At 40.6% G+C, this 117,721-nt stretch overlaps 2 protein-coding genes across 2 annotated transcripts; both read right to left on the bottom strand.

Annotated features, from left to right (window-relative positions):
* Nucleotides 1–11,481: 11,481 nt before the first annotated feature.
* paqr9 (progestin and adipoQ receptor family member 9) lies at nt 11,482–13,938 on the bottom strand. Its single transcript, XM_061959100.2, has one exon. The coding sequence runs from the start codon at nt 13,554–13,556 to the stop codon at nt 12,519–12,521; it is 1,038 nt and encodes a 345-aa protein (XP_061815084.1). The 5' UTR covers nt 13,557–13,938; the 3' UTR covers nt 11,482–12,518.
* Nucleotides 13,939–27,035: 13,097 nt separating this feature from the next.
* aco1 (aconitase 1, soluble) lies at nt 27,036–115,145 on the bottom strand. The gene is made up of 21 exons (XM_061961230.1): nt 115,021–115,145; nt 102,988–103,116; nt 87,019–87,187; nt 85,464–85,601; nt 85,323–85,392; nt 85,073–85,256; nt 78,463–78,602; nt 78,228–78,399; nt 73,671–73,771; nt 73,455–73,571; nt 64,934–65,093; nt 64,732–64,867; nt 64,563–64,647; nt 57,835–57,991; nt 44,830–44,954; nt 44,645–44,749; nt 44,360–44,502; nt 38,724–38,871; nt 34,615–34,737; nt 27,485–27,670; nt 27,036–27,421 (listed from the first exon to the last, which is right to left on the bottom strand). The coding sequence occupies exons 2-21, from the start codon at nt 103,094–103,096 to the stop codon at nt 27,308–27,310; spliced, it is 2,682 nt and encodes an 893-aa protein (XP_061817214.1). The 5' UTR covers nt 103,097–103,116; nt 115,021–115,145; the 3' UTR covers nt 27,036–27,307.
* Between the last annotated feature and the right edge of the window lie 2,576 nt (nt 115,146–117,721).

Here is a 117,721-nt window from a genome sequence, read left to right on the forward strand (position 1 = left end):
GGTAAGCTACTTTCATAGCCACAGCTGCCCTGGGGTAGACTGACGGTATACGATATAGATATCTACATTGTTTATGTAGGACAGTGTTTTTCAACCTTTTTTGAGCCAAGGCACATTTTTTTCATTGAAAAAATGCGGAGGCACACCACCAGTAGAAATCATTAAAAAATTAAAATCAGCAGCCGATATTGACAATAAAAAGTCGTTGTCGCAATTGTTGGATATGACTTTAAAGCATAACCAAGCATGCATCACTATAGCTCTTGTCTCAAAGTAGGTGTACTGTCACCACCTGTCACATCACACCCTGACTTATTTGGAGTTTTTTGCTGTTTTCCTATGTGTAGTGTTTTAGTTCCTGTCTTGCGCTCCTATTTTGGTGGCTTTTTCTCTTTTTTTGGTATTTTCCTGTAGCAGTTTAATGTTTTCCTTTGAGCGCTATTCCCCGCATCTACTTCGTTTTAGCAATCAAGACTATTTCAGTTGTTTTTATCCTTCTTTGTGGGGACATTGTTGATTGTCATGTCATGTTCGGATGTACATTGTGGACGCCGTCTTTGCTCCACAGTAAGTCTTTGCTGTCGTCCAGCATTCCTGTTTTTGTTTACTTTGTAGCCAGTTCAGTTTTAGTATCGTTCTGCATAGCCTTCCCTAAGCTTCAATGTCTTTTCTTAGGGGCACTCACCTTTTGTTTATTTTTGGTTTAAGCATTAGACACCTTTTTACCTGCACACTGCCTCCCGCTGTTTCCGACATCTACAAAGCAAGCAATTCTGCTGCCACCTACTGGTATGGAAGAGTATAACGTGGTAAATCTGCCGATCTCCAGACAGTCATACTTGCCAACCCTCCCGGATTTTCCGGGAGACTCCCAAAATTCAGCACCTCTCCCGAAAACCTCCCGGAAGAAATTTTCTCCCGAAAATCTCCCGGAATTCAGCCGGAGCTGGAAGCCACGCCCCTCCAGCTCCATGCGGACCTGAGTCCAGTGTGCGCACACAAGGAGACGAAGCAGAAGAACGAGACCATAGTCTAAGAGCGCAGGGGAGACACTTCTCCAGGGCCGATGTATGCTCGGGGCAACAGTGGGTCTCCACAGCGGACGACTTTAGGGTGAATGATGAGTCCAGCGATTAGTTGCAAATCTTGCTTTATTGATTGCTTGCACACAGCCAATCCAACACAAAACCAACTAGTCCCTCCCCGCACTCACGCTACGCTCCCTCTCTTCTCTTGCCCACACACTCACTGACGTCACTCACCTCACATGCTGTCACCTATTAAAGGGCCACACACACACATACTCTACTCTCATAACACACAGTACAGTTCGTAGAACAACTGTGTTTTCATTACTGTGTATTTGATAGGTGCCATTGCCCCGGAATTGTATTGCATTGTACTTTCAAGTACAACAATGAGTAGATGAGTGTTATGTGTGTGTATATGTGTAAATAAATGAACACTGAAATTCAAGTATTTCTTTTATTTATATATATAATAAAATAAATAAATATATATATATATATATATATATATATATATAGCTAGAATTCACTGAAAGTCAAGTATTTCATACATATATATATATATATATATATATATGAATGAAATACTCCAGTTGGTGAATTCTAGCTGTAAATATACTCCTACCCTCTTAACCACGCCCCCCGCCCCAACCACGCCCCCACCTCCCGAAATCGGAGGTCTCAAGGTTGGCAAGTATGCCAGACAGTACAGACACTCAACAATGGCACATTATTTGCGGATTATAATTACTGGTTTGCAAACAACATTTTTAACCCAAATAGATGAAATTAGACAATCTCCCTCGGCACACCAGACTGTATCTCACGGCACAGTGGTTGAAAAACACTGATGTAGGATATACGCATGTGTATATAACCTAATTATATTGTTTCTTGAATTTAAAGATGACTGTTTTTTCTCCCTTCTCTGGGATTATATTCCCAGTTTTGGTCTCGGACGTCTGCTCACTTATACCATTTAAGAATATTCTATTACTGTTAAGCAAACTATGAATAATAAAACACGCCAAAACATGTGTCCTTTATCATAGCTACACGTATGACAAAAAAAACGCGTGAAAATCAGTGGTATTCAGTGAGGTAAAATGAATTAAATGCAGTGTTGGGACTAACGCGTTACTGTAACGCCGTTAGTTTCGGCGGTAACTAGTAATCTAACGCGTTATTTTTTATATTCAGTAACTCAGTTACCGTCACTACATGATGCGTTACTGCGTTATTTTACGTTACTTTTGATGTAGTATCGGCTAGAAACAGAAGCGCTGCGGTGTCGTTCTTCTGAATCTTCCTCTGTCACAAGCCGGAGAGAAGAAAAGAGGCGCGGTCTATGTGTGTGTCTGGGTGTGGGTGTGGGGAGGGGAGGCACACACGTGATCCGCGGTTTGATATATGAAACAAACAAAAAAAAAGTTGTTGGCACGTTCAGTCCACACAGCGTGGTCATGGCGAGCGGAGTAACGGAGGAGCTTGAACGCCTCGCGCCATTGAATCGGTGTGTTTATAAGTGCAGACTCTGTTGTGCAAAACGAGGGTTTTAAACACATGCTGAACGTGCTTGAGCCACGTTACGACATCCCGTCGCGCACCCACTTCAGCGATAAGATTGTGCCAGATCTTTATGAGCAGGAGAAGAAAAAAGTTGTGGATGAACTATCCCGAGCATCATCTGTTGCGCTCATGACAGACGGGTGGACGTCCTGGGGAACTATAAGCGCTCACTTCATCACAGCAAACTGGGAGATGAGAAGACACGCCCCCTCTACGAGAGTCACCTTGCGCAGGTAGACACAAGCAGTGGAGGAATGGAAGATAAAGATATCCCAGTCACACGTGATAATGCCAAAAATCAAATAATTACAGTGAATGAGGCAGGACTGGGACCACAGATAGGTGCTTTGCACATGTAGTGAATTTGGCATCACATCTCAGTCAATAGGATGGAGCGCCTCCTTGGGAGGATCAGGAAGGAGGTTTCCTACTTCCACCCAAGCACAACAGCTGCTCATGTGCTTAAGACAAAGCAAGAAATGCTAAAGCTGCCTACTCATAAGCTCATACATGATGTCCCAACGAGGTGGAACTCCACTTATGATATGTTGGAGCAGCAGGCAGCTATATACTCTGCATTGACCCACAACACCCTGAAGACAAATGTCACCCTGTCTGATGATGATGTGAGAGTGGCAGATGAGGTCCTCCAGGTGCTTAAACCCCTCTACTGAGCACTGAAACTTCACCATCTGTGTCAATGATCCTACCACTGAAAACAAGGATTCTACAATCCATGGCTCCAAGTGTGGAGGACAGCAGCATCACTCCAGATGTCAGGCTTTATTTCACTACAAGGAAGATGATGTGCCTTCTTATGTTGCACTTTAACTTGTTTTTTATTAATGGTCATTAATCCAAGTTTAAAGAAAGGAGGAATGCCTTTTTATGTTGCACTGTTTTTCATTAATTATGTTAAAAGGAAAATAAAAATGCATGTCAAGTTGATCAACAGATTTCATTATTCTCCAGTGCAATAACAGTACTGAAATGAAGGCTAAAAGGGAGCTTTAAAAAAAAAAGAAGAAAAAAAGAAGTAACTAAATAGTTACTTTTCACAGTAACGCATTACTTTTTGGTGTAAGTAACTGAGTTAGTAACTGAGTTACTTTTGAAATAAAGTAACTAGTAACTGGTTTTCAGTAACTAACCCAACACTGATTAAATGCGCTGACAGTTCATTGCTCCTGCTAAATGAATAGCACTGAGTGGAGCGGATCACCACTCCAAGATGGCGGCCCCGCGTCTCGTCAGGGCCAGTAGGCAGTAGCGCTCGATGCTGTGTCTACTTATAAGATGTCTATGGTCAAAGAGATATTGTTCTTTTTCGTTTTCTTCTTCTTTTTCTCTGGTTTAATGGCGGTTGCCAAGCAACCTTGTAGTGTGGCGGTAATATTTAACCCTGTCTTTTTAAACATGTATTTAATGCTTAATAATGCTAATTACAGTGATATATTGCTTTTAGTGCCTGTCCATCAGCCCCCCTAACCATTACCCCTCATGATATTTAGTGAAGTGAATTATATTTATATAGCGCTTTTTCTCTAGTGACTCAAAGCGCTTTACATAGTTCAGGATTCAGGATGCTTTATTATTGTCCATTCTTTAACATGTACAAGACACATACAAACTGAAATTACATTTTTGGCACAGTCCCACTAAGGGCAGACATACGTTACAGGGATTGATTGATTGATTGATTGATTGATCGAAACTTTTAATAGTAGATTGCACAGTACAGTACATATTCCGTACAATTGACCACTAAATGGTAACATCCGAATACGTTTTTCAACTTGTTTAAGTCAGGGTCCACTTAAATTGAAAAAACCTTTCTCAACCAGCTATTGCAAGGAATTTAGGGATTTCACCATCTACGGTCCGTAATATCATCAAAGGGTTCAGAGAATCTGGAGAAATCACTGCACGTAAGCAGCTAAGCCCGTGACCGTCGATCCCTCAGGCTGTACTGCATCAACAAGCGACATCAGTGTGTAAAGGATATCACCGCATGGGCTCGGGAACACTTCAGAAACCCACTGTCAGTAACTACAGTTGGTCGCTACATCTATAGGTGCAAGTTAAAACTCTCCTATGCAAGGCGAAAACCGTTTATCAACAACACCCAGAAACGTCGTCGGCTTCGCTGGGCCAGAGCTCATCTAAGATGGACTGATACAAAGTGGAAAAGTGTTCTGTTGTCTGACGAGTCCACATTTCAAATTGTTTTTGGAAACTGTGGACGTCGTGTCCTCCGGACCAAAGAGGAAAAGAACCATCCGGATTGTTATAAGCGCAAAGTTGAAAAGCCAGCATCTGTAATGGTATGGGGGTGTATTAGTGCCCAAGACATGGGTAACTTACACATCTGTGAAGGCACCATTAATGCTGAAAGGTACATACAGGTTTTGGCGCAACATATGTTGCCATCCAAGCAACGTTACCATGGACGCCCCTGCTTATTTCATCAAGACAATGCCAAGCCACGTGTTACATCAAAGAGGCTTCATAGTAAAAGAGTGTGGGTACTAGACTGGCCTGCCTGTAGTCCAGACCTGTCTCCCATTGAAAATGTGTGGCGCATTATGAAGCCTAAAATACCACAACGGAGACCCCCGGACTGTTGAACAACTTAAGCTGTACATCAAGCAAGAATGGGAAAGAATTCCACCTGAGAAGCTTAAAAAATGTGTCTCCTCAGTTCCCAAACGTTTACTGAGTGTTGTTAAAAGGAAAGGCCATGTAACACAGTGGTGAACATGCCCTTTCCCAACTACTTTGGCACGTGTTGCAGCCATGAAATTCTAAGTTAATTATTATTTGCAAAAAAAAATGAAGTTTATGAGTTTGAACATCAAATATGTTGTCTTTGTAGCATATTCAACTGAATATGGGTTGAAAAGGATTTGCAAATCATTGTATTCCGTTTATATTTACATCTAACACAATTTCCCAACTCATATGGAAACAGGGTTTGTAGAAGTTTAGCACTTTATACTTTTCTTTATTATTCCATATTTCAAGTTCTTGTGTTACTTTTAATATTATATAATGCATTTCTTATAATATAATGCCGAATAACTACTTTTAGTGGCTGAGGGTGGAGTCGGTTCTCTTGGTTGCTTTGTTGGGTCTGCTCCTGTCCCTGGCCATGCTCCCCCCACCCCAAAAGACGATGGCGTGGGACACCGCAGAGGCCACCACAGTGTATGTTTGTTTTGTTGGTTTACTTGTGTGGCTGTGTGTAGAAGTGTCTGGTTGCATCAGCTCTGCTCTTACTCTTATGAGTAATGACCTACTCAGTGGACTAGTGCAGGGGTCGGCAACCCGCGGCTCTTTGATCACTCTGATGCGGTTCAGCTGCTTACTTGCCGACCCCCCCGATTTTTCCGGGAAACTTCCGAATTTCAGTGCCTCTCCCGAAAATCTCCCGGGGTAACCATTCTCCGATCTTCACCAGGACAACGATAGTGAGGGCGTGCCGTGATTGCACTGCCTTCAGCGTCCTTTACAACCTGTCATCGCGTCAGCTTTTTTCACCATACTATCTGCGTGGCGGCCCGGTCACATGTTATATGGGGTTTCTGCCTACACACGTAAGTAACTGCAAGGCATACTTGGTCAACAGCCATACAGGTCACACTGAGGGTGGCGATTTAAACAACTTTAACACTGTTACAAATATGCGCCACACTGTGAACCCACACCAAACAAGAATGACAAAAAAAACACATTTTGGGAGAACATCCGCACCGTAACACAACATAAACACAACAGAACAAATACCCAGAATCCCATGCATCCCTAACTCTTCCGGGCTACATTATACACCCCCGCTACCACCAAACCCCGCCCCCCCCCCACACATCAACCCCCCTGCCCCCCCTCCGTGCGTCGGTTTGGTGGTAGCGGGGGTGTATAATGTAGCCCGGAAGAGTTACAGTTCTGTTGTGTTTATGTTGTGTTACTGTGCGGATGTTCTCCCGAAATGTGTTTGTCATTCTTGTTTGGTGTGGGTTCACATTGTGGCGCATATTAGTAAGAGTGTTAAAGTTGTTTAAATCGCCACCCTCAGTGTGACCTGTATGGCTGTTGACCAAGTATGCTTGCAGTTACTTACGTGTGTCGGCAGAAACCCCATATAACATGTGACTGGGCCGCCACGCAGATAGTATGGTGAAAAAAGCTGATGCGACGACAGATTGTAAAGATTGCTGAAGGCAGTGCAATCACGGCACGCCCTCACTATCGTTGTCCTGGTGAAAATCGGAGAATGGTTACCCCGGGAGATTTTCGGGAGAGGCACTGAAATTCAGAAGTTCCCCGGAAAAATCGGGGGGGTCGGCAAAAAAGCAGCTGAGCCACAGGGTTGGGGGGGCGGGGTTTGGTGGTAGCGGGGGTGTATAATGTAGCCCGGAAGAGTTAGGGATGCATGGGATTCTGGGTATTTGTTCTGTTGTGTTTATGTTGTGTTACGGTGCGGATGTTCTCCCAAAATGTGTTTGTTTGTCATTCTTGTTTGGTGTGGGTTCACAGTGTGGCACATATTTGTAACAGTGTTAAAGTTGTTTATATCGCCACCCTCAGTGTAACCTGTATGGCTGTTGACCAAGTATGCCTTGCAGTCACTTACGTGTGCAGGCAGAGGCCGCATACAACATGTAACCGGGCTTAGTACAGGCTGTAGAGGGCGCTAATGGTATTGTCATCGCGGCAAGCCCTTATTAGTGTTGTTAGGGTGAAAATCAGCAGACGTTCCAGAGGATAGTAGCCCTGAATCACGGAAATCTTCCGGAAAAATCGGGAAGGTTGGCAAGAATGACGCTGTCAAGCGCCATTCATATAAAACTCGCGGGCCGCACTAACATTACATTTTCATATTTAGGTGCGGGCCACAAAATAACGTCTGAGACCCCTGGTTTATACATAGCACGAAGCAAAAAAAAGCTTTGTATGCAGTGTTATTTCATTTTAAATTTCAAAAGAGTTTTGTGGCTCCCATTGTTTTCTTTATTTTGTGAAACGGGTCAAAATGGCTCTTTGAGTGGTAAAGGTTGCCGACCCCTGGCCTAGTGGTTAGAGTGTCCGCCCTGAGATCGGTAGGTCGTGAGTTCAAACCCCAGCCGAGTCATACCAAAGACTATAAAATGGGACCCATTACCTCCCTGCTTGGCACTCAGCATCAAGGGTTGGAATTGGGGGTTAAATCACCAAAAATTATTTTTCCGGGCGCGGCCACCGCTGCTGCTCCTGCTCCCCTCACCTCACAGGGGGTAATCAAGGGTCAAATGCAGAGAGTAATTTCGCCACACCTAGTGTGTGTGACAATCATTGGTACTTTAACTTTTAATAAGGCAACAAGAGACAAATTCAACACGGTGGGGATGAACACCTTGGTTGGATAATGAAGGTTGCCTCAGCTCAAAGCCTGAACCCCGATTCAACAATAGGATTTGTCTGATTGATTTGATTAAAAAAGAACAAATACATAAATAAAAAAATTTTTTTTAAATTATTTTTTAACACAGTTAGCCCTGCGATGAGGTGGCGACTTGTCCAGGGTGTACCCCGCCTTCCGCCCGATTGCAGCTGAGATAGGCTCCAGCACCTGCCGCGACCCCAAAGGGGATAAGCGGTAGAAAATGGAAGGCAGGGGTGGATTATTTTTTAATTGATTAGGAATAGCAATTCAATCCAAACATCTATCTTTTGACACCCCTGATACTCACATACTTTCAACATTAAACAAAAATCCGTAACATAACTTTGCACCTATCATTTTTTGATTATTACAATCAATTATTGTATTCCATTTTTCTTCTTAAAATGCTGCATGAAGAAAGGATCAAAAGTCACGTGTCAAACAGAAACTGAGATGACTATCGTTAGCTTCATTGTTAACTACCTCGTACTTACCGTCTGTGACAAATTAGAATGCATAAACAAGAAATACGTAAATGGGTTATACTTTAAAGCGCTTTTCACACTATTTCCACATTCACCCATTCACACACACTGATGGCGGGAGCTGCCATGCAAGGCCCTAACCACGACCCATCAGGAGCAAGGGTGAAGTGTCTTGCTCAAGGACACCACGGACGTGACGAGGTTGGTAGTAGGTGGGGGATCGAACCAGGAACCCTCAGGTTGCTGGCACGGCCAATCTACCAACCGCGCCACGCAGTCCCCTATGTGTGTTCTTGTCTCGAATAAGGATTGTGATTGATAGAAGTGCCTATCATTCACAATGACTATGAAAGACATAATCATCAAGACATTGGGACGGTGTGGGAGAGTGGCCGTGCCAGCAACCTGGGGGTTCCTGTTTGGATCCATCCATCCATCTTCTTCCGCTTATCCGAGGTGGGGTCGCGGGGGCAGCAGCCTAAGCAGGGAATCCCAGACTTCCCTCTCCCCAGCCAATTCGTCCAGCTCCTCCCGGGGGATCCCGAGGCGTTCCCAGGCCAGCCGGGAGACATAGTCTACCCAAAAGTGTCCTAGGTGTTCCCCGTGGCCTCCTAACGGTCGGACGTGTCCTAAACACCTCCCTAGGGAGGCGTCCGGGTGGCATCCTGACCAGATGCCCAAACAGTCCTATCTGGCTCCTCTCCATGTGGAGGAGCAGCGGTTTTACTTTGAGCTCCTCCCGGATGGCAGAGCTTCTCACCTTATCTCTAAGGGAGAGACCCGCCACCCGGCGGAGGAAACTCATTTCGGCCTCTTGTAGCCGTGATCTTGTCTTTTCGGTCATACCCCAAATCTGGATGACAGAGCTTCTCACCCTATCTCTAAGGGAGAGACCCGCCACCCGGCGGAGGAAACTCATTTCGGCCTCTTGTAGCCGTGATCTTGTCTTTTCGGTCATACCCCAAATCTGGATGACAGAGCTTCTCACCCTATCTCTAAGGGAGAGACCCGCCACCCGGCGGAGGAAACTCATTTCGGCCTCTTGTAGCCGTGATCTTGTCCTTTCGGTCATACCCCAAATCTGGATGACAGAGCTTCTCACCCTATCTCTAAGGGAGAGACCCGCCACCCGGCGGAGGAAACTCATTTCGGCCTCTTGTAGCCGTGATCTTGTCCTTTCGGTCATACCCCAAATCTGGATGACAGAGCTTCTCACCCTATCTCTAAGGGAGAGCCCCGCCACCCGGCGGAGGAAACTCATTTCGGCCTCTTGTAGCCGTGATCTTGTCCTTTTGGTCATACCCCAAATCTGGATGGCAGAGCTTCTCACCCTATCTCTAAGGGAGAGTCCCGCCACCCGACGGAGGAAACTCATTTCGGCCTCTTGTAGCCGTGATCTTGTCCTTTCGGTCATACCCCAAATCCGGATGACAGAGCTTCTCACCCAATCTCTAAGGGAGAGTCCCGCCACCCGGCGGAGGAAACTCATTTCGGCCTCTTGTAGCCGCGATCTTGTCCTTTCGGTCATACCCCAAATCTGGATGACAGAGCTTCTCACCCTATCTCTAAGGGAGAGCCCCGCCACCCGGCGGAGGAAACTCATTTCGGCCGCTTGTACCCGTGATCTTGTCCTTTCAGTCATACCCCAAAGCTCATGACCATAGGTGAGGATGGGAACGTAGATCGACCGGTAAATTGAGAGCTTTGCCTTCCGGCTCAGCTCCTTCTTCACCACAACGGATCGATACAGCGTCTGCATTACTCAAGACGCCGCACCGATCCGCCCGTCGATCTCACCATCCACTCTTCCCTCACTCGAGAACAAGACTCCGAGGTACTTGAACTCCTCCACTTGGGGCAGGGTCTCCTCCCCAACCCGGAGATGGCACTCCACCCTTTTCCGGGCGAGAACCATGGACTCACCCATTTATGTATTTCTTGTTTATGCATTCTAATTTGTCACACACGGTAAGTACGAGGTGGCTAACAATGAAGCTAACGATAGTCATCTACTTTGCACTCTATAAAACATTCAAAAAGTGCCAACGATACGCCAACGACCCAATGGGAACTCCTCTACTCTGCCCGTAAAATCCAATAAACAAACATCCAAAAACCGCATTTCCATTTGGTGACTTGAATATCAACAAGTATTGGTGATATTGTTATTATAAACTCTTACACAGACCAACTATTTACAGTGGCGCCATGATCACTTCCTGTGTGCCTATGTTTACATCATCTCCTGTAAGTTTATTGTAGATCATGGGTGTCAAACTCTGGCCCGCGGGCCAAATTTGGTGTAATTTAGTGTAATTTCACTTGGCCCTTGAGGCGATATCAAATTAACACTAGAGCTGGCCCGTCGATTATATTCAGCGGCGTTGCCGCGGTAAAACCGCATCCACCGCTAATTCTCATACTTGCCAACCCTACCGGGAGAGTACCAGATTTCAGTGTCCGCCCCGAAAATCGTCACATCCGCTTTTCATCCAGCCCAACAAATGCTGGCTCAGTCACATAATAAGTGCGGCTTCTGCACTCAAGTGAATGCAGGCATACTTGATCAAGAGCGATACAGGTTACACTGAGGGTTGCTGTATAAACAACATTAAGTTTTGTTAGAAATATACGCCACACTGAATCCACACCAAACAAGAATGACAAACACATTTCGGGAGAACATTTGCACCGTAACACAACATAAACACAACAGAACAAATACCCAGAATCCTTTGCAGCACTAACTCTTCCGGGAGCTACAAGGTGGTAGCGAGAGTGTATATTGTAGCGTCCCGGAAAAGTTAGTGCTGCAAAGGGTTCTGGGTATTTGTTCTGTTGTGTTTATGTTGTACTACGGTGCGGATGTTCTCCCGAAATGTGTTTGTCATTCTTGTTTGGTGTGGGTTCACAGTACATCCATCCATCCATCCATTTTCTACCGCTTATTCCCTTTGGGGTCGCAGGGGGCGCTGGAGCCTATCTCAGCTACAATCGGGCAGGAGGCGGGGTACACCCTGGACAAGTTGCCACCTCATCGCAGGGCCAACACAGATAGACAGACAACATTCACACTCACATTCACACACTAGGGCCAATTTAGTGTTGCCAATCAACCTATCCCCAGGTGCATGTCTTTGGAGGTGGGAGGAAGCCGGAGTAGTGGGTTCACAGTGAGGCGTATATTTCTAACATTGTTAAAGTTGTTTATACGAGCAACCTCAGTGTAACCTGTATCGCTGTTGATCAAGTATGCGTTGCATTACCAAGTGTGTTCATACAGAAGTCGCACATATCTTGTGACTGGGTCGGCACGTTGTTAGAATGGATGAAAAGCGGAAGTGACGACAGCTCGTAGAGGACGTTCAATTAAGGCAGTGCCTTTAAGGCACGCCCCCAAGACTGTGGTCCGGGTGGACTACGAGGTATAATGACTGATGAACACCTTGGTTGGATAATGAAGGTTGCCTCAGCTCAAAGCCTGAGCCCTGACATTAATGAACTAGCATCCAAGAAAAGATGGCAGGTATCTGGTTTGGGCACATCAGATTAGATCAGTGTGTTGCAAACTGAGCAGTTTAAAGTCCTGAATTGTTGATTTATTAATTGTTATTTTATTTTCACATTTATTAGCCTGTGGAAAAAGTTAATGTTGATATTTACCTCAAAAGGCTGCAAATAGAAAAGAGGCATTCAATTTTTATTTAAATTGTATTTGATATGACATTGTTAATTTTGATTTATTACTATTATTACCGGTATTTGAAACTCGATTTTGCATGTCACTATAAAGTTATATAAGCCTTGCTTGTTCAATATTCAATGTAAAACTTGTTTGGGTCCCTATTAAAAGGTTAATTAGAAGGTTAATTTGTTCAGTTTTAAATTTTGGCCCACTCTGTATCTGAGTTTGACACCCCTGTTGTAGATCATAAATCATACATCTCAGCATAGCGGCTAATGACTTTTATTCATCATCAAATGGTGTCGAAACTACGAGATATGATTAAGAAATCAGTGACATTTCTGTTGTTTGTTTGCCAGTTGATTTCCGTAAAGACAGTTGGCATGCCAAGAAAACGCGACAATGATTGAGACGATGGTGGCCTGCAGGAAAAGCATGACCCCGTAGGTGGCCCCGGCTGCCGGGCCGGGCGGCAGCGCTACGGACCCGGCCAGGATGGCCCTCACCTCCGACTTGATCATGTGGAGCTCGTCCAGGATGGACAAAAAGGTGCAGCAATGGAACCACTGGTGGCTGTGACCCCAGATGTCGAAGTGACCCGGCGACAACCTCTCCGGGACCTTGCTGATGTTGAACCCGGCCGCCGCCAGCAGCCAGAAGCAGTGGCGGTAGAAGAAGACGGAGGCGGTGGAATACGGCGATCGGACGAGGAGGCGGTAAAATATGGGAGTGGACGACACCAGAAACGGGAGGAGGAAGACCAGGGTCCTGATGGCGTATCGATAGCGCCTCCACTTTTGGCGAGTGTAGCAGCAGGACAGGAGGCAAATAATGGCCACGACACAAGCACTGGGGATGTAGAGAGTCTCGAAGAAGAGTCGGAACTCCGAAGGCTTCAAGTTCCCGTCGGCGTTTATCTGGTCCAGCCCGGGCCGGGGGTGGATGTAGTAATGGTACGCCAAGGACGACCCCACCGTGTAGGCGCTGATGGTCCCGTAGTCCACGAAGAAGCAGACTTCTCTCACCACCAGCGACATGGAGTTCAGCAAGTGGGCGAAGCTGCTGGACACCAACAGAGACGAAACGCACAGGAAGTAGGTCCAGAGCGGGTAGAAAAACGGGTGCCACCCGGACGGCGCCTCCTCCCAGTCGAAGACCTCGGCGAAGTGGTAGGCGAACACGAACACGGGGAGGAAGTGCGTCCAGAAGTTGCCCGTCTCGTTGGTGGGCCGGAACGCCGACAGGACGCAATCCCGGAAGCTGTAGTTGGGGAAGCGGTAGCCGGTCAGGATGAAGTTCTCGATGACCCGGGGCGGCACGTCCGAGTAACTCAGAAGAGTTAAAGGACGCTCGCAGTTGAGCAGCATCACAACAAAATTATTCAAAAATAAAATTACTAGGAAAAACAAAAATTGCCTCGTGGTCCAAACCGGGCCCCTGACCCTTAGTTTGGGAACCCCCGGTTATATTAATGCGATACATTTGTGGTTCTTCCGGTGCGGAACGACTGTCCCCTTTGATCCCGTCAGAGGTTGTGTAATCGTGTCGGCTTTACAGTCCACACAGTAAAGACAAAATGTCCAGGGAGGAAAAAATGGTCAAATCTTTTTACTTCGCCCGGTTAGGACCGCACCTTCCACGGAGTAAAACCAAGGCTGGTTCCAGTTGGCGTGTTAAAAATCCTCTATTCAGCGCCGTTACAATGTTGCGGCATCCGCCGTTTCCGGCCATTGAATAAGCAGGACACAATCTGACCTACAAGCGTGTGGTAACACGACCTATTCCGGTTAAGGGTTTCAAAATAAAACTACTTGTCATGATTACTAATGCGTTTTTTTTGTTTTTTTTAAAACAATTATATAAGCTAAAGTTTACACGTAATGCATCTTCAAATCCCTAAAAAAATAACAAATATTGTTATTTTAATGCAAACTTTCATTATAACATCCAACTGAATTGGCTAAACACAGAACCAATAACTGGAATTGAATAGCCCAAAACATGAGCAATGCAACTAAAAAAAAAAAAACAGCACTTTATATACTTCTGCACTTTAAATGAAGCTGCTAAAATACTGTAACTTTGATTTGATTCAACCCACTGATTTGTAACTCACATACCCTCTATGTCACAGGTGTGAAACTCAAGGCCCGGGGGCCTAATCTGGCCCGCCACATTATTTTATGCGGCCCGCGAAAGCCCGGAAATAATATGCGTTCTTTCCCATGTGACATTACAAATCATGTACTGTATGCAATTCAATATTATCAAAATCTAAATATTATATTATCATGTATTCCAAAAATATTTTTTTGTTAAAAAAAAGATAAATACTAATCAATATCAAAATCTAAATATTATATTATCATGTATTCCAAAAATATTTTTTTGTTAAAAAAGAGATAAATACTAAATATTATATTATCATGTATTCCAAAAATATTTTTTTTGTTAAAAAAAAGATAAATAGTGTACTTTAGTACAGTATTTATCCATCTGTCCATCTGCTTGACTTATGATTTCAAAACAAATGATTAGAGATGTCCGATAATATGCTTTAAAATGTAATATCGGAAATGATCGGTATCGTTTTTTTTTGTTTTTTTTAAATCAACATAAAAAACACAAGATACACTTACAATTAGTGCACCAACCCAAAAAACCTCCCTCCCCCATTTACACTCATTCACACAAAAGGGTTGTTTCTTTCTGTTATTAATATTCTGGTTCCTACATTATATATCAATATATATCAATACAGTCTGCCGGAATACAGTCCGCAAGCACACATGATTGTGCGTGCTGCTGGTCCACTAACAGTTAATTTTACTCATTTTCATTCATTACAAGTTTCTATGTAACTGTTTTTATATTGTTTTACTTTATTTTTTATTCAAGAAAATGTTTTTAATTTATTTATCTTATTTTATAATTTTTTTTAAAAAGGACCTTATCTTCACCATACCTGGTTGTCCAAATTAGGCATAATAATGTGTTCATTCCACGACTGTATATATCAGTATCGGTTGATATCGGTATCGGTAATTAAAAAATTGGACAATATCGGAAAATTGGATATCGGCAAAAAGCCATTACCGGACATCCCTACAAATGATCAATCAAATTGTAGACTGTAAAATTCACAATAGATTTTACGTTTAATTCCGCCGACTGAGTTTTTTTTACCGTAAAATCAACTTTGGTACTGTTTTTTCCCCCCATACACAATAAGACACAAAAACAATAAAAAAAAACATTAAAACAAGATTTTACATTAAAAAAAAAAAAACCTTCATTGAATTTTGCTGCTAAAAACAGTGGTATTGTTTTTCCATTCCATTCCTTATATTATTTATTTTTTGTATGCTGTAAAAAACCCACTGCTTTTACTGTAAAAGTCTGGTGACTGAGCTGGCAGTTTTTAAAGTAAAATTTAAATATTTTTTTGCAGCTTATGTAAAAAAAATACATTGTTATTGTATCATATATATATATATATACACACACACATGTATATTCGTATATCATTCATTGTTAAATGCGGCCCTCTGAGGGCAACCAAAACTGCGATGTGGTGAGTTTGACACCCCTGCTCTATGTATTGTACTTGTATTTTAAAATGGTTTATCATTATGCAATTGCAATATTGTTGTGTTTTTTCAATTCCTGTGTCATTTTATTGTGGACGTTAGATGCACCATAAGTGCATGGTGCTAAATCTGGTGCAGTCATCTTCTTAATGTAACTGCACGTTGTCCTTCAAATAAACAAAGACTGCACAGCACAAAATAAATTGATTTGAGAATGTGTTTTTGTTTGAAGATGCAGGTGCAATAGTTTCCTTTCATGACTGCCACAAAAATAGATTTAATCCTTGGTAGATTTTTTACTATTCCTTTCGTAAAAATATAATTTCAGTGTACCATCCGTTGGCAGAATACTTACCATTTTGTCGTAACAGGCACGCATGTCCAAAGTGTGGCCGCAGGAGTCGTTTGCGGCACGCAGCTGGAGTTTTTTTGGGCCTGCAGGATATTGTCAAAATAAAAGGGCAGCAAAATGTGGAATAAAAGAGCAAACAGATGTCACGCAGTGAGAAAGAACAACACAAAGCTTGTCTTTAAATATATGTCATAAGACGATGCACAGAGAAGAGTATGATTGCTTTCAAAAATGAGCTGGAAAATCAAAAATAGGACAATGAACATTTCTTAAAACACATTAAAAAATTAAAAAAACACATTGATAATACTTTTTGTCAAACACTGTTCATGGAAACAACTCAGTAGAAAGCAGGAAAAATAATACAAGGATTAAAAAAAATGCTTGTAATAAGAATGATTGACCGCAGGAGCAAAGGTCACCGCCTCTGTCCGTGGTGCTGAGGACAGAGCACCATCAGACGGGGGCGTGGCAGTGCTGACGGCGGGACACAGCTGGCAGGTGATTGGATTTCACAGGTGGTACGTGTTAATCTAATCATCCGTTGTCTTTAACAGTAAGCGGCCGGGAGCAGAAGAGAGAGAGGATACGGACGTGACCGAAAAGTCACGTTCTGCTGGAGAAAGACTTTGTTAAAAAACAATTGATCATCAAAACCTTGTTAAAACCTGCACGCTTGGCTCTTGTGCCACGTCTACAGTGGAGCTGCTAGGAGGCAGCTTCCACAATACATTATGTCACAAATGTATAACGCAAAGAACTAGAGGCAGGAAATAAGCACAGAAGGTATAAAACAAGCTAACTAGCATGTTGAAAAGAAAATAACAGTCAATTATTAGACAGGAACAAAAACAATATGAGAGCAACATGGTGCATCCTTAACAGCATTATTAAAAATGGCATTAAGAGGGATTACCCCCAATATGACGGAAACATCAATAATGACAACATGAAGGAAGTATTTGAAAGCTTCAATAATTACCTTGTAAATATATGGACCAGAATTGGAGGAAAGGATTCCAGACCCAGTTTCAACTGAGGACTTCAGTGACACCATAGATAGAAATCCCAACCCAATGTTCCTCACGAAAGTGACACTAGTGGAAAATGGTTAAAATTGTGGAAAAAAATGCAAATCCAAGACTTCAGTCTATTGTAATGGAATTGTTACGGAAACGATAAAAAATGTTATTGAAGAGATCTCAGGACCATTAAAGGCCTACTGAAACCCACTACTACCGACCACGCAGTCTGGTAGTTTATATATCAATGATGAAATCTTAACATTGCAACACATGCCAATACGGCCGGGTTAGCTTACTAAAGTGCAATTTTAAATTTCGCGCGAAATATCCTGCTGAAAACGTCTCGGTATGATGACGTCAGCGCGTGACGTCACGGATTGTAGAGGACATTTTGGGACAGCATGGTGGCCAGCTATTAAGTCGTCTGTTTTCATCGCAAAATTCCCCAGTATTCTGGACATCTGTGTTGGTGAATCTTTTGCAATTTGTTCAATGAACAATGGAGACAGCAAAGAAGAAAGTTGTAGGTGGGAAGCAGTGTATTGCGGCCGACTGCAGCAACACAAACACAGCCGGTGTTTCATTGTTTACATTCCCGGAAGATGACAGTCAAGCTTTACCATTGGCCCGTGGAGAACTGGGACAACAGAGACTCTTACCAGGAGGACTTTGAGTTGGATGCGCAGACGCGGTACCGTGAGTACGCATGCAGCTGCGGCTTCCAAACATTTGATCGCTTGCCCGTACGTGCGTGCCGCTATGTGCATGTCACGTACGTAACTTTGGGGACTTTGGGGAAATATATGTGCTGTATGAACTTTGGGGAGGTGAACGGTACTTTGGGCTGTGGGATTGAGTGTGTTGTGCAGGTGTTTGAGTTGTATTGGCGGGTTATATGGACGGGAGGGGGGAGATGTTTGTTATGCGGGATTAATTTGTGGCATATTAAATATAAGCCTGGTTGTGTTGTGGCTAATAGAGTATATATATGTCTTGTGTTTATTTACTGTTTTAGTCATTCCCAGCTGAATATCAGGTCCCACCCGCCTCTCACAGCATCTTCCCTATCTGAATCGCTCCCACTGCCCTCTAGTCCTTCACTCTCACTTTCCTCATCCACGAATCTTTCATACTCGCTCAAATTAATGGGGAAATCGTCGCTTTCTCGGTCCGAATCGCTCTCGAACACACGTAAATATATCCTGTGGTGTACCCCAGGGATCAATACTAGGACCAAAAATTGTTCAATCTTTATACAAATGGCATTTGTAAAGTTACAAAAGATTTAAAGTTAGTATTATTGGCGGACGACACAACAGCGTTTTGTTCAGAAGCTAATACAAATAATAACAGAAGAAATGAACACATTAAAAAGATGGTCTGACAAAAACAAACTATTCTTTAAACCTCAGTAAAACTAAATTAATGCTGTTTGGTAACAGTAGAAGTCAAACACAAATACAAATAGACATTGAAAGAGTAAATTCAATCAAATTTCTAAGTATAATGATTGATGATAAAATTAACTGGAAATCTCATGTAAAAAATATACAACATAAAGTAGCAAGAAACACGTCAATAATGAACGAACCAAAACATGTTCTAGAGCAAAAATCACTTCATTCATTAACGGTGTTACAAAAAAGATCAGTTAGAATAATAATTAATGTTGGATATAGAGAACATACAAACCCTTTATTTATTGGATCGAAAATAGTGAAATTCCTTGATATAGTGCATTTGCAAACAGCTAAAATTATGCACACAGCAAACTATAACCTGCTACTCAAGAATATACAACAATTCTTCTCAACTAAAGAGGAGAAATATAACCTTCCAGAAAAATTTAATTTAAAACATTTGTATGCACGTACAACACTTAAGACCTTCAGTGTATCAGTATGTGGAATTAAATTATGGAATGGATTAAGTAAAACAAATCAAACAATGTACTTTAAATTTAAGAAATTGTACAAACTTAAAGTGTTTACAAAGTACAAAGAAGAACCATGATAAACATTCTGAATGCATTCCATCCATCCGTTCATTTTCAAGATAATCTCATTTGATGAAATATGACTTACAGCACTAATTGTATTTTGTGCGTTTTATTCTTTCTTTCTTTCTTATTATACCGCCGCGTCTTTCAGCTCTAATTTGACCCCCTTAACATGCTTCAAAACTCACCATATTTGACACACACATCAGGACTGGCAAAAATTGCGATCTAATCAAAAAACAAACCCTAAAACTCAAAATTGCGCTCTAGCGCCCCCGAGGAAAAAACACAGACAAAACTGCTTGTAACTTCCGGTAGGAATGTCGTAGAGACATGAAACAAAAACCTCTATGTAGGTCTGACTTAGACTTAGATTTCATACACTGACATCCTTCAGCAAAAATCTACAGGAAGTTTGCAATTCCCCCTTCCAAACAAAATTTTAGTAAAAACAGTCACTTTTGCCTCTTTGAGATGTAATTTGACCCCCTTAACATGCTTCAAAACTCACCAAACTCGACACACACATCAGGACTGGCAAAAATTGCGATCTAATAAAAAACCCAACCCCAAAACTCAAAATTGCGCTCTAGTGCCCCCTCGGAAGAAAACACAGACACAACTGCTCCTAGGAAGAAAACTCAGACAAAACTGCCAGTAACTTCCAGTAAGAATGTCTTAGAGACATGAAACAAAAACCTCTGTGTAGGTCTCACTTAGATCTACATTTCATATATTGACAACCCCCAGCAAAAATCAACAGGAAGTTTGCAAAACAGACATTTTGTAAAAACCGGTCACCTTTTTTCAAACATTATCTCCTCTGAGGACGTTTGTCGTGTCGGCTTTAAACTAGCACAGGAGAGAGATTGAACCCTTCTGATTAAAAGTTGACGAAAGAGCTTTAATTACTGCTCCGGTTTGGATTTTATGTGCCGTCAAAGTCGGTCCCGTCCATCGCTGCTTGCAGCTTTAATTTTTAATGTTATTACTTATGGAGTATATTGTGAATAAATTGAGAACAGAAAGTGAACAAAAGTGGATTAAATAAGCTCTGCTTCTTCCTATTCTTTTTCGAACATGCAGAATAGAAACTGGAAATTGTGATGCATCATGTTGTATGCATGCATGTTCAAAATACACAAACTCAACTCAACTTCTCAGTTTTTAGCATTTCTTTACAAAATAAACTAGCCTCCGTATGCTTTTTGTTCTTGGAAAAAGTTTGGACACCCCTACCACGTGCCTGGCTCACGTGGTAGAGCCCATAGTTTGAGTTGAAACATACCTCTTTTGTAATAACATACAAGAAATTTGTTTTTTGGTGCAATTTGACCATTTTTAAATAATATTCCATCCATCCATCCATCTTCTTCCGCTTATCCGAGGTCGGGTCGCGGGGGCAGCAGCCTAAGCAGGGAAGCCCAGACTTCCCTCTCCCCAGCCACTTCGTCCAGCTCCTCCCGGGGGATCCCGAGGCGTTCCCAGGCCAGCCGGGAGACATAGTCTTCCCAACGTGTCCTGGGTCTTCCTCGTGGCCTCCTACCGGTCGGACATGCCCTAAACACCTCCTTAGGGAGGCGCTCGGGTGGCATCCTGACCAGATGCCCGAACCACCTCATCTGGCTCCTCTCGATGTGGAGGAGCAGCGGCTTTACTTTGAGCTCCCCCCGGATGACAGAGCTTCTCACCCTATCTCTAAGGGAGAGCCCCGCCACCCGGCGGAGGAAACTCATTTCGGCCGCTTGTACCCGTGATCTTGTCCTTTCGGTCATAACCCAAAGCTCATGACCATAGGTGAGGATGGGAACGTAGATCGACCGGTAAATTGAGAGCTTTGCCTTCCGGCTCAGCTCCTTCTTCACCACAACGGATCGATACAGCGTCCGCGTTACTGAAGACGCCGCACCGATCCGCCTGTCGATCTCACGATCCACTCTTCCCTCACTCGTGAACAAGACTCCGAGGTACTTGAACTCCTCCACTTGGGGCAAGATCTCCTCCCCAACCCGGAGATCAATCAATCAATCAATCTTTATTTATATAGCCCTAAATCACAAGTGTCTCAAAGGGCTGCACAAGCCACAACGACATCCTCGGTACAAAGCCCACATTAAGATGGCACTCCACCCTTTTCCGGGCGAGAACCATGGACTCGGACTTGGAGGTGCTGATTCTCATCCCAGTCGCTTCACACTCAGCTGCGAACCGATCCAGTGAGAGCTGAAGATCCTGGCCAGATGAAGCCATCAGGACCAAATCATCTGCAAAAAGCAGAGACCTAATCCTGCAGCCACCAAACCGGATCCCCTCAACGCCTTGACTGCGCCTAGAAATTCTGTCCATAAAAGTTATGAACAGAATCGGTGACAAAGGGCAGCCTTGGCGGAGTCCAACCCTCACCGGAAACGTGTCCGACTTACTGCCGGCAATGCGAACCAAGCTCTGACACTGATCATACAGGGAGCGGACCGCCACAATCAGACAGTCCGAAACCCCATACTCTCTGAGCACTCCCCACAGGACTTCCCAAGGGACACGGTCGAATGCCTTCTCCAAGTCCACAAAGCACATGTAGACTGGTTGGGCAAACTCCCATGCACCCTCAAGGACCCTGCCGAGAGTATAGAGCTGGTCCACAGTTCCACGACCAGGACGAAAACCACACTGTTCCTCCTGAATCCGAGGTTCGACTATCCGGCGTAGCCTCCTCTCCAGTACACCTGAATAGACCTTACCGGGAAGGCTGAGGAGTGTGATCCCACGATAGTTAGAACACACCCTCCGGTTCCCCTTTTTAAAGAGAGGAACCACCACCCCGGTCTGCCAATCCAGAGGTACTGCCCCCGATGTCCACGTGATGCTGCAGAGTCTTGTCAACCAAGACAGCCCTACAGCATCCAGAGCCTTAAGGAACTCCGGGCGGATCTCATCCACCCCCGGGGCCTTGCCACCGAGGAGCTTTTTAACTACCTCAGCAACCTCATCCCCAGAAATAGGAGAGCCCACCACAGATTCCCCAGGCACTGCTTCCTCATAGGAAGACGTGTTGGTGGGATTGAGGAGGTCTTCGAAGTATTCCCTCCACCGATCCACAACTTCCGCAGTCGAGGTCAGCAGAACACCATCCGCACCATACATGGTGTTGGTAGTGCACTGCTTCCCCTTCCTGAGGCGGTGGATGGTGGTCCAGAATCGCTTCGAAGCCGTCCGGAAGTCGTTTTCCATGGCTTCCCCGAACTCCTCCCATGTCCGAGTTTTTGACTCCGCGACCGCTGAAGCCGCACACCGCTTGGCCTGTCGGTACCTGTCCGCTGCCTCAGGAGTCCCATGAGCCAAAAGAACCCGATAGGACTCCTTCTTCAGCTTGACGGCATCCCTCACCGCCGGTGTCCACCAACGGGTTCTAGGATTACCGCCACGACAGGCACCAACTACCTTACGGCCACAGCTCCAATCAGCCGCCTCGACAATAGAGGTGCGGAACATGGTCCACTCGGACTCAATGTCCAGCACCTCCCTCGTGACATGTTCAAAGTTCTTCCGGAGGTGGGAATTGAAACTCTCTCTGACAGGAGACTCTGCCAGACGTTCCCAGCAAACCCTCAATAATATTCACTGCAAGGAATAGTAATGCACTGTTTTTATTTGTTACTCCTTTAGTGGCACATCGATCAAAGTTGACTTCTATAGTCCTTCATCACAAAAGTCTCAAAGGGCTGCACAAACCACAACCACATCCTCGGCTCGGATCCCACATCAAGGCAGAGTTGGGTCGAAGATAATATCGGGATTCTTTACCTAGTCGCTTTGTGTCATTGTTTTGTTGTCAAATGTTAAGGTGGTATTATTAAATAGGTGTATAATTGTTTGTAAAATGTTAAGGTGTTATTATCAAATAGGTGTATAGTTGTTTGGTTGTCAAATGTTAAGGTGGTATTATTAAATGGATGTGTATTTGTTTGGTTGTCAAATATTAAGGTGTCATTATTAAATAGGAGTATAGGTGTTTTAATGTCAAATGTTAAGATGGTATTATTAAATAGGTGTATACTTTTGTGGTCGTCAAATGTTAAGGTGGTATTATTAAATAAGTGTATAATTGTTTTGTTAACAAATATGGTGGTATTATTAAATAAGTGTATAATTGTTTTGTTAACAAATATTAAGGTGGTATTATTAAATAAGTGTTAACTTGTTTGGTTGTCAAATGTTGAGGTGGTATTATTAAATAAGAGTATAATTGTTTTATTGTCGAATGTTAAGGTGGTATTATTAAATAAGTGTATAATTGTTTTGTTGTCAAATGTTAAGGTGGTATAATTAAATAAGTGTATAATTGTTTTGTTGTCAAATGTTAAGGTGGTATTATTAAATAAGTGTTTTATTGTTTGGTTGTCAAATGTTAAGGTGGTATTATTAAATAAGAGTATAATTGTTTTGTTGTCGATTGTTAAAGTGGTATTATTAAATAAGTGTATGATTGTTTGGTTGTCAAATGTTGAGGTGGTATTATTAAATAAGAGTATAATTGTTTTATTGTCGAATGCTAAGATGGTATTATTAAATAAGTGTATAATTGTTTTGTTGTCAAATGTTAAGGTGGTATAATTAAATAAGTGTATAATTGTTTTGTTGTCAAATGTTAAGGTGGTTTTATTAAATAAGTGTATAATTGTTTGGTTGTCAAATGTTAAGGTGGTATTATTAAATAGGTGTATAATTGTTTTGTTGTCAAGTGTTAAGGTGGTATTTTTAAATAGGTGTATAATTGTTTTGTTGTCAAATGTTAAGGTGGTATTATTAAACAGGTGTGTAATTGTTTGGTCGTCAAATATTAAGAGGGTATTATTAAATAGGTGTATAATTGTTTGGTTGTCAAATGTTAAGGTGGTATTATTGAATAAGTGTATAGTTGTCAAATGTTAAGGTGGTATTATTAAATAAGTGTATACATGTTTGGTTGTCAAATGTTAAGGTGGTAATATTAAATAGATGTATACTTGTTTGGTTGTCAAATGTTAAGGTGGTATTATTAAATAGGTGTATAATTGTTTGGTTGTCAAATGTTAAGGTGGTATTATTAAATAGGTGTATAATTGTTTAGTTGTCAAATGTTAAGGTGGCATTATTAAATAGGTGTATATTTGTTTTGTTGTCAAATGTTAAAGTGGTATTATTAAATAAGAGTATAATTGTTTTGTTGTCGAATGTTAAGGTGGTATTATTAAATAAGAGTATAATTGTTTTGTTGTCGAATGTTAAGGTGGTATTATTAAATAAGAGTATAATTGTTTTGTTGTCGAATGTTAAGGTGGTATTATTAAATAGGTGTATAAATGTTTGGTTGTCAAATGTTAAAGTGGTTTTATTAAATAGGTGTAATTGTTTGGCTGTTAAATGTTAAGGTGGTATTATTAAATATGTGTAATTGTTTGGCTGTTAAATGTTAAGGTCGTGTTATTAAATAGGTGTTGTTGTCTAGCACGACCGATAATCAGCATTTCACTTTTGTTAGTGTTAAGATGCAAACAGTTGCTGGACATCTATTGTTTAATTTCATTAAGACACGCCTCCAGCTGAGTACAATCCGGCGTGTTGGGTCAGCTTTAGGGGCATGTAGAGTTGGCTGTCATCATGTATGATGTCACCTAGCGGCAGCATGTAGATGCTGAAGAGTGCAAGGCCAAGAACCAAACCCTGCACGTTACCTTAACATACTCCGAGGTCACATTGTTATGGGAGACGTGCTGCATCCTGTCAGTAAGATAAGAGTTAAACCAAGACAAGGCTAAGTCTGACATACCAATACGTATATGATCGATGGTATGGAGAGCCTGCGATGAGGTAGCGACTTGTCCAGGGTGTACACTGCCTTCCGCCCGAATGCAGCTAAGATAGGCTCCAGCGACCCCAAAAGGGACAAGCGATAGAAAAATGGATGGATGGATGGGTATGGAAAGCAGCGCTACGGTCAAGGAGCAGCAACATGAATGACTCATCAGCATCCTTAGTTGGCATAGTGGCACATGAGTTTTATTACATATATATTATTAGTTTCATACCGAAAATGCATTCCGAACACAAAAAGCTAATAATGTACAGTGAAGACATATTTGAAGACGATTAAAACCCCCCATCAAGAACGACAATCCTACTACGAAAAATGATATTGCCTCTAGTCTCACGATGTTCCTAAGTTGATATGATCCAATGGATCATTGCGACCGCGACTCTGCTCTTTGTAGACGTATCCATGCTGCAAAGTGTGCAGAATGCAAGCATTTGAATTGTTTTTCTGTTCATTTTTGATCTTCTTAGAAGCAACTTACGATGGAAGCAGTTTTTTTGTCCCCAAAAAGACATGATGCTAAGTCGTTATAATGGGATCAAATGACAACATTGCGGGATAAAACACATGGCTATGCAATACTGAACAGTGAAGGCAATGAAGGCATTTTGCCCCTTATCATTCCTATTTTAAATCTCATAAAACACAAGTTATCTAACAATTTAAATTTTCAATCTCAAATGTAACGTTTTATCTCATAATGACTTAACATGGGAATATGGATGTCAGGCTGTCATACACAACCCAAAACCAGTGAAGTTGGCACGTTGTGTAAATGGTAAATAAAAACAGAATACAATGATTTGCAAATCCTTTTCAACTTATAATCAATTGAATAGACTGCAAAGACAAGATATTTAATGTTCTAACTGAGAATAATATAATCATTAACTTGGAATTTAATGGCAGCAACACATTGCAAAAAAGTTGGCACAGGGGCATTTTTACCACTGTGTTACATGGCCATTCCTTTTAACAACACTCAGTAAACGTTTGGGAACTGAGGAGACACATTTTTGAAGCTTCTCATGTGGAATTATTTCCCATTCTTGCTTGATGTACAGCTTAAGTTGTTCAACAGTCCGGGGGTCTCCGTTGTGCTCCAAAACATGTATGTACCTTTCAGCATTAATGGTGCCTTCACAGATGTGTAAGTTACCCATGCCTTGGGCACTAATACACCCCCATACCATCACAGATGCTGGCTTTTGAACTTTGCGCCTCTAACAGTCCGGAAGGTTATTTTCCTCGACGTCCACGGTTTCCAAAAACAATTTGAAATGTGGACTCGTCAGACCACAGAACACTTTTGCCACTTTGCAATGCATCAGTCCATCTTAGACAAGTTCGGGCCCAGCGAAGCCGGAGGCGTTTCTGGGTGTTGTTGATAAATGGCTTTCGCTTTTGCATAGTAGTTTTAACTTGCACTTACAGATGTAGCGACCAACTGTAGTTACTGACAGTGGTTTTCTGAAGTGTTCCCAAGCCCATGTGGTGATATCCTTTACACACTGATGTCGTTTTTTGATGCAGTTTTTGGTTTTCGGCCATGCAGCTTACGTGCAGTGATTTCTCCAAATTCTCTGAACCTTTTGATGGTGAAATCCCTAAATTCCTTGCAATAGCTGGTTGAGAAATGTTGTTCTTAAACGGTTCGGCAATTTGCTCACGCATGTGTTCACAAAGTGGTGATCCTCGCCCCATCCTTGTTTGTGAACGACTGAGCATTTCACGGAAGCGGCTTTTAAACCCAATCGTGGCACCCACCTATTCCCAATTAACCTGTTCACCTGTGGGATGTTCCAAATAAATGCTTGATGAGCATTCCTCTACTTTCTCAGTCTTTTGTGCCAGCTTTGTTGAAGCATGTTGCATGCATCCAATTCCAAATGAGCTAATATTTGCAAAAAATAACAAAGTTTACCAGTTCGAAGGTTAAATATCTTGTCTTTGCAGTCTATTCAATTGAATATAGGTTGAGGATTTGCAAATCATTGTATTCTGTTTTTATTTACCATTCACACAACGTGCCAACTTCACTGGTTTTGGGTTTTGTACCTTTCCCTGTGAATTGTTTAGGCTTTTGTCGACCCACTCGCTGATGCATCAAGCCAACTTCAGTCGGGAGACCAGAGAATTTAAGAGTCTTCTGCGAAATCCGGGAAAGTGACGTCTATGAAGAATGCACCTTCCTTTGTGTGATGATTTAGGAGGAGAAGCAACGATTTAATGGAACTAGACATTTTTGAGTTAAAATTTGGTGGATTCTTTTTTTCTATCAACACATGCATGCACTTGCTCTCATTCCGACATCTTGCGGATCATGTAGTTCAGGATCCCCCCGTGGTGGAAATAGGCCACTTCCACATCCGTGTCGAATCTCATCCGTACCTGGAATGTTTTCCCCGTGTCGAGCTGTGAAGTAGACGTTGTTATTGACAAATATGTTTGAAAGACACACAGGAGTTTGAAGGCTACCGTCACTACGACGATCATCCTGGTGGTGATCTGCTCGGGTATAGAGACGCTGTAGCGCTCTCTTCCAGTCAAGCCCAGACTGTCGGCGGTGTCTCCCGGTAAATACTCCAGTGGGATGATTCCCATCCCCACCAGATTACTCCGGTGAATGCGCTCGTAGCTCTCGGCAAGAACTGCCTTTATGCCCTTTGGGGAAACACAAATACCAGCTAAGCAAATGCAGAGTTTTAAGTAGATACTGTTTCTATTGATTTTGTAACTTCTACAAAAGAACTCAGTGGGATAGAACTAGAGATGTCCGATAATGGCTTTTTTGCCGATTTTCCAATATTGTCCAACTCTTAATTACCGATTCCGATATCAACCGATACCGATATATACAGTCGTGGAATTAACACATTATTATGCCTAATTTTGTTGTGATGCCCCGCTGGATGCATTAAACAATGTAACAAGGTTTTCCAAAATAAATCAACTCAAGTTATGGAAAAAAATGCCAACATGGCACTGCCATATTTATTATTGAAGTAATTTTTTTTAACATGCCTCAAAACAGCAGCTTGGAATTTGGGACAAGAGGAGGTTGAGGTGGGCGAGGTTGGGTTAGGGCATACTTGCCAACCCTCTCGGATTTTCCGGGAGACTCCCGAAATTCAGCGCCTCTCCCGAAAACCTCCCGGGACAAATTTCCTCCCGAAAATCTCCCGAAATTCAGGCGGACTCAGGTCCTCCACAATATAAAAAAGCGTACCTGCCCAATCACGTTATAACTATAGAATGATGGAGGGTGAGTTCTTGGTTTCTTATGTGGGTTTATTGTTAGGCACTTTCATTATCGTCCTCCCAGCGTGGCAACAACACACAACAACAGCAGTCACTTTTTTGTATACTGTAAACAGCAATGTTGTGACACTCTTAAACAGGACAATACTGCCATCTAGTGCATTTGATGAAAGCACTTTTGTGCGTGCCACACATCAATGCATCATCAGAGACAAGGGTGTTCAGCATGGTTCGAAAAATAGTGACAGAGAATAGAACAAGGATGGACAATTCAACCCTTAACTCAACAATGAGTAGATGAATGTGTGTATATGTGTAAATAAATGAACACTGAAATTCAAGTATTTATTTTATATATATATATATATATATATATATATATATAATAAAATATATATATATAATAAAATATATATATATATATATATATATAGCTAGAATTCACTGAACGTCAAGTATTTCTTATATATATATATATATATATATATATATATATATATATGAATGAAATACTTGACTTGGTGAATTCTAGCTGTAAATATACTCCTCCCCTTTTAGCCACGCCCCCAACCACGCCCCCGTCCCACCCTGACCACACCCACCCCCACCCCCTCCCCCACTTCCCGAAATCGGAGGTCTCAAGGTTGGCAAGTATGGGTTAGGGCAGTGTTTTTCAACCTTTTTTGAGCCAAGGCACATTTTTTGCATTGAAAAAATCCGGAGGCACACCACCAGCAGAAATCGTTAAAAAAAACGAAACTCAGTTGACAGTAAAAAGTTGTTGTCGCAATTGTCGGATATGTTGTTGTCAAATGTTAAGGTGGTATTATTAAATAGGTGTGTAATTGTTTGGTTGTCAAATGTTAAGGTGATATTATTAAATAGGTGTATATTTGTTATGTTGTGAAATGTTAAGGTGGTTTTATTAAATAATTATGTTGTCAAATGTTAAGATGTTATTATTAAATAGGTGTGTAATTGTTCGGTTGTCAAATGTTAAGGTGGTATTATTGAATAAGTGTATGGTTGTCAAATGTTAAGGTGGTTTTATTAAAAATGTGTATACCGGTACTTGTTTTGTTGTCAAATGTTAAGGTGTTTTTTTTAAAATAGGTATATACTTGTTTTGTTGTCAAATGTTAAGGTGGTATTATTAAATAGGTGTAATTGTTTGGCTGTTAACAATTAAAATAAAGCCAATAATGCAGTGTCTCAAAGTAGGTCTACTGTCACGACCTGTCACATCCCGCCGTGACTTATTTTGAGTTTTTCGGTGTTTTCCTGTGTGTGGTGTTTTAGTTCTTGTCTTGCGCTCCTATTTTGGTGTTGATTGTCATGTACGGATGTACTTTGTGGACGCCATCTGCTCCACACGCAGTAAGTCTTTGCTGTCGTCCAGCATTCTGTTTTTGTTTACTTTGTAGCCAGTTCAGTTTTAGTTTCGTTCTGCATAGCTTTCCCTAAGCTTCAATGCCTTTTCTTAGGGGCACTCACCTTTTGTATATTTTTGGTTTAAGCATTAGATACCTTTTTACCTGCACACTGCCTCCCGCTGTTTCCGACATCTACAAAGCAATTAGCTACCGGCTGCCACCATATGAAAGAGTATTACAAGGCTCTTGGCAGCACCGACACTCAACAACAACACATAATTTGCGGACTATAATTACCGTATTTTTCGGAGTATAAATCGCTCCGGAGTATAAGTCGCACCGACCGAAAATACATAATAAAGAAGGAAAAAACATAGAAGTCGCACTGGAGTATAAGTCGCATTTTTGGGGGAAATTTATTTGATAAAACCCAACACCAAGAATAGACATTTAAAAGGCAATTTAAAATAAATAAAGAATAGTGAACAACAGGCTGAATAAGTGTACGTTATATGAGGCATAAATAACCAACTGAGAACATGCCTGGTATGTTAACGTAACATATTATGGTAAGAGTCATTCAAATAACTATAATCAATCAATGTCAATCAATGTTTATTTATATAGCCCAAAATCACAAGTGTCTCAAAGGGCTGCACAAGCCATAACGACATCCTCGGTACAGAGCCCACAAAAGGGCAAAGAAAAACTCACCCCAGTGGGACGTCGATGTGAATGACTATGAGAAACCTTGGAGAGGACCGCATATGTATAACATATAGAACATGCTATACGTTTACTAAACAATCTGTCACTCCTAATCGCTAAATCCCATGAAATCTTATACGTCTAGTCTTTTACGTGAATGAGCTAAATAATATTATTTGATATTTTACGGTAATGTGTTAATAATTTCACACATAAGTCGCTCCAGAGTATAAGTATGAAAAAAACTGCGACTTATAGTCCAAAAAATACGGTACTGGTTTGCAAAAAATATTTTATATAAATAGGTGAAATTAGATAATCTCCCACGGCACACCAGACTGTGTCTCACGACACACTAGTGTGCCGCGGCACAGTGGTTGAAAAACACTGGGTTAGGGAGTAGCGGGGGGTGTATATTGTAGCGTCCCGGAAGAGTTAGTGCCGCAAGGGGTTCTGGGTATTTGTTCTGTTGTGTTACGGTGCGGATGTTCTCCCGAAATGTGTTTGTCATTCTTGTTTGGTGTGGGTTGACAGTGTGGCGCATATTTGTAACAGTGTTAAAGTTGTTTATACGGCCACCCTCAGTGTGACCTGTATGGCTGTTGACCAAGTATGCGTGGCATTCACTTGTGTGTGTGAAAAGCCATAGATATTATGTGATTGGGCCGGCACGCAAAGGCAGTGCCTTTAAGGCACGCCCCCAATATTGTTGTCTGGATGGAAATCGGGAGAAAGGTTGCCCCGGGAGATTTTCGGGAGGGGCACTGAAATTTGGGAGTCTCCCGGGAAAATCGGGAGGGTTGGCAAGTATGACTAGGAGACGCAACTGCTCTGTAATTCTCCCTAAGTCAGCGGAGTTTTAAAAAGTCATACATTTTACTTTTTGAAACCGATACCGGTAATTTCCGATATTACATTTTAGAGCATTTATCGGCCCATAATATCGGCAGTCTGATATTATCGGACATCTCTAGATAGAACCCAGAAAAGTGGGATTCAAACATCACGGCTTCCCGCAATGAGACCTCAGCGACAGTTTTGTGTTTTTTAGGGACAAATATGATCTTATTTCTTGTAAATATTAGGACTAGGGTTGTTCCGATATCAATATTTTAGTACTGGTTCCAGTACCAAAATGTATTTAGATACTTTTCTAAATAAAGGGGACAACAAAAAAATGCATTATTGGCTTTATTTTAACCAAAAATCTTAGGGTACATTAAGCATATGTTTCTTATTGAAATTTTGTCCTTAAATAAAATAGTGAACATACTAGAAAACTTATCTTTTAGTAGTACGTAAACAAACAAAGGTTCCTAATTTGTCTGCTGACATATGCAGTAACATATTGTGTCATGTATCATTGTGTTATGTTGTCAAAATTATGAGGGACAAGCTGTAAAAATGTATTATTAATCCACTTGTTCATTTACTGTTAATATGTGCTTATTTTCTCTTTTAACATGTTCTATCTAGACTTCTGATAAAATGTAATAATCACTTATTCTTCTGTTGTTTGATGCTTTGCATTAGTTTTGGATGATGCCACAAATTTAGGTATCCATCCGATACAAAGTAGTTACAGGATCATACATTGGTCATATTCAAAGTCCTCAGGTGTCCAGGGACGTATTTCCTGAGTTAATACACATAATATATATATATTTATACATACCGGTATGGTATAAATATATATTATGTTGTCTTCAAAGTGTGCAGGTTTTTCTTTTGCTAAAATAGGGACTTTTGTCGAGGCTAGAACCAATTACCATATTTTTCGGACTATAAGTCGCAGTTTTTTTCATAGTTTGGCCGGGTGCGACTTATACTCAGGAGCGACTTGTGTGTGAAATTATTAACACATTACCGTAAAATATCAAATAATATTATTTACCTCATTCACGTAAGAGACTAGATCAGTGGTTCTTAACCTTGTTGGAGGTACCGAACCCCACCAGTTTCTTATGCGCATTCACTGAAAATACATAAAAAAATTAAGTTTTTTTTGTTGTCAAATTCAAGACTAAGTTATATGTTTTTGGTGACACTTTAGTATGGGGAACATATTCTAAGTAACAAAGACTTAATTTACAGTTTTTTGGACACTAGGGGAACATATTCTAAGTAACAAAGACTTAATTTAGAGTTATTTGGTTAGGGTTAGAGGGTTAGGGTTATAATAAGGCCATGCCAAATAAGGCATTAATAAGTATTTAATAATGACTAGTTAAGAGCCAATATGTTACTAATTTGTAGGGATGTCCGATAATGGCTTTTTGCCTATATCCGATATTGTCCAACTCTTAAGTACCGATACCAACCGATACCGATATCAACCGATATATACAGTCGTGGAATTAACACATTATTATGCCTAATTTGGACAACCAGGTATGGTGAAGATAAGGTACTTTTTTTAAAAAATAAAATAAAATGAGATAAATAAATTAAAAACATTTTCTTGAATAAAAAAGAAAGTAAAACAATATAAAAACAGTTATATAGAAACTAGTAATTAATGAAAATGAGTACATTTAACTGTTAAAGGTTAGTACTATTAGTGGACCAACAGCACGCACAATCATGTGTGCTTACGGACTGTATCCCTTGCAGACTGTATTGATATATATTGATATATAATGTAGGAACCAGAATATTAATAACAGAAAGAAACAACCCTTTTGTGTGAATGAGTGTAAATGGGGAGGGAGTTTTTTTGGGTTGGTGCACTAATTGTAAGTGTATCTAGTGTTTTTTTTATGTTGATTTAATAAAAAACAACAACAAACAAACAAAAACCGATACCGACAATAAAAAAAAACGATACCGATAATTTCCGATATTAAATTTTAAAGCTTTTATCGGCCGATATTATCGGACATCTCTACTAATTTGCATGTTAATAAGCAACTAATTAATGGTGAATATGTTCCCCATACTAAAGTGTTACCATGTTTTTTTTACTGGTGCACAAAATGAACCGTGCATGAACATCACCTTGTTCAAACAACAAAACCAACACAGTGCATAAACTCACAACAAATTACACACCTGCAAATCAATGTGACTTCTGCTGTTGCCGTATCCGTAATACGCAGATAGGGAGAAGTTTTTATTTACACGATGAGTCGGGTGTGTCTTGACCTCCGCCGAACCCCTGAGCCCGACTCACCGAACCCCTAGGGTTCGATCGAACCCAGGTTAAGAACCACTGGACGATTTAGCGATTAGGAGTGACAGATTGTTTGGTAAACGTATAGCATGTTCTATATGTTATAGTTATTTGAATGACTCTTACCATAACATGTTACGTTCAATCAATCAATCAATGTTTATTATATAGCCCTAAATCACAAGTGTCTCAAAGGGCTGCACAAGCCACAACGACATCCGCGGTACAGAGCCCACATAAGGGCAAGGAAAACTCACCCCCAGTGGGATTTCGGTGTGAATGACTATGAGAAACCTTGGAGAGGACCGCATATGTGGGTAACCCCCCCCTCTAGGGACGTAAACATACCAGGCACGTTCTCAGTTGGTTATTTATGCGTCATATAACGTACACTTATTCAGCCTGTTGTTCACTATTCTTTATTTATTTTAAATTGCCTCTCAAATGTCTATTCTTGGTGTTGGGTTTTATCAAATAAATTCCCCCAAAAATGCGACTTATACTCCAGTGCGACTTATATATGTGTGTGAAATTATTAACACAGTTTTTTTCCTTCTTTATTATGCATTTTCGGCCGGTGCGACTTATACTCCGGAGCGACTTATACTCCGAAAAATACGGTATTCATGTTTATATTGATTCTTATGGGGAACTCTGCTTCATTATACAAACTTTCCGTTTAACAAGCTATGTTCAAGAGCCAGTCGCAATCGTAAATTGAGGTTCCACTGCAATAAATAGCTTATTTTAGTGGGCTCCATGCCATATCAAATGGTATAAAAAGCAAAATATTATTGTATTGCTCCGTGGATTAAAACTGGAATCTACCTGACCTGCCTACAGTTCCTCATTTGGATTTGTTTGTTACCATTATCTGAGAAAACTTCAACAAAAACATTTCTTAACTGACTTCATTTTGATTTAATTCATATGGGAGAAATGTAAAACACTATTTCAACATTTAGGAACATTTAGCTCTGAGCCCAATACAGTATAAGCTGCAGTTACCATTAACCTTTGCGTAATATTCGTCAATCCTATAAATACAATATTGTGGTAAAGTTAACCTCGGAGGAAGTAAGGACATCCTTTACCAGTAATAATGGACCTTTTGCTGCCCAGTCTCTTGAGCTTCCGGAACCATACTCCTTCCCGGTAAGAATCATTAGAGGAACTCCCAACTGGCTGTATCGGTCTGCTGCGTCAAACACATCCATCTAGAGAACACAAAGTAGTCTTCATTAGAGATGAAAGCACCCTCAGCCTGCTCCACATCCAATTCTCCTGATTTCTCGAGAAATGCGCGAGAGGTGAGAGCAAACCCCGATAAGAGTCCTGACCGTATATTGTGAAATGACATTGTAGCAGAAAACTGGAAGCATCAATGGCAGGGCTCTTAATTCAAATTCAAATAGTGTAGGTCCAGACTCAGAACATTTCGTCATACAGCAGTATCCTGTTGGCTGGTTTAACTTGCATGCAATTGGTCAGTGTAGTTCCTGATTGTTAGAAAGGTTAGACAGAGGCCTCTATACACTACACACGTAGGATTTGTGTGTGTATAGAGACACCAGGCTTAGTGGTGGCTGTCACCCTTGTATGTTTTGGACCCCCTCTTTGGCTAGAGTAGGTAGGTAGGTTTTTGGTTTATGCTAATTAAATAGCTTTAGTTAGTAAGCTTACCTTTCTTTTTCAGAGGTGTCTTTTGGTATGTTTTGTTCATTTCTTTGACAGCACCTGTATTCCCAAGCTAGGCTAGTGTGTCTTGTTGTAACCCCTTCCCCCCCTATGGTTACTTTTCAATAACACTAGTTTTTGTTTTCAATTCTTGGCTTCTGTGTCTTTAATTTACAACTCATTTGGTTTATACACTTTTATGTTGCATTCCCCTACGATCCCTAGACTCTGAGACAACTGGGAACGTAACACTGATACAGTAAATTTTGTCGTTCAAAATAGAAGTGTTCTATTAAACATTATCACAATTTCAGAAGGGTTAAAACCATTAAAAAGCAGTTCCCAGTGGCTTATTTTATTTTTTGAAGTTTTTTTCAAAATTTTACCCATCACGCAATATCCCTAAAAAAAGCTTCAAAGTGCCTGATTTTAACCATCGTTATATACACCCGTCCATTTTCCTGTGACGTCACATAGTGATGCCAACTCAAACAAACATGGCGCATAGAACAGCAAGCCATAGCGACATTAGCTCGGATTCAGACTCGGATTTCAGCGGTTTAAGCGATTCAACAGATTATGCATGTATTGAAACGGTTGGTTGTAGTGTGGAGGCAGGTAGCGAAAACGAAATTGAAGAAGAAACTGAAGCTATTGAGCCATATCGGTTTGAACCGTATGCAAGCGAAACCGACGAAAACGACAGACAGCCAGCGACACGGGAGAAAGCGAGGACAAATTCGGCGATCGCCTTCTAACCAACGATTGGTATGTGTTTGTTTGGCATTAAAGGAAACTAACAACTATTAACTAGGTTTACAGCATATGAAATACATTTGGCAACAACATGCACTTTGAGAGTGCAGACAGCCCAGTTTTCATCAATTAATATATTCTGTAGACATACCCTCATCCGCGCTCTTTTCCTGAAAGCTGATCTGTCCAGTTTTGGAGTTGATGTCAGCAGGCCAGGGAAGCTAGGGTCGATATTCTTCTCTTGATCATCTTCGGTGGCATAAGGGACGGTGTGAGCAAAGACATCCAGGGGGGTTTAGCTCGCTCGTCTGTGGGAACAAACTGCTGCCATTGCTTGCCGTGCTACCGAGGTCCTTTGTCCCTGAATTGCTCACACACTCCGGCAGATTTAATGGGGGTCTGGCGGCAGATTTCTTTGACTTTATCGTTGGAAATGCATCTGCTTTGAGTGTCGCAGGATATCCACACATTCTTGCCATCTCTGTCGTAGCATAGCTTTCGTCGGTAAAGTGTGCGGAACAAACGTCCAATTTCTTGCCACTTTCGCATCTTTGGGCCACTGGTGCAACTTGAATTTGTCCCTGTTCGTGTTGTTACACCCTACGACAACACACCGACGAGGCATGATGTCTCCAAAGTACGGAAAACAGTCGAAAAAACGGAAAATAACAGAGCTGATTTGACTCGGTGTTTGAGAAAATGGCGGACTGCTTCCCGATGTGACGTCACGTTGTGACGTCATCGCTCCAAGAGCGAATAATAGAAAGGCGTTTAATTCGCCAAAATTCACCCATTTAGAGTTCGGAAATCGGCAAAAAAAATATATGGTCTTTTTTCTGCAACATCAAGGTATATATTGACGCTTACATAGGTCTGGTGATAATGTTCCCCTTTAACACTTAAGGGTAACATTTAAGGCTGCTTTGGTCAGGCTCTGTGGATGGGGTGTTGGCCTCTCCCTTCACTACTTGCACACAAACCCTTGCTTTGTTGCCATTTGAAAGGGATCTATTAGTAGTCTACTCATTTCCACGCACCTGGAGCACTCCTGGAAAATTAGGAAGGTTGGTTTCTCTTTATACAAAACCCAAAACCAGTGAAGTTGGCACGTAAAATACATTTGTAAAGATATAATATAAAAATATAATACTATGATTTGCAAATCCTTTGAAAGACAAGACATTTAATGTTCGAACTGAGAAACTTTTTTTTTTTTTTTTGCAAATAATCATTAACTTAGAATTTAATGGCAGCAACAAATTTTTAAAAAGTTGGCACAGGGGCATTTTTACCACTGTTACACGACCTTTCCTTTTAACAACACTCAATGAACGTTTGGGAATTGATACATTTTTGAAGCTTTTCAGGTGGAATTATTTCCCATTCTTGCTTGATGTACAGCTTAAGTTGTTCAACTTGGGTCTCCGTTGTGGTATTTTAGGCTTCATAATGCGCCACACATTTTCAATGGGAGACAGGTCTGGACTACAGGCAAGCCAGTCTAGTACCCGCACTCTTTTACTACGAAGCCATGCTGTTGTAACACGTGGCGTGGCATTGTCTTGCTGAAATAAGCAGGGGCGTCCATGATAACGTTGCTTGGATGGCAACATATGTTGCTCCAAAACCTGTATGTACCTTTCAGCATTAATGGTGCCTTCACAGATGTGTAAGTTACCCATGTCTTGGGCACTAATACACCCCCATACCATCACAGATGCTGGCTTTTCAACTTTGCGCCTAGAACAATCCGGATGGTTCTTTTCCTCTTTGGTTCGGAGGACACGACGTCCACAGTTTCCAAAAACTATTTGAAATGTGGACTCGTCAGACCACAGAACACTTTTCCACTTTGCATCAGTCCATCTTAGATGAGCTCGGGCTCAGCGAAGCCGGCGGCATTTCTGGGTGTTGTTGATAGATGGCTTTCGCTTTGCATAGTAGGGTTTTAACTTGCACTTACAGATGTAGCGACGAACAGTAGGTACTGACAGTGGTAGTGTGAAGTGTTTTTGAGCCCATGTGGTGATATCCTTTACACACTGATGTCGCTTGTTGATGCAGTACAGCCTGAGGGATCGAAGGTCACAGGCTTAGCTGCTTACGTACAGTGATTTCTCCAGATTCTCTGAATCCTTTGATGATATTACGGATCCTAGATGGTGAAATCCCTAAATTCCTTGCAATAGCTGGTTGAGAAATGTTGTTCTTAAACTGTTGGACAATTTGCTCACGCATTTGTTCACAAAGTGGTGACCCTCGCCCCATCCTTGTTTGTGAATGACTGAGCATTTCATGGAATCTACTTTTATACCCAATCATGGCACCCACCTGTTCCCAATTAGCCTGTTCACCTGTGGGATGTTCCAAATAAGTGTTTGATGAGCATTCCTCAACTTTATCAGTCTTTTTTGCCATCAAATTCCAAATGAGCTAATATTAAAAAAAAACAAAACAATGTTTTCCAGTTCGAACGTTAAGTACCTTGTCTTTCAATTTGTTTTTATTTATGATTTACACAACGTGCCAACTTCACTGGTTTTGAGTTTTGTAGAACAGACTCAGAAGTCTGCTTTCTTCAAGATACCAATCTCCTCAATCAGTGCAACTTTCTCCTGAAAGTCGGGAGGGTTAGAATCTCACAGAAAGTGCCTAAAGATGGCCACCAATGCTGACATTTGTCGACATCTTACTAGTCGACATCTTACTTACGAATGTTACAGTTTTGGTTCCAAAGTTGTTTAAGGTGCATAGCAGCATTTTTGCTCACCGTTTCTCCGGTTGGCAGGTAAACCGTTTGTGGCGCCTGCTTGTTGAGGAATTTGTTGAACAGACGGATGTTGGCGAAGGTTCCCCTGGCCATGACAGCGTCGTTACCTCGACGGGACCCGTATGAGTTGAAGTCACGTGGGGTGACACTGCCAATACATAACAGTGTCAGGCAATACAGTACAGCTTTTATTTTTACAACAAATCACATTACCGTATTTTTCCGGACCATAGGGCGCACCGTATTATAAGGCGCACTGCCGATGAGCGGGTCTATTTTCATACAACAGGCGCACTGGATTATAAGGCGCATTAAAGGGGTCATATTATGATTTTTTTCTAAATGTAAAATACTTCCTTGTGGTCTACATAACATGAAATGGTGGTTCTTTGGTCAAAATATTGCATAGATGATGTTTCACAGATCAGCATTAAGTCGCTTTCTGACTGTCTGCGTTTGGGGGCAGCCTTATTTACGTGGCTCCACTTCGACAGCGTCTTCTCCCCGTCATCTTTGTTGTAGCGTGCAAGGACGGGTGTGGAAGAAGTGTCAAAAGATGGAGCTAACTGTTTTAATGACAATCAGACTTGACTTCAATCAATAACGGAGCAGCATCTTCTCATCCGTGGCTCTAACAACAATGTGTCCCGTGAAAAACCGTCCCACCAGAACTCTCTAATAACTGAAATTCTGTGTGTGAATTAGGGATGTCCCGATCCGATATTTGGATCGGTTCGGCCACCGATATTTGCAAAAAAATGCGTATCGGCAAGGCATGGGAAAATGCCGATCCAGATCCAGTTAAAAAAAAAACTCTGCTCCGTGTTTTCCAACGCACCTATTTAAATAGTACATTCCACTTTTCTGCTGCTCCCTATAATTTCCGTTCCGCATTTTCCAGCACACCTTCAACACATCCACAGGTCTGTGGATTCTAACGCAGTTGCTTTTAGCTGCTGGCATTACACGACAGGCTCTTCTCACTCTTTTCTGTGTCTGTGCTTCTCACAGACAGCAAGCGCACCTTCTTACACACGTCACATACAGTCACGTCATACGTCACATACTGTCACGTCATACGTCACATACTGTCACGTCATACGTCACATACGTATAAGCCCTCCCCGAGCAGAGAGGTAGCAGCATGGCTAACGTTAGCTGTGTTGCTAGCGCAGCCGTGTGACCAACGTTCTCTCTAAGGTGCGCGCTTGTGCAATTGCGCACTGTTTAAACGTCCTCTGCGCATAGCAATTATATGCCACGCACAAAATCAAATAAAAAAATAAGCGCATAACAATTTTCGACACACGGACACGACAGAGAAAACAGTTTTCGTCATCATTGTTCAAATATTATAACGTCTGTCGAGACGCTTATTTCCGTTCGGTGCCACACGTCCACACCATCAAAATGCAGAGGCAAAAATTTCCAGATCAACACCGTATGAAAAAATTAGTGATTTTTTTAGTTGTGATTTCTTTCTCTGCATGAAAGTTTAAAAGTAGCATATATTAATGCAGTATGAAGAAGAATGTTTTAATGTAGACATGCAAGCCTTAAAAGAAAATGTTGAAAATCAAGACTACATTTCCTGCAAATGGGTGCATTTCTACCCTATATTTTAACTTTAGATTTATTCTCATATCAAACTCTTTTGGCTGTCTTTTTGACACTTACATCCGGCGCCCCCCTCCACACCCTGGATTATAAATAATGTAAATAATTCAATGTGATTATCTTGTGTGATGACAGTATTATGATGATAGTATATATCTGATAGTATATATCTGTATCATGACTTAAACAAGTTGAAAAACTTATTGGGGTGTTACCATTTAGTGGCCAATTGTACGGAATATGTACTTCACTGTGCAACCTACTAATAAAAGTCTCAATCAATCAATCAAAATGCATCTATGCATATGCATATATGCATCAAGTGTTCATTCAAGGCTAAGGCAAAAATATCGAGATATATATCGTGTATCGCAATATGGCCTTAAAATATCGCAATATTAAAAAAAGGCCATATCGCCCAGCCCTTGTTTCAATGATGCCATTTCTGTTTGTCATGTATAATTTTGTCTATTTTGTGTTTATCCTTGAATAAACAGGTCAGTTTCTTGTTACCAACCATTGTGTATTATTCAAACTCACCTAATTCAGCTGGCTAGTTGTTATCAAGAGTACTAAAACCCTTTTCAACATGATTCTGACAACTAAGTAGGCTAAATAACTTTAAACTTTAATACATGATCGGATAGGCCATTATCGGTCAGCATCGGTATCGGTCAGTATCGGTATCGGATCGGAAGTGCAAAAACAATATCGGTATCGGATTGGAAGTGCAAAAACCTGGATCGGGACATCCCTAGTGTGAATAATGTAAACTCACTACACCGGTAGTTCTTAGCACTCCCATAGTGAGTCTACCGACAGATACAAGTTAAAACTTTACACTACTTTATATTCGAAATGGCAACAATGGAAGATGAATGTCCCATAACAAGAAGATAGAGAAAAAGAAGAAGCTTATCGACTACAGCCAGCGTTGGTACATAGTACAATGGCGGATTCAAGCTAATTTTCAGGACCTATTGAGATCCCAAAAACACAACAGCAGGTACCAGAAGGTAAGAAAAGTTGGTTTTGCATAATATTAAAAAACAAAATATAAGAGATAATATGTCTGCTAATGGGTGCCATTTTGCAATAATAATATCTGTATGTTGAAGCACTGTACGTCTGACTACGGTAGTTGTAATACTCAGATTTTTTACTTCTCTACTGGAGAACTTTAGTAAAGTAATTTACAAAAAGCTACCGCATTTTTCGGACTATAAGTCGCAGTTGTTTTCAGAGTTGAGTGCGACTTATACTCAGCAGCGACTTATGTGTGAAATTATTAACACATTACCGTAAAATATCAAATAACATTATTTAGCTCATTCACGTAAGAGACTAGACGTATAAGATTTCATGGGATTTAGCGATTAGGAGTGACAGATTGTTTGGTAAACGTATAGTTATAGTTAGTATAGTTATTTGAATGCCTCTTACCATAATATGTTACGTTAACATACCAGGCACCTTCTCAGTTGGTTATTTATGCCTCATATAACGTACACTTATTCAGCCTGTTGTTCACTATTCTTTATTTATTTTAAATCGCCTTTCAAATGTCTATTTTTGGTGTTGGGTTTTATCAAATAAATTTCCCCAAAAAATGCGATTTATACTCCAGTGCGGCTTCTATATGTTTTTTTCCTTCTTTATTATGCATTTTCGGCCGGTGCGACTTATACTCCAGAAAATTCGGTAAACATGGTAGCCTACGGGCTACTAAGAGCTTGCAGATCTTGTACACAGCAGCTAAGCGTACAATATCGCACAAGCTACCATCAAGCGGTGCAGCTTCATAGTTTACCAACGTTGGACTACAACATTTACTGGCGTCATCTTGCAGTCCATAGACATCTTATAAGTAGATGCAGCATTGACCGCTACTGCCTACTGGCTCTGACGAGATGCGGAGCCGCCATCTTGGAGTGGTGATCCGCTCCACTCAGTGCAATTCATTTGGCAGGAGCAATGAACTGTCAGCGCATTTAATTCATCTTACCTCACTGAATACCACTGATTTTCACACGTTTTTTTGTCATACGTGTAGCTATGATAAAGGACACATGTTTTGGCGTCTGTTATTATTCATATTTTGCTTAACAGTAATAGAATATTCTTATATGCTAAAAGTGACCAGACGTCCGAGATCAAAACTGGGAATATAATCCCAGAGAAGTGGGAAAAAAACGGTCAGCTATTTTTAAGTTCAAAAAACAATATGATTAGGTTATATATACACATGCGTATATCCTACACAAACAATGTATGAATACATTAGATATCTATATATCTGTGTCAGGTAAGTGTGGCAGGGCCTTTTCCTGTTTATCACATATGTTGTCCCACACATTTCACGAAAGTGGGCTACACAAAATTGGGTTGGAAAGCTAGACTAAATTTAGACTTGTATAATACTGTTTAGCCACTGTCCATCTGATTGTCTAGTTAGCTAACATATATTACCCCTCTACCCCTTTACACAATCTGGACTGTGGTCCTAACTTTTACCCCTGTTGGCTTTTACAATCTTTATCTTCATCATTTATTTCAACTTTATGTTATTCAAGTATTAAGTATTCTATTAGGGTCATACTCTTGTTTGCCAGCGGCTACGATTTCAGTACTATTGAAGATCTTTGCTCCTTCTCAACTCTGTGGTAATATTCTTTTCACAAAATACAACCAATAGTACATTAATGTTAAATCTTACTGGTGAAAAGTAATCCCCCGATTCCTATTTTCAACAGTCCGCTCATTTGAGCAGGAAAACGCTGAACACCAAATGGTAAATGGGTTATACTTGTACAGCGCTTTTCCACCTTTTTTTTAAGGAACTCAAAGCACTTTGACACTATTTCTACATTCACCCCTTCACATATTTGTTTTCTACCTGTCTACTGTCAGTTTAGGCTGCTCGCCAGCTCCTCATCACCACTTCAAGATGGCGGCCGAATTTCTCGCGTCACAGCAGCCAATGCTGCGTCTACCGTCAGTCTACCCCAGGGTAGCTGTGGCTATGAAAGTAGCTTACCACCACCAGGTGTGAATGATTGATGGGTTCTACATGTAAAGCGACTTTGGGTACTTAGAAAAGCGCTATATAAATCCCAGTTATTATTATTATTTGTATTATTACTTAAAAGATGTCTATGTTGCAGACCACACTATCTCTTATGTGTGACTGCCATCTACTGGCCACACGTACCATTACACCATGTTAAGGATGTCCGATAATGGCTTTTTGTTTGCCATATCCCGATATTGTCCAACTCTAATTACGATACCGATATCAACTGATATATACAGTCGCGGAATTAACACATTATTATGCCTAATTTGGACAACCAGGTATGGTGAAGATAAGGTACTTTAAAAAAATAATAATACAATAAAATAAGATAAATAAATTAAAAACATTTTCTTGAATAAAAAAGAAAGTAAAACAATATAAAAACAGTTACATAGAAACTAGTAATTAATGAAAATGAGTAAAATTAACTGTTAAAGGTTAGTACTATTAGTGGACCAGCAGGACGCACAATCATGTGTGCTTACGGACTGTATCCCTTGCAGACTGTATTGATATATATTGATATATAATGTAGGAACCAGAATATTAATAACAGAAAGAAACAACCATTTTGTGTGAATGAGTGTAAATGGGGGAGGGAGGTTTTTTGGGTTGGTGCACTAATTGTACGTGTATCTTGTGTTTTTTATGTTGATTTAATAAAAAACAAACAAAAAAAAACAAAACAAAAAAAAACGATACCGATAATAAAAAAAACGATACCAAAAATTTCCGATATTACATTTTAACGCATCCGATAATATCGGCCTGACATCTCTACACCATGTACCAAATAAAATAGCTTTGAGATCGGTAAGCACCATCAGAATTATTCCGTACATTAGACGCACCAGGTTATAAAGCACACTGTCAATTTTTGAGAAAATTAAAGGATTTTAAGTGAGCCTTAGAGTCCGAAAAATACGGTACTTCGGTAACTCACCCTCTGCTTGACAGGTATCGTGCAGCAGCACTGTTTCTGGTGATGTTACCGGCAGGGGAAATATGGTCCGTTGTGACTGAATCGCCAAAGTTTAGCAGCACGTAGGCACCGTTTATGGACTTAGGAGGGTTTAACTGCATGGTCTGAATAAAAAAAACACAAACACATGAAATTAGCATTGGATTGTAAGCAAATTGTCAAAGATGGCCTTGGAAGTTGCAAACCTGACTAGTTTCTGTGGAGATTTATATATTTAGGAGATGACTAAAGGTGTTGTCTATTTACCAAATTGTCAAAGAAGGGCGGGGACTTAATGTAAGTCGAGGTTGGGTCCCAGGGATATAGATTGTCGGATGGCGCCACCAACGAGTTCCAGCGTTCGTTTACTTTCTGCAATGGACCATACACACATCTTAAAATTAGTCCAGTGAGTATTCCATAAATACCTTAATTATTAGCTTATGTAATACCTCGATTTTCTGGTAGACCTCTCTAAACATGGAAGGAATGACAAATCTTTTCTCTTCATGCTGGATCTCCTCTCGTGTGGGCCAAATATCCCTCAGGAAGATCTCTCTACCGTCGGCGTTAATTCCTATAAAAGCAAAGAAAGAGAAAATGTTAGCATATTTCAAAGGGTGTGTGACATATTTCTTTTGGCTTAAAAGGTCTGGGATGCTTTTAGTGATGGTAGCCATAGACATCTTCTAAGTAGACTCAGCATCGAGCGCCACTGCCTGCTGGCGTTGACGAGACACATGGCCGCCATCTTGGAGTGGTGATCCGCTCCACTCAGTGCAATTAATTTGGCAGGAGCAATGAACTGTCAGCACATTTAATTAATCTTACCTCACTGAATACCACTGATTTTCACACGTTTTTTTGTCATACGTGTGGCTATGATAAAGGACACATGTTTTGGCTTGTTTTATTATTCATAGTTTGCTTAACAGTAATAGAATATTCTTACATGCTAGAAGTGACCAGACATCCGAGATCAAAACTGGGAATATAATCCCAGAAAAGGGGGAAAAAAACGGTCATCTTTTTTTAAGTTGAAGAAACAATATGATTAGGTTATATATACATGCGTATATCCTACATAAACAATGTATGAATACATTAGATATCTATATATCTTAGGGACCTATAGACTGTGTCTCTGTTGCTGCAGCAGCAGATAGTTTATTCTGTCTTGACACTTCGTATTGATATTTTGTATTACTTTCTTCCCTTAAATGATCATGTTTACAGTGATTGCTTTATATGTATGTCGCTTTGGATAAAAACGTCTGCCAAATACATAAACATAAACATATATAAACACCTGAAAGTCTTTATATCAGCTAAAACCACCATTATGTTTCACTGGATTCAGAATAAAACCAAATTATGTTATACAATCTTTATCTTCATAATTTATTTCAACATTATGGTATTCAAGTACAAACTCCGTTTCCATATGAGTTGGGAAATTGTGTTAGACGTAAATATAAACGGAATACAATGATTTGCAAATCATTTTCAACCCATATTCAGTTGAATATGCTACAAAGACAACATATTTTTTTTGCAAATAATCATTAACTTTAGAATTTGATGCCAGCAACACGTGACAAAGAAGTTGGGAAAGGTGGCAATAAATACTGATAAAGTTGAGGAATGCTCATCAAACACTTATTTGGAACATCCCACAGGTGAACAGGCAAATTGGGAACAGGTGGGTGCCATGATTGGGTATAAAAGTAGATTCCATGAAATGCTCAGTCTTTCACAAACAAGGATGGGACGAAGGTCACCACTTTGTCAACAAATGCGTGAGCAAATTGTTGAACAGTTTAAGAAAAAACATTCTCAACCAGCTATTGCAAGGAATTTAGGGATTTCACCATCTAGGATCCATAATATCATCAAAGGATTCAGAGAATCTGGAGAAATCACTGTACGTAAGCAGCTAAGCCTGTGACCTTCGATCCCTCAGGCTGTACTGCATCAACAAGCGACATCAGTGTGTAAAGGATATCACCACATGGGCTCAGGAACACTTCAGAAACCCACAGTTGGTCGCTACATCTGTAAGTGCAAGTTAAAACTCTCCTATGCAAGGCGAAAACCGTTTATCAACAACACCCAGAAACGCCGTCGGCTTCGCTGGGCCTGAGCTCATCTAAGATGGACTGATACAAAGTGGAAAAGTGTTCTGTGGTCTGATGAGTCCACATTTCAAATTGTTTTTGGAAACTGTGGACGTCGTGTCCTCCGGACCAAAGAGGAAAAGAACCATCCGGATTGTTATAGGCGCAAAGTTGAAAAGTCAACATCTGTGATGGTATGGGGTTGTATTAGTGCCCAAGACATGGGTAACTTACACATACAGTATGTGAAGGCGCCATTGATGCTGAAATGTACATACAGGTTTTGGAGCAACATATGTTGCCATCCAAGCAACGTTACCATGGACGCCCCTGCTTATTTCAGCAAGACAATGCCAAGCCACGTGTTACATCAACGTGGCTTCATAGTAAAAGAGTGCGGGTACTAGAGATGCGCGGATAGGCAATTATTTCATCCGCAACCGCGTCAGAAAGTCGTCAACCATCCGCCATCCACCCGATGTAACGTTTGAGCAGAACTGCACCCGCCCACCATCCGCCCGTTGTTATATATCTAATATTAATAAAAAAATTTAAAAAAAGGGTGAAAACTACGCGAATTGCACCTTGTGCAGACAAGATTTTTCGATCGGACACGGAGGAATTAGCGATGTAAAAGACCACGTTGGGACAAAAAAACACAAGTCTAATGCCGTTGCTAGCGATACAAGTGGAAAACTTTCAACGTTTTTCGTCGCCCAAACAGATTCTTTGGATGTGATAAATGCCGAAGTTTTATTTACGGAGGCAATAATTGAGCATGGACTTCCAATCGCACTGGCTGATCACATGGGACAGTTAATAATGTAATGCAACCTTTAAAAATCATTACGCGGTGATCGCGATCCCAAAAATAAACTTTTCTTGCATGATAATGTCCAGAAAAATTCGCTTTATATTACTATAGAGTCCTTTTAACGAATGAGTTTGATGGTTTATCACAAACCTTAAATGAAAGAAGTCCTTTGTTCTCCTGCACCATGCATGCACAATCCTGTCGGCTGTATTTCACAGCACGACATACTGTAAAAAGTGTTTATACTATTTATACTTTCAATTAACAAATTGAAGTCTTGTGAAAGGTTGACAGGATAACTGGCATTAACTGTCAAAATAATTTCAAACTATTGAAGTTAGCTTACAGAATAAACATGTCAATCAACCCATATGATTTTTGCTGTAATATTTTTGTTTTGAAAAGTCACTGTGACTGATAGAAAAGTGATGGTTTTAGCAACATTTTAACCTGTCTGAATGCTAATAGTCATTTTGCGTCGGGGGGCGAAGCCCTGAACCCTCCACCAGGACTTTGTCCTGGACCTACCGGGGCCTGCGGCCCTTGGACCCTGGCTACTAGGTTTTTCTGATTTAAAAGTTGGCAGGTATGGTGAGGTTATAAAGCTTTTGCCTGTTAAAGAAAGGAGACTGATCCAATGCACAGACATTCGCGTGCCACGCTGTCACGACCCAGACGCACACCAGTGCGCAATCATATGGGAGCCGCGCTGAGCGCACTTCCAAGCGCGTCTCGCTGCCGGCGACGGCCAGATATGGGCCCACGCTCCAGCGCCATCCATTTTCAGGGCTAGTTGATTCGGCAGGTGGGTTGTTACACACTCCTTAGCGGGTTCCAACTTCCATGGCCACCGTCCTGCTCTCTATATCAACCAGGGTGAGCCCCACCCCTTTCATGAGCGCACTACGCGCGGAGTGACCCCTGTTACGCGCCCCCGGCAACAGGGGTGGCAAGCAGGTAAGCTGCGCGGGCGGAGTGACCCATGTTACGAGCCCCCGGCCACGGGGGTGGCGGGCAGGTAAGCTGCTTACCTGCTGCGCGTGACGCCGGCCGCGGCGAAAGCGGACGAGGCGGGGTGTCGGTGCGGTGGGCGCGGTAGTGACCCTGGACGTGCGTCGGGCCCTTCTCGCGGATCGCCTCAGCTACGGCTCCCGGTGGGGCCCTCTCGGGGGAAGGGGCCTCGGTCCCGGACCCCGGCGAGGCGTCCCTTCTCCGCTCCGTAAAAGTGTCCATCTCTTTTCTTTTTTTTTCTTCTGTTGTGGCATATGCAGCAGGTGCCTGCTCGTTTTTCGTATGTGGGTAACAACATTTAACTATGTATATATATTTCCGAATTGGTTTAACTGCCACCCGCAAAAAAAAAAAAAAAAAAAAAAATTAATCCGCCCGACCCGACCCGCGAGCGGATAAAATCTTAGTTTTTTTAATTTCATCCGCCCGATCCGCGGATAATCCGCGGACTCCGCGGTTGTGTCCGCAAACCGCGCATCTCTAGCGGGTACTAGACTGGCCTGCCTGTAGTCCAGACCTGTCTCCCATTGAAAATGTGTAGCACATTATGAAGCCTAAAATACCACAACGGAGACCCCCGGACTCTTGAACAACTTAAGCTGTACATCAAGCAAGAATGGGAAATAATTCCACCTGAGAAGCTTAAAAAATGTGTCTCCTCAGTTTCCAATCGTTTAATGAGTGTTGTTAAAAGGAAAGGCCATGTAACACAGTGGTGAACATGCCCTTTCCCAACTACTTTGGCACGTGTTGCAGCCATGAAATTCTAAGTTAATTATTATTTGCACAAAAAAATAAAGTTTATGAGTTTGAACATCAAATATTTTGTCTTTGTAGTGCATTCAATTGAATATGGGTGAAAAGGATTTTCAAATCATTGTATTCCGTTTATATTTACATCTAACACAATTTCCCAACTCATATGGAAACGGGGTTTGTATGACATTTTTAAATGTCATTAATTTCATTGACAAGCAATTATGGTCATACTCTTGTTTGCTAGCGGCTACGATTTCAGTACTATTGAAGATATTTGCTCCTTCTCAACTCTGTGGTAATATTCTTTTCACAAAATACAACCGTTAATGTTAAATCTTACTTGTGAAAAGTAATCCCCCAGATTCCTATTTTCAACAGTCCGCTCATTTGAGCAGGAAAACGCTGAACACCATCTTTGTTTTCTACTGTCAACTGTCAGTTTAGGCTGCTCGTCGGCTCCTCATCACCACTTCAGGATGGCGGCCGAATTTCTCGCGTCACAGCAGCCAATGCTGTGTCTACTTATAAGATGTCTATGGTGGTACCTCCCACCTTTGAACCGATACGGTATTATCCTGCTACCTGAGAATCGATAGCGGTTAGTGATCCACCATGAACATCTGGTTTTGGCAGTGTATTTTCAGTGATAAAAGTATTTTGTATGGAAATGATACACTTTTATCACCGAAAATACACTGCTGAAGACAGATGAATGAATGAGAAATTGGGGTCCATGTAGACAGTGACACCCCTAGATTCTGATAGGTCATCCCAGGTGCCATCCCCACTCAAAGGCGGAACGATTTGAAGCAGTGTTTCTCAAACTGTGGCAAGCGTACCACTGTAGTGGTACGCTAATGAATTGCTGCAATCTACAGCCCACGGATTGTCCCAAGTTTATTTCTAAAACGTGAATTAAGAAATATTGTCATTTGGTTTGCCGCCTGATGGGTGAGGTCCACAGTAAGGGTGTAACAGTACGTGTATTTGTATTGAACCGTTTCGGTTCGGAGGTTTACCGAACGAGTTTCCACACGGACATATTAAGTAGCGCAACACACGTTGTGTAAATAATGCACACTGAGGCACAACACACGGCATGCTAGCAGCGACCGGGCTACTACAACATGCAAAAGCCAGAGCTGGAAGACCCTCCTGCCTTGTTAAGATCTCCCGTTTGGGAACATTTGGGCTTCGCGGTGTGATACAACAATGGATAACATCACTTCATTGAAGAGAAAGACGAACAAACACAGCTCCCCACCGCATTCAAGCAGCCTGTCCTCGGCGAGTCAGGCAGGGCTAAAGCAATAACAAATGTTTTTATAGCAGCAGATTTAAGACCATATTGCATTAACAACTAGATTTTGACCCACTTCTATGGTGGAAGAACAATGAGCCCATATATCCTCTTACTGCCAAGTTAACCTGGCACTACCTCGCCATACCTGCTACCTCCGTGCCCAGTGAAAGGGTATTTTCCACAGTTGGAGACATTTTAACTGCAAGCAGGTCTGCTCTTTCTGCAGACAATGTGGATAAACTGATTTTTCTGGCAAAAAACATGAAAATTGAGTGAAAGTCACCAGGGTTAAAGGCTGGGGGGGGGGGGGAGAAAAGTTAATCTGAGGCTGAGTTGACTTGAAACTGTTTAATGTTGCACTTTTTGTATGTAGAAGAAAAGTTTTGTCATTTTATTTAATCTGAGCAACAACTTGAAGCAGTTTAATGTTGCACTTTATATGTGGAAATGTTGCACTTTATATGTAGAAAGGTTTTGTTAAACCAATTCTGAGCCTTATCTTATTTAGTTTTTATTTTATATATGTTGACTGCATTAACTCTGGCAATCGACCCTGTGTGTATATGTATGTTATTGTTGTGTTAAAAAGATAAAGCCATTGTTTACAAATTTTGGTAAATAAATAACAAGAAAATGTATATTTTGTTGTTTTCTTACGGTATCGAAAATGAACCGAACCGTGACCTCTAAACCCAGGTACGTACCGAACCGAAATTTTTGTGTACCGTTACACCCTTAGTCCACAGTGATCATTATTGACCATGTGCATTATACATGTATGCTAAGCACAGACTATAGGTACTAATTTGGACAACCTTTCCAATTCAAAGTCCAAATAATCAAAAACAAACACGGAACATTAAAACATGTGATACAAAAACACAACTTAATGTGGACATTATAAAAATGTTTAATAGTACCGGGATTTCACAGTAAATACCTTCAAACCCGCTATAACAGTCACACAGCATCATTCTGTAGGCTCCAACTCAGGAACTCCACAGAGCTGAGCAAATACATACGTATGTACTCTTAAAGACAATAAAATTGATTAAGCTATTACATGGCGAAATGTCGCATCAAGCTCACCATACAACAGTGCAACTAAAAGATGTAACCTTTGCCTGAAATAATTTAAAATAATATATATATATATATATAAATATATATATATATATACCACCCCAGCATGTCCACATTTAAGAAACGCAACAAACTGGTCTCATCATGTCGGCAAGGAGGCAGGGCACTACTGTGTAACATCTTCAGCAATTGCCACGCCCCCATGTAATGTACCCTATACATAAGTGACAGTCATTGACACTTCAATAAACTCCCCTGAAGAGCAGGGAAACCTGTGAAACAGACCTGTACTGATGAAATAGCCTCTGTGTGTTTTTCCTGACCTAAGGAATATATATATATATATATATATATATATATATATATATATATATATATATATATATATATATATATATATATATATATATATATATATATATATATTCATATATATATATATATGAATATATATATACCTACTCAGTGGTCTAGTGGTTAGAGTGTCCGCCCTGAGATCGGTAGGTCGTGAGTTCAAACCCCGGCCGAGTCATACCAAAGACTATAAAAATGGGACCCATTACCTCCCTGCTTGGCACTCAGCATCAAGGGTTGGAATTGGGGGTTAAATCACCAAAAATGATTCCCGGGCGCGGCCACCACTGCTGCTGCTCACTGCTCCCCTCACCTCCCAGGGGGTGATCAAGGGTGATGGGTCAAATGCAGAGAATAATTTCGCCACACCTCGTGTGTGTGTGTGACAATCATTGGTACTTTAACTTTAACTAAATATATATATAAAGTCGCGGTCAAAAGTTCACGGACACTTGTAAAGAACATAATGTCATGGCAGTCTTGATTTTCCAATCATTTCTAGAACTCTTATTTTTTTGTGATAGAGTGATTGGAGCACATACTTGTTGGTCACAAGAAACATTCATGAAGTTTGGTTCTTTTATGAATTTATTATGGGTCTACTGAAAATGTGAGCAAATCTGCTGGGTCAAAAGTATACGTACAGCAATGTTAATGTTTGCTTACATGTCCCTTGGCAAGTTTCACTGCAATAAGGCGCTTTTGGTAGCCATCCACAAGTGTCTGGTTGAATTTTTGACCACTCCTCTTGACAAAAATTGGTGCAGTTCAGCTAAATTTGTTGGTTTTCTGACATTGACTTGTTTCTTTGGCATTGTCCACATGTTTAAGTCAGGACTTTGGGAAGGTCATTCTAAAACCTTAATTCTAGCCTGATTTAGCCATTCTTTTACCACTTTTGACGTGTGTTTGGGGTCATTGTCCTGTTGGAACACCCAACTGCGCCCAAGACCCAACCTCCGGGCTGATGATTTTAGGTTGTCCTGAAGAATTTGGAGGTAATCCTCCTTTTTCATTGTCCCATTTACTCTCTGTAAAGCACCAGTTCCATTGGCAGCAAAACAGGCCCAGAGCATAATACTACCACCACCTTGCTTGACGGTTGGAATGGTGTTCCTGGGTTTAAAGGCCTTACCTTTTCTCCTCCAAATATATTGCTGGGTATTGTGGCCAAACAGCTCAATTTTTGTTTTATCTGACCACAGAAATTTCTTCCAGAAGGTCTTATCTTTGTCCATCTTTGTCTAACTGCTCCAAATGCAAAAATCATAAAGAGTACAAACAATGTTTATTCTATGAGCTAACTCCCTTTATCTGAATAGCCATTTGTGATTTATAGCATGAAATAACAAATATCTTGCAGTCATGTTGTTTATGTTTCAGAAAGATTCAACGATTCAATGTCAAAATATAAACAGTAGAAAATGTCAGCTACTGTCTTGTTGTAAAACACTATACTGTAGCAAAAGTCATCACATGGATGCCACAATCATAAGTGTTCTTAAGTGTGTATTCCACATCGAGAGCAGTTTTTGGTAAACAACTCAAATGAATGTGTTGGCCATCGTTTATCCAGCCGCATACATTTGTCCAGAAGTGGCCAAGTAGACGCTTTGTGGGTTTCTTGGATGTTGTCTACATCGCTAAAAGAAAAATCTAAGGAAGAAAATCCCTCTGCCATCTTCAACTACCGTATTTTTCGGATTATAAGTCGCAGTTTTTTTCATAGTTTGGCCGACTTATACTCAGGATCGACTTATGTGTGAAATTATTAACACATTACCGTAAAATTTTAAATAATATTATTTAGCTCATTCCCGTAAGAGACTAGACGTGTAAGATTTCATGGGATTTAGTGATTAGGAGTGACAGATTGTTTGGTAAACGTATAGCATGTTCTATATGTTATAGTTATTTGAATGACTCTTACCATAATATGTTACGTTAACATACCAGGCACCTTCTCAGTTGGTTATTTATGCCTCATATAACGTACACTTATTCAGCCTGTTGTTCACTATTCTTTATTTATTTTTAACTGCCTTTCAAATGTCTATTCTTGGTGTTGTGTTTTATCAAATAAATTTCCCCCAAAAATGCGACTTATACTCCAGTGCGACTTATATATGTTTTTTTCCTTCTTTATTATGCATTTTCAGCCGGTGCGACTTATACTCTGAAGCGACTTATACTCCGAAAAACACGGTAGTTGTTTTTAACAAATAAATCTCCCGCTTGAATATTCCCTCTTCTCCTCTCCGACTCTCCCGTCGTCATTTGGGATGTCTGTTGTGATTTCCCTTCCTGGTTCGATTGCCCTATCTTGCCTCTGATTTGCCTGTCCGTAATGTTTTGCCCTAATCTTAACCAATCGTGACTCATCATAGTAAACCAACCAACCAATCATGGATGTTCTTATACGTACACCAACCAATCATCATTGATGTTTCCCGTATATGATACATGTAGACTGTAATATGTTGGCAGTAAACAACAGCAAAACTTTAAATGTTCCATTGAGAATATAGAACATTACACACGGCGCTCAAAGATCTGTCAAAATGTTTTTAGTACGACTTTGGTAAGCTATGAAGCCACACCGCTTGATGGATTGTCGGCGCATTAAACATACGAGTATTATTATGGTGTGTTTAAGGACAGCAAAATGGCACCTATTAGCAGACACATTACCTGGCGTTTTGTTTCGCAATGTTATGGAAAACCAACTTTTCTTACCTTCTGGTACCTGCTGATGTGTATTTGGGATCTGAATAAGTCCTGAAAATGTGAGCGTTTCCGCAATTGTAGTCCGTGTCGACACCGTAGTCATAAGCGTCTTCCTTGTCTTTACCTTCTTATGTGGCATTCGTCTTCCGCTGTTGCCATTTCTAATATAAAGTAGTGTAAAGTTCTTACTTATATCTGTCAGTAGACTAGCTATCAAAGCACTAAAACCTGTAGTGGGTTTACATAAATTACCCACGGAACTTTAGTTATTAGAGGGTTCTGGTCAGTAATGTGTCGTTCGCGAACGATTCGTTCGAACGAACGAATCTTTTGAGTGAACGTACTGAACCGAATCACTTCATGAACTGATTCGTTCCTTTCTCAGTTCAGTTGAGCTCCGCCGCGACCATGCCGGTATGAGTGGAACTGGCGCATTCTGTGACTCACTGAAACCTCGACGTCGGCGAACGACGCAGCCAGCTACTCATCATGGGGGCGGGGGGAGGGACTGAGCGAACGATTCGTTCACCGCGGATTAACGACATGAATCACTCAGTGAACGACAACGCTCTCGCTCTCTGCTCTGCTTGCCCCAATGCCGCGAGTGATTCTCCTCCTGTCGCGGGGATATGTTTCATGCCATTGGCATCCGTTCTCCATTCATTCTCCAAGCTAACGGCTAATGTTGACTCAAGCCACATGAAAACAAACACACACACGCGCCCCGTCCCCATTATCTCAACACATAAAGTTATGAGAGTAGAGGAGATAGAAAGAAAGTCAGTGCAGGGCAAGGCTGAGCAGCAGCGACGCGAGGGGGAGGGGCGGGGGGTAAAGTGTAGGGCAGGCTGTTTGAGAAGATTTAAAATAAAAATAATAACTAATGTATGTACATATACATAGGCTATTATTTATCTTGATTTTTATATTATTTAAGCTATTTATTTTCTTTTTTATTGCATATTTAAGTTGATATTTTCATTTTTATATTTTTAAATGTAAGCTACAGAAATTTTAGTTTTAATGTTGGCTTTTCTGGCACTTGGTTTAATATTTGTTTTGTTTTATTTAAGGTAGCCTGTTTATTTTCTTTTTGTTTGCATATTTAAGTTAATATTTTCTTTGTTATATTTTTAAACATAGGCTACAGAACATTTAGTTTTTATGTTGGCATTTCTGGTTCTTAATTTATTTGTTTTATTTTGAAGGTATTTATTTTCTTTTTGTTTGCATATTTAAGTTTACATTTTCTTTGCTACAGAACATTTAGTTTTTATGTTGGCATTTGTTAAGGGTTTCTTAATTTAATATTTGTTTTTGCACTAAACAAACGAGGCCTATTTATTTAACTGTTGATTGCAAGCATTTTAGTAGGCTATTACTATTTTTTTTATTTCCCACTTTTATTTATTTCTTATTTTCATTTCAGTGCAATAAAACATATTTAACAACAGGACTCGCGAACCTACTGACACAGAGAAGTGACTGTCACATTGAGGCTCTCGTTCAGTCACTGTGCGCGTCGTTCATTGGGTGCTGAGGGCTTGTGTCGTTCGCGAACTGACACACACCGAGATCTGCCGCTGGGGAAGCTGTTACTGACTGACTCATGATTCGCCGACCTGCACACAGAACTGCTGCTGCAGAAGTGATTCGGTGAACAAATTTTTTGAACGAATCAATTTAAGGAACTGATTCTAGTGATTCAGTACAGTCAAAAGAACTGCCGATCCCATCACTACCGGTCAGACGGTTTTTCACAGCACACATTTCCTGTGTTGTTGTTTCCGAATGAGGAGATGCTGCTCTGTTATTGATTGAAGTAAAGTCTGAAATCATTAAAACAGTTAGCTCCATCTTTTTGACACTTCTTCCACTCCCGTCCTTGCACGCTACAACAAAGATGATGGGGAGAAGACACTGTCGAAGGTGAGCCACGTAAATAAGACCGCCCACAAAACGGCGCATCCTGAAGCGACGCTCTGAAAGTTACTTGAAGATGGTCTGTAAAACATAATCTATGCAACATTTTGACCAGAGAACTACCATTTCATAAGATCGTGTTTTAAATTTTGAAAAAAATCACAATACGACCCCTTTAATGCGCCCTATAATCCGGAGCTCCTTTTGGATGAAAATAGACCTGAATAAACCCGCTCATTGGCAGTGCGCCTTTTAATCCGGTGCGCCCTATGGTTAGAAAAATACAGTATAAGGCAAACACATGTCAAAAATATATATTTTCCACGGGTTTTAGCCAATCTTTTCCGGGGATTTTAGCCAATCTTTTCCGGGGGTTTTAGCCAATCTTTTCCGGGGGTTGACTGGGGGCGGGACTTCCGGGACAAGGATGCGAAGTGTTGTGGAGTTGAAAGGAATGTTGCCAGATAAAATGTAAAAAATAAAATAAAATAAAATAAAAAATAAAAAAATACAATAAAAAATAAAAATAAAAACTCCCTCGTGCAAACATGAGGAAGCGACCGGTCAATCACGATCCAGGACTGTGCAATCAGCGATTACACGCCAACTGGACAATATTTACCATATTATTTATATATTTAATCCACAATAAAAGCCTGCACAGCATAGGATGTAGGAAATACTGACTCCCACCCCCTCAGCACACTGGGAACCAGCATTACTCCTCTCTAGTCAGTTTACTAGTCACTTTATACTTTTTATTGTCTCGTTTTTTTTACATTGCCTCTTAGAGTGGTCTTAGGCCATATTGTATATTACATATTGTGTATATTGTGTTTCTGTATATTGTGTGGTTTCTTCTTTTTTTTTAAATGCAAAGCACCTCAGGGAAGCAACCTAAATTTCGTTGGACCTGTACCTGTACATGCACAATGACAAATAAAGATCATTCATTCATACATAAAAGAGTGAGACACGGAGATTGAGCCTGTTGCTTTTTAACAAACTGGGAATCTGTCTGAGCCTCCATTCCTTGGGATGTTACAATATTGATGAATGGCAAAGCACGGAGATGGTGTTGATGGTGTGACGTATCCTGTGGGTCATCTTGGCGGGTAGCCGTGACTCTCACCTTGTTTTAAAGATAAACTGTCACATAATGGCTAGTTTCGCGCAACACCTGATCCATGCATCTACGTCTATTTTCGTCTCCAGTTACCTAAGTAAGGTAACAAGCCCGTGTCTCTTTTCACGGACAACCTGGCTCTCGTGATTTTGTCTCTGGTCTCACATGATTTTTTTTTTTTAAAGTTTGGTTAAAAAACCTTCAATATCGATCAACTTTTGGAGGTTACACAACACTCACCGATAGGTTCTGTCTCAAAGTCGATCTTAACAGTCCCGGCTATTGCATAAGCAATGACGAGTGGAGGCGACGCAAGGTAGTTGGCTCTGGTGTTGGGGTGAACGCGTCCCTCAAAGTTGCGGTTGCCCGAGAGAACACCTGCAGCAACCAAATCTCCCTAAGACACAAAGCAGAGTGAACAATTAAATGCACCTAAGAATGACTTGGTTTCACGTGACGTCACGTTGCCCAGACTCAATCAAGCACATGGAAGACAAATATGCCTATTTCTAGCAAGAGGTCAAATGAAAGCACTGTTCTTGAGTTTGCAGTGACCACTTTAGCATTTTCTGCACAAACTTGCAAATAAGTGTATGTATTGATTAACTGGAAAGCAGCTTGCAGAGTTGTCCGCTCTGCAAGGTGAAGTTATGATCACTTTAAGGGCCAGAAACAGACAATTCAATCAATCAATCAATCAATCAATCGTTTACTTATATAGCCCTAAATCACGAATGTCTCAAAGGGCTACACAAGCCACCCTCGGCTCAGATCCCACATCAGGGCAAGAAAAAACTCAACCCAATGGGATGACAATGAGAGTGAAACGTTTAAACTCGCTCAAACACAAACGTTCTACTCTGGATTTCGTCTTCCCGTTAAAATGGCTTGGCAAAGTTGTTGCTACAAACCTCCACCGGAGGACAGCGCAGCGAAGGAGCTCCAAAATCCTCATTCGTCTTAGATGGACATACACTTGTTGTTTGTTGACTTTTGTTGGATGGACTGGCACCAAATACACTCGGCACCAAGTTGGTGAGACTAGCACCTCTTCAGACTTAGACACGCCACACACAGACCCCCACAATTTGATTGCACCCCACACTCTCAGATGTTAAGGACAGTGTAACCATGAAAATAGTTAAGCCAATAGTTGCTTGAATTACATTACATCAGTGTTTGTCAACCTTGGATATAAATTCAAACCATAACCAAGCATGCATCACTATAGCTCTTGTCTCAAAGTAGGTGTACTGTCACCACCTGTCACATCACGCCGTCACTTATTTTGAGTTTTTTGGTGTTTACCTGTGTGTAGTGTTTTAGTTCTTGTCTTGTGCTCCTATTTTGGTGTTGATTGTCATGGCATGTACGGATGTACTTTGTGGACGCCGTCTGCTCCACGCGCTGTAAGTCTTTGCTGTCGTCCAGAATTCTGTTTTTGTTTACTTTGCAGCCAGTTTAGTTTTAGCTTCATTTTGCACCGCCATCCCTAAGCTTCAATGCCTTTTCTTAGCGGCACTCGCCTTTTGTTTATTTTTGGTTGAAGCGTTAGATACCTTTTTACCACCTACTGATATGGAAGAGTATTACACGGTTACTCTGCCGAGCTCTAGACAGCACAGACGCTCAACAACGGCACTTTGCGGATTACAATTGCTGGTTTGCAAAAAAATATTTTTAACCCAATTAGGTGAAATTACATAATCTCCCATGGCACACCAAACAATATCTCACGGTACACTAGTGTGCCACGGCACAGTGGTTGAAAAACACTGCATTAGAGTATAATAATTGATTCCGATTAAGCGATCATATCACTGCCTTGTTTAAAGGCCTACTGAAACCCACTACTACCGACCACGCAGTCTGATAGTTTATATATCAATGATGATATCTTAACATTGCAACACATGCCAATACGGCCGGGTTAGCTAACTTAAGTGCAATTTTAAATTTTGCGCGAAATATCCTGCTGAAAACGTCTCGGTATGATGACGCCGCACGTGACGTCACGGATTGTAGAGGACATTTTGGGACAGCATGGAGGCCAGCTATTAAGTCGTCTGTTTTCATCGCAAAATTCCACAGTATTCTGGACATCTGTGTTGGTGAATCTTTTGCAATTTGTTCAATGAACAATGGAGACAGCAAAGAAGAAAGCTGTAGGTGGGAAGCGGTGTATTGCGGGCGGCTGCAGCAACAACAAACACAGCCGCTGTTTCATTGTTTACATTCCCGAAAGATGACAGTCAAGCTTTACCATTGGCCTGTGGAGAACTGGGACAACAGAGACTCTTACCAGGAGGACTTTGAGTTGGATGCGCAGACGCGGTACCGTGAGTACGCATGCAGCTGTGGCTTCCAAACATTTGATCGCTTGCCCGTACGTGCGTGCCGCTATGTGCATGTCACGTACCTAACTTTGGGGACTTTGGGGAAATATATGTGCTGTATGAACTTTGGGGAGGTGAACGGTACTTTGGGCTGTGGGTATGTTGTGCAGGTGTTTGAGTTGTATTGGCGGGTTATATGGACGAGAGGGGGGAGGTGTTTGTTATGCGGGATTAATTTGTGGCATATTAAATATAAGCCTGGTTGTGTTGTGGCTAGTAGAGTATATATATGTCTTGTGTTTATTTACTGTTTTAGTCATTCCCAGCTGAATATCAGGTCCCACCCGCCTCTCACAGCATCTTCCCTATCTGAATCGCTCCCACTGCCCTCTAGTCCTTCACTCTCACTTTCCTCATCCACGAATCTTTCATCCTCGCTCAAATTAATAGGGAAATCGTCGCTTTCTCGGTCCGAATCGCTCTCGCTGCTGGTGGCCATGATTGTAAACAATGTGCGGCTGTGAGGAGCTCCACAGCCTGTGACGTCACGCGCATATCGTCTGCTACTTCCGGTACAGGCAAGGCTTTTTTATCAGCGACCAAAAGTTGCGAATTTTATCGTCGATGTTCTCTACTAAATCCTTTCAGCAAAAATATGGCAAAATCGCGAAATGATCAAGTATGACACATAGAATGGACCTGCTATCCCTGTTTAAATAAGAAAATTGCATTTCAGTAGGCCTTTAAGTGTTACGGATGTAATGATATGAAAATGTAACATTGTCACGGTTGTCATTATCTCAATACTGTTGATGTGCTCAAAAAGTACACATTTTTATTCAAACATTTTAATAGTAAGATACACACACTTTCGCGAAAAAACAACAACAAAATATTTAAATATTGTTCTGGCTTCTTGAAAGACGTTTTTTTTATTTGAGTGTTTAAATATTTTTATCATATTCCATTTTAGATCAAGATTTTGGAGTGTATTTTTTTTTTATTAATAAAGGAAAAACGAGGGTTTACGTGACGTTGCGGGGTCACTTCCTGTTGTAGACACCTCCTTGACATATTCCTGCGTGTATAAATCGATCACCTGGTTCAGGGGTCGGCAACCCACGGCTCCGGAGCCGCATGCGGCTCTTTGATCACTCTGATGCGGCTCAGCTGCATACTTGCCGACCCTCCCAATTTTCCCGGGAGATTTCCGGATTTCAGTGCCTCTCGCAGATAACTCCCGGGATTAATTTTCTTCGATTTTCACCCTTACAATAATAAGGGCGTGTCATGATGGTACAACATTTAGCACCCTCTACAATTTGTACAAATAGCATATCAGCCCAGCCTTTTGATGTACGCATTTTCTTCTTGTACACGTAAGTGACAGCAATAATACTTGGTCAACAACCACACAGGTTACACTGACGGTGGCCATATAAAATAACTTTAACATTCTTACTAATAATGCGCCACACTTTGAACCAAAACCAAACAAGAATGACAAACACATTTTGGGAGAACATCTGCACCTTAACACAACATAAACACAACATAACAAATACCCAGAATCCCATGCAGCCCTGACTCTTCCGGGCTACATTATACACCTCTGCTACCACCAAACCCCGCCCCCACCCCAACCCTGCTCCCCCACACATCACCCCCCCCCCCCCCCCCTCCGTGCGTCGGTTGATGTGGGCGGGGTTTGGTAGCGGGGTGTATAATGTAGCCCGGAAGAGTCAGGACTGCATGGGATTCTGGGTATTTGTTCTGTTGTGTTTATGTTGTGTTAAGGTGCAGATGTTCTCCCGAAATGTGTTTGTCATTCTTGTTTGGTGTGGGTTCACAGCACATTATTAGTAAGAGTGTTAAAGTTTATACCGCCACCGTCAGTGTAACCTGTGTGGTTGTTGACTAAGTATGCCTTGCTGTCATTACCGTGAGTAAGCAGAAGTCCCATACCAGTAAGGCTGTGTAGTGGACGCTAAATACTGTACCATCACGGCACGTTCGAGAGAATAGTTGCCTTGAATTTCGTAGTACGCTGAAACATTGGTAGGTTGACAAGTATGACGCTGTCAAGCGCCATTCATACAAAGCTCGAAACCCTTGGTTTATACATAGCACAAATCAAAAATAAAACTTTGTATGCAGTGTCATTTTTTAAATTTTAAAAGAATTTTGTGGCTCCCATTGATTTCTTTGATTTGTGAAACTGGTCAAAATGGCTCTTTGACTGGTAAAGGTTGCCGACCCCTGACCTGGTTCAATAGATGAGTTGCTCAGACAGCAATGTGTTTATACAATTTTAGAAAGATGTCATTTCTTAAAGGGGAACGGCACTTTTTGGGGAATTGTGCCTACCGTTCACAATCATTATGAAAGACAAGACAGGTCATTTTTTTTTTTTAAAACCGAACATCGTCATACTTTTTCGAATTGAATGCGCCGCATATGCTTAAAATGAACAAAATACATAAATATTAAATTTTATTATAAATGTGCCTGTTACTACATTCATTACAGCGTGTATATCAAACAATGATGGAGTTTTTTAAGGGCTTTATTGGCAGGATAGAGCAACTCCCAAAGGCTCCATTGTTTGATCGCATTTATTTACTTTGTAGAATGCATAAAAAAAAAAAAATTATGTGTTTTTGTCTTTCATAAGGATTGTGAATATAGGCTAAAAAATAAATAAATGCAGTTCCCCTTTAATAGGGAAAGGTGTTAATGTATCTTCTATTCAGGTTAGCATTTTAACTAGCCAGTAAGCATTAGCGCGCTAGCTTGCTTCTCCAGTAAATGAGCAGTGTCACCAATCCGTGAGTGCGGTTATTGATTTATGGTTTTACAATATTTCAATTTAAACAGTAATTCTAATCGTCTGGAATTGTGATTCGGTATACCATTAGTACGATTAATCGCTACTTCCCTAGTAAGGGTGTCACCCTGTTCTGTTCTGTATAAATATAATTAATGTACCGTATTTTTCAGACTATAAGGCGCACTTAAAATCTTTTCATGTTCTCAAAAATCGACAGTGCGCCTTATAACCCGGTGCACCTAATGTACGGCATAATTCTGGATGTGCTTACTGACCTCGAAGCAATTTTATTTGGTACATGGTGCAATGATAAATGTGACCAGTAGATGGCAGTCATACATAAGAGGTACGTGTAGACTGCAATATGATGGCAGTAAACAACACCAATACTTTAAATGTTCCATTGAGAATATAGAACATTACACACGGCGCTCGAAAATCTGTCAAAATGTTTTTAGTACGACATCGGTAAGCTATGAAGCCGCACCGCTTGGTGGATTGTCGGCGCATTAAACATACGAGTATTATTATGGTACGTCTATAACAGGGGTGTCAAACTCAAATACAGAGTGGGCCAAAATTTAAAACTGAACAAAGCCGCGGACCAAGGTTGAACAAATTAACCTTTTAATAGGGACCCAAACAAGTTTTGCATTGAATATTGAACAAGCAAGGCTTATACAACTTTATAGTGACATGCAAAATCAAGTTTCAAATAATAATAATAATAATTAAAAAATATCAATGGCATATCAAATACAATTTAAATAAAAATTGAATGTCTCTTTTCTATTTGTAGCCTTCTGAGGTAAATATCAACATAAACTTTTTCCACAGGCTAATGAATTTGAAAATAAAATAATGAATAAAACAACCATTCAGGACTTTAAACTGCTCAGTTTGCAACACACTGATCTAATCTGATGTGCCCAAGCCAGATACCTGCCATCTTTTCTTGGATGCTAGTTCATTAATGTCAGGGCTCAGGCTTTGAGCTGAGGCAACCTTCATTATCGAACGAAGGTGTTCATCAGTCATTATATCTCGTAGTCCACCCGGACCACAGTCTTGGGGGCGTGCCTTAAATGCACTGCCTTTAACGTACTCAACGCGCTATCGTCACGTCCGCTTTTCATCCATTCTAACATCGGTCAGACCCAGTCACAAGTTATGTGCAGCTTCTGTACACACACACGAGTGAATGCATATAAAAAACTTTAACACTGTTAGAAATATACGCCACACTGTGAATCCACACCAAACAAGAATGACAAACACACTTCGGGAGAACATCTGCACCGTAACACAACATAAACACAACAGAACAAATACCCAGAATCCTTTGCAGCACTAACTCTTCCGGGACGCTACAAAATACACCCCCGCTACCACCAAACCTCCCCCACACACACACACACACCTTGTAGCGTCCCGGAAGAGTTAAACAAAAACAAATGATTGTTTTTGTTTTCTTATTTCAATTTCACATCGCCTAATATAAATATTTAAGGCTTAAGAGTTTAAATAAAACCATCAGAAGCAATCTGCTTTTGTATAAAGTTAAGTTAGGTTAAATTATATTATTATTATTATTTTTTTTTTTAATCTTACGGTATATCAAAAATAATATTGAGCAACATTTAATTGAAATATTGTCGATGTGGCCCTCCAGCAGTGCTCTGGTTGCTCATCCGGCCCCCGGTAAAAATTAATTGCCCTCCCCTGACCTTGAAGGTAGAAAAGCGCTATACAAGTATAACCCATTTGTGCCAATGTGGAGACAGCCGCTAAAAGATTATTACCTGGGTGATGGCCTCCACAACTGGCTCAGGGAGAGGCCCACTGTTTCCTATACATGTCATGCAACCGTAGCCGACAACCTCAAAGCTGAAAGGACAAAAGCAGCAATGATTACCAGAAACATTAGAACGGCAGCCGACAAAGACCAGGTTGGGTATGGTGCCTGCTTACCCCAACTGAAAGAGATAGTCCATTACGCCACTCTCCTTTAGGTAGGACGTTACCACTCCACTGCCGGGTGAAAGACTTGTCTTTATGTAAGGCTTCACACTTAACCCATTCTCTATTGCCTTTTTAGCCAGGAGTCCTGGAAGTAAACATCTTATTAATCGTAACAAAAGGCCAAAAAAGGAAAAGACTAGGGCTTACCTACCTGCTCCAAGCATGACAGACGGGTTGCTGGTGTTTGTGCAGCTGGTGATAGCCGCAATAACCACCGAGCCGTGACTTAATGTGTACTCTTTGCCGTTGAACTGGAAAGGAACCGTTTTGCTTTGGGAGTCAGAGGATATGGCAAAACCCTTGAAACCTTGCTGAAGTTGGGCACAAAATAATATAAAATGTTACATTTGTGCAAAGACAAACCAAACAATAAAAAACATGATAGGGGTTTAAGTGTTCCTAGGAATCAAGTTGTTTGGGGCTGTAGGTCCAGGCCGGGGGTCAGCAACCCGCGGCTCTCGAGCTGCATGCGGCTCTTTAGCACCGCCCTAGTGGCTCCCTGGAGCGTTTTAAAAAATGGAGAAAAATAAGGGGAAAAATATATTTGTTGTTTTATTAATGTTTCTGTAGGAGGACAAACCTTCCTATTTGTCAGAAAGTCCACTGTTTAATATGTTTGTGTTTATGCTTCACTGATGAGAGCATTTGGCCAGCGCCGTTTTGTCCTACTAATTTTGGCGGTCCTTGAACTCACCGTAGTTGGTTTACGTGTACAACTTTGTCCGTCGCAGCCACAGAAAGACGTGTTTTATGCCCACTCCTTTGTCTCATTTTGTCCACCAAATGTTTTATGCTGTGCGTGAATGCACAAAGGTGAGCTTTGTTGATGGTACTGACTAGCGAGGAGTGCTACGAATCCATGCTTACATGCTATCTAGGCTAGCTGTGTGTACATATTGCATCATTATGCCCTGTTTGAAGGTATATTTGAGATCATTTAATTTCCTTTACTTATGTCCTCTGTATATCTAATTTATACTGTACTTGCATGTAGGGCTGGGCGATATGGCCTTTTATTAATATCTCGATATTTTTAGGCCATGTCACGATACACGATATATATCTCGATATTTTTCTTTAGCCTTGAATGAACACTTGATGCATATAATCTCAGCAGTATGATGATTCTATGTGTCTACATTAAAACATTCTTGTTCATACTGCATTAATATATGCTCATTTTAAACTTTCATGCAGAGAGGGAAATCACAACTAAGTCAATTTACCAAAACTGTATTTATTAAACAGTTATTAAGCAGTGGCACAAACATTCATGTCATTTCCAAAACAGAAAGTGCAAGATTGTCAGAGACATTTTAAAACAAGCTATGAGTGCACTTTTGTGCATGATGTCACTAAGATGACATATCAAAACAACACTAAATTAAAGTGCACTTTTTGTACAGAACGTCACTACAATAGTTTAAAACAAATAAAGTACACTTTTGTGCATGATGTCACACAAGATATTTCAATAACTGTCAAATAAAAATGAACTGCATAATAGGAAATCAAATGGTGTATGTCCTTCACTATGTGGTAGGTTCCTGCGGACGTTATCTCCTTCTGTTGTTGACTTTTTTTGTCATACGGTGTTGATCTGGAAATGATCTGGAGATGTTGACATGCGGAGTTTCAAGCAGTCTTCATTCTCTAGCGGGTGACTTTTCAAATGATGTTACATTAGCAGTGGTGCTACTTTTTGTAGCAACGCTTTTGCCGCATAAATGTCCAACATATTCCCACTTGAAGCCAAACCACCGCCGGGCGATGGATCCCGTGCTGTGTTTCTTGGAAATTCATTCTTCCTCCATTTGTTACCAGATTTGCACCTTCTCTCTCTCGTATTACCACTCGCATCACAGCTAACGTTACCATGTCGCTACCTCTCTGCTCCGCGGTAGCGTGTGACGTTGCACACGTGACATATGTAAGAAGGTGCGCTTGTTTTATCTCTCTGTGAGAAGGAGAGACAACAAAGAGTGGGAAACGCATGCAGTGTAATGCCCGCAGCTAAAAGCAACTGCGTGAGAACGTATACTCGAATATCACGGTAGTCATTTTCTATATCGCACAGAGACAAACCCGCGATATATCGAGTATATCGATATATCGCCCAGCCCCACTTGCATGTCTCATAATAATAATAATAATAATAATACATTTTACTTATAAGGCGCCTTTCTGGGCACTCAAGGACACCGTACAAAATCAAAACAGTAAAATCAATTGGATGAAAAGAACAACAACAACAGAGATCGATAAGATGAATAAGCAGTCAGGAATAGGTGTGTTTTGAGTCTTGATTTGAAGAGGGATATTGAGTCTAAGTTACGAAGGTCTGGTGGTAATGAGTTCCAAAGATGAGGGGCAGAGCGGCTGAAAGCTCGGGCACCCATGGTGGACAGTTTAAATAAGGGGACAGTGAGATGGATGGATGAAGAAGATCTTAGGGAACGTGAGGGCGTGGCGACATGGATCAGGTCAGAGAGACATGACAGAGAGAGGTTATGGATAGCTTTGAAAGTGAGGAGAATTATTTTAAAGTGGATAGGGTGTATGATGAGTAGCCAGTGGAGTTGCTGCAGAACAGGGGTGATGTGCTGGATTGAAGGGGTTCTGGTGATTATCCGGGCTGCGGAGTTCTGGAGAAGCTGAAGTTTGTGAAGTGACTTGTGAGGGAGACCAAACAGGAGAGAGTTGCAGTAGTCCAGGCAAGAGGTGACAAGGCTATGGACTAGTATGGCAGCAGTATGTGGGGTAAGGGATGGGCGAAGTCGATTAATGTTTCGTAGATGAAAGGGTAATGTTGTTTATGTGGGCTTGAAAGGAGAGTGTGCTGTCGAGGATGACACATTATCTGTATGTAATATTGGCTGCATTTCTGATTGTGTGCCACGTTGTTCCAGACCACAGCAAGCGTTACCATGTTGTTTCAGAACCACAACAAATGTTACCCAGCTTGCAAAGATTGTAATAAATCCATTAGAAGAAGACAGCCTGTCCTTTCCTTTAACTTGGGCACACACATCTATGCCTTTGACAAACACTTTATCTTCGTGGTTATTGTAACGCTACGTGTTTGACATTATTTAAGCTTTTATCGTGTCTGGAAAATGACAGTTCAATGGTAAATGGGTTATACTTGTACAGCGCTTTTCTACCTTCAAGGTACTCAAAGCGCTTTGACACTACTTCCACATTCACCCATTCACACACACACACACACATTCACACAATGATGGCGGGAGCTGCCATGCAAGGCCCTAACCACGACACATCAGGAGCAAGGGTGAAGTGTCTTGCTCAATACGCAACGGACGTGACTAGGTTGGTAGATGGGGATTGAACCAGGAACCCTCAGGTTGCTGGCACGGCCACTCTCCCAACCGCGCCGCACCGTCCTCAGTTTGCCTCTTCTGTGGTATTAATGAGATTTAACGAACTGTTGTTAGTCCGATGTTGATGCGATAAAACCTCTTTCTTGTTTGGAAGATACATACAATTGTAACTGTTATATTTTTGTGCACATAATAAGTATTTATAAAGTGTTTGGATGTATTCATTTATGTAACATTTTCTTAAAATGTAATATTGCCTGACAAAAAGTGATTCTACGTAATATTTCGATGTTTACACACGCATATTTGACTAGAATACCCTTATGAGCATTACATATGTCAAAATCAAGTACCTATTGTACTGTCTACTTGTTGAAATACCCTTTACAAAGCGAAAATCTACCCAAACGACCACTTTGATGTTACCAAGAATTGATTTCAAGTAATATTTTGATACTGACACATCTTAACTCTGCATATTTTACCAGAATACCCTAATGGGCATTACATATATCACAATCAAGTACCTCCTGTACTGTTTACTTGTTGAAATACCCTTCAAATCAATTTTTGGCGGCAGCAAAGTGGTTGTATGGGTAGATATTTGCTCTAAAAAGTAAACAGTACAGTAAGCACTTGATTTTGATATATGTAATGACCAGTGTTGGGTTAGTTACTGAAAACCAGTAACTAGTTACAGTTACTAGTTACTTTATTTCAAAAGTAACTCAGTTACTAAAACTCAGTTACTTACACCAAAAAGTAATGCGTTACTGTGAAAAGTAACTATTAGTTACTTCTTTTTTTCTTCTTTTTTTTTTTAAAGCTCCCATTAATGCCCTTTTTGCCTTCATTTCAGTAATGTTATTGCACTGGAGAATAATACAATCTGTTGATCAACTTGACATACATTTTTATTTTCCTTTTAACATAATTAATGAAAAACAGTGCAACATAAAAAGGCATTCCTCCTTTCTTTAAACTTGGACCAATGACCATGAATAAAAAACAAGTTAAAGTGCAACATAAGAAGGCACATCATCTTCCTTGAAACATAAAGCCTGATATCTGGAGTGATGCTGCTGTCTTCCACACTTGGAGCCATGGATTGTAGAATACTTGTTTTCAGTGGCAGGATCATTGACACAGATGGTGAAGTTTCAGTGCTCAGTAGAGATGGAACACTTTTGAGGGGTTTAAGCACCTGGAGGACCTCACCTGCCACTCTCACATCATCATCAGACAGGGTGACATTTGTCTTCAGGGTGTTGTGGGTCAATGCAGAGTATATAGCTGCCTGCTGCTCCAACATATCATAAGTGGAGTTCCACCTCGTTGGGACATCATGTATGAGCAGGCAGCTTTAGCATTTCTTGCTTTGTCTTAAGCACATGAGCAGCTGTTGTGCTTGGGTGGAAGTAAGAAACCTTCCTGATCCTCCCAAAGAGGCGCTCCATCCTATTGACTGAGATTCCCTTCTGTGATGCCAAATTCACTACATGTGCAAAGCACCTATCTGTGGTCCCAGTCCTGCCTCATTCTCTGTAATTATTTGATTTTTGGCATTATCACGTGTGACTGGGATATCTTTATCTTCCAGTCCTCCACTGCTTGTGTCAGTACCTGCGCAAGGTGACTCTCGTAGAGGGGGCGTGTCTTCTCATCTCCCAGTCTGCTGTGATGAAGTGAGCGCTTATAGTTCCGCTGGACGTCCACCAGTCTGTCATGAGCGCAACAGATGATGCTCGGGATAGTTCATCCACAACTTTTTTCTTCTCCTGCTCATAAAGATCTGGCACAATCTTATTGCTGAAGTGGGTGCGCGACGGGATGTCGTAACGTGGTTCAAGCACGTTCAGCATGTGTTTAAAACCCTCGTTTTGCACAACCGAGTCTGCACTTATAAACACACCGATTCAATGGCGGGGGCGTTCAAGCTCCTCCGTTACTCCGCTCGCCATGACCACGCTGTGTGTGGACTGAACGTGCCAACAACTTTTTTCCCCCACACCCACACCCACACACACATAGACCCCACCTCTTTTCTTCTCTCCGGCTTGTGACAGAGGAAGATTCAGAAGAACGACACCGCAGCGCTTCTGTTTCTAGCCGATACTACATCAAAAGTAACGTAAAATAACGCAGTAACGCATCATGTAGTAACGGTAGCTAAATTACTGAATAAAAAAAAATAACGCGTTAGATTACTAGTTACCGCCGAAACTAACGGCGTTACAGTAACGCGTTACTTTGTAACGCGTTAGTCCCAACACTGGTAATGACCATAAGGGTATTTTGGTGAAATATGCAGAGATTAGATGTGTCAGTGTTCCTCGTCAGCCGGAGAACTTTGATTTTGGGGCGGCAGCAAAATTGTGTTAGATGTAAATATAAACGGAATACAATGATTTGCAAATCCTTTTCAACCCATTTTCAATTGAATGCACTACAAAGACAACATATTTGATGTTCAAACTCATAAACTATATTTTTTTGTGCAAATAATAATTAACTTAGAATTTCATGGCTGCAACACGTGCCAAAGTAGTTGGGAAAGGGCATGTTCACCACTGTGTTACATGGCCTTTCCTTTTAACAACACTCAGTAAACGTTTGGGAATGGAGGAGACACATTTTTTAAGCTTCTCAGGTGGAATTATTTCCCATTCTTGCTTGATGTACAGCTTAAGTTGTTCAACGGTCCGGGGGTCTCCGTTGTGGTATTTCAGGCTTCATAATGCGCCACACATTTTCAATGGGAGACAGGTCTAGACTACAGGCAGGCCAGTCTAGTACCCGCACTCTTTTACTATGAAGCCACGTTGATGTAACACGTGGCTTGGCATTGTTTTGAAATAAGCAGGGGCGTCCATGGTAACGTTGCTTGGATGGCAACATATGTTGCTCCAAAACCTGTATGTACCTTTCAGCATTAATGGCGCCTTCACAGATGTGTAAGTTACCCATGTCTTGGCCACTAATACACCCTCATACCATCACAGATGCTGGCTTTTCAACTTTGCGCCTATAACAATCCGGATGTTTTTTTTCTTCTTTCGTCTGGAGGACACGACGTCTACAGTTTCCAAAAACAAATTTGAAATGTGGACTCGTCAGACCACAAAACACTTTTCCACTTTGTATCAGTCCATCTTAGATGAGCTCAGGCCCAGCGAAGCCGACGGTGTTTCTGGGTGTTGTTGATAAACGATTTTCGCCTTGCATAGGAGAGTTTTAACTTGCACTTACAGATGTAACGACCAACTGTAGTTACTGACAGTGGGTTTCTGAAGTGTTCCTGAGCCCATATGGTGATATCCTTTACACACTGATGTCGCTTGTTGATGCAGTACAGCCTGAGGAATCGAAGGTCACGGGCTTAGCTGCTTACGTGCAGTGATTTCTCCAGATTCTCTGAACCCTTTGATGATATTACGGACCGTAGATGGTGAAATCCCTAAATTCCTTGCAATAGCTGGTTGAGAAAGGTTTTTCTTAAACTGTTAAAAAATTTGCTCACGCATTTGTTGACAAAGTGGTGACCCTCGCCCCATCCTTGTTTGTGAATGACTGAGCATTTCATGGAATCTACTTTTATACCCAATCATGGCACCCACCTGTTTCCAATTTGCCTGTTCACCTGTGGGATGTTCCAAATAAGTGTTTGATGAGCATTCCTCAACTTTATCAGTATTTTTTGCCACCTTTCCCAACTTATTTGTCACAGGTTGCTGGCATCAAATTCCAAAGTTAATGATTATTTGCAAAAAAAAAAATGTTATGTTGTCTTTGTAGCATATTCAACTGAATATGTGTTGAAAAGGATTTGCAAATCATTGTATTCCGTTTATATTTACATCTAACACAATTTCCCAACTCATATGGAAACGGTGTTTGTACATATACATATGCATAAAAATTGGTTTCCTTTTGTATTATTTTTTAAAATGAATTAAGTAACGGTTATGACATCCTTTTTCCAAAACAATATAGAATGTGAGACATAACAGGATAATGCATACATTTATCATTTGTTTTCAAAACAGTTACAAAAAAGTGGGACCCCAAAAATGTACCGTGGGACCCCATTTTAATGACTTGATGGGGTCCCTGGGACCCCATTTTGAAAATTCCTAGTGCCAACACTGCAGTGTATGAAGTGACATTTTAAACAACTAGTTTTTGATCAGATGAAATATTTTGAATGATCTCTGTAATTTGTATTCATTGGTACCTTTAAAAAAATAGGGGAAAACATTCTACCCAAGGATTAGGATTGGTTTGTTTATGAAGCTTGATGTGGTTTCTGTTATTTTGGGAGAGTTCATTGACAATCAGGATTTAATCAATTTAATTATAGTACTCGGTAAAAGGTTTATTTTTAAGGCCAAAAACAGATATTCACTTAGTATTACTTTCTTTAAAACATTTATTCAGTATTTTTTAACTTTAGAAAGTTACATGGTTGAAAACGATAATGATGCCAAAAAATAAATAAAAAAAGATGGGAAGTCCTCAAAGGCTTATGTTGAAAGTCTAATTATGTTTATAGATTATATGCTATCTGTTGTTGTATTCCCTAATTTTTAGTGACCTGAACATAAGCTGGACTGTACATACATTTTTTTTTTGTTTTTGTTTTGAGAATGTAATTTTGTTTATAGATTTTTTTTTTTTTGTCAGTGTACATGAATGAAGGTGTGTGTTGCTGGACCCGACTTGGACATTATCTGGACTGGATCTGGTTTAAAAAAAAAAAATCTTTAAACGAAGCTAATTTCATTTACAACCAGGTCTGGTGAAGATAAGGTCCTTTCTTTCCTATTTTTTTTAATATATTTTTTTTATAGATACGATAAATAAATATTTTCTTGGATAAAAGGGAAAGTAAAACAATATAAAAATAATTACATAAGGGAGAAAAAAGAAAGAAAAAATAGTAATTAAATGAAAATGTTAGTGGACCAGCAGCACAAACAATCAAGTGTGCTTCAGGGACTGTGTTGTGTCCCTTGCAGAAGTGTTGTCCATGTTGTGGGAACCAGAATATTGATAGCAGAAAAAACAACCCCTTTTGTGTGAGTGGGTGAGTATGAGTGTGAATGGGGGAGGAAGGTTTTTTTTTTGGGTTGATGCACTAGTTGAAAGTGTATCGTGTGTTTTTTTCTATGTTGATTTAATTAAAAAAAAAAAAAAAAACATTCTACCTGAAATTGATCACGATCATATTGTCGCCCAGTCTATCAATTTGGTTTGCAGTTGTAGAAAAGGAATGACCTTGAAAGCGTGAAACAAACTTGAAAACGGTGATTTGCGTTGTGTGGAACTCGCCTTTGCTGCCAGGCAGGTTTCAAAGTCTTTTCTCATGTCTGAAAGAGCAATTCTGTCCTGAGGTCTTTTTGGGCCACTGCAGCAGGGAACCACAGTACCAAGGTCCAACTCGACAACCTTTACCGAAATGTTGAGAGAGGAAGTGGTTATAATGTGCCACAGTTACTGTGAGGAGTCTATCTTTGATCACTATTTAAAGCGACTGACATGACTGACCTGACTGAAATCCGGATCTTGCGCGACATTACTGTAATCTCGGAACAGGGACACTGCCTTCAAATACTTTGAGATGTAGGACAGCTTTTCTGGTTCTCGCCCTGAATTATGACCAAACAAAAAAAGAAGAGATTAGACTTGTTTAGATTCAACCGAAAAGTCCCAGGGTCATTTGTGAGACCTGCATTAATAAGATTGTGGTGGTCATTTGCAGTGGATGCCCCCTCGCATGGCGGAGTCATGCACTGGCATCGTCACTTAAAGTAGGTCGGTCAAGGCGTCTGTACTTCCAGGGCTACCACGGTCCACTACAAATAAAGGCACTGTAGAGGAAGGGATTTGTTTCTCGCTTGTCACCTGGGATAGTGGGTGTGGCTACATGTGCGTGTGGGGCTGAATGAATAACACCTGCACCTGCCTGTGAATCCTTTTGTCTTGTATAGAGAGCATACTTGCCAACCCTCCCGGATTTTCCGGGAGACTCCCGAAATTCAGCGCCTCTCCCGAAAACCTCCCGGGACAAATTTTCTCCCGAAAATCTCCCGAAATTCAGGCGGACTCAGGTCCATGAGGACCTGAATCCGCTAACCCACAATATAACCAGCATACCTGCCCAATCACGTTATAACTGTAGAATGATGGAGGACGAGTTCTTGGTTTCTTATGTGGGTTTATTGTTAGGCAGTTTCATTAACGTCCTCCCAGCGCGGCAACAACACACAACAACAGCAGTCACGTTTTTATATACCGTAAAGCAGTTCGTCTGCCGTAAACAGCAATGTTGTGACACTCTTAAACAGGACAATACTGCAATCTAGTGCATTTGATGAAAGCCCTTTTGTGCGTGCCACACTTCAATGCATCATCAGAGTTCAGCATGGTTAGAAAAATAGTGACAGAGAATAGAACAAGGATGGACAATCCAACCCTTAACTCAACAATGAGTAGATGAGTGGTATGTGTGTGTATATTACCGACAGGAAGGCGAGAAACACTTTATTTCAACAGACTCTGGCGCCGTACCTGTCGTCAAAACTCCAAAGACCGACTGCACAGTTGCATAATAAAAGCTCTGCTTCATCCTGCCTGCGCTAACAAAATAAGAGTCTCAGAAAGCTGGCGTGCACAAGCTAGCAAGCTACGGAGTTTGCCGACAATGTATTTCTTGTAAAGTGTATACAAAGGAGTACGGAAGCTGGATAAATAAGATGCCAAAAACCAACTAATTTCACGTGGTATTGGACAGAAGGAGGACTTTTTTTCTCCTCCATTCGAAAATGCGGACGTTATCAGCACCACTGTCTGATTATAATCAATGCAAGTCATCAGAATCAGGTAATACACCAACTTTTATTCTTGTCTTCATGAAAGAAAGGAATCTATATGTGTTAAACATGCTTGTATTATCTTTAAACAATTTTAACTTATTAACAATATTAACTATATGTGTTAAACATGCTTGTATTATCTTTAAACACCTTTAACTTATTAACAATATGAACTATATGTGTTAAACATGCTTGTATTATCTTCAATCACCTTTAACTTGTTAACAATATTAACTATGTGTTAAACATGCTTGTATTATCTTTAACCACCTTTAAATTGTTAACAATATTAGCTGTGTTAAACATGCTTGTATTATCATTAAACATCTTTAACTTGTTAACAATATTAACTATATGTGTTAAACATGCTTGCATTATCTTTAAACACCTTTAACTTATTAACAATATTAACTATATGTGTTAAACATGCTTGTATTATCATTAAACACCTTTAACTTGTTAACAATATTAACTATATGTATTAAATATACTTGTATTTTCATTAAACACCTTTAATTTATTAACAATATTAACTATATGTGTTAAACATGCTTGTATTATAATTAACACCTTTAACTTGTTAACAAAAACATATATTTCATAAATAAGTAAATATAAATTATATATATGAATGAGGTAGATCCCCACGACTTGATCAATTGAAAAGTAGCTCGCCTGCAGAAAAAGTGTGAGCACCCCTGTTCTAAAGAATAGTTTGCAGGCTAAGCAAAGAAGCACCCTCGCCCTGCATACCCTTCTGCAAGGCTTGCGTCCACCGCCCAAAAAATCTTAGGTTCGCGTCGTCAACGACGCAGAACGCAGAACTGCGATTGGTCAGTTTTTGCCAAGGAGGGTCCCTGAACACAGGCGGGCAGACTTTGTGCTTGAAATGCACAAATTATTGTATGAAACAAAACAACAGTTATGAAACATTTGCATTACAACTGATATTGTGTACTTCATATCTTGGTGCGCTGTATTTATGTTTGTTTTTTTACCCGTCCTGTCCAGCCACTCAGACAAATCGAGTCATACCAAAGACTATAAAAATGGGACCCATTACCTCCCTGCTTGGCACTCAGCATCAAGTGTTGGAATTGGGGGTTAAATCACGAAAAATTATTCCCGGGCACGGCACCGCTGCTGCACACTGCTCCCCTCACCTCCCAGGGGGTGAACAAGGGGATGGGTCAAATGCAGAGGACAAATTTCACCACACCTAGTGTGTGTGACAATCATTGGTACTTTAACTTTAACTTTAATATTGTGAATGTAGATGATATATGTTTAGGTTGCCCTCCAGGGGGTTCTTCAGACCACCAAGCACCGACATGAGAGCCCGTTTCAGGGTTACAATATCGTTTTATTTTGACGTAATGTCCCAGGTTGCTTTCCAGCAATTGTCTTTTAGTCTCTTTCAGTCTCGCTCTCACGCCAGCTCCAACCCCGTCTCTCCTCCTGGCTGCTGCTTATAACAGAGCGACAGGTGATTAGATAACAAGGCCCAGGAAGGCCATCTACGCACCTGTCGCTGATTTCGAGGCCGGTCCTGGCACACACCGCTTCGCTGCAGGCCCACAGGCCACGCCCCCCTCCACAATATATATATCTCCTCTACAGATTTACTTTAGAAAACAAAAGTGTGGGATACTTCTCTTGTTGCCTTATTTGTATATGACTTTATTAAATATTATGTAGAATTCTATTAAACAAAAAACATCACAGCCATTTATCTATTTTAGGAAGGAATGTAGTTAAAGGAGAACATTATCACCAGACCTATGTAAGCGTCAATATATACCTTGATGTTGCAGAAAAAAAGACCATATATTTTTTTAACCGATTTCCGAACTCTAAATGGGTGAATTTTGGCGAAATAAACGCCTTTCTAATATTCGCTCTCGGAGCAATGATGTCCCAACGTGACGTCGCATGAGGAAGCAATCCGCCATTTTCTCAAACACCGAGTCAAATCAGCTCTGTTATTTTCCGTTTTTTTGACTGTTTTCCGTACCTTGGAGACGTCATGCCTCGTCGGTGTGTTGTCGGAGGGTGTAACAACACGAACAGGGACGGATTCAAGTTGCACCAGTGGCCCAAAAATGCGAAAGTGGCAAGAAATTGGACGTTTGTTCCACACACTTTACTGACGAAAGCTATGCTACGACAGAGATGGCAAGAATGTGTGGATATCCTGCGACACTCAAAGCAGATGCATTTCCAACGATAAAGTCAAGGAAATCTGCCGCCAGACCCCCATTGAATCTGCCGGAGTGTGTGAGCAATTCAGGGACAAAGGACCTCGGTAGCACGGCAAGCAATGGCAGCAGTTTGTTCCCACAGACGAGCGAGCTAAACCCCCCTGGATGTCTTGGCTCACACCGTCCCGAAGATGATCAAGAGAAGAATATCGACCCTAGCTTCCCTGGCCTGCTGACATGAGGGTATGTCTACAGAATATATTAATTGATGAAAATTGGGCTGTCTGCACTCTCAAAGTGCATGTTGTTGCCAAATGTATTTCATATGCTGTAAACCTAGTTCATAGTTGTTAGTTTCCTTTAATGCCAAACAAACACATACCAATCGTTGGTTAGAAGGCGATCGCCGAATTTGTCCTCGCTTTCTCCCGTGTCGCTGGCTGTCGTGTCGTTTTCGTCGGTTTCGCTTGCATACGGTTCAAACCGATATGGCTCAATAGCTTCAGTTTCTTCTTCAATTACGTTTTCGCTACCTGCCTCCACACTACAACCATCCGTTTCAATACATTCGTAATCTGTTGAATCGCTGAAGCCAAGTCTGAATCCGAGCTAATGTCGCTATAGCTTGCTGTTCTTTCCGCCATGTTTGTTTGTGTTGGCTTCACTATGTGACGTCACAGGAAAATGGACGGGTGGTTGAAATCAGGCACTTTGAAGCTTTTTTTTACGGATATTGCATGATGGGTAAAATTTTGAAAAAAACTTCGAAAAATATAATAAGCCACTGGGAACTGATTTTTAATGGTTTTAACAATTCTGAAATTGTGATAATGTTCCCCTTTAATCATTGAACTGGCACCGGATGTTATTAAAAGTATTGATTTTGAATAGGGAATCGTTTTAAATCGAGAATCGATTCTGAATCAAATGGAATCGAATTGTGCGGTGCCCAAGGATTCATAGCCCTAATGGTTTTCCCCTGTAAACTTCTCATTTTAAAACTATCAATTAAACAAATAGCCCCTCACCTGTCTGCTTGAGGTACTCCATGCTCACATTATCTACCGGAAAGAACGCAGCAGTCGCTCCGTACTCTGGACACATGTTGGAGATGGTTGCTCTGTCTGCGATGGACAGCTGCTCCACGCTCGGCCCGAAAAACTCCACAAACTTTCCCACGACGCCCACTTCGCGGAGGTGCTGGGAAAAGTACAGTAGGATCAAGACCGTTTAATATCACAGATTAAAATAAAATCTGCTTACCTTTGTGACGGTGAGAACAATGTCTGTAGAGGTAATGAACTTTTCCGGGGTTCCGTGCAACTTATATCCAACGACCTCAGGAAGAACCATACTGATTGGTTGACCAAGCATCACCGCCTCTGCTTCGATTCCACCCACACCTAGAACAATCAGTCAAGACAATCTGTTTTTTGGTTTTTAAAAGAATTCAGCAACATACACAACTTGCAAATTCTTAATACCAGCTAAACTTGTCCCCTTAACCTTCTGGTTTGTGCTCACTGCTGGTGTCCATGGGACCATCTTTCTGGTCCAACAATGTCAATCTCATTGACATACTGCATGTCCGTGAGGTACTTCATGGCCCCAATATATGAGAACTTCTTATCATTCTGTCTACAGTAAGCCGAATAACCCCTTAAACAAATAATTATTTAGCCTAAACCCTGTGTCAGCCACACTAACCCATCGTTTAAGGTTGCTCTCCTTGGGTAATTTTTTACACGGGTACGTGCGCCGTGTATTTCGTAACTCGCAGGTAACCACTGGAAAGATGGAGGCGAGTCATCCAGACATGCCCGTGTTTCTCCTTCTTCTACATGTACAGACGCTTGTGGAAATCACACATGAATACTAGAGATGTCCGATAATATCGGCCGATAAATGCTTTAAAAAGTAATATCGGAAATTATCGGTATCGGTTTCAAAAAGTATCTGTTCATAACTTTTATGGACAGAATTTCTAGCAGGATTAGGTCTCTGCTTTTTGCAGATGATGTGGTCCTGATGGCTTCATCTGGCCAGGATCTTCAGCTCTCGCTGGATCGTTTCGCAGCCGAGTGTGAAGCGACTGGGATGAGAATCAGCACCTCCAAGTCAGAGTCCATGGTTCTCGCCCGTAAAAGGGTGGAATGCCATCTTCGGGTTGGGGAGGAGACCATGCCCCAAGTGGAGGAGTTCAAGTACCTCGGAGTCTTGTTCACGAGTGAGGCAAGAGTGGATCGTGAGATCGACAGGCGGATCGGTGCGGCATCTTCAGTAATGCGGACGCTATATCGATCCGTTGTGGTGAAGAAGGAGCTGAGCCGGAAGGCAAAGCTCTCAATTTACCGGTCGGTCTACGTTCCCATCCTCACCTATGGTCATGAGCTTTGGGTTATGACCGAAAGGACAAGATCACGGGTACAAGCGGCCGAAATGAGTTTCCTCCGCCGGGTGGCAGGGCTCTCCCTTAGAGATAGGTTGAGAAGCTCTGTCATCCGGGAGGAGCTCAAAGTAAAGCCGCTGCTCCTCCACATCGAGAGGAGCTAGATGAGGTGGTTCGGGCATCTGGTCAGGATGCCACCCGATCGCCTCCCTCGGGAGGTGTTTAGGGCACGTCCGACCGGTAGGAGGCCACGGGGAAGACCCAGGACACGTTGGGAAGACTATGTCTCCCGGCTGGCCTGGGAACGCCTCGGGATCCCCCGGGAGGAGCTGGACGAAGTGGCTGGGGAGAGGGAAGTCTGGGCTTCCCTGCTTAGGCTGCTGCCCCCGCGACCCGACCTCGGATAAGCGGAAGAAGATGGATGGATGGATGGATGGTTTCAAAAAGTAAAATGTACGACTTTTTATACGTTGCTGTACGGAGTGGTACACGGACGTAGGGAGAAGTACAGAGCGCCAATAAACCTTAAAGGCACTGTCTTTGCGTGCCGGCCCAATCGGCACGGCTTCTCACACACACACAAGTGAATGCAGGTTATACTTGGTCAACAGCCATACAGGTCACACTGAGGGTGGCCGTATAAACAACTTTAACACTGTTACAAATATGCGCCACACTGTGAACCCACACCAAACAAGAATGACAAACACATTTGGAAACATCCGCACTGCAACGCAACATAAACACAACAGAACAAATACCCAGAAACCCTTGCAGCACTAACTCTTCCGGGACGCTACAATATACACCCCCCGGAACCCCATACCCCCAAACCCGACCCCCCCCAACTCAACCTCCTCCTGTCCCAAATTCCAAGCTGCTGTTTTGAGGCATGTTAAAAAAAACAAAGCACTTTGTAACTTCAATAATAAATATGGCAGTGCCATGTTGGCATTTTTTTCCATAACTTGAGTTGATTTAGTTTGGAAAACCTTGTTACATTGTTTAATGCATCCAGCGGGGCATCACAACAAAATTAGTCATAATAACGTGTTAATTCCAAGACTGTATATATCGGTATCGGTTGATATCGGAATCGGTAATTAAGAGTTGGACAAGATCGGAATATCGGCAAAAAAGCCATTATCGGACATCTCTAATGAATACTTTATAAGAAGGAAACGCGCGATTGCAGCTATTTCGGATACAACACATCTCAGACGGCAACATAGCAATGTTGAGCGCCGGTTTTGGTTAAGGCCTGGAAGAACGGCAGCCTGGTGGGATATGTTTGTCAACGAGTGTGTTGTACCAGAGAAACGGCAAGAGAACTTTCGAATGTCCAGGTCAGCTGTGATTCTACTTGGCGAAAAACTTTGTCCATTTGTCGAAGGGGAGACAACGAGAATGCGTGCTCCCGTGGACGAGTGAAGACTACGGAAAAACAGCGAATGCATTTGGACTGGCAAAGCAGACTATAAGTTATTGTCCGCGATGTATGTCGAGCGACTACTCAACGTCTAGTTTTGTACCCTATAACTGTTGTCAAGCCATGAAATGGTTGTGGCCGTCAAGTACGACCGCCAATTTCAGCCTCCAAGCACAGGCAGGATTGCAAGAATGGACAATGAAGGTCAAGGTAAAAGAGTGAGGAGTGTCCTGACCAGATATCTAGATATTGTTTACTTTCACCATTCCATTAAAGATATAATTAATGTATGATGGCTTAGGTGTGATTCACTACAATAGGGCTAGTCTAACAGCTGCTGATGGTGAGGCGAGCAAGGTTTACTGTTAAAAGAAATGTGGCAATAGGCTACATTGAAACACAGTGTAAGGATACACTTCCAGGTCAGAGGTGACTATGACGTAATATATATGCGCGTCTGCCATTTTCCGCGCATATGTACTAGGTCGCGTTGGGCCAGCGGACGGAGGGGTGGGTCTTAAACGATGGCATTGTGTATGTGTGTGTGTACAGGGATAAGGTTAGGTGGGATATACCCTGCATAATCTTAGCCGGCTTAGTGTAGAAGCAGCCTTATTCTTGAGGACACTCCGAGTAGGTTGCCGATTTGGTTCTGGTTTCCTGGTCATTCCAAGTGTATTTTGTTCTTATTTTGTAGGCAATTTGCGGCTTTTCCTAATCGAAATAAAGTATTACAAAGGTTTGTCAGTTTGTTGATCACTTTCAGGTTTCTTTGTCGGAAAAAACACCAAGAAACGCCTATCAAGATCATACCACCTTTGCGGGCGCCCGATTTAATGTGGTGCCCACTGCCCATTAAGCAAGTATATCAAGAGTAACTCTTATTGCAACAGTCAATGCGGTCCGTGTGGTTTTCTAGCTGCACGGTGGCAGAGAGAAATAAATTACAGGCGGTCATAAACGCGGCCCAGAAGATCACTGCATGTCCTCTTACATCTCTAGAGCAGTGTTTTTCAACCTTTTTTGAGCCAAGGCACATTTTTTTCATTAAAAAAATACGGAGGCACACCACCAGCAGAAAATGTTAAACAATGAAACTCCACCAGGTTGTCGTGCCTTATTTTGAGTTTGTTGTTGTTTCCTGTGTGTTGTGCTTTAGTTCCTGTCTTGCGCTGTTATTTTGGTGACCCTTCCTGTTTTGTTGGTGTTCTCATGTAGCAGCTTCACGCCTTCCTTTGAGTGCTATTGACCGCACCTGCTTTGTTTTCGCAATCAAGACTCTTTAAGTTGTGCGTATGCTATCCTTCTTTGTGGGGACATTGTTGATTGTCATGTCATGTACGGGATGTGCTTTGTGGACGTCGTCTTTGCTCCACACGCTGTAAGTTTTTGCTGTCGTCCAGCATACTGTTTTTGTTGACTTTGTAGCCAGTTCAGTTTTACTTTTGTTTTACGTAGCCATCCCTATGCTTCAGTGCCTTTTCCTAGCGGGACTTGCGTTGTTATTTTTTGGTTTAAGCGTTACATACCTTTTTACCTGCACACTGTCTCCCGCTGTGCTCTGCATATTGGGATCACAACAAACCATCCTCGACCGTTCCGACTTCTACAAAGCAATGCTGCCATCTACTGGTATGGAGTTATACAAGATTACCCTGCCAAGCTCTACACAGCACAGGCACTAGACAACGGCACATTGTTATGATTATTGATTTGCAAAAAATATTTTTTGGACCAATTAGGTGAAGTTGCATAATTTCCCACGGCACACCAGACACTAGTGTGCCGCGGCACAGTGGTTGAAAATCACTGCTCTAGAGGACCTGTATAAAAGACACTGCAGCAGGAGAGCAAACAGCATCCTCAGGGACTCATCCCACCCAGGTCACCACTGGCTTGAACTCTTGTCCTCAGGGAGGCGCTATAAGACCATCAAAACAAGGACAACTAGACTGAAAAACAGTTTCTATCATAGAGCTGTTATTGCCCTAAACTCTGCACTTACCTGAACACTCACCACTTTATAAACTTGCTTAACTCTGATAGAGATCTGCTGCGCAATATGTTTTTAAAATTGTTATTATGTTTTTAAAATGTGTTTTATTGTTTGTTGTCTGAAGAGTATTTTATGTAGGTTGTTTTAAAAGCACTGAGCTGGATTGCTGTTCTATTTTGTTGTTGCCATGCAATGACAATAAAGGTATTCTGATTCTGATTCTGAATAAAACCTTTACATGTGCAGTATCAGCAAATTTAAGTTAATGCTTTTTAATGCCACTTAAAAAAAACGATGCCCATGTCCGACTGCGTATGGTTATTAAATATAGTCAAACGCTTACAATTGTATGTATACACAATTGTAAGCATTTGACAATTGTAGTGTTGAATAGTTGACATTGACAAGTTTACGTCAACTCTTACTTTGTAGTGAATTAGAATTGGCTCGCAAGACTGTTTCATCTGAGAATTTATTTGTATTCATTTATTTTTCTGTAGTAGCCTCCGGTGTTCTGACTTTGTGCACTGGCCATAGACAATAGCCAATTAAAAGATTCCATCCGTCAATCATCACACTGTACCTTCAATCAAAATGACTAAAGGGGAACTGCACTTAAGCCCAATTGATCAATATAATATACCCTGAAGTAATTTTTTTTACATTTTATCTCTTTAAAACATGCTGTAAAAATGCATATTCTCTAAAAATATATCTTATAATAGCCACAAACTGGAGGATATGAGTTTGAATCAGAATACAAAAAAAAAAAAAGGTTTTATAGAATAACAAATGTACTTCATAATGGGAATGCAAATGATGTACGTGTTTGGAAATGGATGATTGATTGAACATTTTTTGAAACCGAATTTGAAAAAAATTCCAAAAAGCCCTTTAGATGCATACAACATAGGCTGAGTCAATTTAACATATCGGATAGCCTAGAAGTGAATTTCCTCAATTTCAAACCTGCTCAGTGGCCTTGTGGTTAGAGTGAACGCCCTGAGATCAACAGGTCGTGAGTTCAAACCCCGTCCGAGTCATACTAAAGACTATAAAAATGGGACCATTACCTCCCTGCTTGGCACTCAGCATCAAGGGTCGGAATTGGGGGTTAAATCACCAAAATGATTCCCGAGCGCGGCCATCGCTGCTGCTCACTGCTACACTCACCTCCCAGGGGGTGAAACAGTAACCTGACTCTCGCCAGATCACTGTAGTTTGCTGAGCTCCACATAAAAAGCTAACAAAACAGCTTCTACTTTTCAAAAGGCACACCCACAGGTTGCCATTTTTCTAATCGAATTAACGGATGAATCCTTTCAGCCCTACATCCACCTATCTTTGAAACCTCCAAAAAAGCTGTCTGTCGGGTATTTTGTGGCCCAAATCTTAACAATTTAACTTGTCTTTGTTGCGACCATGTAGATTATTTGCAACAAAACATTCAAAGGGGGAGACACACAGGTCCGGTGGCCATGGATGAAGTGCTGGCTGTCCAGAGTCGGGACCCGGGGTGGACCGCTCGCCTGTGCATCGGTTGGGAACATCTCTGCGCTGCTGACCCGTCTCCGCTCGGGATGGTTTCTTGCTGGCCCCACTATGGACTGGACTCTATTATGTTGGATCCACTATGGACTGGACTCTCACAATATTATGTCAGACCCACTCGACATCCATTGCATTCGGTCTCCCCTAGAGGGGGAGTTACCCACACATGCGGTCCTTCCCAAGGTTTCTCATAGTCATTCACATCGACGTCCCACTGGGGTGAGTTTTTCCTTGCCCTTATTTGGGCTCTGTACCGTGGATGTCGTTGTGGCTTGTGCAGCCCTTTGAGACACTTGTGATTTAGGGCTATATAAATAAACATTGATTGATTGATTGATTGAACTCTATATATTCAATTCGGTCTAATGTGGACTGAATTTTCACTGTAAAGTGCTTGGGGTGTCTAGAAAAGCGCTAAATAAATCAAATCTATTATTAATCATTATGACAGTCCGATGGTCCTGAGATGTAGTTTGACTTTTGCAATAGTTTATTATTTTTAACTTACCCCAACCCAGAACACCAAGGCCGTCGATCATGGTGGTATGGGAATCTGTGCCCACTAGGCTATCCGGGTAAAAATACCCATTGAGGTTGAACACCACTTGGGCCAAGTACTCCAAGTTGACCTGGTGAACAATTCCGGAACCGGGCGGGATGATACGCATGTTCCTGAAGGCTTGGGAGCCCCACTGGAATGTATAAAACAGGCATAAGTTAAATGTTTAGTTGCGTAGAAAGAAGTCCAGTTGATGCACCTTCAGGAACTGGAATCTCTCTTTGTTGCGTTCAAACTCCAAGTTCTGGTTTTTTTGAAGGCTATCAGACCTAGAGAAAGCAAAAGTATTAATAGAGCATTTTAACAATTTAGCATTTTGTCTTTTTTGGTATCTTTTTACTTTTTGTTAAAGTCCACTTGAACGGAATGGTCGATGACAAGGTCAGCAGGGCAGACAGGGTTAATCTTCTCTGGGTTGCCACCCAGCTTAATCACAGCGTCACGCATGGCGGCAAAGTCCACCACGGCAGGTACTCCGCTATAAACACATTTCATTCAAAGTCTCTTGATTGAACAGTGAAATGCTGCAGTGTGGGACACAGTTGTTAAAGGGGCACATTATCACCAGACCTATGTAAGTGTCAATATATACCTTGATGTTGCAGAAAAAAGACCATATATTTTTTTAACCGATTTCCGACCTCTAAATGGGTGAATTTTGGCGAATTAAACGCCTTTCTATTATTCGCTCTCGGAGCGATGACGTCACAACGTGACATCACATCGGGAAGCAAGCCGCCATTTTCTCACTTTCGTCGGTGTGTTGTCGGAGGGTGTAACAACACGAACAGGGACAGATTCAAGTTGCACCAGTGGCCTAAAGATGCGAAAGTGGCAAGAAATTGGACGAAATTTGTTCAAAATACGAGGGTGTGGGGAAAGCCGACGGAATGGTCAGTCGTTTGTTCCGCACACTTTACCGACGAAAGCTATGCTACGACAGAGATGGCAAGAATGTGTGGATATCCTGCGACACTCAAAGCAGATGCATTTCCAACGATAAAGTCAAAGAAATCTGCCGCCAGACCATGTCTTGGCTCATACCGTCCCTTATGCCACCGAAGATGATCAAGAGAAGAATATCGATCCTAGCTTCCCTGGCCTGCTGACATCAACTCCAAAACTGGACAGATCAGCTTTCAGGAAAAGAGAGCGGATGAGGGTATGTCTACAGAATATATTAATTGATGAAAACTTTATTCATTACTCGCGGTTTTACGTAAATTATTATACATAAACTGTGTTTACCAATAATTTAGCTTAAAAACATTTTTTTTTTTTCAATCATTCGAGTACATTCGGATAGTCTTGTGTAATGCAGTATTTTGTGTCTATTTAGGTATGGTTAACCTGAGTGCTGAAATCGTGGAAAAATATATGTTCTTAGCGCGCCTGAAATGGGCTGTCTGCACTCTCAAAGTGCATGTTGTTGCCAAATGTATTTCATATGCTGTAAACCTAGTTCATAGTTGTTAGTAATTATCTTATCAGACAGTGTTAAGCCGCTGAAATCCGAGTCTGAATCAGAGCTAATGTCGCTATACCTTGCTGTTCTAGCCGCCATGTTTGTTTGTATTGGTATCACTATGTGACGTCACAGAAAAGTGGACGGGTGTATATAACGATGGTTAAAATCAGGCACTTTGAAGCTTTTTTTAGGGATATTGCGTGATGGGTAAAATTTTGAAAAAAACTTCGAAAAATAAAATAAGCCACTGGGAACTGATTTTTAATGGTTTTAACCCTTCTGAAATTGTGATAATGTTCCCCTTTAAGAAAAAGCACTGAACATGACAACTGCATTTATAAAAGTGTATAAAACATAAAAATACAACAACAACAAAAAAGAGTGTTACTGTGTGTGTGTGTGGGGGGGGGGGGGCTGTCGGACATACGTGAAGTCCTGCAGTATCACACGTGCCGGCTTGAATGGGATCTCCACCGTCTGCGTCTGTGTCTGCTTCCAGTTGAGGATATTCTCCACATCGGACTGCTTCACCAGAAAGCCGTCGCAGTTCCTGACGGCGGACTCCAAGAGAATCCGTATGGAGAATGGCAAGCGGTCTGAAAAACCCCCAAATAATAACCATGCCATACCACACACACACACATTTCATATACTGTGCATACATACATATACTGTATTTTTCGGACTATAAGTCGCAGTTTTTTTCATAGTTTGGCCGGGCTCCAGTGCGATTTATATATGTTTTTTTCCTTCTTTATTATGCATTTTCGGCAGGTGCGACTTATACTCCGGTGCGACTTATACTCCGAAAAATACGGTATATATATATTTAAACTTGGGCTATCAAGCGATTAAAACAATTAATCGCATTTTGTTCATAGTCAGCTCAAAATGAATGCGATTAATCGCAGATAGGTATAATTTTTCATCATTAATAAGTGTATTCAAGACAGATAATGTTCAGGGGGCGTGGCATATTGCTGCATGGCAATGTACCATTGTAATTAACCAATTAACCTTCTGTAATAATTAATAATATGCAATATTCTCAACTCGACAAGAACATGTTATAAAAGAATTTACACAATATCCGGACTATAAGGCACACTTAAAATTCTTTTTGTCCCTCAAAACTTGACAGTGCGCCTAATAACCCGGTGCACCATATGTACGGAATAATTCTGGTTTTGCTTGCCGACCTCAAAGCAATTTTATTTGGTACATAGTGTAATGATAAGTGTGACCAGTAGGTGGGAGTCAAACATAAGAGATGGCAATATTACTCAAGTAAACAACACCAACATAGAACATTACCCACGGCGCTCAAAAATCTATCAAAATGTTTTAGTACAACTTTGGTAAGCTATGAAGCCGCACCACTTGATGGATTGTCGGCGCATTAAACATACGAGTATTATTATGGTGCGTGAATAAGGTAAGACATTATCTGGCGTTTTGTTTCGCAATAATAATTAAAAGCAACTTTTCTTGCCTTCTGGTACCTGCTAAACTGTGTTTGGGATCTGCATAAATCCTGAAAAATTGTGCGCTTCTGCCTTTGTAGTCCTTGCCAACACCGTAGTCGATAAGCTTCTTCTTTTTCTCTATCTTCTTGCTATGGGACATTAATCCTACGCTGTTGCCATTTCTAAAATAAAGTAGTGTAAAGTTCTTTCTTATATATCTGTCAGTAAACTCGCCATGAAAGCGCTAAAACATACCGGTGTAGTGAGTTTACATTATTCACCCAAGGAACTTTAGTTATTAGAGAGTTCTGGTCGGACGGTTTTTCACGGGACACATTTCCGGTGTTGTTGTTTCGGATGAGGAGATGCTGCTCCGTTATTGATTTAAGTAAAGTCTGAATGTCATTAAACAGTTAGCTCCATCTTTTGACACTTCTTTCACTCCCGTCCTTGCACGCTACACCGCTACAATAAAGATGACGGGGAGAAGACGCTGCTGAAGGTGAGCCACGTAAATAAGACCACCCACAAAACGGCGCATCCGGAAGCGACTGTCAGAAAGCAACTTGAAGATGATCTGTAAAACATAATCTATGCAACATTTTGACCAAATAACCACCATTACATGTTATGTAGACCACAAGGTAGTGTTTTCCATTTAGAGAAAAAATAAAATATGACTCCTTCAATAATCTGGTACGCTTTATATATGAAAAAAGATGGAAAATAGACAATTCATCGGCAGTAGGCCTTATAATCTGGTGCGCCCTATGGTCAGGAAAATACGGTACTCATTTTGAGTAACTTGAATGCCAGTAGATTACTTGACTCTTGGATGGTAGTTTGTCGGATAAAGACGTAGATTTGCTTAGCCTGCAAATTAGCTTCCAACTTCATAGCACTAGCGGTCCGTTCTTGCATTGATTGTTTGCATAATTAGCGTGCTTGGTGGAGAAATGACGACTTACGTTGTATTCCTTCAAAATCACCACGGTTTATTAGCAAATAAGACATATAGCGTTTGACTGGACTTTAGTGAAAAAGTATTTAGTTGTCCATTCCTTATTAAACACCCGACATTTGCTGTCAACTTTTCTCACTGTTACAAATCGGTTGTGCTGTCAGAGCAGTCGCAGTAAAAACAAGTGTACCTGGGCCGTGCAATCAATCAAACATACTGCAGTCCTATTGCGCCACTCTGTGGAATTACTTGGCATTACAGGACAATTAATGTGGTCCTAATTATTACACAATTTGCTCAATTCTGTTCTATTTTTAGGCGGGTCGGATCAAAAAGACCAACGGGCCAGATTTGGCACGCGGGCCGTAGTATGCAGACTCCTGGTATATACAGTACAGTATGTACACTAGAAGTGGGGGAAATAATAGATGCATTGCAATTCGGACGTGGACGATTGTAAAATCAATTAGTAAACGTCAATAATCGATTTATTTGTTGTAAATAAAGTAATGCAGACTGGCTAACTGCAGCGAGCGACCTTCAGAGATGTGACCGGCTTCCTTTATTATAGGGCATTTATGTTCCAGTTTTTCACACGTTTCTATTAATTTAATACATTTAATGGGAATTAACTGTTTCTTATTAAAGGGGAACATTATCACCAGACCTATGTAAGCGTCAATATATACCTTGATGTTGCAGAAAAAAGACCATATATTTTTTAACCGATTTCCGAACTCTAAATGGGTGAATTTTGGCGAATTAAACGCCTTTCTAATATTCGCTCTCGGAGCGATGACGTCACAACGTGGCGTCACATCGGGAAGCAATCCACCATTTTCTCAAACACTGAGTCAAATCAGCTCTGTTATTTTCCGTTTTTCGACTGTTTTCCGTACCTTGGAGACATCATGCCTCGTCGGTGTGTTGTCGGAGGGTGTAACAACCCGAACAGGGACGGATTCAAGTTGCACCAGTGGCCCAAAGATGCGAAAGTGGCAAGAAATTGGACGTTTGTTCCGCACACTTTACCGACGAAAGCTATGCTACGACAGAGATGGCAAGAATGTGTGGATATCCTGCGACACTCAAAGCAGATGCATTTCCAACGATAAAGTCAAAGAAATTTGCCGCCAGACCGCCATTGAATCTGCCGGAGTGTGTGAGCAATTCAGGGACAAAGGACCTCGGTAGCACGGCAAGCAATGGCGGCAGTTTGTTCCCGCAGACGAGCGAGCTAAACCCCCTGGATGTCTTGGCTCACACCGTCCCGAAGATGATCAAGAGAAGAATATCGACCCTAGCTTCCCTGGCCTGCTGACATGAGGGTATGTCTACAGAATATATTAATTGATGAAAATTGGGCTGTCTGCACTCTCAAAGTGCATGTTGTTGCCAAATGTATTTCATATGCTGTAAACCTAGTTCATAGTTGTTAGTTTCCTTTAATGCCAAACAAACACATACCAATCGTTGGTTAAAAGGCGATCGCCAAATTCATCCTCGCTTTCTCTCGTGTCGCTGGCTGTCGTGTCGTTTTCGTCGGTTTCGCTTGCATACGGTTCAAACCGATATGGCTCAATAGCTTCAGTTTCTTCTTCAATTTCGTTTTCGCTACGTGCCTCCACACTACAACCATCCGTTTCAATACATTCGTAATCTGTTGAATTGCTTAAGCTGCTGAAATCCGAGTCTGAATCCGAGCTAATGTCGCTAGAGCTTGCTGTTCTTTCCGCCATGTTTGTTTGTGTTGGCTTCACTATGTGACGTCACAGGAAAATAGACTGGTGGTTAAAATCAGGCACTTTGAAGCTTTTTTTTAGGGATATTGCGTGATGGGTAAAATTTTGAAAAAAACTTCGAAAAATATAATAAGCCACTGGGAACTGATTTTTAATGGTTTTAACAATTCTGAAATTGTGATAATGTTCCCCTTTAAGAATGTATTGTTTTTAAAAGTTGCAAGTGATAAACACTTTAATCAAATAGAGTTATTCCGCACACTCATACCCTCATCTAGCGCAAAGATAAGGTAAGGCTTGTTGACATAGACAATCATCTGCTGAGATGCCGATCAGGACCCAGTCGTCTCTGAAGTCATCAAAACTCAGATGATTCATGGCCCATGTGGACAGCTCAATCCTTCGTCTCAATGCATGATGGATGGAAAATGCACCAAGAGGTTCCCGAAAGGTTTAGTTAAAGAAACTATCACAGGACAGGAAGGTTATCCCCTCTACATGGGTAGAACGTCTGAGGATGGGGGACAAACCACATTGCTGAGTGTGAGGTCAAGAAGTCACTATTGATATGAGTTGGGTCATACCATACTGCCTACTTTTGTCCAACATATTCCAGGCTCAGATCAATGTGAAGAACTACAACAGTATCACAAGCATAAAGTATGTTACCAAATATATTAACAAAGGTGCTGACATGGCTGTGTTTGTAGTTGAACTGATGGTTCACAAGACGAAATAAAAAAAAATGAAGGAAGATACATATCATCAAATGAAGCAATCTGGAGATTGGCTGTGCATCTTCGAAATGGCCAGAGTCTTCTTTACTGAAGAGAACACCCAGCATGTTATTGCTCACCCCAAGGAAACTACTTACTGCATTTTTTAAGCTCTGTCAAGAGGATATTTTTAGCCCAGACTCTCCTTTATGCCGATGTCCCAAGCTACTATTTGGTCCAATAAGAAGTGGAGGAGGGTAAGAATGGAGCCAGAGTTCTGGGATGTGAACATGAAAATATCCGAAAAAGTGAGGCAATCCAAAGAATTGATACTGTTCATTCCAAGCAGCAAGAATGCTTTTTCTCTCTGTGTTCTCTTCCACTGTGTAAAAGGGCCCAGATCTTTTGAAAGTTCACATGTGCAGGGTGAAGATGCCTGCCACACCTATGGGAGGCTTTTCCAAGACGTGGCCTCTTGGAAGACAGACAACCATTGGGATCTTACTCTAGAACAGGGGTGTCAAACTCAAATACAGAGTGGGCCAAAATTTAAAATTGAACAAAGCCGCGGGCCAAGGTTGAACAAATTAACCTTTTAATAGGGACCCAAACAAGTTTTGCATTAAATATTGAACAAGCAAGGCTTATATAACTTTATAGTGACATGCAAAATCGAGTTTCAAATAATAATAATACAAATTAAAAAATATCAATGGCATATCAAATACAATTTAAACAAAAATTGAATGCCTCTTTTCTATTTGCAGCCTTCTGAGGTAAATATCAACATTAACTTTTTCCACAGGCTAATAAATTTGAAAATAAAATAATGAATAAACCAACCATTCTGGACTTTAAACTGCTCAGTTTGCAACACACTGATCTAATCTGATGTGCCCAAGCCAGATACCTGGCATCTTTTCTTGGATGCTAGTTCATTAATGTCGGGGCTCAGGCTTTGAGCTGAGGCAACCTTCATTATCGAACGAAGGTGTTCATCAGTCATTATATCTCGTATTCCACAGTCTTGGGGGCGTGCCTTACAGGCACTGCTTTTAACGTCCTCTACGAGCTGTCGTCACGTCCGCTTTTCATCCCTTCTAACAACGTGCCGGCCCAGTCGAAAGACATGTGCGGCTTCTGTACGCACACTCACACATACGCGAATGCAACGCATACTTGATCAACAGCGATAAGGTTTACACTGAGGGTGGCCGTATTAGCAACTTTAACATTGTTCGAAATATACGCCACACTGTGAATCCACACCACGTGCGTAGTACAGTACAGTGCAGACATTCGCGGGAGAAGCAGCAAATAGGGTGAACGCGAGTCCCTACACAGCTCTGTGCATGCAGTACACCAGGCAGTGAGTGACTGACACAGCGCCACAGTCAGCACAGTTCAGTACGTGAACCTGAATCACTTCTGCAGCAGCAGTTCTGTGTGCAGGTCGGCGAATCATGAGTCAGTCAGTAACAGCTTCCCCAGCGGCAGATCTCGGTGTGTGTCAGTTCGCGAACGACACAAGCCCTCAGCACCCAATGAACGACGCGCACAGTGACTGAACGAGAGCCTCAATGTGACGTCCTCCTCCGCGACACAGTCAGTTCTCTGTGTCAGTAGGTTCGCGAGTCCTGATTCTGTCGTTCACTGAGTGATTCATGTCGTCAATCCGCGGTGAACGAATCGTTCGCTCAGTCCCTCCCCCCACCCCCATAATGAGTAGCTGGCTGCGTCGTTCGTCGACGTCGAGGGTTCAGTGAGTCACAGAATGCGCCAGTTCCACTCATACCGGCATGGTCGCGGCGGAGCTCAACTGAACTGAGAAAGGAACGAATCAGTTCATGAAGTGATTCGGTTCAGTACGTTCACTCAAAAGATTTGTTCGTTCGAACAAATCGTTCGCGAACGACACAACATTACGGGAGGGTTGGCAAGTATGAAAATTAGCGGTGAATGCGGTGTTACCGCGGCACCGCCGCTGTATATAATCGGCGGGCCAGCTCTAGTGTTAATTTGATATCGCCTCAAGGGCCAAGTGAAATTACACGGCGGGCCAAATTTGGCCCGCAGGCCAGAGTTTGACACCCATGCTCTAGAAGAAGCAACCTTTACTGACTTTTTGCCATGATGATGTTGACTTGCAACTTGACTGATCCAGCACTCTTAGCATAAATACAAAGAGGATATGTCTGAAGACATGCTTTACAAGATCCAACAAAGGACTCTAGACACTACAGCTGCTTTCAATGTAAACCTTTTCAATGAAGCTTTGCCGGAGCTTCAATACCACATTATTGCCATGGGAGGTGATGGAGTGTCTTATGGTTTGCCTGCTCCAATCACAAATGGCTGCCCACTTTCAGCTGATCATATAACAGAGACACATTACAATATTGATGCCTTTATCACAGAAAATGAGACTTGACTTGTGGGAGATAAGAAAGCCGCCGATGAGGCCATTCTCCACAACATTGAAGAGAAACAGGGAAGACTGTTCTTTCTGGATACTCCTGGAGGATCTGGAAAGATTGTTACCAATCTTCTACTTGCAAAAATCAGGCAAAGAAGTGATATTGCTGCTGCACCTAGTGGCATTGCCACCACTTTACTTGAGGGCGGAAGAATGGCTCACTCTGCATTTGAGCCACCTTTAGACCTCAGCAAAAAAGAAAATGTAACCTGTAATATCAGCCGTGGATCTACTAGAGGGAGACTTTTGCAAGAATGTAAACTCTTCATATGAGATGAAGCAACCATGAGCCACAAAGCTGCATTTGAAGCTTTGGAAAGGTGGAGCAACTGTTCTGTTGGCCAAAGATATCCAGCAAACATTACCAGTGATTCCGAAAGGAACACGAGCAGATGAGGTGAATGCCTGCTTGAAAAAAATTCACACTTGTGGTCAGAAGTTAAACGCTTTGGACTATCAACCCATATGAGAGTCCTGTTATCAGGAGATCAAGAAACTAGCATATTCTCAGAGCAACTACTTCAGGAGGGAAACAGGAGGCGGGAGTCTGAACCTGATGGTCTGGTTACCCTACCTTTTGGAATGTTTGTAGAAACCCAGCCAAGGTCATTTCATCAATGCTGTCTTCCCAGACATAGCAGTGAAATACCAAGACCAAAGCTGGCTCAGTCAAGAAGATAAACTCGCTCCTAAGAATGTTACAGTTGATGAGCTGAGCCTTATACTCTTAAATCGGTACTCCTAGAGTTATAATTGTCTGCAAATCCATAGAAAACATGAAAGATCCAGGGGAAGCTGTAAATTACCCTACGGATTTTCTTAATAGCTTAGCTCCACCTGGTCTTCTGCCTTACTCTCTTACCTTAAGGTTGGTGCACCTACTATGCTTCTCCGAAACCTTTATCCCCCAAACCTTTGTAAATGGACAATGCTGATGGTCAAACGGCTTCTTCTAAGAGTAATTAAAGCAAATGTGATGACAGGCAAAGCCACAGGAACCAATGTCTCCATTCCAAGAATACATTTGATCCCATTAGACTTGCCGTTGGAATTCAAATGTCTTCAGTTTCCAGTCAAATTGAGTTTTGCCATGACCATAAACAAAGCCAGGATCTTCAGCTCTCACTGGATCGGTTCGCAGCAGAGTGTGAAGCGACTGGGATGAGAATCAGCACCTCCAAGTCCGAGTCCATGGTTCTCGCCCGGAAAAGGGTGGAGTGCAATCTTCGGGTTGGGGAGGAGATCTTGCCCCAAGTGGAGGAGTTCAAGTACCTCGGAGTCTTGTTCACGAGTGAGGGAAGAGTGGATCGTGAGATCGACAGGCGGATCGGTGCGGCGTCTTCAGTAATGCGGACGCTGTATCGATCCGTTGTGGTGAAGAAGGAGCTGAGCCGGAAGGCAAAGCTCTCAATTTACCGGTCGATCTACGTTCCCATCCTCACCTATGGTCATGAGCGTTGGGTTATGACCGAAAGGACAAGATCACGGGTACAAGCGGCCGAAATGAGTTTCCTCCGCCGGGTGGCGGGGCTCTCTCTTAGAGATAGGGTGAGAAGCGCTGCCATCCGGGGGGAGCTCAAAGTAAAGCCGCTGCTCCTCCACATCGAGAGGAGCCAGATGAGGTGGTTCGGGCATCTGGTCAGGATGCCACCCGAACGCCTCCCTAGGGAGGTGTTTAGGGCACGTCCGACCGGTAGGAGGCCGCGGGGAAGACCCAGGACACGTTGGGAAGACTATGTCTCCCGGCTGGCCTGGGAACGCCTCGGGGTCCCACAGGAAGAGCTGGATGAAGTGGCTGGGGAGAGCGAAGTCTGGGCTTCCCTGCTTAGGCTGCTGCCCCCGCGACCCGACCTCGGATAAGCGTAAGAAGATGGATGGATGGATGGCATAAACAAAGCCGAGGGACTATCCCTCAAAGTTGTAGGACTTCACCGGGATGAGCCAGTCTTTTCACACGGCCAACTTTATGGTGGGTGTTCCAGAATTGACATCCCCACTAATCTTTTCATCTACCGTATTTTTCGGATTATAAGTCGCTCCGGAGTATACGTTGCACCGGCCGAAAATGCATAATAAAGAAGGAAAAAAACATATATACGTCACATATAAGTCACATTTTTGGGGGAAATTTATTTAATAAAACCCAACACCAAGAATAGACAGTTGAAAGGCAATTTAAAATAAATAAAGAATAGTGAACAACTGGCTGAATAAGTGTACGTTATATGAGGCATAAATAACCAACTGAGAATGTGCCTGGTATGTTAACATAACATATTATGGTAAGAGTCATTCAAATAACTATAACATATAGAACATGCAATATGTTTACCAAACAATCTGTCACTCCTCATCGCTAAATCCCATGAAATCTTCCTCGTTGTCGCTCCTGGTATGCGCCGCTTCCTTTCTTTCTGCTGCTCGATCGCTGTTTTCTGCTGCATATTTCACTACGTCCAGCTTGTAATCTGCAGTATATGATTTCCTTTTCGGTGCCATTTTTGTTCAGCCCTTCTCAGTTTTTATAAGTTACCACCAATGTTGAAATGGTCAATTTTAATAGCTACGGACATAGCAGCAGTTAGCATCCCATGACCCACAATGCACTTCTGCCATGACACACAATGCACTTCTGCCATGACCCGCCCCCGCCGAATTCTTATTGGTTGACGTGTGTGTGACGATTACTGACATTTGCTTCGTCTCTTACGCGAATGAGATAAATATTATTATTTGATATTTTACGGTAATGTGTTGTTAATTTCACACATAAGTCGCTCCAGAGTAGGGATGTCCCGATCCGATATTTGGATCGGATCGGCCGCCGATATTTGCCAAAAAATGTGTATCGGCAAAGCATGGGAAAATGGCGATCCAGATCCAGTTTTTAAAAAAAACTCTGGTCCCTGTTTTCCAACGCACCGATTTAAATCATACGTTCCACTTTTCTGCTGCTCCCTAATTTCCGTTCCGCATTTTCCAGCACACCTTCAACACATCCACAGGTCTGTGGATTCTCACACAGTTGCTATTAGCTGCTGGCATTACATGACAGGCTCTTCTCACTCTTTCCTGTGTCTCCCTCTCACAGACAGCAAGCGCACCTTTTTACACACATCACATACTGTCACGTCATACGTCACATACGTATACGCCCTCTCCCAGCAGATACGTAGCAGCATGGCTAACGTTAGCTGTGATGCTAGTGCAGCCGTGCGAGCAATGTTCCCTCTAAGGTGCGTGCCTGTGCAATTGCGCACTGCTCAAGCGTCCTCTGCGCACGGCAAATCTATGCCATGCACAAAATCAAATAAAAAAATAAGCGCATAACAATTTTCGACACACGGACACGACAGAGAAAACAGTTTTCGTCATCATTGTTCAAATATTGGAACGTCTGTCGAGACACTTTCAGGACATTAATTCCATCGATCACTTTACTGAGCAAAACTCTTTTTTGTCGGCCATTAACACATCACCAAAACATTAGTAAAAAAAATGATATCTCGCAAAACTAGTCATTTTCTGCAGTACAAACCAGACCAAAAGCAACTTTGTTATATCAACAGCAGCCGCTCGCTCTTTCTCACTTGCGCCAACACATGCACATATGGCATTTAGCCAGTGATGCGTTTACAGCCACTCAAAAAGTCCAACACCACACATAAAGTGTCATTCCAGGTCGTTACACTATGATTTACCAATGAAATGTGTACTCATTTTAGTGTCATTTATTAGAAATCTTAAATTATAAATATTATTCATGAAATGCTGTTAGTATATTAAATAAATACTAATAAAAATATATTTTTTACAAACAGGAAGTTGCAGGAATGTACACATGACCCCCTGCTTACATCTCATTGTGCAACATGTGAATGTTTTAATGGGAACTAAATGCAATGTCTGAAAGGGGTACAAGTTATTTCCAAAGCAGGACCTCCACCCAGACAAACAATACAAGTACACAGTTCATGAAAAACAATATTTTTTGTTATTGTCATTGTAAGTGGGCCTAAACACTTATATTAGAAAATAACCTCATGGAAATGACTGCTGTCATTTGATTATAATAATAAGAGAATGTTGTCTGTCTATCTGTGTTGGCCCTGCGATGAGGTGGGGACTTGTCCAGGGTGTACCCTGCCTTCCGCCCGAATGCAGCTGAGATAGGCTCCAGCACCCCCCGCGACCACGAAAGGGACAAGCGGTAGAAAATGGATGGATGGATGGAAATTGAACTTGTTATTTAGTCAGGTTTGGGACAGGTGTGCTGCTGGTGTAGCCACAGTGTGCACGTCTGATGTTGCTTACATGGGCTCCACTGAATGCTCAGGGAGTTTTTGCGTTTGCTCACACACATGAAAAATTAGAGGGAAAATTGCGTGCGAGTGGTTATACGAATGAAGGAAGAATTAATGAATTCCCCCCAAAAACAGCGGGGGGGTCCATCGTCTGGCGGTGGTTTGGCTTCAAGTGGGAATATGTCGAACAGACAACCATAATTTGTCAAGTGTGGAGCAAAAGCGTTGCTATAAAAAGTAGCATTACTGCTAATATGTAGCATCATTTGAAAAGTCCCCTGCTAGAGAATGAAGAGTGTTTGAAACTCCGCACGTCAACATCTCCATTCGGTGCCACACGCCCACACCATCAAAATGCAGAGGCAAACATTTCCAGATCAACACCGTATGAAAAAAATAGTGATTTTTTTAGTTGTGATTTCCTTCTCTGCATGAAAGTTTAAAAGTAGCATATATTAATGCAGTATGAATAAGAATGTTTTAATGTAGACACATAGAATCATCATACTGCTGTGATTATATGCATCAAGTGTTCATTCAAGGCTAAGGCAAAATATCGAGATATATATTGTGTATCGCGGTATGGCCATAAAATATCGCAAAATTAAAAAAAGGCCATATCGCCCAGCCCTAGTTCAATGATGCCATTTTTGTTTGTCATGTATAATTCTGTCTATTTTGTGTTTATCCTTGAATAAACAGGTCAGTTTCTTGTTACCAACCATTGTGTATTATTCAAACTCCCCTAATTCAGCTGGCTAGTTGTTATCAAGAGTACTAAAACCCTTTTCAACATGATTCTGACAACTAAGTAGGCTAAATAACTTTAAACTTTAATACATGCTCGGATAGGCCAGTATCAGTATCGGATCGGAAGTGCAAAAACAATATCGGTATCGGATCGGAAATGCAAAAACCTGGATCGGGACATCCCTACTCCAGAGTATATGTCGCACCCCCGGCCAAACTATGAAAAAAGCTGCGATTTATAATCCGAAAAATACGGTACTCAGCAAACAAAATGACAAAGAATGTAGTCTACCCCGAGGCCCTAGCAACTGAACCTAGAGTCCTCAAGTCATTATAAGACTATCCAGCTTTTCCTATTGTCTAATAGAATAATAAACAAGAATTAAATTTTTCCAAATTCAGTTATTATGACCGGAAAGTAGTGCTAGTGGATGTTAAATGATAGTATTCTCAAGATAGTTTCATTGGATGATATGTATCTTGCTGTTTAATTGTTTTAATTTCATCTCACTTTATGCCTAAATGGGCATTATGGTATGACCCAACTGTTACCAATAGGGACTTCTTTACCTTGCACTCTAAGATATGTGGTTATATAAAATATGCATACAAAATATATGCATACACTATATACATACATACATACATACATATATATATATATATATATATATATATATATATATATATATATATATATATATATATATATATATATATCCTAGACCTCCATGCCCCTGTCAAAACCTGAACAGTCACCTTCATGCACTCAGCCCCCTGGTACACCGGCGAGCTGCGGAAAATGAAGAGAGCGAGGCGTGTCCTTGAACGGCGTTTCATGGACTCAGAACTCACTGTTCACAAAATAGCCTATCGAGAACATCAGAAGGCCTATTCAAAGTCCCTCAGCGATACGCAGTCCCGGTTCTACTCAAATATCATCAACAATAGCTCTGGAAACTCCAAGCAACTTTTCTCCACCATAAATCATCTCCTCAAACCCCAAACTCCCCTACACTCGGACACCACACAGGAGCAATGCAACAATTGCATCTCTTTCTTCAGGACTAAAGTAGAAAACAGCCGCTCCTTTCTTTCCACCCCCCCTGCCCTCCCAGTCCCAACTGTCGACCCTCAGCCTGGGACCACTCAGCCTCTCTGCTGCTTCACAGACATCATGCAGCGAGAGGTTGAGGGCATCATGAGGAAGATGAAACCCTCCACCTGTGTCCTGGACCCCTTTCCCTCAGCCCTGGTAAAAACGCACACCCCTGCTAAAAGTCCTTTGATCACCAAAATTATTAACTACTCCTTCCAGGCTGGTCAGGTCCCCACTGTCCTGAAAACTGCAGTCATCAAACCACTTCTCAAAAAGCCCAGCCTAGACCCAGAAGTGCTGGCCAACTACCGACCGATCTCCAACCTCCCTTTCCTCTCAAAGATGCTGGAAAAGGTAGTTGTTGCCCAACTTCATGACCATCTTAAAACCAACAACCTTTATGGAAAGTTCCAGTCTGGTTTCCGCTCTGGCCACAGCATAGAGACTGCTCTGGTCAGGGTCACCAATGACCTGCTGATGACTGCTGATGCTGGCTCACCATCTCTTCTCATCCTCCTTGACCTCACTGCAGCCTACAGACCTACACCGCCTACACTCCACCATTGGACTCTCTGATACTGCCTTAAACTGGTTCACATCCTACCTCACCGATAGAACGGAGTTCGTCTCTCTGGGAGAGGCAAAGTCGGACACACTCTCTGTCACCTGTGGTGTCCCTCAAGGATCAGTCCTCGGCCACACCCTTTTCACACTCTACATGCTCCCCCTTGGCCGTGTCATCAGCCAGCACGAAATATCATTCCGCTGCTATGCCGATGACACTCAACTCTACCTAAAAACAAACCCAACCCCCTCTGCAGCCCTGCCATCATCCACACTTACCAACTGCCTGGTAGATGAAGCACAATTTTCTTCAACTGAACAGCTCCAAAACCGAAGCCATTCTAGTCGGCACCCCACATCAGACTCAGTCATACACCATCACCAGCATCACCTTCTCCGGCCATGACATTCACCTCTCATCCTCAGTCACTAATCTGGGTGGTAGAATGAACCCTCACTTGACCTTTGAGGCTCAAATAAAAAAACTGTGCAAGACCTCCTACCACCTCAGGAACATTGCTAAAATCCGCCCCTCACTCACTCTCTCTGATGCCGAGAGGCTCGTCCACGCCTTTGTCTCCTCCAGGCTAGACTACTGCAACACACTTCTTGTCGGGATCCCCAGCAAAAACATCCAGAAGCTGCAATACATACAGAATAGTGCTGCTAGGATCCTGATGAGAGTGCGGAAATTTAACCATATCACACAAACTCTCAAATCCCTTCACTGGCTTCCTGCTCCACTCAGGATTGAATGCAAAGTCTCCCTACTAACCCACCAGTGCCTCCATGGAAATGCCCCCCTCTACCTCAAAGAACTACTCACCCCCAAATCCTCCACACGACACCTCCGCTCCGGACAGGCTAACCTCCTCAAACCTCCGAGGACAAAGCTACAAACAATGGGAGACCGGGCTTTCTGCTCCACCGCTCCCAGTCTGTGGAACGCTCTCCCTGACCACCTGAGGGCACCATAGACTGTGGATGCTTTTAAAAAAGACTTAAAAACCCTTCTTTTTAAAAAAGCCTTTTTTTAGATATATGTATACTAGTTTTAGCTATTTGGCTGTTCTAGTTTTTATTTTTATTTATTTTTTATTATCTTTTTATTTTAATACACTGTAGCACTTTGAGGTTGTTTACTCAATGTAAAGTGCTTTTTACAAATAAAATCTATTATTATTATTATTATTATTTATATGTTCCATTGAAAATATAGAACATTACACACGGTGCTCAAAAATCCATCAAAATGTTTTAGTACGACTTTGGTAAGATATGAAGCCGCACCGCTTGATGGATTGTACTGTGCTTCAACATACGAGTATTTTTATGGTGTGTGTATAAGGTAAGACATATTATCTGCCGTTTTGTTTCGCAATATTATGCAAAAGCAACTTTTCTTACGTTCTGGTACCTGCTGATCTGTATTTGGGATTTGCATAAATCCTGAAAATGTGTGCGCTTCCGCCTTTGTAGTCGATAAACTTCTTTTTTTTTTTCTCGACCTTCTTGTTATGGGACATTCATCCTCCGCTGTTGCCATTTCTAATATAAAGAAGTGTAGAGTTTTTACTTATATCTGTCAGTAAACTCGCCATGAAAGCGCTAAAACATACCGGTATAGTGAGTTTACATTATTCACCCAAGGAACTTTAGTTATTAGAGGGTTCAGGTTGGACGGTATTTCACGGGACACATTTCCAGCGTTGTTGTTGCACGAGTGAGCCACAGACAAGAAGATGCTGCTCCGTTATTGATTTAAGTAAAGTCTGAATGTCATTAAAACAGTCAGCTCTATATTTTGACACTTCTTCCACTCCCATCCTTGCACGCTACACCGCTACAACAAAGATGATGGGGAGAAGACGCTGCCGAAGGTGAGCCACGTAAATAAGACCGCCCACAAAACGGCACATCCTGAAGCGATTGTCAGAAAACGACTTGAAGATGATCTGTAAAACATCATCTATGCAACATTTTGGCCAAAGAACCACCATTACATTTCATGTAGACCACAAAGAAGTGTTTTACATTAAGAAAAAAAAAATATATGACTCCTTTAATGCGCCCTATAATCTGGTGAGCCTTATATATGAAAAAAAGATCAAAAATAGACCATTCATCGGCAGTGCGCCTTATAATCCGGTGCCCCCTATGGTCCGGAAAATATGGTACTTGAAATGACAGGACCACTCGGTTTGTTTTCAAACAAAACGAAAAAATAATCTATATTACAGAACTGTTTAAAAACAATGCCAACAACTAGTTACAGATATTTGATAATAGCAAATAGTAGAAAGATGATATTTTCTTACCATATCGGGGATCTTCCAGTTTGGAGAGGTTGTAGAACATCTGATTTGCAATTTTGGGATCCAGAAGGTCCACTATATGCTGGAATGGATTTGTCACGGTCCCGGCCATCCTCCTTTACGGTGAAAAATCTAAAACAAAAATTCTAAATGTATTTCTGCAAATTTTCTGAAATGTTCCCTGTCTTTCTTTTTATAAAGATGCTACAATGACTTGGACGCAACTTGGTGTGCGGGTGTTTATGGGAAGATTGGAGGCTATCCCTAAAATGAAGTCTTTCTGTGGACTGTGAAGTCCCATTAGGTCATCAATATGAAGAACCTATCGCTAATGATGTACAATATTACCACCTGACTCCGAATTAAAATGGTATATATTTCAACTAAACATCATAAATACGAAATTTTAATGAAATCTGAAAATGCAAAAAGATATTTTAGCCCGAGTATTGGCAGGACGGTGTTCCCTTGCCACATTGCGGTTCACTATGGTCTCGGTGCATCGCGGATTTAAAAGTATCATTGAGTAGATTAAAGGGGAACTGCACTTTTTTGGGAATTTTGCCTATATCGTTCACAATCATTATGAAAGACAAGACATCAGAAGTATTTTTTTAATGGACTCTAAAAAGTAAATAAATGCGATCAAAAGTCTGCTTACAATGGCGCCTATAGGAGCCGTCCTATTCTGCCTGTAAAGCCCTTAAAAAACATCCAAACACCTCCATTAAGGTTTTATATACATGATATATATGTAATGTAGTAACAGGCATTTGTATAATAACATTTAAAATGTACGTATTATGCTCATTTTAAGCATTCATTTCAAACACGCAACACAACAATTAATTATTTTTTTTAAACATTACTCACTGCAGACTTTAAGAGAGCCAAAAAACATAATAAAACATCACGTACTGTACAATTTCTGCTGTCATTAGGACGCCGACTGCAAGGATGTTGATATATTCCCATTTATTAATGACTCATAATTTTCACGAAGAAAAGAAAGTGGAAACTATTGTCTTTTTGTGTCGTTCTCGCCATTACCAGGTCTAAATTGGCTGTCAAAGTGTCCCAACTTGTCGGAATATGTCCTCGTCCTTTTCCTACCCAGGTGAGAAGCATGATTTATAACCTATCATAAAGTTTGACGAGCAAGGAAACGAGAAAGCAGCTGATCATGTCAACATTGGCACTTTAAACAGCGTGTCTGCGTTAGCGCTTAAAATTAAAATATCACTAGTATTTGGTTAATATTCAAGTCATGAAATGTAAATGGAGTATTTTTGGCAGTTTTTAGATGTTTTTTTATTGTGATTTATGAGCGGAAGAGAGGACCTCCCATTGGCTCAGCCCTAAGCAGACTTTTATTACGTTTATTTACAAGTTAAAATGCTTTAAAAAAAAAAAAAAACATCTGTCAGTCTTCATGTTTTTCATAATGATTGTGAACGATAGGCAAAATTTCAAAAAAAGTGATTTTTTTAATGCATTCTAACTTCAGAACTCTCCATCAACATTTTGTATACACACACTGCAAATATATATATAATGTAGTAACAGACACCATCATGACAATATGTAATATGTACTACATACACATTGCAAGTATATACAAACCCCGTTTCCATATGAGTTGGGAAATTGTGTTAGATGTAAATATAAACGGAATACAATGATTTGCAAATCATTTTCAACCCATATTCAATTGAATGCATTACAAAGACAAGATATTTGATGTTCAAACTCATAAACTTTATTTTTTTTTTCCAAATAATAATTAACTTAGAATTTCATGGCTGCAACACGTGCCAAAGTAGTTGGGAAAGGGCATGTTCACCACTGTGTTACATGGCCTCTCCTTTTAACAACACTCAGTAAACGTTTGGGAACTGAGGAGACACATTTTTTTAAGCTTCTCAGGTGGAATTCTTTCCCATTCTTGCTCGATGTACAGCTTAAGTTGTTCAACAGTCCGGGGGTCTCCGTTGTGGTATTTTAGGCTTCATAATGCGCCACACATTTTCAATGGGAGACAGGTCTGGACTACAGGCAGGCCAGTCTAGTACCCGCACTCCTTTACTATGAAGCCACGTTGATGTAACACATGGCTTGGCATGGTCTTGCTGAAATAAGCAGGGGCGTCCATGGTAACGTTGCTTGGATGGCAACATATGTTGCTCCAAAACCTGTATGTACCTTTCAGCATTAATGGCGCCTTCACAGATGTGTAAGTTACCCATGTCTTGGGCACTAATACACCCCCATGACATCACAGATCCTGGCTTTTCAACTTTGCGCCTATACAATCCGGATGGTTCTTTTCCTCTTTAGTCCGAAGGACACGACGTCCACAGTTTCCAAAAACAATTTGAAATGTGGACTCGTCAGACCACAGAACACTTTTCCACTTTTAATCAGTCCATCTTAGATGAGCTCAGGCCCAGCGAAGCCGACAGCGTTTCTGTGTGTTGTTGATAAACGGGTTCCGCCTTGCACAGGAGAGTTTTAACTTGCACTTACAGATGTAGCGACCAACTGGCAATGATTAAAACGACCAAAATATGGTAAATATTATGTACATATTGCTATGAAGGTGTCTGTTACTACATTATACAAAACCCAAAACCAGTGAAGTTGGCACGTTGTGTAATTCGTAAGTAAAAACAGAATACAATGATTTGCAAATCCTTTTCAACTTATATTACTATATATTAGTCTGCAAAGACAAGATATTTAATGTTCGAACTGAGAAACTGAATTTTTGTTTGCAAATAATCATTAACTTAGAATTTAATGGCAGCAACACATTGCAAAAAAATTGGCACAGAGGCATTTTTACCACTGTGTTACATGGCCTTTCCTTTTAACAACACTCAGTAAACATTTGGGAACGTTTTATCTCACAAAAATAGCTTTGCAATACAGTATATAATGATATAATTGGCATGATCCGATAATATTAAAGTTTAAAATCTGCATTTTTTTCTGTCAAAATTGAAAGAACAAATGCATTTAGTAAAAAAATAAAATACAATTAAATATGTATTTTATTGAAACCTATTTTTTCAAGGCTTTCGGGTGCCGCATAGAATGATGTAGCAGGCCTGTGCATTAACTGGACCACCATTTTCGAATTTTAGCCCGGCTATTTGTTACACAAGATGACGCTCATCATTTCTATAAACGACTGCATTAATTGTAATTTTCATTGAGGGCCACTTTCAGAGGGCCGCATTTTTAAAATTAATTTACATTATGCTTGCGGGTAATAACCTGTTACTAATCATGATTAATCGAAATGCATATGCATTTCATTAATAGATTTTTTAATGTATACCTTGCTTTAAAATCACAAATAAAGGTGGCAAGCAGATATTGAACTATTTGCTTTTATCTCACAAAAATAGTTTTGCAATAGGGTATGTAGTAATATAATTGGCATGATCCGATAATATTAAAGTTTAAAATGTGCATTTTTTTTTTCTTTAACAGAAGCATTTAGAAAAAAAATAAAATAAAATTAAATATGTATTTTATTGAAACCCATTTTTTCCAGGCTTCCGCGGGCCACATAGAATGATGTAGCGGGCAAGAACTGGCTCCCCGGGCCTTGAGTTTGATACCTGTGCATTAACCGGACCACCATTTTCGAATTTTAGCCCGGCTATTTGTTATGCAAGATGACGCTCATCATTTCTATAACCGACTGCATTAATTATGATTTTCATTGAGGGCCACTTTCCGAGGGACATTTTTAAAAATTAATTTACATTATGCATGCGGGTAATAACCTGTTATTAACCATGATTAATTGAAATGCATATGCATTTGATTATTAGATGTTTTAATGTATAACTTGCTTTAAAATCACAAATAAAAGGTGACAAGCAGATATTTAACTATTTGCTTTTATCTCACAAAAATAGTTTTGCAATACATCCATCCATCCATCCATCCATTTTCTACCGCTTGTCCCTTTTGAGGTCGCGGGGGGTGCTGGAGCCTATCAATACAGTATATAATAATATAATTGGCATGATCAGATAACATTAAAGCTTATAATATGAACTTTTTTTCTGTCAAAATTGAAAGAACGAATGCATTTAGTAAAAAAATTAAATAAAATTAAATATATATTTTATTGAAACCTATTTTTCAGAACTGGCCCCCGGGCCTTGAGTTTGATACCTGTGCATTTACTGGACCACCATTTTCGAATTTTAGCCCGGCTATTTGTTATGCAAGATGACGCTCATCATTTCTATAAACGACTGCATTAATTATAATTTTCATTGAGGGCCACTTTCCGAGGGCCATTTTTTTAAATTAATTTACATTATGCATGCGGGTAATAACCTGTTATTAACCATGATTAATTGAAATGCATATGCATTTGATTATTAGATTTTTTTAATGTATAACTTGCTTTAAAATCACAAATAAAGGTGACAAGCAGATATTTAACTATTTGCTTTTATCTCACAACAATAGTTTTGCAATACATCCATCCATCCATCCATTTTCTACCGCTTGTCCTTTTTGGGGTGGCAAGGGGTGCTGGAGCCTATCAATACAGTATATAATAATATAATTGGCATGATCAGATAACATTAAAGTTTATAATATGAACTTTTTTTCTGTCAAATTGAAAGAACAAATGCAATTAGAAATAAAAATTAAATAAAATTAAATATGTATTTTATTGAAACCCATTTTTCCCAGGATTTCGCGGGCCACAGAGCAGGCCAGAACTGGCCCCCGGGCCTTGAGTTTGATACCTGTGCATTAACTGGACCATTATTTTCGAATTTTAGCCCTGCTAGTTGTTACGCAAGATGACGCTCATCATTTCTATAAACGACTGCATTTATTATAATTTTCATTGAGGGCCGTTTTTTTAAAATTAATTGCGGGTAATAACCTGTTATTAATCATGATTAATCGAAATGCCTATGCATTTGATTATTAGATTTTTTTATGTATACCTTGCTTTAAAATCATAAATGAAGGTGACAAGCAGATATTGAACTATATGTTTTTATCTCACAAAAATAGTTTTGCAATACGGTATGTAATAATATAATTGGCATGATGAAATAATATTAAAGTTTAAAATATGCATTTTTTTTCTGTCAAAATTGAAAGAACAGAAGCATTTAGAAAAAAAAAAAAATTAAATTAAATATTTATTTTATTGAAACCCATTTTTTCCAGGCTTCCGCGGGCCACATAGAATGATGTAGCGGGCCAGAACTGGCCCCCAGGCCTTGAGTTTGATACCTGTGCATTAACCGGACCACCATTTTCGAATTTTAGCCCGGCTATTTGTTACGCAAGATGACTCTCATCATTTCTATAAACGACTGCATTAATTGTAATTTTCATTGAGGACAACTTTCAGAGGGCCGCATTTTTTAAATTAATTTACATTATGCTTGCGGGTAATAACCTGTGATTAATCATGATTAATCGAAATGCATATACATTTGATTATTCGATTTTTTTTTAATGTATACCTTGCTTTAAAATCATAAATAAAGGTGATAAGCAGATATTTAACTACTTGCTTTTATCTCACAAAAATAGTTTTGCATTACGGTATGTAATAATATAATTGGCATGATCAGATAATATCAAAGTTTAAAATATGCATTTTTTTTTTCTGTCAAAATTGAAAGAACAGAAACATTTAGAAAAAAATTGTAATATATGTATTTTATTGAAACCCATTTTTTTCAAGGCTTCCGCGGGCCACATAGAATGCTGTAGCGGGCCAGAACTGGCCTTGAGTTTGATACCTGTGCATTAACTGGACCACGATTTTCGATTTTTAGCCCTGCTGTTTGTTACGCAAGATGACGCTCATCATTTCTATAGACGACTGCATTAATTATGATTTTCATTGAGGGCCACTTTCCGAGGGCCATTTTTTAAAATTAATTTACATTATGCATGCGGGTAATAACCTGTTATTAATCATGATTAATCGAAATGCATATGCATTTCATTAATAGATTTTTTTAATGTATACCTTGCTTTAAAATCATAAATAAAGGTGAAAAGCAGATATTTAACTACTTGCTTTTATCTCACAAAAATAGTTTTGTAATACGGTATGTAATAATATAATTGGCATGATCAGATAATATTAAAGTTTAAAAAATGTTTTTGTTTTTTTCTGTCAAAATTGAAAGAACAGAAGCATTTATAAAAAATAAAAAATAAAATAAAATATGTTTTTTATTGAAACCCATTTTTTCCTGGCTTTCGCAGGCCACATAGAATGATGTAGCGGGCCAGAACTGGCCCCCGGGCCTTGAGTTTGATACTTGTGCATTAACTGGATCACGATTTTCGAATTTTAGCATTGCTATTTGTTACGCAAGATGACGCTCATCATTTCTATAAACGACTGCATTAATTATAATTTTCATTGAGGGCCACTTTCATTATGCACGAGGGTAATAACTTGTGATTAATCATGATTAATCAAAATGCATATGCATTTGATTATTCGATTTTTTTTTATGTATACCTTGCTTTAAAATCACAAATAAAGGTGACAAGCAGATATTTAACTATTTGCTTTTATCTCACAAAAATAGTTTTGCAATACGGTATGTAATAATATAATTGGCATGATCAGATAATATCAAAGTTTAAAATATGCATTTTTTTTCTGTCAAAATTGAAAGAACAGAAACATTTAGAAAAAAAATTAAATATATGTATTTTATTGAAACCCATTTTTTTCAAGGCTTCCGCAGGCCACATAGAATGCTGGAGCAGGCCAGAACTGGCCCCCGGGCCTTGAGTTTGATACCTGTGCAGTACCTAGACCACGATTTTCGAATTTTAGCCCTGCTAGTTGTTATGCAAGATGACGCTCATCATTTCTATAAACGACTGCATTAATTATAATTTTCATTCAGGGCCGTTTTTTAAAATTAATTTACATTATGCATGCAGGTAATAACCTGTGATTAATCATGATTAATCAAAATGCATATGCATTTGATTATTAGATTTTTTAATGTATAACTTGCTTTAAAATCACAACTAAAGGTGACAAGCAGATATTTAACTATTTGCTTTTATCTATAAATAAAGTTGATTTGATTTGATTTGATCTCACAAAAATAGTTTTGCAATACATCCATCCATTTTCTACCGCTTGTCCCTTTTGGGGTCGCGGGGGGTGCTGGAGCCTATCAATACAGTATATAATAATATAATTGGCATGATCAGATAACATTAAAGCTTATAATATGAACTTTTTTTCTGTCAAAATTGAAAGAACAAATGCAATTAGAAATAAAAATTAAATAAAATTAAATATGTATTTTATTGAAACCCATTTTTCCCAGGCTTTCGCGGGCCACAGAGCAGGCCAGAACTGGCCCCCGGGCCTTGAGTTTGATACCTGTGCATTAACTGGACCACGATTTTCGAATTTTAGCCCTGCTAGTTGTTATGCAAGATGACGCTCATCATTTCTATAAACGACTGCATTAATTATCACTTTCATTGAGGGCCGTTTTTTAAAATTAATTTACATTATGCATGCGGGTAATAACCTGTGATTAATAATGATTAATCGAAATGCATATACATTTGAATATTCGATTTTTTTTTTATGTATACCTTGCTTTAAAATCATAAATAAAGGTGATAAGCAGATATTTAACTACTTGCTTTTATCTCACAAAAATAGTTTTGCAATACGGTATGTGATAATATAATTGGCATGATCAGATAATATCAAAGTTTAAAATATGCATTTTTTTTCTGTCAAAATTGAAAGAACAGAAACATTTAGAAAAAAAATTAAATATACGTATTTTATTGAAACCCATTTTTTTCCAAAGCTTCCGCGGGCCACATAGAATGATGTAGCAGGCCAGAACTGGCCCCCGGGCCTTGAGTTGGATACCTGTGCATTAACTGGACTACCATTTTCGAATTTTAGCCCTGCTATTTGTTACGCAAGATGACGTTCATCATTTCTATAAACGACTGCATTAATTATGATTTTCATTGAGGGACACTTTTCGAGGGCCGTTTTTAAAAATTAATTTACATCATAATAACCTGTTATTAATCATGATTAATCGAAATGCATATGCATTTGATTATTAGATTTTTTAATGTATAACTTGCTTTAAAATCACAAATAAAGGTGACAAGCAGATATTTAACTACTTGCTTTTATCTCACAAAAATAGTTTTGCAATACATCCATCCATTTTCTACCGCTTGTCCCTTTTGGGGTCGCGGGGGGTGCTGGAGCCTATCAATACAGTATATAATAATATAATTGGCATGATCAGATAACATTAAAGCTTATAATATGAACTTTTTTTCTGTCAAAATTGAAAGAACAAATGCAATTAGAAATAAAAATTAAATAAAATTAAATATGTATTTTATTGAAACCCATTTTTCCCAGGCTTTCGCGGGCCACAGAGCAGGCCAGAACTGGCCCCCGGGCCTTGAGTTTGATACCTGTGCATTAACTGGACCACGATTTTCGAATTTTAGCCCTGCTAGTTGTTATGCAAGATGACGCTCATCATTTCTATAAACGACTGCATTAATTATCACTTTCATTGAGGGCCGTTTTTTAAAATTAATTTACATTATGCATGCGGGTAATAACCTGTGATTAATAATGATTAATCGAAATGCATATACATTTGAATATTCGATTTTTTTTTTATGTATACCTTGCTTTAAAATCATAAATAAAGGTGATAAGCAGATATTTAACTACTTGCTTTTATCTCACAAAAATAGTTTTGCAATACGGTATGTGATAATATAATTGGCATGATCAGATAATATCAAAGTTTAAAATATGCATTTTTTTTCTGTCAAAATTGAAAGAACAGAAACATTTAGAAAAAAAATTAAATATACGTATTTTATTGAAACCCATTTTTTTCCAAAGCTTCCGCGGGCCACATAGAATGATGTAGCAGGCCAGAACTGGCCCCCGGGCCTTGAGTTGGATACCTGTGCATTAACTGGACTACCATTTTCGAATTTTAGCCCTGCTATTTGTTACGCAAGATGACGTTCATCATTTCTATAAACGACTGCATTAATTATGATTTTCATTGAGGGACACTTTTCGAGGGCCGTTTTTAAAAATTAATTTACATCATAATAACCTGTTATTAATCATGATTAATCGAAATGCATATGCATTTGATTATTAGATTTTTTAATGTATAACTTGCTTTAAAATCACAAATAAAGGTGACAAGCAGATATTTAACTACTTGCTTTTATCTCACAAAAATAGTTTTGCAATACATCCATCCATTTTCTACCGCTTGTCCCTTTTGGGGTCGCGGGGGGTGCTGGAGCCTATCAATACAGTATATAATAATATAATTGGCATGATCAGATAACATTAAAGCTTATAATATGAACTTTTTTTCTGTCAAAATTGAAAGAACAAATGCAATTAGAAATAAAAATTAAATAAAATTAAATATGTATTTTATTGAAACCCATTTTTCCCAGGCTTTCGCGGGCCACAGAGCAGGCCAGAACTGGCCCCCGGGCCTTGAGTTTGATACCTGTGCATTAACTGGACCACTATTTTCGAATTTTAGCCCTGCTATTTGTTACGCAAGATGACGCTCATCATTTCTATAAACGACTGCATTAATTATAATTTTCATTGAGGGACGTTTTTTCAAATCAATTTATATTATGCATGTGGGTAATAACCTGTGATTAATCATGATTCATAGAAATGCATATACATTTAATTATTAGATTTTTTTTTTAATGTATACCTTGCTTTAAAATCATAAGTAAAGGTGACAAGCAGATATTTAACTACTTGCTTTTTTCTCACAAAAATAGTTTTGCAATACGGTATGTAATAATATAATTGGCATGATCAAATAATATTAAAGTTTAAAATATGCATTTTTTTCTGTCAAATTTGAAAGAACAGAAGCATTTAGAAAAAAATAAAAATAAAAATAAATATGTATTTTATTGAAACCTATTTTTTCCAGGCTTTCGCGTGCCACATAGAATGATGTAGCAGGCCAAAACTGGACCCCGGGCCTTAAGTTTGATACCTGTGCATTAACTGGACCACCATTTTCGAATTTTAGCCCGGCTATTTGTTATGCAAGATGACGTCCATCATTTCTATAAACGACTGCATTAATTATAATTTTCATGCTTTAAAATCACAAATAAAGGTGACAAGCAGATATTGAACTATTTGCTTTTATCTCACAAAAAAAGTTTTGCAATACGGTATGTAATAATATAATTGGCATGATCAGATAATATCAAAGTTTAAAATATGCATTTTTTTTCTGTCAAAATTGAAAGAACAGAAACATTTAGAAAAAAAATTAAATATATGTATTTTATTGAAACCCATTTTTTTCAAGGCTTCCGGGGGCCACATAGAATGCTGGAGCAGGCCAGAACTGGCCCCAGGGCCTTGAGTTGTGCATTAACTGGACCACGATTTTAAAATTTTGGCCCTGCTATTTGTTACGCAAGATGACGCTCATCATTTCTATAGACGACTGCATTAATTATAATTTTCATTGAGGGCCACTTTCAGGGTGCCGCGTTTTTAAAATTAATTTACATTATGCTTGCGGGTAATAACCTGTGATTAATCATGATTAATCAAAATGCATATGCATTTGATTATTCGATTTTTTTTTAATGTATACCTTGCTTTAAAATCACAAATAAAGGTGACAAGCAGATATTTAACTACTTGCTTTTATCTCACAAAAATAGTTTTGTAATACGGTATGTAATAATATAATTGGCATGATCAGATAATATTAAAGTTTAAAAAATGATTTTTTTTTCTGTCAAAATTGAAAGAACAGAAGCATTTAGAAAATAATAAAAATAAAATAAAATATGTATTTTATCGAAACCCATTTTTTCCAGGCTTTCGCGGGCCACATAAAATGATGTAGCAGGCCAGAACTGGCCCCCGGGCCTTGAGTTTGATACCTGTGCATTAACTGGAACACGATTTTCGAATTTTAGCCCTGCTATTTGTTACGCAAGATGACGCTCATCATTTCTATAAACGACTGCATAAATTATAATTTTCATTGATGGCCACTTTCATTATGCACGAGGGTAATAACCTGTGATTAATCATGATTAATCAAAATGCATATGCATTTGATTATTCGATTTTTTTTATGTATAACTTGCTTTAAAATCACAAATAAAGGTGACAAGCAGATATTGAACTACTTGCTTTTATCTCACAAAAATAGTTTTGTAATACGGTATGTAATAATATAATTGGCATGATCATATAATAGTAAAGTTTAAAAAATGATTTTTTTTTCTGTCAAAATTGAAAGAAAGAATGCATTTAGTAAAAAAAGAAATACAATAAAATAAGTATATTATTGAAACCCATTTTTTCCAGGCTTTCGCGGGCCACATAGAATGAGGTAGCCGGCCAGAACTGGCCCCCGGGCCTTGAGTTTGACATCTTTGCATTAACTGGACCACATTATTATTACTGGCTGATTACTTTGTCATGCAAGATGACAGTCATCATTTCTATAAACGCCTGCATTAATTATAAGAAATGTAGGTCTTTATTTTGGAGTTGTATGTTTAGTTGTGTTCTGGGAGCCTATTAGGTAAGAAGTGTAAAGTCTAAAGTCTACATGCCCAGTGCCACATTACAGCACAAGCTACTTGTTAAACTCTACATTCTTTAACAACGGCCGGAGTTTATATTTTTTATCGTTGGCTGAGATAGGCTCCAGCACCCCCCGCGACCCCGTAAGGGACAAGCGGTAGGAAAAGGATGGAGTTTGTTTATAAGTTGTACTAACTTGGTCAAATGACGGGAGACGCGGCTAAGCTAACAGCAGCCAGCTGAAATGCAAACTAGTTGGTGTAAGAGTGACTATTTAATTAACACCATGACTGTGTGTAGTTTGAAATAAATCACGACACAAACAGGTGTCGTCTTTGCCTTTTTTTTTTTTTTGTTACCTGGTGGAGCTGAACGGCGTCTGACGGTCGTCTGATGCGGTCTGTCGCTACACCGGAAGTCTTCTTCTTCTTCCTTTTAAATTCCGGCGGACTGGACGCATCTTGGGCGTATTGCTGCCCTCCACTGTTTCGTATTCCAGGTACGTCATCACATCAGATCCTTTTGTATCAGGGGTGTCAAACTGGTTTTCATTGAGGGCCACTTTTAACAATGAGTAATATATAATATATGAATATATATATATATATATATATATATATATATATATATATATATATATATATATATATATATATATATATATATATATATATATATATATATATATATATATATATACATTAGAGATGCGCGGTTTGCGGACACAACAGCGGAGTCCGCGGATTATCCGCGGATCGGGCGGATGAAATAAAAAAAAATAAGATTTTATCCGCTCGCGGGTCGGGTCGGGCGGATTAATTAGATTTTTTTTTTTTTTTTTTTTTTTTTTTTTGCGGGTGGCAGTTAAACCAATTGGGAAATATATATACATAGTTAAATGTTGTTACCCACATACGAAAAACGAGCAGGCACCTGCTGCATATGCCACAACAGAAGAAAAAAAAAGAAAAGAGATGGACACTTTTACGGAGCGGAGAAGGGACGCCTCGCCGGGGTCCGGGACCGAGGCCCCTTCCCCCGAGAGGGCCCCACCGGGAGCCGTAGCTGAGGCGATCCGCGAGAAGGGCCCGACGCACGTCCAGGGTCACTACCGCGCCCACCGCACCGACACCCCGCCTCGTCCGCTTTCGCCGCGGCCGGCGTCACGCGCAGCAGGTAAGCAGCTTACCTGCCCGCCACCCCCGTGGCCGGGGGCTCGTAACATGGGTCACTCCGCGCGCTCCGCCCGCGCAGCTTACCTGCTTGCCACCCCTGTTGCCGGGGGCGCGTAACAGGGGTCACTCCACGCGCAGTGCGCTCACGAAAGGGGTGGGGCTCACCCTGGTTGATATAGAGAGCAGGACGGTGGCCATGGAATTTCATTTAAGGTTTGTGATAAACCATCAAACTCATTCGTTAAAAGGACTCTATAGTAATATAAAGCGAAATTTTCTGGACATTATCATGCAAGAAAAGTTTATTTTTGGGATCGCGATCACCGCGTAATGATTTTTAAAGGTTGCATTACATTATTAACTGTCCCATGTGATCAGCCAGTGCGATTGGAAGTCCATGCTCAATTATTGCCTCCGTAAATAAAACTTTGGCATTTATCACATCCAAAGAATCTGTTTGGGCGACGAAAAACGTTGAAAGTTTTCCACTTGTATCGCTAGCAACGGCATTAGACTTGTGTTTTTTTGTCCCAACGTGGTCTTTTACATCGCTAATTCCTCCGTGTCCGATCGAAAAATTTTGTCTGCACAAGGTGCAATTCGCGTAGTTTTCACCCTTTTTTTTTTTTTTTAATTAATATTAGATATATAACAACGGGCGGATGGCGGGCGGATGCAGTTCTGATCAAACGTTACATCGGGTGGATGGCGGATGGATGACGACTTTCTGACGCGGTTGCGGATGAGATGAATTGCCTATCCGCGCATCTCTAATATATATATATATATATATATATATATATACAGGCCCGGCCCTAACCAATCTGGCGCCCTAGGCAAGATTTTAGGTGGCGCCCCCCCACATCGGCAGTGAAGTGTATATACTCACAAGAACCCGAATAGCTTTGTCTTTGACCTTTTTTTTTTTTTCTTACAACTATACCTAATATATAAAGGGGTGGAAAAGTGACGATTACCTGCAAGGCAAACATTAGCTAACCAGAAGGCAATAACAATGTAAACAAAAAACACCTGCTTAAAAGATCTAATACAAACATTTATATGCACGTACAACACTTAGAACTTTTAGCATATCAGTATGTGGAATTAAATTATGGAATGGATTAAGTAAAGAAGTTAAAAATTGTACTGATATGATCCAGTTTAAGAGGTTGTTCAAAATAATAGTGCTTACAGAGTACAAAGAAGAAGAATTATGAGAAATACTTTCAACCTTATTGAAAATAAGATATTCTTCATCTCAGTATGTTAATAATGACTGAATTAATTAATTAATTACATATTACAAAGCTGTTGTATACTAATTCATAGATGTTATTTTATTATATAAAAAGGTCAGTAAATGATATTTGTAAACGCTTTGAAGTGGGAAAGGGGTAGGATTAAATAAGCTTTGCTTCTTCCTACTCCTTTTCGGGCATGATGTAAAATGAAATGATATGAAATTTTGTGATGTATTATGATGTAAGTGTGTTCATGTTCGAAATAAACTAAAGAAAGAAAGAAATGTCCCTGAGGAATGTAAGGTGGGAGTACTGTAATTACCTAACGTTACATTATTATTTTCCATAACAATTTAGCCCCCTCCACAATATTAACCCGACGTTAAAACAGAACTAGCTATTTATTGATTAGCAATTGCCGAATCATGTAACATTAGCTTAATGCTAAAAAGCCAGGTTACTATCACATTCTGTAACAGACAAATAATTTCATGTAGGCTAACGTTACCTACCTGCTACCTCTGTCTTTTCTCATTTCTCCTCCTCTTCTTTTCTCTTTTTTCTTCCCTGGGCATCTGACAGTTTTGGCATCTTGTGTTGATTTTTTGATGTGGTGACGTCCAAAAAGAGTCATGATACGG

This window comes from Nerophis lumbriciformis, linkage group LG05, assembly GCF_033978685.3.
Source record: "Nerophis lumbriciformis linkage group LG05, RoL_Nlum_v2.1, whole genome shotgun sequence".
Classification (NCBI taxonomy): Eukaryota; Metazoa; Chordata; class Actinopteri; order Syngnathiformes; family Syngnathidae; genus Nerophis; species Nerophis lumbriciformis.

Bases quoted from the DNA above. Each gene is read 5' to 3' on its own strand.
- paqr9 (XM_061959100.2), bottom strand. From the start codon at position 13,556: ATGCTGCTCAACTGCGAGCGTCCTTTAACTCTTCTGAGTTACTCGGAC.
- aco1 (XM_061961230.1), bottom strand. From the start codon at position 103,096: ATGGCCGGGACCGTGACAAATCCATTCCAGCATATAGTGGACCTTCTG. The intron at 78,603-85,072 runs GTAAGTTAAAAA...TGATTGTTCTAG, and splicing joins CCTTGGTGTTCTGGGTTGGG to GTGTGGGTGGAATCGAAGCA. The intron at 73,572-73,670 runs GTCAGTCATGTC...ATTTCGGTAAAG, and splicing joins AAGATCCGGATTTCAGTCAG to GTTGTCGAGTTGGACCTTGG.